General features: G+C 47.9%; 2 protein-coding genes across 2 annotated transcripts; one reads left to right on the forward strand and one right to left on the reverse strand.

The window, feature by feature from the left end:
• Nucleotides 1-215: 215 nt before the first annotated feature.
• On the forward strand, nt 216-33,838 carry PLCG1 (phospholipase C gamma 1; the record flags this gene model as incomplete). Its single annotated transcript, XM_079719427.1, has 33 exons — nt 216-224; nt 681-999; nt 20,114-20,266; nt 20,344-20,437; nt 20,581-20,628; nt 22,823-22,907; nt 23,002-23,085; nt 23,309-23,343; nt 23,567-23,639; nt 23,737-23,838; nt 24,026-24,144; nt 24,223-24,308; nt 24,387-24,507; nt 25,209-25,377; nt 25,491-25,613; nt 25,695-25,796; nt 25,877-26,064; nt 26,292-26,492; nt 26,564-26,683; nt 26,773-26,953; nt 27,729-27,806; nt 28,611-28,714; nt 28,893-28,989; nt 29,245-29,314; nt 29,769-29,926; nt 31,272-31,368; nt 31,461-31,685; nt 31,760-31,908; nt 32,760-32,874; nt 32,992-33,153; nt 33,262-33,350; nt 33,446-33,633; nt 33,796-33,838. The coding sequence occupies exons 2-33, from the start codon at nt 783-785 to the stop codon at nt 33,836-33,838; spliced, it is 3,876 nt and encodes a 1,291-aa protein (XP_079575553.1). The 5' UTR covers nt 216-224; nt 681-782.
• A 10,890-nt stretch (nt 33,839-44,728) lies between these two features.
• ZHX3 (zinc fingers and homeoboxes 3) lies at nt 44,729-49,704 on the reverse strand (the record flags this gene model as incomplete). Its single annotated transcript, XM_079720097.1, has 2 exons — nt 44,729-44,901; nt 46,857-49,704. The coding sequence occupies 2 exons, from the start codon at nt 49,702-49,704 to the stop codon at nt 44,891-44,893; spliced, it is 2,859 nt and encodes a 952-aa protein (XP_079576223.1). The 3' UTR covers nt 44,729-44,890.
• Between the last annotated feature and the right edge of the window lie 94,475 nt (nt 49,705-144,179).

Below are 144,179 nucleotides of genomic sequence, written 5' to 3' on the forward strand. Positions count from 1 at the left end.
ATCCGCAGGAGGCCCCGCCCCCGCCCCTCCCCAGAGAGGGAGCGCGGAGGACCCGCCGCCGCCGCCGCCGCCGCCGCCGCCGCCGCCGCCGCCGCCGCCGCCGCCGCCGCCGCCGCCGCCGCCGCCGCCGCCGCCGCCGCCGCCGCCGCCGCCGCCGCCGCCGCCACCGCGGGTGTGAGGCGAAGCGGCCTGGCCTGGTTCCCTCCGCCGGGCAGCCCGCCCAGGTACTGGGTTTGGCTGGCGGGCCCGGGGGGCGCTCCGCACCCTCACCTCTCCTCCCGGTCGCTGCGCGGGCGGCGCTCCGGAAGCGGGCTTGAGGGAACTGCTGCGGCCGGGCCTGTGCGGGACAGTGGGCTGGGCAGCCGGCGTGTGCGACTGACGGCCGGGCCGGCGCGAGGCTGCCGCGCGTGACGGGGCCGGCCGTGGCCGCCAGGCTGTGTCCGGGGCCGCGTGAGGTAGCTCTGCGGGACGGAGGGACTGGCAGGTCGACCGCGGGCGGCGCGCGCGCCCCTAGCCGGGGCCTGTCCGGGGGTCGCGGGGCGCAGGCGCGGCGGCGGGCGGCGGGCGGGGGGTCCTCCCCACGGGCGCGCGGGCGCCTTTGTTCCAGGCGCGCGGGCCGAGGCGGGGCCTGCAGTGCCGCCCCGCCCCCCGCTCAGGCCCCGCCCCGTCTCCGCCCGCAGGAGCCGCCGCCGGGGTCTGCTCGCCCGCCGCCGCCGCCGCCGCCAGCTCGCTCCTGGCGGGCCTGCGCCGCGGCAGCCTGTGCCGCCCCCAGCGCCGGAGCCATGGCGGGCGCCGCGTCCCCCTGCGCCAACGGCTGCGGGCCCGGCGCGCCCTCGGACGCCGAGGTGCTGCACCTCTGCCGCAGCCTCGAGGTGGGCACCGTCATGACTTTGTTCTACTCCAAGAAGTCGCAGCGGCCCGAGCGGAAGACCTTCCAGGTCAAGCTGGAGACGCGGCAGATCACGTGGAGCCGTGGCGCCGACAAGATCGAGGGGGCCAGTAAGTGCGCCCCCCCCCTCCCTGGGGCCTGCCGCGCGCGCGGGGGCGGCGGGGGTCTGCGCCCGGCTCCCGCGCGCCCCGGGCCGCCGCTGGAGAGAGACTTGGGCAAACTTTCGGGCTTTCCCCCGACACCCTGTGGGCCCCGCCCCCGCCTCGGCCCGGGTGGTCACCGGGGGCGGGGGGCATCCGGGTCCTCAGTCACCTGACAGGACACCCCCTCCCCCAGCCGGGGGGGAGTGTTCCAGGCTCTTTGCCCAGAGGCCTAAAAATCCTAGCGGGTTGGAGACCAGCGAGGCCGGCGTCTGGTCCCCCACAGACCGGGAGCGGTGTCGGCCGAGGCGACGGGATCCGAGGCAGCGTGCCCCCCGCCAGCCCCAGAACCGGGGCCACACCAGATGCGCGCCCTTTCTCCAAAAAGAGCAGCCTCCGCGAAACTCTGGGCCTCCCGGCTGGGCTCATACTTGGAACGGAACCTTTGGGTTCCCTGAGTAGAACTTAGGCAGTTGTTACGGGAGGGCTGGTTTTGGAGCGGAACCGGGCCTACGCATCTCCGTCACGGGGAGAGGGAGGAAGGTGGTCCTGTTCGCTTTGGAAAAGCCTGAGGGGAGGCAGTGGCTGCTTTTTCCCGCCGCTGCTTTTGTCCTGAAGCTGAATTTTGGAGGTCTGTGTGCGTGGGCAGACACCCAAAGCCGGGGCACGGAGAGGGGCCAGGCTCCCCTTGTCCTTGGATGCACATTCTCAAGAGCCTGGCTCCCAGAAGGCCAGCCTCACTGCCTTGTGTCAGGTACTGTTCAAGAGCACGCAGCCAGATTGGGGTCTAGCCCTTTGTGTCCTATGGCCTGTGTCCCGTAGCTGGAGGGAGCCAGGAGTGGCTACTCTTGATTTCCTGCCTCTTTGCCTTCCCAGTCCTGACCTTGGCTGCTTTTGCGAAGGAGGGAGGTGGGGGATTTTGAAAAACCCCAAATCCTTCAGAGTGTTATTCCACTGAGCACGTGCTTGTGCTGTGGCCGGATGGGCCCCCAGCTCTGCTCTCCGTTCCTCCGCCTCCAAGTGTGAGGGGTGATGTGTCTGCAACCCCAGGCTGTGGGTTGCTTCCTGCAAGGACCCCCAGAGACTGATGTTAGAGCCAGGTTCAGAATTAGGTCCATATGTAGGAAGGGGGTTCAGGAAGTGACACCCCCAAGGGAAGGTCCCACAGACCTCCTTGGCTGTGGTGTACCTGCCTGTAAATGGCTGAGAAGATTGGGAGGAAGGAAGGTCTTAACGGTGAGGGAGCCCTCCTCAGCTACAAACTCCAGATCTGACACAGCTGCCGAACTTCCACACGGCAGCGGCCTTCCTCGGGGCCCCCATCGGCTCTGTCAGCCATTGGGAGAAAATTTTAGTTATTTGAGACACTGGATTCCAAAGTGGAGGAAGGACAGACACTGCAGAGAGCTGGGATGGCCCTGGAAACATCACCCAGGCATTAGACTCCAGGCGCAGCCCCTTCCATGTTTCTGTGGTGCTGTGTGCTCTCCTGAATTGGTAGCACGGGCTGGAGGTTCCCAGATAGACTTCTCCTGGGTAACAGGCTGCATTTCAAACCGTGCACGTGACCAGCAGGCAGTAAGTGCAGCACAGTGGTTGAAGGCAAGGTTGGATTTGAAGCCCGTGTATATTAGTTGTGTAGCCCCTGCAGCTAGCTACTTCTCTGAGCTTTAGTTTCCTCATCTGCGAAGTGGGAGTAATAGTACATCCACTATATTTTGTTGCTCTGGGCGTTAAATGAGAAGATTAAAACAGCTAGCACAGTGCCCGACACATTGTAAATGTTTAATAAATGTAAGCCGTTATGAATGGTAACATTAATAGAGTATGACTGCTCTCCTGGACTGGGACTGTGTGGCTGCAGAAGAGCGTGAGGGTGAGGGTGTCGGAAGGGAGGAGGATGGGGCCCCAGTTCCCATTTCACTGAGATCACTACCCGGAGATGGGGGGATATGGTTTTGTTTTGCCCTGACCCAACTACTCAGCTACCACGTAGAACAGTGGATAGAGTAAGTATAAGGAAATGTGCACATCTGGCTCATGGGTGGGTCACTTTCTCGTTTTTAAGTTGGGGCCTGTGTAGAAGGAATGCGTGTGGAGAGGCAAGAGGCTAGCCCACGATGTCTCAGGTGTTTGGGGGTGGAGGCAGGAATGCAGAGGACCTGATGACCCCAGCCCCCAAGGGTGGGTCAGCCAGAGAGGTACAAATGCAGTGATCTCATCAGTTAGCTGGGATTTGAGAGGCCTGGAGCGTGGGCAAAGGATGTAGAAGGGGCCCTGGCCCTTTGATTTTGGAGGCCCGGATTGAAGGATTCCGGGTGAGAAGGCTAATGGACACTCGTGTGGAGTTCAGACCTTGCAAACAGAGCCTCATGCTGAAGCTGCCCCGTTGCTGCCTATTCATGGATGCACCTCGTTGTCGGGTTCTGATGCCTGCAGCCCCCCTCTGTAGGTTCAGAGGAAGTTTAGACTCCCAGCAGGGCCCCTTGCCATCTGGCCTCTTGCCCAGGTGCCTCAGGTGTCTGGCCTTTTCCTGCTGACCCTGCCAGGGTACCACGCAGTGCCTGTAACCTGGCCAAAGAGAGAGAGACACTTCTGGGACCCTCAGGGTATCTGTGGCCCTGAGGAGAGACTGGGGTTCAATGACAGTGCACGGCACTCATGTAGAGCAGGGGTCCCCAACCCCCGGGCCATGGACTGGTACCAGTCCTCGGCCTGTCAGGGACCGGGCCGCACAGCAGGAGGTGAGCGCGGGCGGGCGGGCGAGCGAAGCTTCACCTGTCGTCCCCCATCGCTCGCATTCCCGCCTGGAACGCCCCCGCCCCCCGTCAGTGGAAAAATTGTCTTGCTCGAAACCAGTCCCTGGTGCCAAAAAGGTTGGGGACCGCTGATGTACAGGACCTCTTTCTGGCCTAACTCTGTGCCCTCTCACTTTATCCCGCACTGTGAGCCGGGGCTGGCAGGTGCTCGCTTCTCTGGTAGGAGTTTGGCTTAAAAGAGGGGTGGGGAAGTGCCTTGGTGCTGGTTGTCACGGTGGTGTGACAGGAACCAGGTCAACGTTGGGCTTTTTATGTTACAGATCCTGACTTAAATGAGCACAGAGCAGTTACAGACTTCCTGCTGAGTGCTACAGAGACTTTTCATCATGTTTTCTTGGTTGATCCTCTAAAGGGCCTAGAGTACCACCCCACTTTACAGATGAGGAAATAGAAATGTAGGGAGTGAATTGTGCTGCCATGTGACAACCTCAGTTGGACCCGGCTCTCCAGTCAGTGGCTGGCCAGCCAGTCCCTAAAGGACTCAGCGCCCCGGGGTTGTGCTGTGAGTGGTCTCAGGCCCCCGTTCCTGGGGTCTGCGTTGCTCCTCCGAGGAGAAACCTTTGTGTTCAGACTGTTCTTACAGACAGCCTCAGCCTCTCTAGGCTCTGGCTCTACACTTTTCCCTCTGGTGCCTTCTGGGATGAGAGGTTCAGTCAAGGGTCATTGTGGGTACAGTGGCTCGGGTGGAGGCTCCATGGTGGGCTCTGAGTGCCAGCCAAGCGTATCTGTGGGGACTTTTGCAGCCCCAGCCTTTCGTCTTTGATTCTTCTGTTGACACCCTTCTAGACACCAGGCTTTCTCAGGTGGTGAATGAAAATAGGCCCTTGCCCTCAGGGAAACTAAAGGGGACAATGGAGTGGTACCTTTGATGCCAGGGGTGGGGGGTGGCGCAAGAACGCAAACCGCCTGGACAAGGCAGTCAGGCTCACAGGGTAGGTGACATTGGTACCAGCTCTCTGAGGCCTGACCCCTGTGGCTGTCAGACTGCTGAGGAGACAGACCACAGGGCCAGCCCTGAAGGCTGGGCCCAAGGTGCCCGAGGAGGGCAGGCCTGTATCATTGGGGATTTTCTTTGTGCTGGCTGGTTGCTCCCGGGGGGAGAGGGGTGAGAACACATGTCCGGATCTCCAGAGCTAGCCATCCTCGCCTGTGTGTTTCCTGTCTGACTAGTTTTTCCAGGGGAAGTCAGACCTCTTAGTGTTTCCTCAGCCCCCCAGGCTTGCCCTGATGTGTGGGTTTCCAGACCAGCACGGCCAAGCCCCCTGTCCAGCTGGGGCTTTTTCTTTCCTGTGAACCTAGGAAAGGGGCCTGCTTCACATATGCCTGGAAGAGCTGAGCACAGCAGCTCTGGGGCCCCCAACACCTCCACCTTCTCTGTGTGTGTGCACGTGCCCACACAGACATACGCAGATGCACAGGCTTGAGTTACCAGTTAGAGAGCTTGGTCACTAGCTTGTTTTGGGTAGCCCCTTAGTATGGGGGGGCATTTATTTGCTCAGTAAATATTGTGTGAACACCTTTTATTTGCCCAGTGCTAGGCACTAAGGGTTCAAAAGATGGATAAGACTTAGTCGGTGGCATTGAGGGACTCCCAGACTCCTGGAAGAGACAGATTTGGGAACGTGTAATTATAACCCCGTGTATTATGTACCTAGAGGTCCATACCGAGAGCTTCCTGAGTGCAGAGTAACGAGCTCTGTCTGCTCAGCAAGCAGGGGGTCGAGAGGAGAGAGCCAGGAAGGCTTCACACGGAAGGTGGCCGGGGAGCTGGGCCTTCCTGAGTGGCTGAGGAACTTGCCTGTGCCCTGGCTGAGGCCCTGGGGATCGCTGTGCAGGGGTTGGGCTGGGGCCGGCGTAGGGAGGGCCATGGCATGCTGTACCTCGTGGGTTGTACTCTGTCCTATAGGCACAGCTGTCACCAGAGGCTGAAGCAGGACTGTCCTGTGTTTGTCTGGGAGAGGTTGAGGAGGGAGACCAGTGAGCCACTGCAGTTTTCAGGAGAGACCTGATGAGCACTGCACAGCCTCCTTGCGAGGCAGGCGGGAGGCAGCAGTGATGGAGGGGAGGGGAGGGGCTGGGGCTGGAGGGAGGAGACAGTAGAGCCAGAGTAGCTTAGCATTCGGGCTCTGAACTCTGACTGCCTAGGTTAAAATCCTGTTGTGCAGCTTACTTGCTCTGTGACCTTGAGCGTGTGACTTTACCTCTCTGGATTCCTTGTTTATAAAAGAGGAATAGATTACATTTTTCTCATAAGGGAGTTGTGAGGATTCGGAGAGAATCCGCAAGATGCTTCGCATAGAGTGTAGCACCGTGTAAGTGCTTCACGCATGGGAGCCCTGACGAGGAGGAAGGTGAAGATTAAGTTGCCCAGGAGGGCCTGTTAGGGGAAGGGAGCAAACGTACCTGTGGTATTGAGGGGGCTGGCCACCAAGCGCTTTGATTCGGAGACAAAGAGGCCGCCTAACCTCTTGAAGCTCTCAGGAGCCCCTCTGTCATCAGGGCTCTTTCCTGCCGCTGACTTTTGCAGGGTGCCAGGGCAGTTGGCTGTGAGCAGCTGCTTTGGTATCATATAAAGATATCAGATTGGCCTATTTCTGAGAACCTCGCCCTGAGAAATGCTACCTGAGCGCCTTGGTGGGAGACCCCTGTCTTCCAGGAAGTGCTTTAATGGCAGCACGTCAGTGTGCTAGGACCTGCCTTTGCCTCTCCCGTCACCATCCCTGTCGGTCTCCGTTAATTCAAGGCATCTCTTCCCACTCTGTGCCCTTTTCTCTGGGATGTGGCTTCAAGGAGGTCAGCGGTGGCTAAGTTGGAGGGAGGAAGTGAGGCCTAATGTAGCAAAGGCCTGATATTAGGGGATAGGAGACTTTTTCCCCCTCTCTGCTCCCTCTCGTAGAACTGCAGAAGTCAGTGGGGACTTTGAGGGGAGTCCCAGGAGAAGTGGAGGTGGGCAGGAGGAGGGGAGTGTTCTGGAGCTCCTAGTAGAGTGCTTTGTTTAGAGAAGCATGGCGCCCGGGCTTCTCTGGGGGGAGATCTTTGAGAGCAGCATGGTAACAGGTGGTAAGACTCTAGGCGGAGCCCAGGGTGAGGAGTGGCCTCCAGCAGCTGTAGCCAGAATCAGTCAGATTTGGGTCTGAGTCTCAGCTCTTCCTGTGACCTTGGGTACAAGTCACTTTAACCTATCTCAAACTGATCTTCAGCTGTAAAAATAATTTCTCCCTCACGGAGCAGTATATTAACAATGGTCAAATGAGATCCGTATGAGAGTGAGAGGTTTTATGTGAGAGAGCTCAGCACAGCATGTGGCACTCGTGGGTGCTTAACAACTGTTTGTGTCCTTGGCTTTCACCGTAACTGACGACAGAGCTCCAATTCTTCTGTCCACCACGAAGCTGGCTGCCGTGGCTGCTCTGACAGCCTGGGCGAGAAGTCTGTTTCCTATTTCTTTTCTTTGTTCCCTCCCTGAGTCTGTACACAGAGGTCGGGGGCAGGAGAAAAACTGGGTACTTGAATAGTGCGTTAGTTCATGGAGCATTTTCTCATCCATTGTGTTGTTTGAGCTCCACCACAGCTCCAACTGAGAGGCGGGAATGCTAGGCTCTCCCTTGTAGATGAGGAAACCAAGGCCCCAAGGCTAAGGTGCCCCAGCAGGTTCATGGTAGTGCTGGGACCGGAGCCTGGAACTTCTGATTCCCACTGCAGTGTTCAGTTTATTCCTCCACTCTGGGGAAATGACAGTAAGGTGGGTGTTCTGCAGGACCAGAGTTGTTTTACTTTATGTGGACAGAGCTCTCTGATCTCTCCTCTGCCCTCTGGGCAGATGTGCTGGTCGACACACCCAGGCCCCCTTCCTGGCACTCTGGACTCAGAGCCTCCATCGGGACCCTCTGCTGCCCTCGGCTTGCCACAGCCCCCATCGAGATGCTTCTCTCCCTGCTGCGGGGGCGAAGGTAGCAGAAGAGCCTCGCCCTGACTTGCTCTTACTGGGCTGTGGTGACAACCACACTGAGCCTCTTCCAAGGCAGTGGGAGCCTGGGGCTCTGGGCTCTAGGTGCCTTGAGAGGGGCCTCTCCAGGACCCCGATGCCAAGCTGAAGCACATGCCTCCGCCCACGTGTTCCTTCGTTCATCCCACACTTGGTGGGGTCTTAGCTCCCGTGTGTTAGGTACGCTGAACCAGACACGATGACTCCAGCCTCTGACTTGTTCACTGTGGCAGTAGATCTCTAGCGTAGTGAGCTTTCCATATCACCATAGCTACTCTTTCCTTGAAGGAAAAAAAAAAAAAAAGCCCTGAAAACAGCTTTCTTGGACCCTGTGGCACACTGAACAAGTGAGGTGCCACTTGTGCCTCCCTGGCTTTGGACTCTGGCATTTGCTGACGTGCCAAGCACTGTGGAGTCTAGCGGTAAACATAAAGGTTAAGGCACATACAGCCAGAAAGAAAAAATAACGACGGGGTCCGGGCGCACTGAGAAGGAAACAAGCCGCGTTTGCTCTGTCGGTCTGGAGAGATGAGGGTGTGCTGTGTTCATCTCCGTGGCTGACGGTAGCCGAGGCTTGGCTCTCCCGTAGGCCACATGTGTGCGCCGTGGCGAGCCACCCCACTGTTTCCGGAGGGGGGCCTTGGCGGCTCAGGGTCTGCCCCCAGGTGCAGAGCCTCAACACTCTGGGCAGATTAGGCTGGAGGAGGATTTGGGGAAAGGAGGCCGGGGAGAAATTAGTTCCTGTGACTTGAGCACGGGGTACAGTGAGGGTGGCCCCGCTGTTGTGGCAGGTAGGCTGCAGCCCTTGTGGGTCAAGAGGCTGCCTTGGCTGGGGTCTCGGAAACAGGGAACTTTGTGTTCACACTCCGAGGTATTATAGCTGTGCCCTTGCCTAATTGTATCTCTCCGCCTTCACCCCAACACACATACCCCTGCTTGAGCTGCCCCCGAGCCACAGCTTCCTGCCGTCACCCCAGAGTTAGAGCCGCTCATCACAGCTTGGTGTGCTGGGGCCTCCAGAGGGAGCGGAGACTGAGGCTACCTTGAGAGAGTGCCCTCAGCCCTAGAGGAGAGGGAAGAAGTGTGAGAAGGGGGAGGTCCCTGGATATGCTGGGGCTGGGGAAGAGGCGGTGGGGACGGTGCAGGTGGTCGCTTTGGTGGAGGCTGAGGTCCCAGGAGATGCGGCTCGGAGAGTCTCCGCTTGCATTCCTGCCGCAGTTCTTGATGGTCTCCCTCTCCTCCTTGTAAGACTAGTTCCTTTTGAGGAGGTGCTTGGCTTGCCTTTGAGAGGCTGCAGTGGCTGAGTGCCCAAGCACAAGTACTAGCTCTCTCCCCGACTTGTCACCTCTAGGAACCAAGCCCGTCCTGGGGGAAGCAGGGAGGGCTCCTTTTTATAGCCCACATGTAGGCTTTGTGTATAGGCTCTGCTGCTTCCTTCTGGGCCCTTCCCGGTGTTGGCCGGTGGCCCTGGCTTCAGCAAGACTAAGGATGCAGAATAAATGGGGCAGGGCTTTCTCCTGCAGGAGACTGGCATCTCCCTTGCTGAGCCAGGCCTGGCACAAAGCAGCCTGGAGTTAGGAAGCAAGAAAAGGAGGTGACCCAGTCCTTGATCCTGGGAAGCTTGTGATCTGGAACGTGCAGAAAACCGTGAAAGCCCAGGGCCGGCAGGAGACAGTTGTGCCTAAAGTGCTGTTGGCTGAGCGCGGGGCTCCGGAGAGAATCAGCCTGCCACTGTGGGTCGCTCCCCCTGCTGGCTAGCAGGCTGGCGTTGTCTGGAGGATCAAGGCGTGGGCTCGGTGAGGAGTGGACAGTCTGACCAAAGCTCCAGGCCCTGGTGGCAGACATCTGACCAGACTGGTAAGGCGTTGGGCCACGGAGAGTTGGACCGCTTGTTTGTGTGAGACTTAATTCTAACTCATCGGGAGTTGGCCATTCACACTGGGGTTGGCTTCCTGTTTTCTTGGACACCTGGGGACATGGCTGAGCTGAAATGTCCTGAGGGAAGTGGTTGTTTAAGGGGCACCCCCCAGGTCCCAGTGTCCTTGGCCTGACCTTGCCCTTTCAGGGGTAGGGCATTGACCATACTGGGACTCTGGCTGTGTAGCTGTGGGTGTGTGATGGGTGAATGCGAACCCCATGGGATTGTGTGACTTTAGCCTCAGGCCCAGAGCGAGTGGGCCCAAGTTCATGGAGTGACTGACCCTAGGAAGGAGGGGAGGAGTTGGCCACAGGTCCCAAAGGCTTCTGCGCCTCCTTGAGGGTAGGAGGTCAGCTGGGAAGTTGGGTAGCGACAGGGGCAGGGGGTGACGAGTCCCTCTCTGAGGCTCTGAAGACCACTTCCCCCTGTTTGTCCTCCGGTAGCTCTCCTATTCTGACCCTAACACAGTAATTGAGTATAATGTGCCTGTGTTCACCTGTCAGTTCCTAACTGGGGCTGGCCTTTCTTGGGAGCTCTTAGCATATCCAGCAAGGAGATTAGAAAGCATAGTATATATCGGTTTGTCAGGGATTACCCAGAGCCTCTTGAGGGCAGCAATAAAATACAGAGAGAATCCCCTCCAGTGAGAACACCTGATGCCTAGACTGTTCCTTGAGTGTGTCCTGGTCCCTGGCCTGAGAACTGGCCCACACTGGAAGGGTGAGGCTCTGCAGGCAGGGGTGGGAGGCTAGCAGGCAGCTGTCTGTGCTACAGGAGGTGAGGCCAGGAGCTGTCTTAAGAGGGTGGAACCAGGGAATTAAAATCAGGAAGGGCAAGTCCCAAGGTAGCCACTCCTCTCAATAGGGGAGGTGATTTTGAAGAATCTGAGCTGGGCTTCCTGGGGAGGCAGGGAGTGGGTGTTCCCTTTCACCTCAGAGTGAGGTCAGAGAGTAGATCACATACTGGGGCCTTGGCTCCCCGGGAAGCAAAAGGAGGACAGGAGAGTGGCTTGGCTTGGGCTGGTGTTGCCCAAAGGGAGTGGCCCGCTGAGGAGAGGCTGGGCCGAGCAGCTCTAAACTGGGAGAATAGGTGGGTGTACAGGAGAGGGCGTCTGAATGAGCAGGCCTGTGACTTACTGACCCTTGTCATTGTTTAGAACGTCTCCAACCTAATCAGGGTCGACTCTGTTGGGGGTTTGAGGGCTGGCCCCACATGTCCCCCAGAGAGGGAAGGGCCCATGGTGACAGTAACAGAAACCAAAGAGGCGGGGAGCCAGGGCCGGGGTCGTGAGACAGCATGGGGGTCAGCGAGCTCCACAGGGGAAGGCCTCTGCCATCCCCTCCCACCTGTACCCCAACTTCAGCCCCTATCACTCAGCCCCCAGCCGGAGGCCCCTATCATTTCCTTTCAGGAGAGGGCCCCAGATTTTTTCTTTCTTCTCCTAACAGTCCATTTCCTGCTAGGCACTGGGGCATTGACACCAACAGGCATGGAGCTTATGCTCCAGTGGAGAAGGCAGTCAGTCAAATAGCCTTAAAATACACAGCGTTCCCACTCATCTATGTACTAGGTAAATGTGGTTGTGCATGATATTAGAAAAGCCAGTGGGACTTGTTCAAGGATTAGATTAGAGGGGGAGAGAATAGATGTTAAGCATGATTCTAAAGAGTCTAGTTTATGCACCTCTTTGGAGGTGATGCTGTTAGGGGACCCAAGAGGTGTGGCAAGAGGCCTCGTTTTGGTGAGGGGTTGACTTTGAGGCGAACAGGTGGAGACGGCAAGTAGGCAGTTGGTTTGAAGGGTCTGAAGCTTATAGTCACGGAGTAGGCTAGAGCTGTGTTTGTGAATTGCCTGCATTGACACTGAGTGGGGAGCAGGGAGAGCATCGGGAGAGGAGAGGCCCTTGGCATGGGCCTTGACGAAGGCCGGTGTGGGGACAGGTGGGGGTAGGCCTGGAGCCCAAGAAGAAGCAGGAAATCAGGAGAGGTTGTGAGGAGAAGTCAAGGGTAGGACTTCCAGCAGGAGGGAGGGTGTGGACAACCGTGTTGATTGCCCTGAGGGTCAGGAAAGAGGAGGCTAGAAAAGTGACTTATGCTTAGTACTCTGGTTCTTCAGGTGGCCTGAATGTACCATGAGGAGCATTTCATTGGGCCTTTTGAGATCCTGGACACTCCGATACCCGGCCCTGCTGGGCCCTCATCCTCTTCCCTGTAGCTGGGGGCCTGGCAGACACAGGCCATCTAGAAAGAACTTGGGCAGCACCAGCCTGCAGAGTGGACAGAGGTCAGCATGCAAGGGGCTGCCTGGGGGGTCATGTGGGCTCGGGCAGAGAAGCTGGGGCAAGCCCCCTGTTGCACCTGCCCCCACTGTGGTGTTGATGGCCAGTGGAGGCCCACCTTCCCTCCCCTCTCATCCATGAAACTCTGAATGCCCTTTTCCCCAAACCCCCAGACGGCTGCATCGATGCCTTGGCTTCTGTGATCCTCCCTGGCAGGCCTGGACAGGCCAGTCCTCCAGACCTGCCTTCTGTGGCCAGAGCGGTCCGAGACGTCCCACATCCAGCTGCTCACTTTCTCTGGCCCTCGGTGCCACAGACACCTCCCTGTTGTTCTACTCTTTGCAGGACCTCATAGTTATCTGCTTCCCCATCTGTTTCCTCCACCGGGCAGGGGCTTTCTGGCTTTCTCAGGGGCAGGAACTCCAATGCCTTACTGATCTCTGTTTATCCAGGACCCACCCCAGGGCCTGACGTGGAGCAGACAGAAGTTTGAAAGTTTGATCCCGGTGATGGAATGAAAGAACAAGCCCGGTGGATAACTGCTCGTCTCTCTCCCAGCTTTGAGGTCCTTGGGTGGGGCCTCCTTGCCCTTCCTTCCTTTGGGGCCAGGGCATGCTGTTCCCACCTCTGAAATGGGTGGGATTAATTCTGCACCTTAGGGAAGAGGGCTGCCTGCCTGAATGGTGTGAAGGCTTGCTGGGCTGCCCTGCTTTTTCTCTGCAAACCCAAGTTCAGGCTGGGTGCTGCCGTGGGGCCGCTGCAGAGGATTCTACATGAACTACCACGTGACCGTGACAAGACCCTTGGGAGCCTCCATTTCCTCATTGCTCCACAGAGGAGGTTCACCTAGAATCTAGACTCCAGATGATTCATGAACTGGCGAGGATCCTTGACAGCTGTGACCTGAAGCAGTCAGTATGTAGGAGTGCAGGGTTCCGTGTAGGAGGGTCCCACAGATCCCCGTCCAGCTGTCCGAATGGCCTTTTCCTGTTGATGAAGGTGGGAGAGGGGCCGGCTGCTCTTCTCGGTCAGGTGTTTGGGGAACAGTGATGGGCGAAACCCCAGCCGGGAACAGATGCTGAGCTCTGCCCTGGGTGTGCCCTGTACTCCAGGGTTTGGCTAGGCCTTCCCTGTTGCATCTGGGAAGGGGTTTAGTCCTCTGGCCCCTGCTAGTCTGGTTTGAAGGTGCTGCTGCACAGGAATGGGACGGAGATAAACCCCGTCCTCACCTTCCCTTTGCTGCATGACCCTGTGACCCTGGGTCTCCGAGGCGGGATCCGTCCTTTGTAAAATGGAGGCTGAGAGCTCCCCACCCCTCCGCTCTCACCTTTCTCCCTGGGAGCCGCTCTGGACTGTTTCTGTTGGGCGGGGGTGGGGGGGGCTCTCACTCCTAGTCCTTGAGCAGTAGGTGGCCGGCATGGAAGCTGCTGGCCATCCCAGGCCCTGGCTCCTGCTGCATCAGACTCCTTTCCCACCTGTGCGCAGGTTACATCTTGTCTCCTCTTTGGCCACCTCCATCCTTCTCCTTCCAAGCTGTGAGGCTCTGTCAAAGCTGTATAATCCTGGCCGATCCAGGCACCCTGGGGTGCAGAGGCCTCTGGCTCCCTGTGTAGGGCAGCAGAGGTGCAGGGCTGTGGGAATCGGCTGGTTGGCAGTGCGCTTCCCTTCGTGGCTTCCTTCCTCCATCTCAGCATCCTCTGGGGGAGAAAGTTCAGCTCCATTTGTGCTCTCTCCGGCCCTGATGTGTAGTTTCTTTGGAGGGTGGTACAGGAGGTGGCTGACGTGCGGGATGGGGACTGGGAATGGCCCATCTGTTTGGCCCAGGCTGTATGTGGAGAAGATGTGATTGATGAGAGATCGTTTCTGGGAAGATCTGTACAACTCTCCCGACCCCTGGGACCCGCTCTTTTGAATCTCCTGGTGGCCTTGGCTTAGAGCCAAGCAGGGCGTGGTGCTCAGAGAGCCCTGCCTCTTCTCTTTTGTTTTCCCCAAAGCACCGTTAGCTTCCCATGGTTCCCACCGGCTACAGGAACCTATGTACAGGAACCTCCCAGTGTTTTCAGATTACTCTGGCCCCCAGGGGCCGTGCCCGCCCGCCCCCCACCCCCACTCCCGTGTCTGGTCCTTCTTTCTTCTCTCCACATGGTCACCCCACTGACCACTGCATTTGCATATTTGTTGGAGCTCCTCAGCCTTTGTTGCCCCATGGCACCACGTCTTCCAGGAAGTCATCCCTGATACCCTCTTTGAGCATCTGTGGCCTCTTAGATAATTAGCTCTGGAGTGTAACTCTCGTGTGTTCATTCCTGCTTCTAAGCACTCTGTAAGCATTTTGAAGCCTCCCAAGGGACCTGGGTTTGGGGAATGGAGAGGAGGCAGATGTGGTTTCTTCCTTGTGGAACTCACAGGTCAGTGACCTTGACGCCAAGGAGGCATCAGACAGTGTGGCCAGAATGCAGAAGCACCAAGTATGCCACTGGACCAGGCCTGATAGAAACTTAAGTGAGAAGGTGGGCCTGGCACATGCAGAGGCTCAGAGGTAGGAGGTGCGCTGGGAGCGGATGTGGGGCTGGGGTCTCTGGATCTCGTGGCTCTGACTGGACTTGGGCCCTTCTGAGGAGTGCTGGGCTTTGCCCACCTTCCTCCAGGACGCGCTGCAGGGCTGGGCGTCCACAGCCCACTGTCAGGGGCAGTGAAAACCCCAGGGGAAGGGACCTGTCCTGATAACATTCACTTACCTCTTTCAAGCTTTCTAGATGTTTTTTTAAAAACTTTCGTATTTATCATGACTTACAGCTATTTTAAGTTGTAAAAAGTATTTACATGCATTTTTATACGGTTAGTTTCTTTTTTTTTAATTAATTAATTTTTGGCTGCGTTGGGTCTTCGTTGCTGCGTGCGAGCTTCAGTAGTTGTGGCATGCGGGCTCCGTAATTGTGGCTCGCGGGCTTTAGAGCGCAGGCTTAGTAGTTGTGGCGCATGGGCGTATTTGCTCCGCGGCATGTGGGATCTTCCTGGACCAGGGCTCGAACCCGTGTCCCATGCACTGGCAGGTGGATGCTTAACCACTGCACCACCAGGGGAGTCCGGTTAGTTTTGAATCTCCTGGTGGTCTTGGGGAGAAATGGTTAGTTTCTATTGCAGAAACGGTTAGTTTCTATTGCAGTTTCCACCAATTAACTTATGCACTTAAAGGGAAGACTCTCTTAAGAGAAATATTTTGACGAATGCATGTTTCATGTCCAGAAATTTGTGATATGTGCCATTTCGTTTTTTTGTGTGTGGTGGTGGTGGTGGTTTTCTTGACCATATCTTCATCATGAGGGGTTTAATTTTCAGTATGTCCTCTTGTCCCTTTCTAGCAAAATCACTTTGCTGACTCTCTGTGTAGTTCTCTGTCTGCATGTGAAGGGTTTATGGCAGGCCCACCCCCACTAAGGCCTTCACTTTATCCACAGGCTACCTAAGAGCTGAGAGACTTGCCCGAGGCCCAAGCTGTATCCTTAGAAACAGGATTTGAAACGTGGTGTTTGTGATTTCAGATCTATTAGCATTCTCTTCTGGTGCCCCACCCTATGCAAGGTCGGGATATGTGCTGGCACGTGTTGGCTAGTACGTAGGTGAGATGCTGTGACTGCAACAGGCCCGGTGCTGAGGCTCAGGAAGTAGCCTCTGGCTGAGAGCATGTCATGTCCTTGTGCACCGATGTGAACTTGGAGGCTCCACGAGTCCCACTCTTCCCCTGTGGTGCCCCATCCCTGTGAGACCCTTTTTGGAGCTGGGGAAATGGCTACTTGGGTTCTTTTCCTTGGGCGAAGGCAGCTGTGGGCCAACTTTACCTTGCCTAGGTTTGGGTTTGTCCCCAGCAAAGCCCTGGCAGTGGCCGCTGTTGTCTCCCCTGCTGCTGGCTCACGTAGGCCCCATGTCAATGGCACTAGGCACACAGGCAGGGAGCTTCAGACTTCACTGGGACTGGTGGCTCCTGGCAGGGCCCTTATGCAACCCAGTGAGGTAGGAGGAATCCCCAGTTTACTGATGGGGAGACTGAGGCCAGCAGAGTGCGGGACTGGGCTTCCCTGGTGACGCGGTGGTTAAGAATCCGCCTGCCAATGCAGGGGACATGGGTTTGAACCCTGGTCTGGGAGGATCCCACATGCCGCGGAGCAACTAAGCCCATGCGCCACAACTACTGAGCCCGCGTGCCACAGCTCCTGAAGCCTGTGCACCTACAGCCTGTGCTCCACAAGAGAGGCCACCACAGTGAGAAGCCTGTGCACCACAACGAAGAGCAGCCCCCGCTCGCTGCAACTAGAAGAAGGCCCGCATGCAGCAACGAAGACCCAACGCAACCAAAAATAAATAAAATACATAAATTTTTTTAAAAAAAGAGCGGGACTGCCCAGGACCTCACAGCTAGAATTTAAGATCTGTGTGGTTCTCCTCTGCTGGGCCTGGGCAGCCTTCAGGAAGGGGATGGTCAGGGCAGGCTTCCTGAAAGAGTGGGAGGAGGCAGCCTGGCCTGTGAGCAGGTCCTCAGCCCTTAGGGCTGGCACGAGAGGCCAGTCCCTGGTCCAGGTGCGGTGGTCCCTCATTAGCCCAGAGCCTCTTGAGGAGGGCTAGTCTATTTCTTCATGAGAGTTGTGGGCGATTAAATGCCAGGAACAGAGTCCCCCTCACTGCCCAGGCTTGTCGCTGTCTGCCGTGGCCTTGCTTGGAACGGTAATACCCACGCTGTTCCTGGGGGCCTCTGTGTGGGCCTTGGGGACCTGGTCCTTAGAGGAGTGAGCCCTCCATGGCTCCTAATGGGCTGCGCTAGCTGGGTTGTGCTGATGGGCCCCCCAGGCCCTCTAGGGTTTGGGTGAGCTTGGGGTGGGCCTTTGTCATAAACGAAAGCCCAACTCCCTTCTGCTGCACGCCAGCCCAGCCTGGCTGCAGGCCCCTGGTTGTGGGATACTGCCCTTGTCCTCAGAGAGTTCCCCCATCTCCAGCCTAGCCAGGACCTCCCAGTACCACTGGCTTCTCTTTTCCCCATGTCCCTTGAATGTTATTCTCCGTGGTTCTATGTGGGAATGAGTGCTGGGTCGTGGGTTTCCTGCTCTTCTAAGCAGTTTTCCTCCCTCCCCCAAGCTCCCAAGTCCTGAGAGGGTCTCTCTTCCTGCCCTGACCTAGACCCTGCAGGGCAGAGGCCGTGCCTGTCCCAGGGGGTCTCCTCCCCTTGATGGCAGTCCCTGGGCAACCGGTCCTGGCTCTCAGGAAGAGGACCCTGCTGTATTTATTCTGGGAGGCGGGAGGTCACGCAGGATGCAGCTTTTAAGAACCTGGTAGCGCCTCTCACCCTGGTGTCTTGTCCTTCCAGCCTGCGGTTGGCTTGATGGACTTGGAGGGCCTGAGGGCTGGGCTGGCACCTCCAGTGGGCAGAAGTACAAGGGGCCTTGTGTGGCCAGCAGGAGCCTGGGAGACTTGGGCACCTGGCCCGGAGCTGTTGTGTGCCTACCGGGTCCCTGTTTTGGGTGGGAGCCTCTTTTGCTTCCGGCACGGTCTCACTGGAAATGTACTCAGGAGCACAGGGCAGGCCACAGGGCACCTAGGACCCGCTGGCAGTGCGTGTTGTGTGTACGTGTGTGTGCATATGCAGGACACGTGTGGGGTGCTGCAGGTGGCCTGGCAGCAGGCTTCAGACTGACCCTGCAGTTGCTTGCCGGGCGGTAGCCACATCGTGGGCTAACTACCTCTGATCACTGGTGGGCAGCTGCGCAGAAGGGCCCAGGCTGTGGACCACACAGGGCCCGTTGGCCTGTATGCATTGTGTGTGTGAGGTCGTGTACCTGTGTGAGAGGTGTGGGAGTGGGGTGACAGCAGTTCTGCACCGGAAAAGCATGCTGGTTTCTGTTTCAGAGGGCAAGGTTTGTGGTTTATTCTGCAGTTTCTGATCTGGGCATTTCCCCTGTTCAGCTCCTCCTTCCATCTTTGGGAACCCTGTCTTCTCAGGCTGGGTCTTTGTGACCCAGTCTCCCTCCCCACCCGCCCTCTGTTTTTACCTGAGCATAACTCTTCATTTTAAAAACCATTGTGCTACCCCTCCCCCCAGTGGTGTGCCTGCTTTTTCCGTTGTTTGTTCAGTCATTCAGCAAGCACTGGGTGGCCTTGCCGGGCCTGGGAGAGATTGAAGAACAAACACACACGTACTGCCCCAGGGTGTCAAGGGCGTGATTACTGCAGGAAGGCTCTTCCACATTGGGTCTTTGGTGGGAGAGAGTGGAGTCTCGGGGGTAGACAGCCCCTGGCTAGGGAGCAAGGTGAAATGGGGGACAGGAAACACGGCAGTTCTTGCCCTCAGTCCAGCTTAGGTGGGATGGAGCAGAGAAGATGGGAGGGCAGAAGTAGCGGTAAATCACTGGAGCCCCCTCACAGGGGCCTCGAAGGCTGGGGAAGGAGTGGGTTCTCCGTAGTGAGCAACCTCAGGAGGGGTCAGAACAGCGTCCTGTACAGATTCGTAGGCTCAAGAAGGACGGCTGTCTGATGAGACCTGGGGGGCAGGATAGCGGGGCCCTCAGCGGGAGGACTGGGCCTCTGAGGGTTGCCGAGGGCACGGGAGCAGGGCCCAGGGAGAAGCGGCAGTGTTCTGGCAGGGGAGCTGGGCCTGGGGCTGGAGGCGATGCCACTGTTTGAGGTAGGATAGGTGGAGCACAGCTGTGGCTAGAGGGATAGGAAGAAGGCCTTGGGATTGGGCCTCTTAGAACATTCCAGCCGGGGTGCTGTGCGCTTCGGGCCCGGAGGGCTCTGGGGGGAGGTGGGCCAGGCAGCATGCTGGCAGCGCTCCTGGCTCCAGATCTTCCGGGCCAGTCTGGGTCGAGAGCATTTGAAGAGGCTCTCGAGCCAAGGGAGCGCTCAGAGTCATTTCTGGCGGCTAAGCCAGGCTTCTCTCTTCTGACCTCCCTAAATCTGTCTCTTTATCTGGCTGGAAAGTGTGCCCTCTGTGCAGGGTCCCAGCCAGCACCCGGGGACGGTGTGAGTGTGCAGCCGGGCCCCCTCCAGGCCTGGGGTCACAACCTGTGTGCCTGCTCCGACTGCCTGTGCAGACCACAGACCACCGAAGATGACAGAGCTGAGGGAAGGGGAGGGAGGCTTGAATGAGTGCCCACCATGTGCCACCTACAGGGCTGGGCGCTCTGGGCTGTCAGGGCTTTTGAGCTTAGCAACACGTCCAGGTGCCGCAGTCTGTTACCTGTGTTCACAGAGGGAAGCAGTGGGGTCAGAGTGATTGTCACTCTGCTGAGGTCGCGCAGCTAAGGTGAGGTGGAGCCAGGAGTCTAGTCCCAGCAGGCCCACCCCAGGGCCCACACAGGTCTTTTCTGCCACCCTGCCTTCTAGAGAAATTCAGTCAAGCTCTTTGCTCTAGAGATAGTAAAACCGAGATGGAGGGAAGTTAAATGAGTCACTCAGTGTCGTCTCAGAGTTAGTGGCTGAGGCGGTTCATCTGCCACTCTGACCTGGGTGCTTCCCCAGTCTGTGCCGTGAGGCCAGAATGGGAGCCATCCGTGGGCAGCTGCTGCTCTTGCTGGGTCTTGCTCAGGGATATTGAGGGGGTGAGCCGTCAGGCTGCACCAGTTCTCTTGGCCCAATCCCCTCCTTCCTCCTATGGACCCTGAAACCCATTTGGGCCTGCCCAGCCCCAGGCCTGCCCTTGGGACTTTATGATTCAGTTTGTGTACTTTTGTGTCAGAAAATGGTCCTCACAGAACAGCCGTGGGTCCCCATTTCTCTTTGTAGAGTCCAGCTCTTTCCCAGGTCAGCGACCTGCCTGTATTGTCAGCGAGGGAAGGTACACAGGACGGAGATTCCTGTTCCCGCAGACGCTCAGCTTTTAGCAGAGCTCTGTCCTTAGACTCAGCCCAGTTCTCTTCTGTCTCCCAGTAGGACTGAGTGGTCTTGACTCTGCCCCCCTTCCCGAGGTGGGGGGGGTCTCTCTTTGTGGTCCTCCATGAGGAGAGTGTGGGAATGAGTGGGGAGACAAGGCTGCCCTGGTTTCAGTGCTGACCCTGAGAGACCTCAGCCTGACCTTGACCTCTTCCCTGCCTTCCTAGTTGACATTCGAGAAATCAAGGAGATCCGCCCAGGGAAGACCTCACGGGACTTCGATCGCTACCAAGAGGATCCTGCTTTTCGACCGGACCAGTCACACTGCTTTGTCATCCTGTATGGAATGGAATTCCGCCTGAAGACCCTGAGCCTGCAAGGTGGGCGCTGAGGAGGTGGAGGAGTTAAGGGGAGCAGCCCCTGGCCCCAGGCTCAGCTCTTTGCCCCTTGCTCATAGCTACGTCTGAGGACGAAGTGAACATGTGGATCAAGGGCCTGACTTGGCTGATGGAGGATACGTTGCAGGCGGCCACACCCTTGCAGATTGAGAGGTAAGAACCACCCCCCAGACGTGCTTAGGGTTGGGGCGTCGGGCTCTGGGGAGCAGGGCAGGGACTCAGGCCTCTGTGCCCAGAGCCTGCCTGCTGGTCTCCTCCCTAAGCCTGGGCCTCACCTCAGGCTTCTCTCCCTCCAGGTGGCTGCGGAAGCAGTTCTACTCAGTGGACCGGAATCGTGAGGATCGGTGGGTCCTGTGCTGTGGTTCTAGCCCAGCAGGGTGGGTTGGGGCCGCCAGAGCAATAGCCCACCTCCAGGCAGCTGCCTGGAGAACAGGAGGACCTGCCTCAAGCAGTGTGGGCAGGCGGTTCCTGGCTCAAGGAGCTTCCTGCAGAAAGCCCTCTGATGGCCTTGTGCGAGTTGGCAGGAGAGGCCAGGGACGATAAGCCACGTGCCCTGCCACTGTGGGCAGAGACAGGCGGTGCAGAACTGGCTCTGGCTGTCCCGTAGTGTGTGTGTGTTTGGGGTGCTTTGAAGCTCACGGCTTTGAGGCCATGGTGTGACTACCAGAGGGGCTACAGAGAGGTACAGGACAAAAGCTGGGTGATGGATGATAAGGACCGTTGACTGGGAGAGAGGTGGACACCACGGAGGGTGTTGAAGAGAAGCGTGACGTGACCTGGGTTCAGTTGCACAGAACTGCTAGCTGCGCTTGGAGAGTCCAGGGCAGGTGGAGTGGAGAACTCAGGGAGCAACTCCAACGCTCGGGGTGAAGAAGACTGGGTCAGGGTGGGGTATTAGGAAGGGGGTGGATTTTGGCTGGGCTGTATTTTGAAGATAGAGCCCAATAGCATTTCCTAGCAGATTGATTTTGGGGTGAGAGAGAGTTGAGGTTTACGGTAAAAAGCTTTTTGGCATGAGCATCTGGAAAGGTGGAGTTGCCATTGACTGAGATGGGGAAGGCTGTGGAAGGTGCACGTTTGAGTGGGTGAAGTCCTGTGATGCCCTTAAGATGTTCAGGTAGAGATGTTGAGCAGGCATGTGCGTAGGACGAGTTCAGGGGAGGAGTCGGGCTGGAGCTGGAACCTGAGGAGCACATGGGTGATTTGGAAGGCCATGAGGCTGGAGATGCCTGGGGGTAACCTTGGCAAGAAAAGGGAAGGAGGCTGGTGGCTGATCCCAGGCCCATGCTGCCTCAACACTGGGGACTGGGGAGGTGAGGAGAGGAGCCAGCCAAGGGAAGTGGCTGCTTGAGAGTAAAGAGGAAAATCGGAGGGTGTGGAGCCCTGGAAGCCCAGGGAAGGGGGGTGTGGTCAGCTGAGCCAGGCCTTGTCACGTGTGGGGAAGACCGAGAGGTGCTCCTTGGACTTGACAGCACAGAGGCCGTTGGTGACCTTGAGGCAGGCAGTGTGGACAGAGGGGATGGGGTTCAGGAAATGAAAGGAGCCTGGGTCTCTCCTTTAAGGCACTGCTGTGAAGAGGAGCAGAGAAGGGGCAGTGGCTGGAGAGGAGGCAGGGCAGACAGGTGTTCTGGGGGGAGTGGTAACAAGCTGCGTGTAATGCTGATGGCAAGGAGTCCACAGAAGGGAAGCTTGATGACGCAGCAAGTTCCCTAACCTGCCCAGTGAGGACCCTGGCAGCCCGGCCCCGGGTGACTGAGACCAGGCAAGCGCTTGCTGAACAGCACGGGCTGATAGATAGCAGGACCGCCCAGGGCAGGGCTGGACCCCTCAGCGAGTTTTGGTGCTGCCTGCCAGGCCCTTGGGCAAGAGAAGGAGGGGCGCCCACATTCCCCTCCCCGCCACCACCTCCCGGAAGGAAGGCCGCCCTCTCCCCACCGTTTTCATCCTGTTGCCAGGCCCAGCACTGTCCTCTGCCCCATTCTCGGGCAGGGGTGCTTCCCTGTCAGGCCCCGGGAGTGTGCCCCACTGCCAGCAGTGGTCTTGGGCTGAGAAGGATCTTCCCCCTCCTCCCCTCGGAGGCCTCGACTCCCAGGGGCAGTGGGCGGGAGTCCTGTGAGCTGCCTGCCCCTCTCGGGGAGTTTGAGAGTGAGGTGGAAGGAGCCTGGAGGTCCCGCAGTAGTGGCTGCCTCTCTCTGTCCCTGGGAGAGCTGAGGGCCCAGACGTGCGGGCTGAGCGGTGCTGGTGGGAGGGCGGCCCGAAGATGGGCTCCCTTTGCCCCGTCCTGACCCACTTTCCTGAGCCAGGTGACCCCTCCTTGCCAGAATCCTAGCGTTTCCTTCGCTCAGCTGAGGAGACCGAGGCCCAGAGAAAGGAAGGGACTTCCCTTGGTTACCCCATGGTTCTGAGCCAGCCTCACCGTCAGGACTGCGAGTCCCACAGTAGTGTTGTTTACCTGTTCAGCCCCAGGTGGACTCAGCCCACAGGTCAGAGGTCGTGAGAGGTGGGGTGAGGCCACTGGCGTTGTCCTTGTTTCCTCAGTATATCAGCCAAGGACCTGAAGAACATGCTGTCCCAGGTCAACTACCGGGTTCCCAACATGCGCTTCCTCCGAGAGCGGCTGACGGTAAGGGCCGGGGGGCCGTCTGCAGGCGGGTGGGGAGGCCGGCTGCCCCAAGCCCTGCGGGAGGCCTGACCAGAAGTCCCACTCTGCCTCGCAGGACCTGGAGCAGCGCACCAGCGACATCACCTACGGGCAGTTTGCTCAGCTGTACCGCAGCCTTATGTACAGCGCCCAGAAGACGGTGCATGAGCCACCTGCCCCCACCGCCCCTACCCTGCTCTCCCTCCCAAGCCCCGCTTGCCTCAGCCCTGCTGCCCTGCTTGGGGGCGATTGGGTGCCATTTCTCCAGCTCTTCTCCTCGTGAGGCCTGCCCCTTTCTGCTGCCCCAGCCTTTCTTCCTGAGAGCCCCTTCCCCACGTGGCCTCCCAGGGGCTCTCGTGCTGACCTGGTTCTGTCTCCTGCAGATGGACCTCCCCTTCCTGGAAGCCAGTGCCCTGAGGTTTGGTTTGAGTTGGGGAGGTGGGGTTCTCCCCGGGGCCCCTCGTCCCTCCCCTGGTTGATTCCCGATGCAGGTGGGAGGCAGCGGGAGCAGGGGAGCCCTGCTGGCCCACTCTGGGTGGCTGTGCTGGCCGGGAGCTGGGCCCTGCCTTCCCAGGGGCCCCTCATTGTCTGTGGCCCACGCTAGCCAGCCGGCCGCCAGGCATTTCCCTTCTCTCCCGCAGGGCGGGGGAGCGGCCGGAGCTCTGCCGGGTGTCCCTTCCTGAGTTCCAGCAGTTCCTCCTCGAGTACCAGGGGGTAGGACTGGGCTGGGGTTGGGCCAGGGTGCTGGCAGAGGGGCTGGGCTCACCAGCGGGTGGAGGCCCCTCACATGCCCCACCCTCCCACCCATCAGGAGCTATGGGCTGTCGACCGGCTCCAGGTGCAGGAGTTCATGCTCAGCTTCCTCCGAGACCCCTTGCGAGAGATCGAGGAGCCTTACTTCTTCCTGGACGAGGTGAGCCCTGCCCCTCACCCTCCATCGGGGAATCAGGGAGCAGACGGGCCGTCTGGAGCCCGGCCGGGTCCCTCCCGCAGTCCGTCGTGCCCCCGACCTGGACTGAGCACTCTCTCCCACGTCACCCTGTGCCGTGGCCCAGGGCAGGGGCTCATCTTCTCTTCTCTGCGCATTTGCTCCTGGGCAGTTCGTCACCTTCCTGTTCTCCAAGGAGAACAGCATATGGAATTCACAGCTGGACGCCGTGTGCCCTGACGCCATGAACAACCCGCTGTCCCACTACTGGATCTCCTCCTCCCACAACACGTGAGTGGCTCCCTTGGCCCACACCCGACCCCCGGAGGTGGGTCTCGCCTGACCACCCCGCCCTGCTTCCCTGTCCAGGTACCTGACCGGGGACCAGTTTTCCAGCGAGTCCTCCCTGGAAGCCTACGCCCGCTGCCTGCGGATGGGCTGCCGCTGCATCGAGTGTGCGTGGGGGCTAGGTTGTGGGGGGGGCGGGGGGGAGGCCTGCCCGCTTGACTCTGGTCACCTTGCTTGCTCCCCAGTGGACTGCTGGGACGGTCCAGACGGGATGCCAGTCATTTACCATGGACACACCCTGACCACCAAGATCAAGTTCTCAGACGTCCTGCACACCATCAAGGAGCACGCCTTCGTGGCCTCAGAGTGAGTGGCGTGGCTCGGCTGCAGCTCTCTCCTGGGTCCCTTGAATGCGCTGCCCCCCCTCCCTGCCTTCCACCTCCCGCCACCTGCTGGAGCCCAGCCTTCCCGAGCCATTCACTGACTGCACGCGTGGCCCACCTGCTCACTCCATGGATCCTTCTCAGCCTGTGGAACACAGTCAAGTTCTTCTCATCCTCAAAATTAATTCCTTAACCCTGGGCTCTCAAGGCCATTGCCCTGCCAGCTCCTTTCCCGTCACAATGCAGAGAATTGTCTGTGCTCCTTGTGTCTCACTCTGCAGTTCCTATTGTTCCCCGCAACTCGGGGTCACTAGTCTCTCCCACCTCACTGAGGGGGTCACCGGGGTCCCCCAGTAGCTAAATTTGGAGGCTGCTTGTCACCTCTCCCGACCTTGGGTGTAGGATGTCTCTCCTTGCTGATGGGGCAGCCTCCACGACGAGATCAACTCTGGGGACACCTGTCTGCAACAGTCCCAGCCCTTGGTTTCTGCTGCACCCAGAAGTGCCTCTCTAGACCCCTCTCCTACCCCCCACAGTGGCCAGGGCCTGCCTCTTCTCTGGGGTGGCTCCCCTCTAGAAAGGACCTTGGGCCCTAGGCTCCTAACACCTCCCTCTGTGAGGGTCTGAGCCGTGACTCCTCGGAATTGCAGGATCTGTGTTACGCGCTGGTCCCCCACCCTGCAGGTACCCGGTCATCTTGTCCATCGAGGACCATTGCAGCATCGCCCAGCAGAGGAACATGGCCCAGTACTTCAAGAAGGTGCTCGGGGACACACTCCTCACCAAGCCCGTGGACATGGCCGCCGACGGGCTCCCCTCACCTAGCCAGCTCAAGAGGAAGATCCTCATCAAGGTAGGGCTTTGGGGGCCCCACTCCTCCGCTCCATCTGTGGGTCCAGGCCTGGGTGAGGAGGTGGGGCTCTGGGCCTGGGCCTGGGCAGCCACGTCATGGCCTGTCCCCCACAGCACAAGAAGCTGGCTGAGGGCAGTGCCTATGAAGAGGTGCCTACGTCCGTGATGTACTCTGAGAACGACATCAGCAACTCCATCAAGAACGGCATCCTCTACCTGGAGGACCCCGTGAACCACGTGAGAGCTGGGCCTGGCTGGGCCTGAGGGGCAGGGTGGTGAGAGGGCTCTGCTCACAGGCCTCGCTCCCGCCTCTTCCAGGAGTGGTATCCCCACTACTTCGTTCTGACCAGTAGCAAGATCTACTACTCCGAGGAGACCAGCAGTGACCAGGGCAACGAGGACGAGGAGGAGCCCAAGGAGGTGAGGGGCTGGCCCAGGGCCGGGGACCGGGCTGGGATCAGAGTCACCGAGCGTCTCTGCCGTCGCCCTCTGCCTTGCAGGCCAGTGGCAGCACAGAGCTGCACTCCAACGAGAAGTGGTTTCACGGGAAGCTCGGGGCGGGACGGGATGGGCGGCACATCGCCGAGCGCCTGCTCACGGAGTACTGCATCGAGACCGGGGCCCCCGACGGCTCCTTCCTCGTGCGTGAGAGCGAGACCTTCGTGGGCGACTACACCCTCTCCTTCTGGTAACCCTCCCAGCGCGTGCACACGTGGATCCGACGCCGGCAGGGGCGGCCAGGTCCCACAGTGCGTCACGCGCACACGCGCTTGCAGTTAGCGCGGAGCCCCTAGAGGGCCGCCCCCACCTGAGCCGTCCTCAGGGTGTCTCCTGCCTGAGGCCTGGTGCCTCGCCGCGGGTGGAGCGTGGCGTGTGTCCCGGCCTGCTGCTCACTGCCTCCCCGTGTCCCCTCAGGCGGAATGGCAAAGTCCAGCACTGTCGGATCCACTCCCGGCAGGACGCAGGGACCCCCAAGTTCTTCCTGACAGACAACCTCGTCTTCGACTCACTCTACGACCTCATCACACACTACCAGCAGGTGCCTCTGCGCTGCAACGAATTTGAGATGCGCCTCTCAGAGCCCGTCCCGCAGACCAACGCCCACGAGAGCAAAGAGTGAGGGCGGGGACGGGGACAGGGCGGGAACCCGGGGGTGGTGGCTGGGGCTGACTCGGGCCCGTCCACAGGTGGTACCACGCGAGCCTGACCAGAGCGCAGGCCGAGCACATGCTGATGCGTGTACCCCGGGACGGGGCCTTCCTGGTGCGGAAACGGAATGAGCCCAACTCCTATGCCATCTCCTTCCGGTGAGGGGGTGCCCCTGGGGGGCTGGGGCGGTACGGGCATGCCTGGTCCAGGCTGCCCTGACCCTGTGTGGCTGTTCGGTCCCTGTCAGGGCTGAGGGCAAGATCAAGCACTGCCGCGTCCAGCAGGAGGGCCAGACCGTGATGCTGGGCAACTCAGAGTTTGACAGCCTCGTGGACCTCGTCAGCTACTACGAGAAGCACCCCCTGTACCGCAAGATGAAGCTACGCTATCCCATCAACGAGGAGGCGCTGGAGAAGATCGGCACAGCGGTGAGAGCCTGGGAGGCAGGGCGGGGCAGGCCACACCTGACGGTCCCGGGGTGCTGTGGATGTGGGGAGCAGAGAGGCCCGCGGGCTGCGGTGCTGCTGGGAGGGCCAGCTAGCCCAGCTGGAGCCAGGAAGGCATCCTGGAGGGAGTGGCCTCTTGAGTGGTGTCTACAGGGACAGGCACAAGCTGGCCGGGTGAAGAGGTGGGAGCAGGCGTCCAGCAGAGAGATCCCCGTGGGCCAGGATGTGGGGTGTGGAGGTCCTAGGGCTCACACAGGGAGAGGGTCTGCCCGGGGCTGGGCGCAGACCAGACTCTGTCCCCAGGGCAGGGGCGCGTAGGCTACAGAGGCACGGTTGTGGAGCGAGACCAGCGCTGGAGGAAGGCAGGGCTGTGGGGCAGGAGCCCCAAGGGCTCTGGGCCAGAGGTGTGGCCGTGGGGAAGAGGAAGGGGTCCAGCGCAGAAGGTCCACTTGAGACTCTTGTCCTTGGACCTGGGTGGCCTAGGCAAGGGCTGCCGCCTGCTGGGGCTGGGGTGTGAGAGAAGTGTGCTGGGGGCCTGGGGCAGGCGCAGGGGGGCTTCAGGAACTGAGACTTTGGAGCCGTGGGCACGAGGGCAGAGAGAGGAGGGGTGAGGCCAGGCCCCTGAGGTTGGAGGACCCTGGCGGACCAGGTGCATGAAGGCGGCAGACTTGGCCCGGTGAGGAGGGGAGGGGACACGGAAGCCAGCAGCCACTTTCCCCTCTGGGCGTTAACAAAGCCCCTTCTGTCCCGTTTCCAGGAGCCTGACTACGGGGCCCTGTATGAGGGCCGCAACCCCGGCTTCTACGTGGAGGCGAACCCCATGCCGACTTTCAAGGTGCAACCTCGGGCTCTGGGCGCAGGCAGCTGGGGAGCGTCTCCAGCTGCCTGGGGCTTGCATTCTCTGCCCAGGGCCGCCTGCGGTCTTCGGGGAGAAGTGGTGTTTGCGGTTTTCCAAGGCCCGAGAGGGGGTGAGAGGTGTGCGGTTGGTGTACGACCGCGTCTCTCTCCCAGCGCCGACCCCTCCCCAGCCCCGTCCCTGGGGGTCAGCACCGACCCTTCCAGACTACTCCCCAGGTGACCCCCGTTTTCTCCCTGGGGGCAGTGAGGTGGGGGTGGGGCACGCTGGCCAGAAGACGGTGTTCTCTGCCCCTCCCTCCCTCCCTCACCTTGTGGAGCTCTCTGTCAGGGCTTTTTTCTAAGGGGTAAGGAGCTGTGCCCTTTTCCTCACCCCCTTTCCTCAGCAGCCAGGGAGCCTGGGAGAAGATTTCTTCTCCTACTTTGCAGATGAGGAATGATGGGGTCCCAGGCACACCGCAAGGCTTCCGGTCCCAGAGGAGGCACTCAGCACCTGCAGACACTCCCTTCCTAGCCTCCTGGCCTGGCTCCTGGGGCCCCGGGCAGGGGCTTGCAAGGTTCTCCCCAGACCCTGAGGAGCTTCCTTGGCAGAGGCCCTGCTCTCCCGTCCCACCTGCCCTGGAGCCTCCCACAGGCCCGGGCTGAGGACGGTAGTGAGGCTGGGTCACTGGCGGTGGCACCTGAGCCCCAGCTGGGCAGCCCCAGCACACGTGCGTGCGGCCGCAGGTCAGGAGAGGAGGGGGAGGGGCCCGTCTGCTTTGACCGGTGCTCCTCTTCCCCGCAGTGCGCTGTCAAAGCTCTCTTCGACTACAAGGCCCAGAGAGAGGACGAGCTGACTTTCACCAAGAGCGCCATCATCCAGAACGTGGAGAAGCAGGAAGGAGGCTGGTGAGCCAGCTGAGAGCCCGTGGTGCGGGGCCAGGCATCCTGGGCGCCGGCGGCGTGGACAGTGAGAGGGGCTTGGGCGGCACGGGCCCGCACGGGCCCCGAGGTGCACCTGCAGGGCTGCCCTCCTCTGGGGGGTTTGGGGTGGCTGCTAGGGATCATCATGCTGCGGCTCCCCCAGGTGGCGTGGTGACTATGGTGGAAAGAAGCAGCTGTGGTTCCCGTCGAACTACGTGGAAGAGATGGTCAGCCCTGCGGCCCTGGAGCCTGAGAGGGAGGTGAGACCAGGAGCCCCGTCCGTGGGACGGGGCTCCTGTCCCCAGACTCCCTTCCTGTGCACACGCCACCACGGGCAGGGTTAGCGTGCCTGCGCGTGCACAGCCCCTCACGTGCGGTCCCGTCTGCCCCGCGGTCTCTGATAAACATGGGCCATGCTCGTGCGTTCACACGCCCACTTGTCAGATGTATTTCCCGCGTGTGCACATGTGGGCACAGTGGGCGTGCTGACCGTCCGTGGGCTTTGCCTCCCGCAGCACTTGGACGAGAACAGCCCCCTGGGGGACTTGCTGCGGGGGGTCTTGGATGTGCCGGCTTGTCAGATAGGTGAGCCCCCAAGCCCCTTCTCTGCCCCTTAGGGTCACGCAGTCCCTGGTGGCCCTCTTCAGGCCCCAACAGAGAAAGCCGATGGCCGGACCCCTAAGGGCTGCCCCTCACCCTGAGCTCTCCCCATTCTTGGATACACTCTTGACGCCCAGGCTCCCTTCTTCACCCCTGGCCTTGACCCCTGCGTGCTCGCCCCGTGCAGGTGCTGTGGAGGGTGCCGCTGGCGAGCTGACGCCCACGGTCCTGATGGGCTGGTCCCTGGGTTGACAGAGGCTTGGGGACGGGGTGGGGAGGGGCACGCGGCCCTGAGTGGCAGTGACTTGTTGCTGGGCTGCAGCGTCCTCAGCTGTGAGGCGGGCCTGGCAGAGCAGTGCCGCCTCCTCACGGGGTGTGGGGTGGGGACTGAGGCACGTCTGTCCCCATCTCTGCGCTCCTCTCCCTCCCTCCCTCCCAGCCATCCGTCCCGAGGGCAAGAACAACCGGCTCTTCGTCTTCTCCGTCAGCATGGCGTCGGTGGCACACTGGTCCCTCGATGTGGCTGCCGACTCGCAGGAGGAGCTGCAGGACTGGGTGAAAAAGATCCGGGAAGTGGCCCAGACCGCGGATGCCAGGGTGAGAGCCTGCCGGTGGCCCTCAGAGCAGCCGGGCAGCCCCGGGTGGGCAGCCCCCGCCTCTAGGCAGGGATCGGGGGAAACACACTTGGTCAGCGGTATGGCGTGTTGAGGGTGTGTTGAGTTTGAGGTACCTGTGGGACGTCCAAGTGGCCCTGCTCAGTGGGCCTTTGGATACCAAGGGCAGAGGTGAGAGGACAGGTCGTGGGCTGGAAGCAGGAGTGGGTGGGTGCCCAGGGGCTTAGGGATGAGGTGGTATAGGTTGGGAACCGGGGGTGACCTTCGAGGATGTAGGTTTCAAGAAGGAGAGGCGGGGGGTCTGACGCGCAGAGGGCTGCAGAGCAGACAGGCAGGGTCCGAACCTGAAAGTGCCCATTGGAGTTGGCAGCAGCCAAGTCAGGTTGTGGCTGGGTGGGATGGCAGTGGGCATCACGGAGCGTGGAAGGCAAGGGCGCAGCCTCTGCAGGGCAGGATGGTGGAAGAACGCAGAGCCCAAGCCGGGTCGGAAGGACCAGCCTCTGGAGGAGGGAGGCTCTTCCACTGAGCCTGGGACAGAGGAGGAGGTGCTCGCCAGGGTGTGGGAACTCCTGCTCGATGCCACCCCGGTCATTTGGGGTGGGGTGGAAGGCCTGCAGTACGCACCTGTGGCTGCTTTGGAGAAAGGACACCCACGAGCCAAGCCGAGAGGGCTGGGTGCTGAGGATTTTGTCAGAACGGGGCCCGGGAGGACAAGGCAGGAAGGACCAGGTGGCTGAAGGGATGGATTCTGAGGTCTGGGCTGAGAGGGGAAGGAAGAGTCTGAGAATAGGAGCCCCTCCTGGAAGGAAGTGGGCCTCCAGGGCTCAGAGGACGGGACGGGGGCACTTGTGAGTGGGCCTCCGTAGCTGAAGTCTGGCCACAGCGAGTAGTAGGTGGTTGTGTTGAGTGAGTGAGGGGAACTAAGGGGTGAGGCTTCTGGGCCAGGGCGGGTGGAAGGACGACGGTCCTTAGGATACAGAAGCTAAGCCTGAGTCCCCAGCGAGGTCACAAGGAAACGGGGAGGCGGCCTATGTGCCTGAGGGAGGCTTGGGTACCGAATGGTCACAGCATCACTGCAGGTGCATCCAGCTCAGGGCCCTGGGGTGTCACTGGGGCCCGGGTGGTGGTGAGGATTCCACCCTCCTAAGTCTTGGAGGGCATGTGTCCTCAGGGGCAGGGTGGAGAGGGGATGTTGCTGGGGTGAGACTGGGGACAGACATTGGGGTCTGGAAGGTGTGGTGGGCATGCTCCAGGTGGCTGGGGGCTTCCCTGTCCTGGCGGTGGGGAGGGAGGGGTCCCGCCTGGGCTCAGGGCCTGTGTGTCACCAGCTCACTGAGGGGAAGATGATGGAGCGGAGGAAGAAGATCGCCCTGGAGCTCTCCGAGCTTGTCGTCTACTGCCGGCCTGTTCCCTTCGACGAAGAGAGTAAGGGTCCGGCCCAGGGGCAGTGCGGGGGTCTGGCCCCCAGCAGCAGCCGGGTGGGCGGGCTCTGTGAGCGCTCTCCCTGTTCGGCCCAGAGATCGGCACAGAACGCGCCTGCTACCGGGACATGTCGTCCTTCCCGGAAACCAAGGCCGAGAAGTACGTGAATAAGGCCAAAGGCAAGAAGTTCCTCCAGTACAACCGGCTGCAGCTCTCCCGCATCTACCCCAAGGGCCAGCGGCTGGACTCCTCCAATTACGACCCCTTGCCCATGTGGATCTGTGGCAGTCAGCTGGTGGCCCTCAACTTCCAGACCCCAGGTGAGGAGGTGGCCCGTGGGGCGGGGCCCTGCCGGACAGCTGGGCTGGAGTCCACTGTAACCTGGCTTTTGCAGACAAGCCTATGCAGATGAACCAGGCCCTCTTCCTGGCCGGCGGGCACTGTGGCTACGTGCTGCAGCCGAGCATCATGCGCGACGAGGCCTTCGACCCCTTTGACAAGAGCAGCCTCCGCGGGCTGGAGCCGTGTGCCATCTGCATCGAGGTGGGAAGGGGGCGCTCTGCTGGGCTCATTCCAGCGTCAAGGTACCTGCGGGGTGCTGGTTAACGCCATGGGGCAGGGGGCACTGGACTGTCCTGGAGCTCGAGGAAGATGTAACTGTCTTCTGAGGTGGGCGTGTAGCTACCAGCCTCCCCCGTGGGGCTGGGCTCTGACCAGCACAGGCCGGAGGCAGCTGGCTAAATGTGGACAGTTCTTGGCACTGAGGAGTCGGGCTATCCAGTAAGGCCATGCCATGGAGAGCCACTGCCTGGCAGGAGTGGGCGGAAGACAGGCAGGAAGCTAGTGCCAGTGGTGAGCTAGCGGCCCACCGGCGGGAATCGGCTAGATGGTACTTAACTTCCTGGAACGGGGCTTGAGTGAGACGTGAGGCCCCCTGCCGCCCCTCGAGGTCCCGGGGCTCGCTCTGCGGTCGCACCCTTGGGGCCCCTGGTGAGCAGCCGTGATGTGGGCAGCTTGGTGCTGTGGGGTTCAGGTGTGGGGCCTTAGCGGTCTTGGAGGGAGGGGTGAGGACAGCGTGGGGTGAGCCAGGTTTCTCCCAGAGAGGAGCTATTTTTTTGTTCTAGGGGGAAGTAATTTTTAAATTTTCATGTTAAAATAGACATGGATTTCATGTGGAGTTGATGGCAAAAACTCACGTGAAAGTTTTGGTTAAGGCTAGGACTGCTTCAAATGAACTCTTACTGTGGCAGCTGCTCTTACAGCCCTGATGACTTGAGGGACTTAGTGGGCAGTGTCCTTGGGGCCCAGCAGAGGGCGCACTGCCTCCGCTGGGTAGTGGGGACTTGGCATGAGTTGGAAGGACCATCCTGGGCCCATCTTTGCCTGCCTTACAGGTGCTGGGGGCCCGGCATCTGCCGAAGAATGGCCGAGGCATCGTGTGTCCTTTCGTGGAGATTGAGGTGGCCGGTGCTGAGTATGACAGCACCAAGCAGAAGACGGAGTTTGTGGGTGAGTCTCCTCTCCCCGCTCACCGTCCTCATCCTCCAGGGCACTGAAGGCCCCTCCGCACCTGTGATCCGTCCTCTCCTGGCAGTGACCTGAGGCCTTTTGCCCTTGCTTTCGCAGTGGACAATGGACTGAACCCCATGTGGCCAGCCAAGCCCTTCCACTTCCAGATCAGTAACCCCGAATTTGCCTTCCTGCGCTTTGTGGTGTATGAGGAAGACATGTTCAGTGACCAGAACTTCCTGGCTCAGGCTACCTTCCCGGTGAAGGGCCTGAAGACAGGTGAGGACCCTTCCTAGAGACTGTGCCCCACCCCCCAGGATCTGGCTCGTGGGTGAGGGGCTTTGCTCGCCTTCCCCTTGGGCTCAGGGCCAGGCTTTCTCCTCCTAGGATACAGAGCAGTGCCTTTGAAGAACAACTATAGTGAGGACCTGGAGTTGGCCTCCCTGCTCGTCAAGGTCGACATTTTCCCCGCCAAGGTACCTGCGGCCAGGTGGGGCGGGGCAAGTGCCGGGCCCAGCCTCACGGGGCACCAGGCAGCCGCTGACCCCCTGTGCATCTGCCCCTGTTGAAGCAGGAGAACGGCGACCTCAGTCCCTTTGGGGGTGCGTCCCTTCGGGAGCGGGGCTGCGACGCCTCGGGCCAGCTGTTTCACGGCCGGGCCCGGGAAGGCTCCTTCGAAGCTCGCTACCAGCAGCCGTTTGAGGACTTCCGCATCTCCCAGGAGCATCTCGCTGACCATTTTGACAGTCGGGAACGAAGGTGAGGGGGTGGAGGCGAGGTGGCCAGTGTGCAGCCTGGAGGAGGGGGCCTGAGAGACGGGAAGGAGTGGCCTTCGGTTCCTCTCCCTCCTGTTGGCCTGTGGGCTGTCCCCCTGGGCTGCAAGGCCCGCTGCTGGTAAGGACACTCTCCCCTTCTGTCCAGGGCCCCGCGAAGGACTCGGGTCAATGGAGACAACCGCCTCTAGCTGTGCCCCAGCCTCATTGAGAGCAGCGGGTGCTGTGCACCTCACGGAGGGCCGTGGACTGGGTTCCTGGGAAGCTGCCTGCATGGCAGCCTTCCTGGCCTTGCCGCCTGGAGCCTGGATTCCAGCAGTGGACGCTAGACGGAAAGCATGCCGTTAATGAAATGTATCACTCACTATTCGGGGCCTCCACGCCCCACCTCTGGGTGAAGGCAAAAACTGTACTGTGTCTCGCATTTAAGCACACACATCTGGCCCTGCCTTCTGGAGATGGAGGCTTCCATCTGTGGGACCAGGACCACGGCCGCAGCCTCTCAGAGAGAGGCTGCCTCAGCCGGTGGCATGGGAGGCTCTGAGGGGCCACTGACATTCCTGAGAGGAGGGAAGGAGGAGCAGCTTTGCTGGGCTAGGGCGACGAAGTTTACATAGTCCTGCAGCTTTAAAACCACAGCCGGGCAAGGAGGGAGGGTAGGTGTTCCCACAGTTAGGCCCTGGAGCCAGGGCGGAGGAGCACAGGGCCTGCCTGGAGAGGACGACGCAGCACAAGGGCACATTGCCCATGACCAGGAAGGAGCACCACCCAGCCTGACAGACGCGGGGCCGCGTGGGAACACAGCGGCATTGGGCAGCTGGGCTGCGGAGGGTTGCCCCGAGAGGGCCAGCGGAGGAGGCCGAGCCCCGGGGTGCCACCTGGAGCAGGGACAGTGACGACGTGCCCAAGGCCAAAGCAGCACCCCGGGGCCATGGGAGGAAGAGGGCCCCGGGGCTGGACGCACTGGGCTGTGGCGCCACCTGCCTGCCGCCTGGACGCCAAGCCTGAAGCACCCGCTCACCAGGGTGGACCTGTTTGTGGGCGCTGGATGTGCTGGGCGGCGACTCCTCCCACGTGGTCAGCGAGGACGTACATGCCTGTGTTCACGCCACGGCCCCCGAGATCCACAGCAAGGCGACAGCTTGGTCAGGACGATCGGCGCCAGTGGGACCAGAATGGAAAAGCCGATCACCAAGACAGAGGTCAAGCTGGGCACTGTCCCCATACGTTCAGGAAACTCCTGCACACAAGTAACGTGTCCTCCCTCAGCAAGGCACCCTCCACAATCCCAGCAGGCTCGCTGCAAACCCAAAATCAGACCGAAGACCACTTTCCCTGTTGCATCGAAAGACCTTGGATCTGAATCTGCCGGATGACAGCGCAAGGGGACGCTGTCTGAGATGATCTCAAGTATTTGTGAAATCATCAAATCCTGTTAATAGACGTATATGATGTTGGAGTATGGAATTTTTAAAGTTTATTTTTTGCACACTCTATCTCTCGCGATCTTCATTACTTCACATAGGATGTATGATTTTCTGCGTCTTCCACTTTGACCTGAAAGCTGCTTGGTGAGGGGATTGGGGAAGCAGAATGAATGAACTTACCTGTGCACTGTGGCAGAACTGTTATTTTTATGGATTTTACAGCTCAACTAACAGTGTTACCTTTTCAAGATTTATATAGACTCCTCAGAAGAACCACTGAGCCGTTAAAGCCTTGTTGTTATTCGATCCTAATAGTGATTCAGTTTTCTATAGCTTACTTTTAGGATAGACGGTAAATTATTTAACATTATATTAAACTTTCCATATCATGGACTGTAAACCGAAGGAAATTATACAATTTCTGAGAAAATGTATTGATTTATTTAAACTAATTCTGAAGTTGTATTTCAAAGTATGACCTCACAGTCGTCAGCTGTCCGTAGCAAACATGTCTATATATGGTTGCCAACGTTTGGTTTATAATTTAAATGTTAATAAAAATTTTAAATTTTAGTGGAAAAGCTTTCCTTCTGAAAAGGACTTTAAAAAAATAGAATTATTTTTCTTCTCGATGGTATTGTAATGACGTTTTGCTCCCCACCCTTGGATGGAAACGTCTGAGAGGAGAACACTGGTGGGCTGCCCCGTCAGGAATGGGCGAGGCGGGGTGGGGGGTGGGGAGGAGAAGACAGAGCAAAGCCTGTTCCGGTGATAGAGGTTTCTTTAAAGGCAAGGAGAACACAGGCTGCTTTCCCTCAGGAAGGAAAGAGGGATTAAGGAGCTGCCGGCCTCGTGGGGGACAGGCAGCCGGGTGCTGAAGGTCACTCAACTGCTGCGCTCAACGGCAGTTTCTGTCCAGCTGGTGAGAAGACCCAAGGAAGGCGATGGAAGGTTGGGGAGGACGGAGGCCGGGGTCCAGGCCCGTGGGCGTGAAGGTGCTTCAGCATAGCCAGCATTCAGCTCACGCAAACCCACTGCCCGCACCTGGGCGCAGGGCTGGCCGTTTGCTAGCTCTGTCGCCCTCTTAAGATCTAACTAAGTAACTGCCAGATAAATCATCCTCATGTCTTTACCCTTTAGCTCGTGTGTTCTTCTGGAGGCTCGGCAAAGCCTGCTGCTGTCTGGAGACTTGTCACCTAGGGATGCTTGCCTGGTGGTTATTCTGCAGTAGAAGCAGGGGAGGAGTTTCTGTTCACCTCCCAGGTCCAGCAGATCTTCCCTCTGGGCTACGGGGAGGTGTGAGCCCACGCCCTCCTCCAGCTCTTCCACCGAGGGTGTGGCAGCATAGAGTGCAGTCTGCCTGTGAGCAAGCCCAGGTTTCCACGGGCAGCCAGCTTTCACGGTGAACAGGAAGCAACCAGAGTCCCCTTGCCAGTTCCGCAGGAACCTTGCCTTAAAAAAAAAGCATTCAAATGTACATTTCTAGGTGCCACTCTGGTTGCCTCTGTAGCTTGCAGACAAAACCTCTGTGCCTAGAACATGGTTTAATGGGCCCTTCCCTTCCCTTCCTGTGGCTATTTTTGTACTGGTCTGTGCTGGTGTGGATAGAAAATGATGCTGTACAGAGAAAAGAGCTGTCTGCCTGATGGGTGGGGACAGGCATAGTAAGCCAGCCCAGGAAGCCTGAGAAGATCTGTCATTGAAGAGATGCAGGTTAAGTGTAATCGGTTGGTTGTTAGAATGGTCACTGGCACACCACCCTGGTGTGATAATGCAGGTAGGTACCCAAGCACGGTCGCTGGCCTTGGAGAGGTGAAGGTTTTTTTGAAGACGAGCCCAAGGTGGATTTAGTTGTCAGTTCAGAGCATCCCTTTTCTGTATGACAAATCAGACCAAGACATACATTCCCCAAGTTCTCAGATTTGGGGTCAGTCCTGGTCCATTGTAGACCCCCTCTGAGTACCATCCACCTGGAGAACTGGGATCACAGTTTAAAATGTTTCCTGTCATCTCTGAACTAGATCAGCCGGAGCACCCCTGCTCGGGTTCTTGCTGGCCCCTTGGCTTTCTTCCTGGAGCTTCGTGGTCTGACTCAGAGGAGGGTGGTCTTTTCCCTCGGACGAGAAGGTGGTAGGTGGGAATTAACCTAGGCTTTCCTGACCCGTGTTTTCCCAGAGTCTTATGGGCAGGAGAAGAAAACTTTTCTAACCAGCGACGGAAGAGGTTCTGTGCTGGCCGTTGGGTAAGGAGCCATCTGTGCCATCATGTGGCTTCCCTGGCTGTGGGTGTAGACCACTTGCATTTTCCCCAGGACATCCCTCCTTTACTGGCTCTGCTGTCTCAGGCAGCCTCACTGACCTGAGAGACGCCTCCTCCGGGCTCTCCCACGATAGCCAGGTGACTGCCTTTGCCTTTCACTGCACGTGTCTTGATCCTTCTTCCTAGTGGAAAGCCGGACAGCAGATTGGAGCAAATGCACAGATCAGCGTCACCTCGAATTCCTCCAGACCTGACAATGGTTGAATGACCCAGGAGGCCCAGCGGGGGGCGGGGGGGCTGGGCGGAGACCCTCACCTGGGATGGGACGTCCTGGCCCACAGTGGGGAGTGGCCTGCCTCACCACACGCGCGCACAGCACCACCTACAAGGACGGGGGCTTTCTGCAGCCTGACCAGAGGGCTCAGGTCAGGAAGCCCTGCTCCACGGGCTGCCCTGCAGGGAGGAGAGAGGGGCTGTTTCTGGCCTCGTCATAGCCCTTGACAAGGGTCTGTGGTCTTGAGCGCTGAGGGCAGGGCCTCCCCCGCACACACACACACACCTGAACGTCATCACCCACGGCTGCGCCTAGGGCTAGACACTCACTGGCCTTCCAGCTTGAGCTTGTCATCTCTCATCACCTCAGTTCTGTTGGGCAATAAAACAATGCTAAGTAGCACCAGGTCACCCCACCAAACGAGCTCATGGAACAGAAGGCGGTCGTCCTCCTGGCCATTTCAGTTGAACTGATCAAGTCCTGTCTCAGCTTGAGAGTCCTCAGTGGGTCTTCCAGGGTCAGTCTGGGGTTCTGTTCCCTGCTGGAGGCCACTTCAGCTGGCCCAAGGACACCCACAGTGACCCCTGGCTGCCACTGCTGCCCACTCCGTCGTCCATGGTTAGGTCCTCTGCGAGCTGCTGCCTGTGTCTGCAGCCACCACGGGGTCAGCTGACTGGCTTCAGGGTTCCACACTCAGTTGGTCTAGCTCCCGAGGACTTGCTTTTTAGGTTCAGCACAAAGCTGCTTCCCCAAGACTTAAGCTGGCCTCCAGAGGGCCAGGTCAGGAACAGGGCCTGGTGTGCCCCTGGGTGTCCTGCCTTGGTGTGTCCGCGCCCCAGGGGCTTTGTCAGGGGCCTCTTTTCCCGTTGGCACAGGCCCTGAGCGTCACCCCAACAAGATTCAATTGCTTTGCACATTAGAAGTTGGCCTTTAATCCTATTCCTTCAAGGCCCCAGGGTCCTTAGACATATTCGCCACCCTCTCCTTAGCCAATGACAAACTTATCAGTACCCTCCTCCCAGACGGCTGATGGCTCCAGGTCTGACTCAGTTTCCCTTTGTCTAGCACAAATTCTGCCACGCTGCACTTCCTTCCCCAAGGAGGCACTCCAGTGACCCCGCGGATGCGAGTCGGGCGAGCTGGAACGTTCCTGGAGCGCCTGAGGGAAACTGCCCCACTCACCCCTCCACGTTGTGGGTCTTGCCCCCAGGGTAAATCAGGAGATAGAAGTGTTCTCAGCTTTCTTTGATTCCCCCACAAAATAGTCAGCAGATGAGAAATGCGTTTACGTTTTTATTTAGGAGCAATCGCAAGATTTTCAGTACCATTTCGGCCCATTTCAAATTGTACAAGCAGTTTGTCCCTGTTCCCCTCCCTTATCCAAATCCACAGATACAAAATCTAGGAAATGTGCAATTTGCATCTTAGAAATAGCAGCATCCCCACAGGGGACCTTGTGAGGCCTGGAGACTCAGCCTGGAGAGGGCAGCCCACTCCTCCCACCCCGGCACAGCCCCGGTCCAAAGGCAAGTTCCATCTTTCTGTTAAAAACATTTCTCCAGGGCGAAGAACCCCCTTCCACCCAGGCCCAGTGACAGCCAAAGTGTGCCTGTGCCTCTCTCTCGGTTTGGTCTCTCACATGCAGCCACTGCAGGAGGAGGGGCCCTCTGGACAAACAGAAGCCAGGCAGTGGCCTCTTAGCACCAAGACGATGGCTTCTTCGGCGTCTCCGGGAGACGGGAAGCGCACCACAAGCCAGCTGCCCCTGCCCTCTCCAGCCTCCCTTCCACAGATAACCTCGCCCTCAGGGAACAAAGGGTCTGAGCCGAAGACCAGACCGGAAGTGGGTGGCAGAAAACCAGGAACCTGCAGGCCTCTGGCAACCTCTTCCCGACGTGCACAAAGGCCGCGCGGCTCAGTACCCTTTCAGTCAACCACGTCGGGGGGGCGAGGGGTGGGGAGGACGAGGTCTCTTTTCAACAACAACGATGGCACAGTCCGGCCCTCCCGACGCACTGAACAAGGCGGGGTGCTGGGGAGCAGGGTGGGAACCCGCTGCCCGGGGGCGAGCACCCCTCCCCGCCCGCATCACCCAGTGGCCTGCCGACCAGGCTGCATCCGCTGAGGGTGGCGCTGGCTCTCCAGGCCACGTCTGCAGCAAACCGCGGGACAGGGCAGCGGGCCGGGCCGGGGACAGGAATGAATGACAGTCTCTCTCTGAACACAAATTACAGGATTAGCAGGCACCCCTCTCCAGGTGCCTGCTCTGCGGCTGACTCCTGAGAAAGACCACGGGCCTGCAGCTTTCTGCGCTCCACGCCGCAGACGGCCTCCACCCGAGACATTCCACCTCCAACTCCGGTCACATCGGGGGCCTTCAAACCACTCATCAAGGGAAGGAACAGACGTCATAAAGCATTAGCCGAGAAAAGCTACTCATCAACACACATGCGGCGGGGAGCCCGGCTCCTGAATTCAGGAAAGGGCGCTCACGGCAGGTAAGCGCGCAGACTCCTCTCAGGTCCCCGCTCGCCGCCTGCCCGAGCGGACAGCAGGAGAGACTCCCGCAGCCGGAGGGAAGGCAGCCCGCTCCCCCCCGTGGGGCTCTGGCCCGAGCAGCCTGAGGGCTGTGAAAGCCTGGGGCCTAGGACAGCCAAGCAGGAACTACACGTTCTCTGCAAATCCTCAAGGTCCCGAAAACCACAAGACAGGATTTTAACAACGCGAGGCAGCAGGTGCTGGCCCCGCCCCTGTCCACAGGGTCAGCGGCGCCTGCTCACCCCCCACTCTGGGTCCCCACCCCTGCTCAGGTAGGATGGTTGGTTCCCGCGGGGTCCAGGCTGTCGGTCTCCAGTCTGGCTGCAGGACTGGGGCTCCAAGCAAAGGAGAGGCCGGACTGACAGGCAAGCCACGGTTCTTCAGGGTTGAAGAACCAAAGAGTGTGCCTCCCGTCCCCGGGGGGGTTCCGTCTGCTCCTTCTCCTCCCGCTCAGGCTCTGGGCCAACCTGGGGGAGCTGCCGTCAACCCTCACCCCGCTCCCCAGCGCGACGGCACTGGGAACACACACAGATTGCAGCAGAAACGAATTCCAACCGAGGCCCGTGGGTTCCATCTAGACCTAGAGCTGGGCCGGGCAGCAAGCCCAGCGGCTCTGTGATCCCCACCTCCACCCTCCACTCACTCGGCCCAAGTCAGCATCCAACCCTTGGTTGAGAGGTTGCCTGCAGCCGCCTCAGCCCCAGCGTTGCTCGGCTCAGCTACTGTGAATGCACCACAGGAGACAAAACAGACTGAAGCCTTGCTCCGGGAGGGGCCCGTTCAGGAGGGGGCGTGGGCTCCACGCTCCCCACTTTTTCGGGTGTTGGAGCTTCTGTGAGGGCAGGTGCTCCCCCAGTCACATGGAGATGGCCCCCCAGTCCCGGGCAGGAAGGCTGGGAGGGCCCGTGCTCCTGAGAAAGGGAGTGAAGGAAGCCGGTTCAGGAGAGCCGGAGAGGGGCCTCCAGTGGGAGCGGGGAGGACGGAGCCCCGTCACTCTCCTGACCGGGGCGGCGGCCGGCTTCCGCCTGGAAGGGCTGGCCTCACGGACCTTTACGTGTCTAGAGGACTTTTCTTCTCCAGCACATAACTGAGCCTTGCCAATCAATGGGATACAGGACAATCTAGACATAATACAAACGGTGAGTCAAACCAGTAACCTGCCCCAGGTAAAGTCTGAGCAAGGAAAAAGGGGGAAGAAACCTTAGGAAAAGCCCAAACTCCAGGTTTGGTTTGTTTAAGATTTTCTTCTTGGCTGGTTCTCCTCTCCTGCAAAGTGCCTTTATCCACTTGGGCTGCGATGTTTGAATAGACAAAGCTGCTCCAACCCGAGGATTCTGGTCCAAGAAGAGGACAGGAAGACAAGAGGCAACTGGGCCCAAGGCAGGGCGGCACAAGCAGGGAGCTGTGGGTGAGGAGGTGCCCCAAAAGGGCGACGCTGAGCCTCCGTGGAAGGCAGCCTGGCACATGGGGGAGAGGGGTGTCACAGGACCTGCCATGGGGCCACGGACTGAGCAGGACAAAGCCCACGGCACCCGCATCTCAGCCTGGACAACGTGCTAAGACTTCCCCGTGGGACGGCCTCCCAGGGCCGTGAGCGCACTCGGGAGCCTGCAGGTACCACCAACCCTCGCCCACCTCCCACCTTTGCTTCCCGACAGCAGGGTGGGCACTTGGCTGCGAAAGGAGCTCCAAGTCATACAGGGCCACCCACCCCAGGTGCCACGAGTCCTCCAGCCAGGCTTTCCACTTCAGGAGCCCACGACTCAGGAAAACGAGAGCCCGCCTTCCAAATCACAAAGCTCCTCAATACTCAAGAATTAATATACGTAATCAAAGTATGCAAAGTATCTGTATCATAAATCCAGGTTTCCTTTATCAGAATGGTGATCTGGGCTCACCTATTAAAACTGGATCTACAACCCCATGTAAAAAATATAATAAACCAAACATGTACAAGACACAGGCAACAAGAAACACTGACATATTTCACCATCTCTGCTGAGTCCAAGTGCATACAGAGAAGAGGGGAAAGATTAGTCACCTTACAAAACAAGCTTTTTCTTTGGGAGAGACTAACCCCACCCTACTTCCCTCAACTCTAGAGCACACAGACTGCCCTCTCCTGAAGGCAGAAGCACAGTCTAACCCTGGGTGGGGCGCAAACCATGATGACCTCCCTGGCCACGGGGCCGGCTGCGGCCGTCCTGCATCCCCACCGCACTCTGGCGCGCGCCGGCTCCGGACTGCTACGGCTGCGTCTCTGTAGCCGGTTGGCTGTGTTTCTGGTTTTGCCCCCAGGGCCCTGGGTACCTGCTGCAACGTCCCTTTAGGCACCTGCTCGACGAACCAACCATCTCTGTCTCCATCACCTCATTCCTTAGTCACTCGGGTCCCAGAGTAAAGGAAGGAGGAGGGTCTGTCCAGCCTGGGCAGTCTCGCTGTTTGGGGGGTCGCCCTGGCTAGCGGGCAGGCTGACACCTGTGAGCAAAACCTGCCCGCGGGCAGCACCGTGACACTTCCACCTTTTAAGGACGAGCTGGTGCTGAGGTCGGGGCCCTACGTCCTGCGTGAACTTGTCCACCATGTAATTTATGTTTTCTGTTTCGCTGCTTGGGTTGCAAATGACATGAATACAAATAAAATAACCAAGAAACTCCTCTGTAAAGACACGGCCCTCGGCCGGGGCACGCAGGGCTCTGGGAGTGACGCCGGCAGGGTGGCGTCGCAGACACTGGAGGTGGCTTCGCGCGGGGCCGCCCCGGCCTCCCCCGCAACCCCCCGACACGGGCTGCTCTCCCCAACACCCACGTGCCGCGTCAGGCGGATGCGTCACGAGTAAAGCATCAAACGAGTATCTGTGCTGTATATGGATACATATAAATTAATCTGCATGTACGTAACCACTACAGGAAAAGTTCTAGGTGTCTGTTCTCTGAAGGAAGGCGATCACTCACCATTCTGGGCAATTCCGCAAAGAGGCCTTGGGGCTAAATATGGAAAGGATACAAAAACAGGCTGCCAAACTTGCCAAGTCCTCACAAGTCACCTGTTTGAAACCAAGAAGAGGTGGTCCTTAACGGAACAGGGCAAGGGAGAGGAGACACTTTAGAAGAACAATGGTTCAAGGGCTTTTGGTTTCCGAAGAAAAGCCTCTCCTGGAGGCAGGAGGTGCGACCCCCACCTCTGTGCTCAGAGCCAAACCCCGGAGGTGCCCTGCCCGGCCCAGTTCCCGGGGGGGTGGGGGAGAAGGACCGTGCCCAACACCCCCCACCCCCCAGTATTTCTTGCCCAAAGCCCCTGCCCTCTCTCTGGGGTCTCCGAGGCCTTGGTGCTCTGGGAAGCAGGTGGTTTCTGGGAGGTGATACACCTTTGCCAGCCCCCTCTTTACCTGCTGCTCTCAGGGCAGCCGGTTTCGGGGAGATAGGGATTTACTGTTTAGCACAGCTTTGTAGGCAAGTTTCTCAATGTTTCAAAGGCACCTTTTCCTGTGACTTCTCAATTTAAAAAAAATGGATATGAGGGTTAGGCTTAAGTAGACAGAGATCTTGTTTCCAAGTTTGGGGATATAAATATAGAACTTTAAAAACATCCTCACAAAGACCTGTCCAGCGATGTCCAGCACGCCAACCAGGCCCCAGGCACGGGGGCCAGGAGGACTCTGGGTCTTCGGCTGGGAACCCCACATGCAGGTCTCTGTGCTCAGGGCCACCCCGGCTCCGATAATTCCGAGAAGTCCCAGAATCCCGCCAGCTCTCAGCCTAACCAGGCGAGCGTGGGCCTGCCTTCCCAAACCAGAGGTGGCTCTGGGGTGAGGGTGGATAGAGGGCAGAGAGAGCCCCAGCGGCGGTGCGCCTTCACTCCCATCCCCCATCCCTATTTCGCCTGTCAATTTTCCTCTAAACGTGTCTAGACTGAAAAAAAAAAAAAAAAAAAAAAGGCGGCACATAGGTCAGTACATTAGGCTTAATAACAAATGTTTCTTTAGCTGATCTGATCACTGAAGAGTTATGGTCCATGATTCAAACTCCCATGAAAAAGCAGAATTACTGTAACAACTTACGAGAGTGGTAAGCATCAAACACTAATCACGTAACCGGTCAGTTTTCTGCACTGCGGGGAACAGCGTGTTCTGCACTGATCGTCCCGTAAGGCAAGGCAAACCTGCTACGCAATGTTGCTGGTCACCGCTTTAGGAGCAGAGGTCTCTTCAAAGGTGCCACCTTCCCGGAGGAGCGCAAAGGGGGCCCCATCGGTTGCAGGTGTGGTTCTGAGCGTGTGATAACCCCGGCCTGACCGTGGAAGGTGCGGGAACACACAGCCCAGCGATCTCCAGAGAACAGACATGGAGCATTTCCAGAGATGACGTAAAAGACCATGTACTGCTTTGCTAACCAAAGTTTCTATGTAATGAAAGTGTTTATAATCTGATGTTTTATTAAATGTGTATAGGCAGATTTATATGTTAAAAACTTGATTCTGTGTCTATGAATATGAAATCTGAACCATTTATCCACTGGAAGGCAAAGGAAAGGTCCTACATTGTGGGCGGAAGAACTGCCAGACGCTCCTCCCTGCTCGTTGGGGTGGCGGGCCGGGTGCGGGCGGCGGCAGGCCTGGCCGCGTGGAGACCTGTGTGAGCCTGGCGGGCCAGGTACTGCGGCGGCCCGGGGCAGCAGAGAGGGGTCAGGCCCTTCCACGTGGAGGGCGGCCGCCCTGGCCAGGCCTTCACAGCCGTCGGTTCCGGTTCAGTCAGTTTCTGAGGAGAAAACACAGGCCCGTCACCTCTACGTGCATCGCCAGGATGGCCCGTCCTCCCACATCTGGGGACTTAATCCCACCAGACTTCCCACCAGCCCCTCCCTACCTTCCAGCCCGAGGGCGCGTGGGCTGAGGACAGGGTGCTGGCTAAACCCGGCGGGGCACTGGGACCACCCAGGGACCACCCGAACCAGGGCGTGGAGCTGGGGTGGGAGCCTGACTTCTCTGGGCCGGGAACCCTCGCTGTGCACCGCCCTCCCCCCATCCCCGGCTCTCCAGGGAACGCTGCTGTCGCACAGCAGCAGCTGGTCTACTTCCCAATGTGTGTCCTACCGATGCCCTCCCTTCATTTGTCGGGGGGCGGTGCCATTCGGAGAGGCCCTCACCCTCGATGCTTACAGGTGGGGCCCCGGCGTCGAGGCTGGCTCGGGAAGCCGCGAGAAACCAGCTACAGACAGACAGACAGGCCCTCCCTGTCCCCTCGGGTACCTCCCTCAGCCAGAAGAGGGTGGCGCCACGATGGCACAGCCGCCCTGGCCACTCCTGCTCTGTCCCCCTTAGGACACCAGCTCCTTGCTTAGTGCTGGAGCCACCAGCTGAGGGGAGCCGGTGGAGTTAAACCCATTCATCCCAACTCCAGGTTAGCAGTTTTAATTGTGGTCAAATGTATGCCACATAAAACCTACCATTTTAACCATTTTTAGTATATGTGCTGCCAAAGCGAGCACTATTTTAACCATTTTTAGTAAGTATACAATTAAGTGGCATTAAGTACATTCACAATGTTGTGTAACCACCACCCTATTTCCAGCTACAAGAATGTAATTCAAAAAAAAAAAAAAAAGAATATAATTCAGTAGAATTTCAATTTAAAAAAAACAAAACAAAACACACCTAAAGAAATTAGTTCTTCCTAGTCCCCAGCAATCTGCCATTTTGCTGGCAGAGCCAAAGCCAGGGGTGGGCAGGCCCGGTGCTGGAGAAGGTGCCTGAGGCAACCCGCCCTGTGAGCCCACACCTGTTCCCTGGTGCCCATGATGCTCCCTGCGGGGACCTCACTGACTCACAGGGGCTTGGAGGGAACAAGGTCGAGTCCAGAAACGCCGGCCCTGGAACCACCTTCTAAAGGTCCCAGATCAGGGAATCTGAGAATCCAGATACTTCCTTGGTTTCCACAGCCTCCCATGAAGAGCTCAGCTACCTCGCTCCTGGCCAACCTGTGACAAGGCCACCCAAGAGGAGGGTGGGAGGGAAGGGAGAGGCCGGGAACTCAGAGATCAAGACCCGAGAAAATCAACACCCAATAACGTAATTTGTCTGAGGCTTCAAACTGTCTTCAGTAAAATAATCTTCTAAAGCTTTCTTTCAAGTACTAATGTCCTGATCCAGAGAAACTGAGGAACAAAATTCAAGCTTTCGATTCCGTGTTATGTCTAAGAGGGAAGAAGATTTTCCACTACCTCTACATCAGGAAGAATAATTGAAGTGCAGATTACAAGATTTTTCATCATTTAGAAAAAAAAGCACTTCATGTATCTAAGGTCAATTAAAGGTTCCCTCTGCTTTTCTTCACTAATTTGGGTTGAATTTCCTCGTAAGTCCTATTCTCTCTCTTACCCAGTGGTCGTGGTTCCATCTGGCTCAGATGACATTCTGACCTATTCTCCTTTGGCTAAGAAATGACTAGAAAAGGGTGGGGCCCTTGGAGGTTCACTACACTCCTTCCCCTGTGCAGGTTTAACAAACACGAAATGAAAAACCAACTGTCAAGCCTTTATCATATGATGATGCTCCAATGGATTCTGCTGCCAGGTGCTCCCTGAAGCAGCCAGACAACGTGGTCCTGCTGCCAGACAGCCTTAGAAACAGCAGATGCCCCGGCACTGGATTCGGTGCCTGCCACAGGTGCCCCCCAGACCCACAGAGGACGGCACAGCTCCACAGGCTCCTTACCCAGCTGAGGTCCAGCCTGGGGACTCGGCGTGTCAACGGGCTCTGAGCTGGCCTCAGGGGCACCGGGCTCCCATGACTCACTGTTTTCGGACACCTCTGAATAGGTGTCGCCCATCCCTTTGTGAACTGCTGCAAGGTCGCTGGGGCCCTGGCCCTCACCACCCGTGTCGGCCCCGGCCCGGGTCTCCTCGCCCATCCTCTCGGCAAACCACTGCTTGACCTGCTGGGTGCTCATCTGGGTCTTGTCGCAGAGGCTCTGCAGGTCCTGCTCGTACAGCATCTTGTGGGTCACATAATAGTCCTGCAGCAGCTCCCGGTTGCCGGGGCTGATGACCAGCAGCCCGGGGGGGAAGTTGCCCCGTCTGTAGTCTTCGTACCACTTGAGCTGGCCGTTCTTCAGGGCGTACCTGCTGTCCCCAAACCAGCGCACCACCTCGGGCCGCGGCAGGCCCGTCTGGGCCATGATGGAGTCGTAGTCCTGGTTGCTGGGCCACTGCGTCTGCAGGAAGAGCTGCCGCAGCAGGTGCCGCTGCTGGGCCGTCTTCCTGTAGCTCACCTTGCCCGGCAGCGGCTCCGCTGGCTTGCTGGGCGCGTCGTCCTCGGGCTCACAGGCGCCCAGCCCCGGGAGTTCGCCCTTGCCGTTGGCCTCCGTGACTCGCAGGTTCTTGAGGTTGATTTTGATGGGGCTGACTTTGCGTTCTGCCAGCACGTGGCTGCCGGGCGCTTCCGGGGAGCCGTCCTCCCCTGGGCCCCTCGGGTCCCTGGCAGAGCCCTCCTCCCCCTCGTCCTCGGCGGCCTCCTCCTCGCCCTGAGAGGCGCCCTCCTCAGCCTTCCTGGCCTCCTCGGCGCTCACTTTTTTCCGTCTCTCTGAAAACCAGCCATCAATCTCCCTGCGGGTCATTTTGGTCTCGGTCCTCAGGCGGTCCAGTTCCTCGTCGAGAGGAAGGGGGTTTTGTGCAAAACTGTTCTCCAGGGCTCTGAGCTGCTCGGGCGCCCGCTCCTTGTATTTGGTTGGTGTGAAGTCGGGGGTCTGGTGCCAGGACTGTCGCTTGGCAGAAGGGGGGCTAGCCGGGGTGGCCGCTGTCAGGAGGCAGGTCACCTCCGGGGCCTTGGACGCCAGGGAGAAGGGCACCTCGGGCACAGAGTCGACGAGGAGGGTGCCGTGCTCCCCGGCCAGCCCGGTCCTGGAGCCCTTCAGGTTCCGGCAGTGGTACCTGCGGTCGCTGAACCACTTCCGCACCTCACGGGTGCTGAGGCCGGTCACTTTGGTCAGATGCTCAACTTCGCTCTGTCCTGGGAACTGGTTCCGACAGAAGCTCCCTTTCAGAGCTGACAGCTGTTCGTGAGATTTCTTGTTTTTGTAGATGCTGGCATCCAGGAAGGCTTGGGAGGTGATGCTGGGGCACGCCGTGAGGAGGGACTGGGCGGCATTCACCACCTTCACGGCGGACGTTGTATTTGAACACACGGTGTTAATGGGTGCAACAGCGGGCAGCTTGGGGACAGATGTGACTGCCAGGGGGAGAGATGAGCTGGGTGCCTGTAACCCATTGGCCATCAGTGGCTGAGTGACCAGAAGTCCCCCGGCTGTGCCCTCTGGCTGGCCCACCACGTGGCCAGGCAGTGTGGGCTGGATGAGATGTTGGACGTTGCCGCCACTGGCAACCAGCGGGGTGTTGAGGACAGTGATCGTGGGCTGAGGGACGGACTGAATGACCGTGTTGAACATCTTTTTCCGGGCGTCCTCAATCTCCTCTGGGGACCAGCTGATACCTTGCTTCAGCCTCTGGGCGGTGAACCAGATCTTGAGCTGTTCTTCCGGGTACTTGGTGACCACAGTCAAATAGCAGAGCTCGGCTTTGGTTGGGTAGGGGAACTTGTGGAAGGAGTTCTTCAGAAAGCTGTTGGAGTCCATGGCCGCATTGTACGTGGGAATGCTGCTCAGGGGGATCATCACTTTGGGGAGGGACTTGGCCGTGGGCAGGGGCTGGTGGGCGTGGTGCTGGGCGTGCGGGGGCGGCTGCTGGAGGGAGAGGAACTGGGCGATGCCCGCGGGCAGCACCGGCACCGTCCCCAGCAGGGGCCCGTTGGCCGAGTGTGGGGGTTTTGTGGAGTTGGTAGAGGCCTGGCTGACCGGGGCTGCCCCATTGACAAAGGCGTGGTCCCCCTCTTTCACCTCCGTGTCCCCAGCTGAAGGGTTCGGTAAGGCCTCCCCAGTAGGCTGACTGGGGACGTTCTCCTTGAGCGTGTGAATTTTTTTGGCTTCGGCTTTGCCTTTCATTATCTTCATGATTGGAGTTTTGGTGATGATGATTTCCGCCTGTCCATCCGTCCCTTCCAGGTTTGGCTCCCCCGATGGGTCGGGAGGGCTGGTGCTCTCGGGGACACTCTGCTCCACGACGACATGATTGTCTGGCTTGGCCACATTCCACACAAAGGTGGCTTCCCCCGAGTGACACTTGGCATTGTGCAGAGAAAGCCCCTCGGGAGTTTTTGCCAGAAAACTGCATTCAGTGCATACAAAGTTTGGGTCTTTGCTAAAGTCTGTGTGCTCTGAGCTCAGGTGTCCCACAAACCGGGTTATGTCCTGGGATCTGAAGTCACAGCATTTACAGGCATATGTGTAGCCGTCCAAGGTGCTCCGGTGCCCGTTGGCCAGTGCGGCACTGTCTGGACCGCTGGCGCCCTGGGTGGCCTCGCCGCTGGTGGGGGGAGCTTCTGGGGGTGGCTCCTGCGGGGGCCCCTCGGGCACGGGCTCCTCGGGCAGGGCCTCGGCGCTGGTGTCCTGCAGCACCACGGTCTTCACGGGGATCATGCACGGGGTGGTGGACTTCCTCTTGCTGGCCATGGCGACAGCCGCGCTGGGTGATCAGTGGGCGACAGTTCCTCCTGTCGGGGGCCTCACAGCACAGGTTCCAGCTGCTCCATGAGGCCTAAAGAAACAGCTTCCGAAGGCGGCTTTTTCAGTTCTTTGCAGAAAGCAGGTTTTCCCTATTAAACCTGAGGAGGAAAAGAGAAACAGTGAGCATCCCTCTCTCGGGCTGCGTGTGTATTTCCCAGATTCCCAGGCACACTCCACTGCTTGCCTTTGATCACCCGGGCCTTTTCCCAAGGAATCCAACATCCAACCTCCAATGTGACTTCTGAGTCAGAAGCCCCCCAAACACTCACAAAAATAGTGCCCTGAGAACACTCTTGCACTGCTGGTGGGAATGTGAATTGGTACAGCCACTATGGAGAACGGTATGGAGGTTCCTTAAAAAACTACAAATAGAACTACCATATGACCCAGCAATCCCACTACTGGGCATATACCCTGAGAAAACCATAATTCAAAAAGAGACATGTACCAAAATGTTCATAGCAGCCCTATTTACAATAGCCCAGAGATGGAAACAACCTAAGTGTCCATCATCGGATGAATGGGTAAAGAAGATGTGGCACATATATACAATGGAATATTACTCAGCCATAAAAAGAAATGAAATTGAGCTATTTGTAATGAGGTGGATGGACCTAGAGTCTGTCATACAGAGTGAAGTAAGTCAAAGAGAAAGACAAATACTGTATGCTGACACATATATATGGAATTTAAGAAAAAAAAATGTCATGAAGAACATAGGGGTAAGACAGGAATAAAGACACAGACCTACTAGAGAATGGACTTGAGGATATGGGGAGGGGGAAGGGTAAGCTGTGACAAAGTGAAAGAGCGGCATGGACATATATACACTACCAAACGTAAGGTAGATAGCTAGTGGGAAGCAGCCGCATAGCACAGGGAGATCAGCTCGGTGCTTTGTGACTGCCTGGAGGGGTGGGATAGGGAGGGTGGGAGGGAGACGCAAAAGGGAGGGGATATGGGAACATATGTCTTTGTATAACTGATTAAATTTGTTATAAAGCAAAAAATAAAAAATAAAAAATAAAAAAATAAAAAATAGTGCCCTGAGGAATGACCCGGGGACGTCCCAACACCACTGGACAGACTTCAGCCATGTGTTTCTGTGTTGTGTTTCCCTCTGTTTCCTCACATAAAATAACTCAGATTCAAAAATGACAACAACAAAAAAAACCCTCTTCTGGACCTCCAAATGAATTCTGACCGTGTCATAGCGAGAACAAAAGATCCTAGTGTAATTCTTGTTTAAATGTTTGGGCCCACAAGGGTTTTCTTTTCATAGCCTTCCCACGTGTGAGAGCAGGACGCCCGCTCCAGGCCCAGAGGCCAAGCCCACTGCAGTGCATGCACTGGTGAGGGGCACTGATGCCACAGGAGCGGGGCTCTGCGGGCCGTCCCTGCCTGCTACCCTGTCACCCCGGCCCCCTGTTGCTCAGGTGAAGCCCGAGGTCAGAGGGTCAGGGGATCCACAGACGTGGTTTGTGGCCCATGAACTGTACATCTCTCTCTGGGGCAGCAACCCCACAAGTAGCCTCACCTTGGGTGTGCATGCTACCCGTGACCTTGTATTGGGCTTACTTTTTACTTTTTTCAGTGCCTTTATTAGTCCTTAAAAAAAAAAAAACCAAAAACCAAAAACCCTTAAATCTTTGCTCCATTTCAAATTTATTTCAAAAGCTGGGATGGGGCTTCCCTGGTGGTGCAGTGGTTGAGAGTCCGCCTGCCAATGCAGGGGACACAGGTTCGTGCCCCGGTCCGGGAAGATCCCACATGCCATGGAGCGGCTGGACCCGTGAGCCATGGCCGCTGAGCCTGCGTGTCCGGAGCCTGTGCTCCACAACGGGAGAGGCCACAGCACTGGGAGGCCCGCGTACCGCAAAAAAAAAAAAAAAAAAAAGCTGGGATGACTGATTTATTTACATGTAAAATACTACTACTACTAATTATTTCATGAGATGCCAGGAGAAAAGTATTTCTGTGATCTCTACTATTAACATACCACCACAATCATCATTACCTTTTTTTTTAGCACATTGCAATGCTGATAATGACTAAAATAATAGTAATTCTAATACCAGAATCATGTTTTCATCAGTGTTTGGATTTGATATAAAAATGTAAAGAAAATTAAATACCTCTGTTCAAATTCTTAGTAAATAAACACAGCAAACTATTTTTTTCTGATTTTAAGGCTAGTCCTGGTGATCATGATGATAAAAAATAATTACTCTTAAAAAAACAGTTGGTGTGAGATAAGGATAAACAGATACCCAGTGTACCCACTTGTCACCATTTCCCCCACTGATGTGAAATGTCATGCATGTTTTTTAAACTTAATTTTTAATAGTAAAAAAAATATATCAATAGAAAATGAAATTTAAGAAAGCCACCTATAATCTTCTATCTAGTCCAGATATTTTATACACATTTTTAATCATTAATGGGCACACACTTGTGTTTTAGTTTTTTTCACTAAACATTTCATCATCAACAGTGTCATTAAATCAGCTTCGTAATTATAATATGCAATAGCTGCCTAATAATGTACCACTATGGACTTAACCTCCTCTGCTATGAACTGGCTTTCAGCGTGCCACTCTCATAGGTGACAGTGAAATGACCTCTGGGCATGTAGGATGTATTTCTTCTCTCATATTATTTCCTGAGGCTGGGCGCACAGAAACGGGTAATTTACCAGCTCAACAAGTATCAACATTTCTAAGCTCTTCTATCTATATATTACTGGCAAACATTTTAAATCAAGTGCTTTACCACCTGATTAGATTCCAAATCAGGAAAACTAAGAATAATACAGTTTTGTTTCCAGTAAGCCAATAAGATTTTCCGATAAGACACTGAAGACATCAAATAGAATATCTGAATGTGCAAGTGACATAAGAAAAAAACAGAGAAATCAGACTTCATCAAAATTTAAAAACTTTTGTGCTTTAAAGGTCATCATCAAGAAAGTGAAAAAGACAAGCCACAGAATGGGAGAAAATATTTGCAAATCACATATCTGGTAAGGCGCTCATAACTGAATAATAAAAAGACAAAAACCCAATTTAAAAATAGGTAAAGGATTTGAATAGACATTTCTCCAAAGAAGACATACAAATGACCAATAAGCATATTAAAATAAGTGCTCAACATCATTAGTCACTAGGGAAATACAAATTAAAGCCACAATGAGATACCAATTCACACCCACCAGGATGGCTATAATCACAATGATAGATAATACTACAGGTGAGGAAGTGGGGGAAACTAGAGTCTTCCTAGTTGCTGGTGGGAAGGTGAAATAGTGCAGCCACTGCTGCACTTCAGAAAACAGTTTGGCAGTTCCTCAGAAAGTTATATATACAGTTACCATAGGACCCAGTAATTCCACTCCTCGGTATATACCAAATAGAAATGAAAATATGTCCACACAAATATTCAGAGCATCCTCATAATAATAGCCAAATAGTAGAAGCAACCTCAACAACCATCAACGGGTGAATGAATAACACAATACGGCATGTCCCTATGACGGACTACTGTTCAGCCACAGAAAGACATGAAGTACTGACACACACTACAGCACGGACAGAAACATCATGAAGACACACACAAAATGCCACATGTCATGTGACTGCATTTGTATGAAACACCCAGAATAGGTACATCCATAGCGACAGAAAATAGATTCGTGTTTGCCAAGGGCTGAGGGGAGGGGAGAATGGGGACTGACCACTAATGGGGATGAGGTTTCTTTTGGGGGTGACGCAAATGTTCTAAAATTAGGTAGTGGTGATGGTTGCATAAAACTGTGAATATACTAAAAACCACTGAAAGGACTTCAAAAACCCAAGAAAGGTGGAGGACAGAAAGTTACAGCACTCAGCTCTGCAGAAGAGGGTCATCATTCTCACTTTTAAGGTTACAGGTGATGCCATTGATTTATGACTTCCTGAGTTGCCTTCCTCTTCCTGACTTCTGCCCCGGGGAAAGGTGAAAGGCAGTGGCTGTGAACGTCAGGTTTGAGGCGAGAGAGACCTGGCAGCTAAGGAAGCAAGCGTGCTCACCAGGAGGCCAGGGAGCAGCAGAGCTGAGGGCCAGGGAAGTGCCCGCCCAAGGTGCACAGCACCGGACACTCAGGCCTAACTGACATTTGCTCTGGGGACTGGGCTCCACCGAGGAAGAGTTCCATTATGTCCCTCGTATTTCATTTACTAAGGCTGAGAGGGGGACAACATGAAGATGCATTGGATTTGGGGAAATGGCCCCAATGTCATTCACAATTGAGTCTCAGGGTAGCCCCAAACTGTCCTTCAAATCAATGATGGAGGGGAGCACCGCTGCCTACCGGTCTCTGAGGGAGTCAGTCATCCATGACGAAGATGACTGAACAACAGCAGTGGGGGGGGAGGGGCAGCCATTGCCAAAGGTCACTGGGTGCTTAATACCAATACCGTAGGGAGTGCTTTTAGCCACACCCTCTCATTTTACTCTCACAGCAAACCCCAGAGGAGGAACTACTGTCACTCCCGTTGTACAGACAAGGCTCAGAGAAGTGCAGTAACCACCTGAAGGGCACATAGCTAGGAGGCAGCAGAGGCTGGCAGGCTGGTTACGGAGCCTGCCCTCAACCGCGCCACGCACTGAGCTCTCCGGGCAACCACAACACTGCTGGAAGAAGGCCTGCATGACTTTCCTGAGCTGCATTTACCCCCAGTGTTTATTAGGAAAGATTTCAAACATTCAGCAAAGTTGAAAGAATTGTTCAGTGAATACCCACGTACCCACCACCTGGCTACTGCCACGGGGCTACTTCCAGCAACATGACCCATGTAGGTAAGCTGGGGTTGGTCTATTTGTCATACATTTTTTAAAGGGCATCCAATAAAAGCAGCGCTTAAAGGGGAAAGCTCTAATTATCTAGAAACCACTCCTCCAGAAGGCACTCACGGACCACGCCTGACAAGCAAGGCAGCAATTACTGTGAGGAAACACACTGTTTGCCTAGTCGAGCCCCGAGTGAGGTGAGCTGTATAAATGTGAGGTTCTGTGCTGCCAAAGAGACTCGCAGCAAAGGACCAGATGACAATTGCAGGTTCTTCATTCTTTGTACAATCCTTTCTACACCGTCTCGAAAGTTTCTGTCTTATAAATGGATTGTTTTTTTAATGAGGGAATAAGACTGAAAGTACATAGCTTTCCCCCCAGAATCTGTCTTTGGAACCTGGGAATTGCTCAATTCCCTAAATTAACAAAGCTGCAGCTAATTGTCACTGTACTTCAACACTGCAAAATATCACACATATGGGGGCTGGAAATGAGTTTGTAGACCAAATTCTTAAAGTGTTTAGCTTTAAATTATAGATAAATCAGGAACTTTCTGTTGTTCTTTTAATTCTCAGGAAGGAACTGAAAGGACAATAAGAGTTCAACAAAAGATTTCAAATGTTTAGAATGTGACTGTCAGTAGACACTTTCCAAGTGTTATGGTGGCCGGGCCTGGGCCCTCCTGGACGTGCAACCCACAATTTAATGATAGAAACAGGAATAATAGGAGAAGCTGACAGAGTTAAAGAAACATAATCAGAGATTTCAATATACTACTTGTGGTTTTGAAAGCTCAAGTAGACAACAAGAAAGGATGTGAAGAATGAGACTTCTGTAACGAGGATGATTTGACAGATTTGGGTAGTCTTGAATATTCCACAGTAATCAACTTCATATTCTTTTAAGAACATTCATGAGACATATTTAAAAGTGGGTCATGTAGTATAACGGATCACAAGGAAATCTCAACTCATTCCAAATAAAAATTTGCAGGTAGCATTCCCTTTTCTTTGTAATTGTTAGCAATACAGATTTACGTTGAAATTTATCTTTTTTCCTTTCTATTTCAAATGATGCTCTATGTAGAGTTTCTCTCAGAAATAATGAAGAAAAGTGAAAATCCTTCCTATTCTCCCCAGAGATAGCCACTGTTAACAACCTAGGGCCCATTATTTCAGATATGTTTTCTAGACATAAGTTACTACAACCAATTTTTTTAAAAAACCAAAAAAGGAGTTGTATTTTCACATTCTGTTCTGATCCTCTTTTTTTCTTCCCACAACAATGTAGTTCCAACATCTCTCCATGTCAGAACCTATAGTTTGTCTCAGTCTTTTAAACACTGTTCCAATTTATGCATGCATCGTAATTTACTTAACCAACCTAGCTCTTAACAGACATTTACATTTCGCCAATTTTTTAAACTCTTACAAAAATGTGTAAATGGCTATCCCTGCGAATACTTTTGCACATTTGAAAATATCTGAAATTCTGAATTTCTTATAACTACAATTGCTGTGGCATTTAAAATACTGTCAGTAAACTACAAAACTGCCCTCTAAATAGGTGGTACTGATTTTCACCCCCATCACCAGAGAATGAAGTGATCTAAGTGTCACTGCATGTCATCACCACTTCTAGTCTTTGCTAATACATACATGAAAAACTGGTCACTACTGTTTTAACTTGCATTTCTTTACAGGCATGGCTGAGAATCTTTTCACGTGTTACTGACATTTTGTGATAAATTATTTTTTGTCCATTTTCCTATGGTTTTTAAGAGTTCTCTATATATTAAGGAAATTGGCTCTTCATTATCTATCAGAGGAAGCTGTGGTTTATACCAACATTGCAAGGATGTTTTAAAACTAGGAAATCTCTAAAAATCATTAACATCATTAATAAATTAAAGGAGAGAAACCAAAACAGCACTTAATAGGATTACACCCACGTTTTTTCTTGTGGTAAAAAACACGTAACTTAAAATTTACCATCTTAACTACTTTTAAGTGTACAGTAGTGTTAACTACACCCACACTGTTGTATGTCGGATTTCCAGACCTCTTTTCACCTTGCAGAACTGCAACACTATACTCACTGAACAAAAATGGGTCCCCTGGGGCTTCCCTGGTGGCGCAGTGGTTCAGAGTCCGCCTGCCAATGCAGGGAACACGGGTTCGTGCCCTGGTCCGGGAAGATCCCACATGCCGTGGAGCAGCTGAGCCCGTGAGCCATGGCTGCTGAGCCTGCGCATCCGGAGCCTGTGCTCCGCAACGGGAGAGGCCACAACAGTGAGAGGCCCGCGTTCCGCAAAAAAAAAAAAAAAAAAAATGGGTCCCCTTTCCCCTTCCCCAGCCCCTGAAAACCACCATTCTACTTTCTGCCTCTATAAGTTTGACAACTTTAGACACCTCGTGTAAGTGGATCCATGCAGAACTTTTGTTTGTGACTGGCTTATTTCACTTATGTCCTCAAGGTTTACCCATGTTGGTATCATGTGACAGGATTCCCTTCCTTTGAAGGGCTAAATAATATTCCATTGTGTGTGTATACATATACACACATATATATACATTGTGCATGTGTATATATATATGTATATACATATATGTGTGTGTGTGTGTGCATATATTCTCCACATTTTCTTTATCCATTCATCTGGTGATGGACATTTAAGTTGCTTCCATATCTTGGCTATTGTAAATAATGCTATGAACATGGGTGTACAAATATCAAGTTCCTGCTTTCAATTCTTCTGGACATAAACCCTGAAGTAGGTTTGCTGGAGACATGGATTTACTAAGGAACCTTCATAATGTTTTCCATAGTATCTACACCATTTTACATTCCCAACAGTGACAAGGGTTCCAACTTTTCTACACCCTCACCAGCACTTATTATTTTTGTGTGTGTGGTTTTTTGTTTTTTGTTTTTTTTGGGGGGGGGGCGTGGAGTAGATAGTGGCCATCCTAACAGGCGTGAGGTGATATCCGATTTGGTTTGTTCTGCATTTCGCTAATGATTAGTGACGTTGAGCATCTCTTCATATGCTTGTTGGCCTTTTGTATAGCTTCTTTGGAGAAATGTCTATCCAAGTCCTTTGCCCATTTTTAATCAGGTTGTTTTCTGTTTTTGTGTTGTAAGAGTTCTTTATGTATTCCAGATATTAACCCATTATCAGATATATGGTTTGCAAATATTTTCTCCCATTCTGTAGGTTGTCTTTTCTTTCTGTTCACTGTTTCCTTTCATGCACAGAAGTTTTTAAGGTTAATATAGTCCCATTTGTCTATTTTTGCTTTTGTTGCATGTGCTTTTTGTGTCACAGCCAAGAAATCACTGACAAACCAACATCATGAAGCTTTTCTCCTATGTTTCCTTCCAGGAGTTTTACAGTTTCAGGTCCTATGTTTAGGTCTTTATTTTTGACTTAATTTTTATATATGATGTAAAGTAATGGTCCAACTTTATTCTTTTTCATGTGGATGTCCAGTTTTCCCACATCACCATTTGTTGAACATTTGTTGAAGAGACTATCCTTTCTCCACTGTGTAGCCTTGGCATCCTTGCTGAAGATCATTTGGTCATATGTGAGAGAGTTTTATTTCTGGGCTCTGTATTCTGTTCCATTGGTCTGTGCCTGTCTTTATGCCAGTACCATACTGTTTTTATCACTGTAGTTTTGTAATATATTTTGAAATCAGGATGTGTGAGGCCTCCAGCTTTGTTTTTCTTTCACAAGATTGTTTTGGCTATTCAGGGTCCTTTGAGATTCCATATGAATTTTAGAATTTTTTTTTCCATTTCTGCAAGCAAATGTCAATGGGATACTGATAGGGATAGCCCTGAACCTGTAGATTACTTTGGGTAGTATGGACATTTTAACAATATTAAGTTTTTCAATCCATGAACATGAGATGTCTATTTACTTGCATCCTCTTTAATTTCTTTTGGAATTGTTCTGTAGTTTTTAATGTACAAGTCTTTTGACTCCTTGATTAAGCTTAAGTATTTTATTCTTTCTGACACTATTGTAAATGAGACTATTTTCCTAATTTCCTTTTTGGATTTTTCCCTGTTAGTATATACAAGCTGATTTTGTTGTGTGTTGATTTTGTGTCCTGTAACTTTGTTGAATTCCTTTGTTCTAACAGTTATTTTGGTGGAATCTTTAGGGTTTTCTATCTATATGATCATGTCACCTGTGTACACAGACAATTTTACTTTTTCCTTTCCAAGTCAGATGCCTCTGCTAAGACTTCCAGTAGTTTAAAAGAGGTGGTGAGAGTGGGTATCCTTGCCTTGTTCCTAATCCTAGATGAAAAGCTTTCAGTTCTTCACCATTAAGAATAATGTTAGCTGTGGGCTTTCCATATATGGCCTTTATTATGCTGAGGTGATTACCTTCCATTCCTAGTTTGCTGAATGTTTTTATCATAAAGGATGTTAAATTTTATCAAGTGCTTTTTCTTCATCAATTGAGATGATCACATGGTTTTTGTCCTTAGTTCTGTTAATGTTGTATATTACGTTGATTGATTTTCACAAATCCTTGCATTCCAGGAATAAACCCACTTGGTCATAGTATATAATCCTTTTAATATGCTGTTGAATTCAATTTGCTAGTCTTTTGTTGAGCATTTTTATATCAACATTCATCAGAAATATTGTTCTGCAGTCTTCTTTTCTTGTAGTATCTTTGTCTGGTTTTGGTATCAGGTAATGCTGACCTCATGAGTTTGGAAGTGTTCCCTCCTCTTCGATTTTTGGAAGAGTTTGAGAAGGTTTGGTGTTAAAATTCATTCATTCATTCATTCATTTTTTTAATAAATTTATTTCATTTCTTTCTTTTTTTTTTTTTTTTTGGCTGCGTTGGGTCTTTGTTGCTATGCGCGGGCTTTCTCTAGTTGTGGCAAGTGGCGACTCTTCTTTGTTGTGATGCGTGGGCTTCTCATTGCAGTGTCTTCTCTTGTTGTGGAGCATGGGCTCTAAGCACGCAGGCTTCAGTAGTTGTGGCGTGTGGGATTCAGTAGTTGTGGCTTGCAGGCTCTAGAGCGCAGGCTCAGTAGTTGTGGTGCACGGGCTTAGTTGCTCCGCAGCATGTGGGATCTTCCTGGACCAGGGCTTGAACCCATGTCCCCTGCATTGGCAGGCAGATTCTTAACCACTGTGCCACCAGGGAAGTCCCATTCATTCATTTATGATTGAGGTACAGGTGAATTCAAATTTTTTAAGTGTTTGGTAGAAATCTCCAGTGAAGCCATTTGGCTTTTCTTTGTTAAAAGGTTTTTGATTACCAATTTAATCTCCTTATTAGTTATAAGTCTGGCCAGATTTTTTATTTCTTCATGATTCAGTCTTGGTAGGTTGTATGTACTGCAGAATCTATCCATTTCTTCTAGGTTATCCAATTTGTTGGCATATAATAGTCTCTTATGATCTTTTTTATTTTTGTGGCATCAGTTGTACTGTCTCCTCTTTCATTTCTGATTTTTGTTACTGGGTCTTCTCTCTTTTTTTCTTAGTCTGGCTAAGCATTTGTGAATTTTGTCTGTCTTTAAAAAAAAAACTCAACTCTGTTTTGAATATTTCTACTGTTTTTTATTCTCTATTTTCCCTCTAATCTTTATTATTTCCTTCCTTCTGCCAGCTTTGGGTTTAGTTTGTTCTTCTTTTTCTAGTTCCTTGAGGTATAAAGTTAGTTGATTTGAGATCTTTCTTCTTTTTTAATGAAAGTATTTACCGCTATAAATGTCCCTCTTTGTACTGCTTTTGCTGCATACCTAAGTTTTGGAATGTTGTGTTTTTGTTTTCATTTGTTTCAAGGTATTCTCTAACTTCCCTTGTGATATCTTCCTTGACCCACTGGTTGTTCAAGAATGTGTTGTTTAATTTCCTCATATTTGTGAATTTTTCAGTTTTCCTTCTGCTATTGGTTCCTGGTTTCATTTCACTGTGGTTGAAAAAGATACTTGATACAATTTCAATCTTCTTAAATTTCTTAAGACTTGTTTTGTGTCCTAACATGTGATCTATCCTAGAAAATGTTCTCTGTACACTTGAGAGGGTGTATATTCTGCTGTTGTTGGGTGAAGTGTTCTATATATGTCCATTAGGTGCAACTGTTCTTTAGTGTTATTCAAGTCTAAACGACCATTCTTGAAAAGATTTAGCAAATGAAGGAAATAAAGGAAAAAAGAAGGAAATGTCCTTAGATGAAGGATTTCTCCCAGAAACCACAGCAAACATTATACCTAATAGTGAAACATTCAAGTCAGGAACAAGATAAGGATTCCCACTATTATCATTTGACACAGTAATAGGATGCTAGATGGTAAAAACTGTTGAGACAAAGCAGTGTTACTTGTATATGAGGGGACTGTCTAGTAAGAAAACTCCCTGAAAATTTATTATAACTAATAAGAGAACTGACAGGATGATGAGATATATCTGCAACACACACATATCATTAAGTTTCCCATATGCCAAAAGTAATCAATTAGAGAAGGAAATGGAGGTGGGGAGAGAATGAGCCCATTCACATTAACAAGTAAATGTGGAAAAGACCTCAGAATAAACCTTATATCACCTCACACTTGTCAAAATGGCTATCATCCAAAAGTCTACAAATAACAAATGCTGGTGAGAATGTGGAGAAAAGGGACCCTTGTACACTGTTGGTGGGAATGTAAATTGGTGCAGTCACTATGGAAAACAGTATGGAGGTTCCTCAAAAAACTAAAAATAGAACTACCATATGACCCAGCAATCTCACTCCTGGGCATATATCTGGAAAAGATGAAAACTCAAATTTGAAAAGATACATCACCTCAATGTTCACAGCAGCACTATTTACAATAGCCAAGATATGGAAGCTACCTAAGTGTCCACGAACAGATGAATGAATAAAGAAGATGAGGTGCGTGTATGTGTGTGTGTATGTGTATATATATATGTGTGTGTGTGTGTGTGTGTGTGTATACACACACACACACACACATATATGTGATAGAATATTACTCAGCCATAAAAAAGAATGAAATTCTGCCATTTGCAACAACATGGATAGACCTAGACAATATTGTGCTTAGTGAAATAAGTCAGAGAACAACAAACACTCTATGATGTCACTTATATGTGGAATCTAAAAGGTAAAACAATCAACTGTACATAACAAAACAGAAACAGACTTACAGATATAGAGAACAAACTAGTGGTTACCAGTAGGGAGAGGGAAGGGGGTAGGTAAGATAGGGGTATGGGATTAACAGACATAAACTACTCTGCTCTGTGTAAAATAAACAAGGATATATTGTACAGCACAGGGAAATATAGCCATTATTTTGCAATAACTTTAAATGGAGTATAATCTATAAAAATACTGAATCACTAAGTTGTATACCTGAAACTAATATAGTATTATAAATCAACTATACTCAATTTAAAAGAAATTTTAAATAAACCTGATAAGATATGTGCAAAATCTATATGACAATAACTATAAAACTTTAATAAGAACAAAAAAGACTTAAATAAATAGAGTCATAGCATATTCCTAGAGATAAAGATTTGGATTTATATAGATGTCAATTCTCTCTAGATTAATCTCTAAATTCAGAAGAATTATAATCACAATCAAAATTCCATCAGGTAAAGCAAGTATTGTAAAATGTTAATGGTAAAATCTAGGTGGTGAGTATATGGATGTTCATTATAAAGTTCTTTCAGTTTTTCTGTATGTTTGAAACTTTTTATTTAAAATATGTTGGGAGAAATGCATCATGATTTTTGATGGAATTTGACAAGCTGAATCTGAAATTCCTCTGGAAGGAAAAAAGTACAAAATAGCTTTAAAAGTTTTGAGACAGGACTATTTAGAGGAACTTACTTTACATCAAAACATATTTTAAGGCTAGAATGATTAAAATAATGTATGATCAGCATAAGAATTGATAAATGGATGAATGGATCATTTACATACACTTTGAATACATGGGATTTTCAGGCTATGAAAGCAGTGCTATTTTTAAATCAGTTGGGAAAGAGAGGCAAATAAGTAAGAATTAGGACAACTGAGTTCAACACATTATAAAGAACAATATTTTTCAAGCGAATTTAACAGAGAAATATAACAAGCAAAATTACAAACATACTAGAAAAAAAAGAGAAGTTTTCAGTTGTGCTGAACATTTTAAAGTTCTTCCTATGCAAGACTCAAAACCTAGAAACCACAAAAGAAAAGGTTGATTGATTTGACTACATAAATATTAAAAACTTTTGAATAGTAAAGGAAGCCATTAATAAGGGTTAAACACAAGTGACATACTGGGATAAATTTTATAAAGCACATTATAAATAATTAATATTTACAGTGTATAAGACAAAAATATAGAAAAAGCGGCAAAGAAAATGAACAAGCAAAATACACAAGCTATAAACTAGGAAAGATGCTCAACCTCACTAGTAATCAGGGAAATTGAAATTAAATAAAAAATGAGATTTTTTTTCCCCATTCTTCACAGATTGGCAAAAATTGGAAAGATAGACCATACAGTATTCATGCACCATTGGTGAGAGCATAAATTGGTGAAATTTTTATTACGGTCAATCTAGTAACAGCCATCAAAATTTTAAAAGGCATATCCTTTTATCTAGCCATTTCACTTCTAAGAACCCACACAGTCTGATGAAGTACTAAAATACAGGCACATGATCACAACGATATCAATAAGGTCATTCACTGCATCATTTCTTAGCATTAAAAATGTCCATTAGTAAAGTAGTGATAAAACAAAAAACAGAACATATGTACTAGGAAATGAAATGCAGCCACTGAAAAGGATTAAGACCTATGTGTACTGATGTAAACATATCTCCAAGACAAATTTAAACAATAAAATATGTAAATATACTGCATAATAAAATACATGATTTCATCGTATAGTGAACAATCTATCTAGACTTGTATTTGTTTGAATATGAACAGAATTTAGAAGAACAAAGGATAAATACTGATCCATTAAACAATAATGACTTTATCAGGAAGGAGAAGAGCATTTACTTTTTTTTTTTTAACTTTATGCCTTCTATATTGTTTGGATTTGTTACAATCATGTGTTGCTTTTAATTTTTAAAATAGCAGTAAGTATTAAAATAAATAGAATGAATAGTGCCAGTGAGCAATACACCCTGCAAATAGGGTAGCCAGCATACAGAATGGTTGTGAATTGCTCATTTACAGCTGGGAGGTTTCAGTGTGATGTGAACCATTCTGTGCACAAGAGGTACAAGAGGGGGAATGGGGGCGGCATCCTGATACCCCAAGGCCTTGTCAAAATGGAGCCCTATTTTGTGCCACTATCTTATCATTTACTTAGCAAACTTGCCTTGCTGAAGTCATTCAACTGGAACAATAAATGATAACTGCCATGGATTTCCCTGTACCAGAGAGGTGGAGGGAATCGGACCACTCACTGTTTTAAGTATCATTTTCAAGTCATCAGTGGATTTGACCATTTTGTTGAACCCTTGCCATCCTGAAATCCGTATGGGCACAATTTGATTAGGCAGAGTCCTTCGAAGTGCAGTTTTTACCCTTGAAAATAGCCCGAGTTACAAACATCCTAAAAATTACATATCGGTGTGAAGTCACACATAATAGCTGAAAAATTTAGTGAACCCTACATACTGGAAGTGTCAAAAAGTTGTATGGGGGCCAGATGTGCAAGAAAAGTGAAACAAAACACCCAGAAGGTTCTCGTGTGAATTCAGTCCAGGCTGTAAGTGACAGAACGTATAAATACCTTTTAGAGTCGCTGTTTGGCATGAATCAAGTGATCCCAGTAGCAGTACTGTGAACCACTGCCATAAACTCTGAATTAAATCAATGGGTTCCATCTCCAGAGACTTCTGAAGTATAAGATAATACCACACAAAAGTGGATCAATTTGCACTAATGGCGCCACCGCTATGCTAGAAAGTCTGAGAAATTTCCATGCCAACCAGGAAACTGGATTTACTTCAATTCTCTCTCTCAAAGTGCTTCATAGCCTGCAAAGCACTTTCAGCTCTCTCAATTCATCCCAGTAGCCTCCGGAGTTGGTTATTATTGCCCCTGTGCCCATAGCACTGAGGAGCTATTGAGCAAGAAAGGGGAGGTGACAGGACCGAAGCCACACGCAGATTCGTATGTGAGCCTCATGTTCTAACTCCTACGTTCTTTTTTAGGCCACATTCACTCTGAATACCAACTGAATAATAAACCCACTACCTTTAATTATTTTTTACATTAGTTACATTATTAATTGCATAATTTTGGGCCTTCTTACAGAGGGCTCAAAGATTTTTACAAGCTGAGTTTGTCCGGTGTTGTTATTTTTAAAGATTAAAATGACTTGACAGGGCTATCATGAGCCTTAGTATGTATAACATTTTTAGACTGACAGAAGAGGGGAGGGATTACTTACTCTCAGGACTAGAGAACTCTGTTACAGTGGGGCTAAGTGATCCGCCTGAGGTTAGTCAGCAGGAACCTACAACAAAAAGAACGCAAGGGAGACCATCCATCCTCAGGAATGTATATGGGCAGGACCTTGGCAGCCCAGCAGATCTGCTGGCTGGAATTCTCAGATTTCTGCTGAAACAAAGAAAGGAGCTACAAAGAACTGAAGTCTGTCTCTGAGCCCAAGGCCTCCAGTGTCAAAGCCATGTCAAGCCCAGAGCTGGCCTCATTTTGCTCTCTGGATACTTTCGGGTCACAATACTTCCTGCGTTTAGTAATCACCATCCAGCGGAGGGCTCAGGGCCAGAGCTCTCTACTTATTTGTCCCCCTCAAACAATTCTTGTTTCTGTCAAGTCACCAACAGAAACAGCCTGCTCCCGTCAGATGTTATCACCTCTACAGTGAACAGTAATTCACTCTTTCTCAAGCTCAGAGAGGCGATGAGCCTCAGAATTAAAGGGACTTTAGAGACCACATATTTCAATCGCTCTTCTTTGCATGAATCATCTTGAAAGTATCACTACTGTGGTTAGAATGGCTAACCACGCAGTCCTTCCAGGTGGTTAGGCTGGCCTATGCTTGACTATCTACAGAGACGGGAGGTCAGCACCTACTGGGGTTGAAAAGATGTTGGAAATGGCTCCTTGTAGTCAGCACCCCCAAAATTACCTTCCTGTGTGTTTTACTCACAAAATTTAATTTTTCACTCAAAAATAGTTGAAGGCTTCCCTGGTGGCGCAGTGGTTGAGAGTCCGCCTGCCGATGCAAGGAATACAGGCTCGTGTCCCGGTCCGGGAAGATCCCACATGCCGCGGAGCAGCTACGCCCGTGAGCCATGGCTGCTGAGCCTGCGTGTCTGGAGCCTGTGCTCCGCAACGGGAGAGGCCACAGCGGTGAGAGGCCCGCGAACCGCAAAAAAAAAAAAATGTTGAGGACTTACTATGTGCTAGGCACTGGGTATGCAAGGATTTTTTAAAAGATGCCACCCCTGTACTGAAGAAGCTTATCATTTATTGTAGTTATTAGGCTATTCATCTGTAATCTGGGGCTTACTTTCCTTCTGCACACAGTGGATTTCCCTGACCACCTGCAGTTGGGTGTAAACAGTGAAATGTAAGCAAATGTGTCATCTCTAGGGAAAAGCATTAAGAGAAAGTACATGCTTTGCTTCACTGTTTACTCTCTGGCCCGGCAACTGGCAATGTTTCAGATCATGGTTACTGTTAGCCTGGGTTAGGGAAAACAAAAGCTGACCTGCAATGTACACATAACGTGAGCAAGAAATAACCTTTGTCGTTTTAAGCCACTGCAGTTTTTGGAGTTGCTTGTTACTGCAGCATAATCCAACCCATCCTGACCGATACACAGTATAAGGGAAGCCAGACAAATAAATCAACAAAAATCAAATGACAAGCTGAGTGTTGCAGTGGAGGCATTGCAAGATTCAGTGAGGGTGTAGGAAAAGATTTACCACCACCTAAGTTTTCCGGAGGAGTTGGGTAAGGCTTCACAGAAGGGGCAGCCTTTGAAATAGACATTGGAGGATGAGTAGATACTGACAAGCAGACATGTTGAGAAAAAGATGTTCTAGACAGAGGAACTCTTTATGCAAAACCACGGAGGAAAGAGGGGACATGGTTGGACAGCTACCAAGGAGTTCGGTTTTGCCGGCATATGAGTCTGAATGTGGTGGATTTCCCATGAAGCTAAAGAAGCTGAAGCTTCAGGGACCCTCACTTGATGGGCACTTTCCAAGGAATGTATCTATATTTTTATAAATTTATGCTTATATTCTAGACACTTCCCCCCGCCTCAGGAGACCCTCCCTCCTAATGTTCAGGTTCCACCAAAGCTGGATCTGCTTCTGATGGGGTAGCGGGGAGTAGGAGCTGACAACAGGTCTACAGAGAAGGTCTGAAGACCTATTAATCTTCCACAGGACACTTTTTTCAGCATTTGAAAAAAGGAATCATGTTCCCTAAGAGTCTTTTACCCGCCAAGCCAGTCATTCTCATTCCTGCACTTGGGGTCATGGGTTGGAATGTCTGGCGTCATCTCAATTGTTCTTCTCTGAATGTGCTCCTATTTGTCTAGAGCCCTCTTAAGAGTTGCACCTGAATCCAAATCGAATTCTCCAAATGGAGTCTGAATGTATTTATCACTTTTCTTAATGGAGTTTCATGCATCATACTTAATCTTTCCATAAAAGTTGTTACCCAGGGCTTCCCTGGTGGCGCAGTGGTTGGGAGTCCACCTGCCGATGAAGGGGACACGGGTTTCTGCCCCGGTCTGGGAAGATCCCACGTGCCGCGGAGCGGCTGGGCCCGTGAGCCATGGCCGCTGAGCCTGCGTGTCCGGAGCCTGTGCTCCGCAGCGGGAGAGGCCACAACAGTGAGAGGCCCGAATACCGCAAAAAAAAAAAAAAGTTGTTACCCAATGATGTCAGATTATTTACACTGTGAAATTCCCCAGAAAAATGTAAGCATTGCTCTTGGATTTAATTCACCCCCAATACCAGTACCAAAATACAACACTTGACTGTTTCCCTTTAGGTTTGCAGACTGTGAAGAACAAGTTTGATAGAGAAAAGAAAGAAAGTTAATTCATTTAACAAATGTTTACTAAGCACCTACCCCATGCCAGGCACTGTCCTAGATGCTAGAATATGGGTAAGGCAAAAAAGAGATATAAAATTCTCTGCCGTCCTGGAGTTTACATTCTAGTTTAGGGGACAGACAATAAACCAAATAGATAAGTGAAATTGTGTGTTAAAGAGAAGTACAATGGAGAAAAACAAAGCAGGGTAAGTGGGGAGGGGATGAGGTGGCAATGTTAATTATGGTGGCTGGAATGGCTTTGCTGAGAACATGACATTGGAGCAGGGACTCAGAGGTGAGCAAGTGAGCCATCTGGAGTTGAAGAGTGTCCCGGGCACAGGCACAAGCTGGTGCAAGGACCTTGAGGTGGGAATGTGTCTGGTTTGTTCGAAGAACAGCAAGGAGGCCAGTACAGCTGAGTGGGAGTAGTCAAGAGAGAGCAGGAGAAGACAGGGTCAAAGAGGTGAGGCGGCAGACTGTGCAGGGCCATTGTGACGACTCGGCTATCTCTGAGATGGGCAGTGCCCTGGGGGGGCTTGGAGCAGAGGGATGATGTGATCTGACTTGTGTCCCACAGGACGCATCTGCTGGCCGTGTTGAGAACAGACCTCAGGAAAAGCAAGAGGAGAAGCAGAAACCTGTCAGGAGGGTATGGCAGCAATCCAGGCAGGAGATGACAACAGCCGGGACCAGGATAGTAGAGATGGATGTGAAGAGAGATGTCTGGATTCTGGACACATTCTGAAAGTAGAGCTGACAAGGTTTCCTAAGGATGGAGCGCGTGAACATCGCATCCACAGGAGTCAAGGATGACTCTGAGGTTTCTGACCTAAGCAACTGGAAGGGTGATGCTGCCATCAACCCAGATAGGTTTAAACCTGGGAAGCTTACTATCAAAAGCCAAAGCAAATGCGTACTGAGGCTGGAAGGTCCCTTTCTAGGTGGAAAACTGGACTGGGCTGGTCTGGACGTAAGAATTTCAGAGAACTAATGGGTCAGGCTGCTAATGAGCAGGGAGGCTGTGCAAGGCCAGCGTCCCAGTGAAAACTCTGGTGTCTGCCGAAACCTGCTCGAACCCACAGAGAAACTATGCGGAGCAGGGTGGGGGCTGGATGGTGAGGAGGTGGGGACAGGGGGAAGCTGGGGACAAACCGAGGCTACTCTGAAAGCCAAGTAGTCAGAACCGGCACCTTTCAAAGTTAATCATGTTACAGGGAAGTGTACTTGAATCCCAAATGCTGTTCCAAGTACAAAAGTAAATTACTTTATTAAATTTAAAACTAAAAATTCAAGAGAGCAAAATAGGAAATGGTTTGTTCTGGATATGGTTTTACTTCTGAATTGCACTGGTTTTGTTTTAACTGAACTTTTCCAGCGTGGGTCAGAGACTTTACAGGCTAGATAGCTTGCAGGCCAGTGGGCACGCCTGAGCCTCTCAGGAACATTCATCTAAAGCGAACTCTCTGGCTCTCTCCCCTGGGGGCTCTGTTCTCCTCTCCCCTCCCAGGCTCGGCCTGCACCGTGGACTTTCTTCACTGGCCCCACTACAAAGCCCAGCAAGAGCTCACACACAAGAAAGGATGCTCCACTGCACTCAGAGTACGAGAAATACTAATTAAAACCACTCTGATTCTCCTTCTTTCACTTACTTTGGAAAAGCTCGAAACATGTGACAATGTACTGAGCTGGCGGGGAGTGAGGAAATTAGGCGCTCTCACACACGGCTTGTGGGAGTGAGAAGTGGTAAAATCTCTACCGAGAATAGTTAACGATAGCTAACAAAATTACAAACGCTCACTCGCTTTGATTCAGCAAGTCTGCTTCTAGGAACGTAGCCTACAGATGTGCTTGTCCATGAGCGCAGTGTTGTAGGTATAAGGTGGTCCACTGTCAACCCCGTAGTAACAAAGAGCTGGACATAACCTAACTGTCCCACAAATAGGGGAAGGGGAATAACATGCACCCGTGAAAAAGAGTGGGCACACTTTTTACACTGCTATGGATTAAGCTTCAAGATGTCTTTTTTTTTTAAATTTTATTGGTGTATAGTTGATTTACAATGTTCTGTTAGTTTCAGGTGTACAGCAAAGTGAATCAGTTATATATATATATATCTCCACTGTTTTTTTTTTTTGATTCTCTTCCCATTTAGGCCATTACAGAGTATTGAGTAGAGTTCCCTGTGCTTTACAGCAGGTTCTTATTATTTGTATTAGTTACCTATTTTATACATAGTAGCGTGAAGATGTCCTGACATATGTTGTCTTTTAAAGAGCACAGTGCAGAAGAAAAAACATACATGTGCTTATGTATACACGCACTTCAAATCTCTCCAGACCAGGACGTGAGAAACTAGTAACAGTGGCTGCCCCTGGGGAGGGGGACGGGGTGACAGGGAAGCTTTTGCCTGTGAACCGTTTTAAATGCCGAACAATGTGAAGGTGCTAGATATTCAAAACAAAAGATTAAAATGTGAATAAATATATACATGGAAAAATGTTAGCCCCTTTCCTAAAGTATGTGAGTTGTTACAAACGGCAACAAGTGAAGCAGTGAGTGGCTGCTGGGGCTGGGCAGAGGGCCTTGAAGAATATGTGACTGGGGCCCAACACCACGTAGAGCTCCCCCATAGTTCAAACTTCTAATCAATACAGATGGGCTTGTGTTTAACTTCTGTAGTGGTGCGCAAGGGCACATCACCTACAGCTAAATAGAATACCTGCATCTAAATATACTCCGCCTGCCTCCAGCCTAAAGCCAGGATTGTAAAGTGACTTCTAAGCATCCAAGATGGAGGCATGGGACAGTACATGCAGAGCAACCTCTTTCCCAATCAAAAAATCCTACAGCAACCTGTTATCCAGTCTCCATTTGAGTACCTCCATGGTCTGAGAGAGCTCATTGTCACTTACAGCAATTTATTAAAAGCTCTTTTCTTAGTTGGACCTGATTCCCAGGTTTTAGACTTGTCTTTTGAACAGACACAGAACAAGGCAACACTCTTCACTATGTGAGCAGTCAACTCTCTCTAGACATCAGCCCTTCACGCAGTTGAAGGTCGTCCTTTCATCCTTCAGTATTCACCTCTGCAGTGTAAGCAGCCCAAATTCAACCCACTCTCTCTCTAGTGACCTGCTTTTTGAACACTCTCTATTTTGTCTATGTCTCTCTCAAAAGTGGCAATTAGAACCAAACAAGTATTCAAGATTTAGCCCAAACAGAGGAGAATTAAACCAGGCAGAGTTTTAATCATTCTACTACCACTGCTAATACTACCAGCAATCTATCCAGGGAGAAGTTCTATTTTCTTTTTCTCCCCACACAAATGAGGGATTTGAGGCCCAGAGAGGTGAGGTGACCCAGTGGGACAAGGGAACACCGTTGGAATTTGGTGGGACTGGGATTCTTTCATCACGAGGCCATTGGAGTACACATTTTACAATTCTGATAGAGCAGTTAGTTCTCTGCTTTCTTCCCCTTTGAATTCTACCTTCTCGTCTTTTTTTCTTTCCTTCCAGTTTTACTGAGATATAATTGACATACAGCACTTCATAAGTTTAAAGTGTACAGCCTAATGATTTGACTTCCCTATAGCATGAAATGGTGACCACAATAAGTTTAGTGGACATTCATCATCTCAGATAGATACATTAAAGAAAAAGAAATTAAAAAAAAATTTTTTTCCTTGTGATGAGAACTCTTAGGATTTACTCTCTTAAAAGATTTCCTGTATAACATCCAGCAGCGTTCACTGTATTTATCATGTTGTACATGACGTCCCTAGTACTTATTTATCTCCTAACTGGAAGCCTGTCCCTTTTGACTGCCTTCATCCCTTCCACTCAGAGGCTGGCCACTGGAGGATGACAATTCACTGGAATAGCAAAAGGTACATCCGCTCTTTTATCCTGTTTGCTTTTTTTTTTTAAAGTTGTGTTAAAAAAACACATAACAGCTTCCCTGGTGGCGCAGTGGTTGAGAGTCCGCCTGCCGATACAGGGGACGTGGGTTCGTGCCCCAGTCCGGGAAGATCCCACGTGCCGCGAAGCGGCTGGGCCCGTGAGCCATGGCCGCTGAGCCTGCGCGTCCGGAGCCTGTGCTCCGCAACGGGAGAGGCCACAACAGTGAGAGGCCCGCGTACCGAAAAACAAAACAAAACAAAACAAAACAAAACACATAACACAAAATACACCAGCTTAATACTTTTAAGTGTACAGTAGGATTAACTAGACCCACACTGTTGAACAGCACATCTCCAGCACTCTTTTCATCTTGCACAACTGAAACTCTATATCCAGGGAACAGTGTGTCCCCTTTCCCCTTCCCCAAGCCCCTGGCAGCCACCATTCTATTTTCTAAGAGTCTGCCTACTTGAGATGTGGAGCTGTGCAGTATTTGTGTTTCTGTGCCTGGCTTATTTCACTTAGCATTGCGGCCTCAAGGTTCGCCCAGGTTGTACTAAGTGACAGGATGCCCTTCCCTTTTTAAGCCCGAATATTTCATTGTATGAGTAGACCATGTGTTTATCCATTTATCTGTTGACAGACATTTGGGTTGCTTCCACCTTCGGCTAGTGTGAAAATGTTGCTTCATATAATCAAGTGTGTGCAGATCTCTGAGATGCTGCTTTCGATACTTTTGGACAGAGATTGCTTTTTTTTTTTTTTTAACTCTCCACAAACCAATCATGCCAGTGGAGCAGCAATAGTCACAGAGGTCATATCTGTCTTCACCTTTCTGCTCCTGTCACCAAGTTATCTCTGTCCCAAGCTCACTCCCTAGTCCTTTCTGATGTCCTCCAGGTTCCTCTATTTTTAAGTGAATTCCATAGGTCAAAATTTGAATTTATATCTTTGTCAAGAAGAGAGGGACACTATTAAGCCTCTCCTTCTCCCCTCTGTTGCAAAATCTCCAGGTCCCTCGTCTGGAGTAGGGCCCTGCCCCAGGTCTAAGCAGGACGGAGCTGCAAGAGGCCAGTGCCCAGGCCCCTGGAACAGTGCAGGGCTGTGGCATAACCTCAGTGGGTCCAGTACAGTTTTAATAATGTTCAGTTTATGAGTAATTTTTCTCCCCTGTGCCATGCGGGATCTTAGTTCCCCAACCAGGCATCGAACCCGGACACCGACAGGGAAAGTGCCGAGCCCTAACCACTGAACTGCCAGGGAATTCCCATGAGTAATGTTTTGAATGCTGCTAGTATCTCATCAGGAAGTTATTCGTTTCCCTTGACAGGTAAGATTAAATAACATTCACTGGGTTTAACAGCCTTGTGACGGAGCCAGGGTATTTAATGCAAACCCACTTCTAATCTTATGATGTCCAACCAAAGGGTCCAACTGGAAGTGATCAACAAAGTTCCACATTTTCTCGTAACTCTTCAGGATCACTTTCACATTATTGTCCTGAGGAGCCACAGAACAGAGGTGTTGAGAGCCAGATGGAAGACACATCAGGGGCCTTCTGCGGGCACGTGGCTCTGTTTTGAGGAACCGTAGGGTGCCAAGGTCACCCAGGGGCAAGGAGGAGCACCAGGTCTCAGCACTCACGCCTCCTCTAGTCTATAAAGCAGTAATAAGAGGGGCTATGATTGTGCAAAATATAAAATTCCCACAACTATTTATTCACAAACATCGTCAAACCAGGAATAAAGTACACACATCTCCCCATTCCCATCTCAGCCCTCTTCCTACAAAACGTGAGTGGGTGCGTGCACACACACACTCACCACCGGTACACTCAGGAGGGTGTCTGAGGAGGTGTAACTTCTGCTGCAAATGAGTAAACATATTTATTTTCTTGCCATGAGATTTCAGGAACCTAAATCAAAAGTTTCTAAGAACTTCTCTTGATGGTGTATATGAAAACTGCTGTGATGTGCCTGACACCGTCTATTTGCTTAACTGTTTTTAAACGAAAGGCTGCTTTAATATTACATGGTGGTGGTATTTCTATGATAATCCTGAACAACAGAAGTTCATCTGACTTTACTTAAACTATGACTTAACTCTCATAAGAACAGAGATCATCCCCTTAACTGGCCCTCACCCACGCCTCCCCCCACAGCCAGCTCCCACTGTCACACTTACTCAATTTCCTTGCTCAGTCAGTCCTTGGCACACTGCAGGCTCCATTCCCTCCTATTCCGCCCAAACTACTTGCGCTAAGGTCACCAGTCAAGTGGCTCTTTCTGACTCCCGGGTGGCGAGTCTCAAAGTCACTGAGGACCTAAAGGAGGTTAACACCCACACCTCGACAAGCTCTCCACAAGGGAGCAAACTCACCCCTGCCTAGGGCTTTGCAATCTCCTGTACCCAAGTGCCTTCCAAATTGCCCTTGCCAGCCATAAAGTACTTGTCAAGCTCCAAATCTATCACTTCCAACTGCCATTGGTTCTTGTAGGTTTTTTAAAACTAGACACAGTTTCTACCTCCCCTGACCTTGGCATCCACCCCTCAAAACAGAACAAAACAAGCAAAACAAACAAATTCAGTCCCCATGTTCTACTGCCTAGATCTTCATCTCACGTCTCATCATCCATCCAGATTTCCAAGCACGAGACCTGATCTCCAAGTCACTCTTGTATCCTTTATGCAGCCCTCTCCCATCCTCCCCTTATCCGGCTGCCATCAAATCTTATACATGGAAGAATGTTTCAAATCCAAGCTGTCTCCATTCCTCCAAGACACAGCCCAGTGGTTACGCGCATTTATGTCCTGGTTTATGTCCTGATTCTGCCTCCTGTGAGCTTGGGTACCCTGGACAAGGTGCTCGTGCCTCCTCTGTCTCCATTCCTCCTCTGCAAGTGGAAGTAACAGTCTCAATCTTTCAGAGTTGGTACAAAAATGAAGATCTGGGTATAACGGGTGCAACACCATGCGTGACACCTAGCAAGTGCGCCATAAATGATGGGTACTGGCATCACCCTCGTGTCTTCTACCCTAATTCAGTCCCTCGTCTGCTCTGGCCTGGAGTCCCAGAACAACCCTTCAGGTTCCCAGCCCTTAGTTCCTTCCCCCTTCAGTCCACTGCTAACATTGCCACCAGGCTCAACATCTGAAAACACAAATCTGTTCATGTCACTCCTTGGTTTCAAGAATTTCTGTAGGCTTCTTACTTCCCATCAGAAGATTCTACACGTATGTAGTTCGATACTTTAGCTACCGGCCACATGTGGCTATTCAGCACTTCAGTTGTGGTGTGTCCAAACTGAGATGTACTATAAGGGTAAAATACACACTGGATTTGAAGATTTAGTATGAAAACTCTCTATTAGTAGTATAACTCACTAATAATTTTCTTTAGTAGAACAGAGTTCTTCATTTAAAGCAGAGACAGAACAAACGCCAATTTAGTACCTTTTAAATTACCTTTTTATATCAACATGCTTACATTTTTTGGTAGTTTCTTGTTTTTCTTAGTCCCTTACTCATGTCTCCTTCTTCTCTTTATCCATCTGAAATGTCTATGGTCTCAGAAGTAATTACATCTTTTTTAGAAGGAGAGGGATTTTAAAAAAATGTTGTGGTAAAATAATGTAAAAAAAAGTACGTATTTACATATAATACAAAATTTATGTTACACATAACATAAAATCATAATCATTTTTAAGTATACAATTCAGGGGCATTAAGTACGCTCACACTGTTGTGTAGCCATCATCAACACCATCCAGCTTCAGAATTCTTTTTATCTTGCAGAACAGAAACTCTGTCCCCACTAAACAGTAACTCCTGATTCCCTCTCCCTTTAGTCCCTGCAAACCACCCTTCTGCTTTCTGTCTCTATGAATTTGACTACTCTGGGTACCTCATATAAGTGGAATCACATGGTATTTGTCCTCTTGTGACTGGCTTATTTCACTTAGCAGGACGTCTTCAAGGTTCATCCATGTTGTAGCATGTGTCAGCATTTCCTTCCTTTGTAAGACTGAATAAGATTCCCTTGTATGTGTATAACATATTTCATTTATCCATTCATCCTTCAATGCACACTTGAGTTGCTTCCATCTTTTGGCTATTTTGTAAATAATGCTGCTATGAACATGGGTGTACAAATATCTCTTTGGGTCCTTGCTTTCAATATTTTGGAGGTATATACCCAGAAGGAGACTTACTAGATAGAATAGTAATTATATGTTCAACTATTTGAGTAACTTTCATATTGTTTTCCATAGTAGCTGCCCCATTTTATATTTCTACCACAGTGGCGAGAATTCTTATTACTCTACATCCATGCCAATATTTGTTATTTTCTGGGGTTTTGTTTTTTTTTTTTTTGAGGTATGCGGTCCCCTCACTGCCATGGCCTCTCCCGTTGCAGAGCACAGGCCCAGGACGTGCAGGCTCACCGGCCATGGCTCACGGGCCCAGCCACTCCGCGGCATGCGGGATCCTCCCGGACCGGGGCACGAACCCATGTCCCCTGCATCGGCAGGCGGACTCCCATCCACTGCGCCACCAGGGAAGCCCTATTTTCTGGGTTTTTTGATAGTGGCCATCCTAAGAGGTGTGAGATGGTACCTTACTGTGGTTTTGATTTGCATTTCCTTAATGATTAGTGATGCTGAACACCTTTTCAGGTGCTTGCTAGTCATTTGTATAACTTCTTTGGAGAAGTGTCTATTCAAGTCCTCCGCCCATTTTAAAATCAGGTTGTGCTTTTGTTGTCGTTGAGTTGCAGGAGTTCTTTATATATTCTGGATATTAACCCTTATTAAATATATGATTTGGGGCTTCCCTGGTGGCGCAGTGGTTGGGAGTCCGCCTGCCGATGCAGGGGACACAGGTTCGTGCCCTGGTCCGGAAGGATCCCACGTGCTGCGGAGTGGCTGGGCCCGTGAGCCATGGCCACTGGGCCTGCGCGTCTGAAGCCTGTGCTCCGCGGCGGGAGAGGCCGCGACGGTGAGAGGCCCGCGTATCGAAAAAAAAAAAAAAAAGATTTGCAAATATTTTCTTCCATTCCACAGGCTGGGCTCCCACTCTGTTGAATGTGTCCTTTGAAGCACATAAGTTTTTAATTGTGATGTAGTACAATTTATCTATTTTTTTCTTTTGTTGCCTATGCTTTTGGTATTATGTCCAAGAAAGCACTGCTAAATCCAATGTCATAAAGCTTTTCCCCTATGTTTTCTTCTAAGAGTCTCATAGTTTTAGGTCTTCAAATTAGGCCTTTGATCCATTTTTAATTAATTTTTGTATATGGTATAAAGGTAAGGGTCCAACATCACTCTTTTACATGTGAATATCCAGTTTTTCCAGCATCATTTGTTGAAAAGACTGTCCTTTTCCCATTTAATGGTTTTGGCACTCTTGTCAAAATCATTTGACTTCATGTGAGGGTTTATTTCTGGGTTTTCTATTCTCTTCCAATGGTCTGTATGTCTTCGTTAATAATTTTTAATACTAGGTACATGTTGAAACAATATTTTTGATATATTGGGTTAAATACAGTCTTAAAATTAATTTTACCTGTTTCTTTTCACTTTTTCAATGTGGTTCCTAAAACATTTTCAATCACACATGTGGCTCGCATTATATTTCTATTAGACAGTGCTGATCTAGATGCTCTGAACTCAGGCCACCAGGCAACAGCTGACGCCGGGGCTTCAGTGACGGTCTGCAAGCTCCCTTCCTTTTGTGTTTATCGTTACAGTGCTTAGGGAGCAGGGGAGAAGTGTGGTGGAGAAGTGAGGTTTTTGAATCAGGGAAGCTCAGGCTTTAGTCTTCAAGACCTGCTCCGTCCAATACAACAGCCACTAGCCACATATGCCCACTGAGTACTTGAAATGTGGCTGGTGCAAACGGAGATGCACCAGAAGCGTAAAATTCAGACTAGATTTCAAAGACTCGGTACCAAAATAAGGGATGTAAAATATCTCATTAATGACCTTTATATTCATAACATGTTGAAATTTTAATACTTTGATAGTTGGGTTAAATAAAATATATTGTTAAAATAAACTCCAGTTGTTTGTTCATTAATTTTTAAGTTTTTTAAGAGCAGTTTTAGGTTCACAGAAAAACCTTGTGGCAGGTATAGAGACGTCCCATACACCCCCGGTTCCCACACATGCGCAGCCCCACCCCTTGTCAACACCCCCCACCAGGTGGTACCTTTGTTACAACTGATGAACAGTACAAGGACACGTCATCATCAGCCAAAGTCCACAGCTTACATCACAGTTCACTCTTAATGTTGTACATTTTATGGGTCTGAACAAATTTATAACAACATGTATCTGCCATTACAGGACCCTACAGAATAGTTTTACTGCCCTAAAAATCCTCTGCACTCTACATATTTATCCCTCCTTCCCCCCAACCCCTGGCAACCACTGATCTTTTTACTATCTCCACAGTTTTGCTTTTTCCAGAATGTCATATAGTTGGAATCATATACCATGTAGCCTTTTCGGATGGGCTTCTTTCACCTAATAATATGCATTTAAGGTTCCTCCATGTCTTTTCAAGGCTTGATGGCCCATGTCTTCTTTATTTTTTAAAATGTTGCTCCTAGAATTTTAAAATGACTTAGGCAGCTCACATTACGTTTCTGTTGGATACTTGTTGGCTTGGCACGGGCAGTTTTTCAGAGGCTGGCATCTCCCTGCCTCTCCAGCCACTCAGGTCATGGCTGGCCACCCCGAGTTCCCTGCCCCATGACATTCCAGCCTCCTCGCCTTCACATGTACTAGAGTCTCCTCACTAGACTTTACCTTCCTTTTCCCTGAAGACTAATTCATATTCAGACCCAGTTCAAACATGACATATTCAGTGAAGCCTTTCTAAACTTCCACTGCACCTAAGTCACCTTTTACAGCACTTTTCACTTTATACTGTAAAAATTTTTTTTTTGGCTGTGCCGCATGGCTTGTGGGATCTTAGTTCCCCAATCAGGGATTGGACCCGGGCCCTCGGCAGTGAAAGCACAGAGTCCTAACCACTGGACCACCAGGGAATTCCCATACTGTAAATTTTTATTTTTTATTTCAGTCAGTGCCTGACTTTCCCTTTAGATTTGAGCTCCTTGAAGTTAGGGACCATGTTTTGTTCATCTTTGGGTCCTCGATCCCTAGCACAGAGCCTGACACTCAGTAGGCATTCACAGATGTTGAATGACTAAATGAAGAAAACACTACAAAATTCAGATTATCCTCCAATAAGAGACAAGATATCCACTTAAACAGCAGACAGCTCAGAAAAGTATCTTTTTTTTTTCCTTTTTTTTTTGTGGTACGTGGGCCTCTCCGTGCTGTGGCTTCTCCCGTTGAGGAGCACAGGCTCCTGACACGCAGGCTCAGCGGCCATGGCTCACGGGCCCAGCCGCTCTGAGGCATGTGGGATCTTCCCGGACCGGGACACAAACCCGTGTCCCCTGCATCAGCAGGCGGACTCTCAACCACTGCGCCACCCGGGAAGCCCCAGAAAAGTATCTTAAATGCAACAAACCAGGCTGCGAAAGTAATATCAACCAATAGTTAAAACTATTCACAAGTTAACATTTGTTTTTTAAGTCAAATCAACACCATAATAACATTTATAAAGCGTGTCACAATTGAGAGATGGTAAACCAGTCCCTAATGGTGAGTGGATTCTGATTGGATTGGAAATGGGGGGAACTAGCTATGGAAACTGAATGGTTAAAACCACATTCCATATCCATTAGCTGACAGCCCAGACCCCACCAGAATAGAGGCCCTGAAACTGAGCCTTTGATGTAGTTTCCAAAGAAAGCCACCAAGATGATTAAAGGGTTGGAAAATGAGATTTATGGGGAATGGCCACAGGAACAGAGACAGTTTTGCCCAGACAAGAGAAAAGGCCAAAGGGTGACTTAATAACCATCTTCAATCATTGTTACTACACAGATGATGGTGACCAGATGGTCTCCATTTCCACCAGAGAAAGAATACTGAAAATGGACTTCAGCTGAAGCATAAGAAAAGCTGTCTAGTTTTAAAGAAAGAACCTAATGGCTAAGAACTAGCTTACAGCAAAGCAGACCCAGGGAGTGCGTGCTACAGTCTTTATTATGCTAAGAAAGCAGCAAGTGGGTAGAGTTTGTTCAGGCCTTCAACAATCCTTTGTTGAGGACAAATCCTCAACTGGCTAATCATCAAACGAATCACGTAATGCACAACCATAGGAACAGAAAAGAAATAAAGATACGAAAATTGAAACACAGCACCCTCTGGTGTACATAACTGTACTCCAATCAAGGAAGATTCTTGACATATGTATTTCTCAAAATATAGGGTACAAACCATGACAGAGTCCAGAGGAACTTATACCAGACTGGTCCTCATGTTCATTTAATCCCTACATCCATCTGTATCAAGCACCTCCTCTGCACTTCCCCTTTGGTACCAGGAAGGCTCTTACACAGGCAACCTCACTTCTATGAACACTGAACATGGCTGCATCCCAATCACGTTAGAATGCTGAACTCAGACTCTGATACATCAACTGGAAGATGAACATCTCATGCGGCACGCCGTTCAGGAGTACATTATATACAGAGTTAGGGAGCACCCGATGGGGTGCTCCTCTAACGTGTCCTTCTGCTCTGCCATGGTGTACATGGCCCTTCCTTTCCCATCCCTCTTTGTCTCCTGAATGCCAACAGGCCACTTTTTACATCTTCCTAGGCTATATGCTCCAGAACTTCCCAAGCTCAAAAGGTCTGAGAATCAGTCAGGGATGTTTTGAGGTCCTCCCCGTGTCTTTAGTCATCTTGGTGCTGGGTGGAACCTCATCACATGACACGTACACTTCATTCACGTGACTCACTACGGCTAAAGCAGCTGGTGTGTCCTCGATGAATAAATCACAGGCCCTGTGTCCGAGAGCCACAGTCCAGTGGGGGAGATGGATAAATACAGGTGTAAATCGTTGGAGCTCAAAGCTGTAAGTACTAACAGAGCAAAGAAAAAAGGCAATGGAAACACCAGAGAAGTACTACCTGGGAGTTCCTCAGGACATGAGAGCAGAACTGACATCCTGTGGGAGCAGGTCTCAAAGGGTGAGAGGCATTGTCCAGGCAGAGGAAGCAGGAGCAGGTATCACTCTAGGTGTAAAGATCTAATGGTCCCCAGGCATGTCACTACTGGGAGAACGGAGCCATGTAACACACTATGCCTCCTGTCCCAGGGTCTCCTTGAGGAGGCAGGAGAAATGCACCCGAACAACCTGACCTCTGTACACTTACAAAGCGCATGCCTAAGTGGCAACAAACAAATAAACAAAAATGATGCAGACCAGGCACTGGTCTGATGAAGGTGTGAACGGGCTGGAGTGGAGAGTTCTGCGAGGCAAGGCGTCTGGCTGGAAAGCTCCAACAGGAATTCCCCTGACACCCTCCTCGGCCCCGCTCCGTCCCAGCGAGTCCCAGCCTTGCTTGGCGGCTCTCTCCCTTACAGCACTGGCGACAACGCACTGTGACTGTGCGTACAAGCTTCCTCCCCCATGAGGCCATTGGCTGAGGCAAGAGCAGTCATCTTTTTATCACTATGCCTCAATCACTCCACACATATGGAGCTCAAACAAACTGGATGAGTACACCAAGCCATCAGTTCATACGTGTGATAGGATTTAAAAGGGCAGAGCCTGGACCTATTAACCCAACACCTTCCCCTATGCAGTTCACCTTGTTTTGTTCTTCCTCGTAAGCTATCCATCCTCACCTGGTTCAGGCTTTCCTATTCTTTCATTCTACCCTCACAAATCAACCCTGACCTTCCAACTGAGGAAAAGGAGCACATATCTGTGTCCCCAGTTAAGAGTGACCTATGTCGGGACTTCCCTGGTGGCACAGTGGATAAGACTCCACGCTCCCAATGCAGGGGGCCCGGGTTCAATCCCTGGTCAGGGAACTAGATCCCACATGCTTGCCGCAACTAAGAGTTCACATGCCACAACTAAGGAGCCCCTGGAGCTGCAACTAAGACCCAGCGCAACCAAGTAAATAAATAAATAAATATTTTAAAAAGAGAGTGACCTATGTCACATGGAAAACCCACTAAACCAAAGAGGTGACAGGGAAGTGGCTTCCCACACACCCAGAAGAATGTGAGATTACCTCCTCACAAGGGAAAAAGAGAAACCCAACCCGATTACAGTGTAAAAATAGGTCACTGCCTGAATATAGCCCTTTGGGCTACTGGCAGCCAAGCCCCTTTTGCCTCTGACTCCAGTGTCACAAGAAAGCGGCAGCACCATCTTAGAATAAGGGCTCTATGGCCAGCTGCCAGCCTCGGCCTGGCCTTCCCTCTGGCATTCAAGAACTACTGGGCGCTCAGCAAGCCTCTGTCACGGCTGACGTGGAATAGCCAGAGTTGGTAAGTTTTGTTTTGAACAAACTAGGACGCAATTCAAGGTTGTGCTTATGACAAGTCTCCTTCCCCTGTATCCAGCCAAACTTACTTCAGTAGGAAAGAAAGGAGGACTTTCAGTAGCCTGCTTGTACCTAGGCGGGGCCAACAGCAGCCTCTCTTCCATGACGGAGTTACAATTATGATCACTGTAATGCTTTACCTGCAGCAAATTCTCTAGGTGTGCATGACTGGAAGGGGTGTCAAAATTTTGGTTTTATGGCAAAAAACTGCTGTGGATTGCTTTTTAAAAAAAAAAAAGGGTCGAGAATTACTGATCAAGAATCAGTGGTAGAACAGAGAAGGTGGGAGTTCCCTGGGAGCCTAGTGGTTAGGATTCCAGGCTTTCACTGCCGTGGCCCAGGTTCAATCCCTGGTCGGGGAACTGAGATCCCACAAGAAAAAAAGAACACTGACTGACTGCCACTGGGTTAATCACTGTGGTGACATGCGAGGGGTTACCTGATTGGGCTTAAACACTCAAGGGCCACCCCCGGAGCTGAGGCGGGACCAATCCCTCTCTATCAGAAGACAAAAACGTTGTTTGCTATGGGAGGAAGTGGGGAGGTAGAAGACATGGGGGAGGAATGGGGACAATTATAAAGTCCTTCACACATCACCTGGCACTGAATTTGACTCAGATACCCAGTATCGAGGGCAAACGTGAAAGTGCATTTTGTGTTTGTTTGTTTTTGTTTTTTGTTTTTTGGCGCATGGCAGGTGGGATCTTAGTTCCCTGACCAGGGATCCAACCCGCGTCCCTTGAGCTGGAAGCGTGGAGTCTTAACCACTGGACCGCGGGGGAAGTCCTAAAAGTGCATTTTGAGTGATACTTTATCATTTAACAAAGATGAACGTTTATTCCTATACAGAGACAAATTCCCTTGGAGGGTAAACTCAAGAAACATATGTCTCGGAACTCTACGTAGGGGAAAATAGGTAAAGGTGAGGAGAGCAGTCTAAGTTTGGAAAGATGCAGTGAAACCCACTCGAACAGGCCATTCTTACATTGATCCTCCAGAAGGCAGAGGACATGACAGTAAACCAAAACCAACTGAAGTTATTTCAGCAGAGGGCTGAGGTGAAATGGTCCAGATGCTTCTCTTCAAATGATCTAACTTACTGCAAATAGAGATCGACTTGTCTTAGACTCCTTCTTATATATCAAATTTCTAAAAATTAGCTACAACACTTAAGAAACCTGACCCCTAGAGTTTTTCAAGTTATTGTCATTATCAGATTATCCTCTGAGAGTGTGTTTGTATGTACATGTGTGTACCTGTCACTTATTTTAAATAAAAGATTTGAGGGCTACTAGGTGCTCAGCTCTGTGCTAACAGGGTGGAAATGGGAGGATTCAAGGCCACATCTCTGCCCTCAAGGAGTACAACCACCAGCTGAGTAACATTACTATTTGTCAGGCACTGTGCTAACTGCTTTACATTTATTTCCTCATTTAATTTTATCCTCACAATGATCCTATGAGCTAAGTATCATCAATGGATTTTCCAAATTAGGAAACCAAAGTTAAACGGCTAAGCAACTTGACTCAGCTCACGCAAGCAGCAGGCAACAGCTGGGATTCACACCTAGGTCTTCCTCATCGCAAAACTACGCTCTTAACCCACAGCACAAACATCCCGGAAGAGTGGACGGTACAAGACAGTACGTTAGAGTGAAGAGCTCAGTGCGGGGACGCAGAGCTGAGTGCCTCCGGATTCTGGGGAAGCCAAAGAAGGCACATGGTGTGAGGATGAGGAAGAGCATCTCATGCTGCTGTCACTCATGTGAGCCGATGTCCAAGTGCCAATACACCATCTGTCCCCTGGCCTCGCACCCATGGCCACCTCCTGTAATATTTCTTCACTCTTAGCCATTGATAAAAATGGAAGGCCAGCAACATTTGTGCAGGCCTTAGGATGTTTCATAGCTATCGCCAAGGATGGAATCAGTTCTTCCTTGATGTGCAAAGATTTCCTCTCTGTTCTAGAGATAGGACCACATATTGAGGAATTAAGTTTGAAACTCTTTAGGCAAATACTAGATGTTATTTCCACTGCTGATGATTTGTATAACCCTAGCCCTAGCTCTAACCTCTTGGCACTGTGGCAAAAAGTAAATGTAACATAATGTCTGAACAAAATGTGATACTACTTCCTCTGTGCTGGTCTCCGTGTACCGGAAAGTGGTGGGAGTGAATGGAGGCAGTGTCCCTCTCATGCCTCAGCAGCCCCTTTACCAGGCAGCCAGCGACTTCTAGTTACCTCAGGGCAGGGCAGACCTCCCAACCTCCAGGCTATGGTTCCAGGGCCCCGATGTTCCAAGTGAGGGAGAAATATCTCCTTCTAAAACAGCAGGGAGTCAGAAGCATATGGGATTTCTGCTTCCATGGGATTAGGGGAAAGTATCAATACTCTAGTACTTCTTCAATGAATAGGATGTGCTGGTACGACGGCTCCTACTCATTCTCATGTAAGGAGCGACGCTGAGATGGGATCTGGAACTAGGACTGCTGCTATCAAGGCAATGGGAAACAATTCTGTTTTCAGGGTCACATCTGGGACCCTGGAATCATTTCCAGTTTCGACCTACATTGGACTAATCACTGTGTACCAGGTTCTGAGCAAACATCTCCTGATAGCTGCAAACAATCCTAGGAAATGGACATTATCTCTACCTTACTTGTGTGGATGCCAGGGCTCAGGGAAATAGTTTTGTCTATGGTCACAGAGCTGGAGTGTTACAGTTGGGGACCAGACTGAATCTCCTGATGCCAAGTCCAGTGTTCATTCCATGTTATCCAAGGTTTGCGGCCTTGGGATATTATTATTATATAAACTGGGGTTTGGATGGTCATCCTCATTATAGCCAAGCTCTCACTTTGCTTTCAAAGGAGAAAGAATAAATCATGATGAAGGGGGCTATTAGAAGGCCAAGGGCGGTAAGTGTTGCAGTGAATGGACACAAGCCGTGTGGAAACCCTGGGGTGAGAATCAGCTCTGACTGAAGTTGGGATGGAAAGACCTCAGAGAGGTGAGGCCACCCACTGGGCAGGAGGAGCTCTGGGGGTTAACAAGAGCCCCTAAAAGCGCAGACATGGAGAGGAAAGCACAAAGGAAGGGACTCGTGTGGGAAACCCCGTACAGCAGGGCTTCTCAGCCTCGGTACTAACATTTTAGATCAGATAATGCTTTGTTCTGGGGGCTGCACTGTAGGATAGTTAGCAACATCCCTGACCTTTACCCACTAGGCGCCTGTGGCACCCCCCATCTTGCCCCTTGTTGTGACAATCAAAACAACCCCTGTTGAGAACCACTGCCTTAGACAGTGATGTGTCAGCAGCTGGGGGCTGGCTGGCAGGGGGTCTGGGGAGGAGCAGAGAAAGAAGGGGGGGCCACGAACCAGGCAGGGAAGGGAACCGATGCGTGCCCTGAGTGTCCTCTCGTTAAGCCCTTCAGGTACGGACTCTGACGACATTAGGACAAATGGGGCCAAACATGATCCCAGGATGGGATCCCTTTGAAGGGTGCCCAGCAGGACCCTGGCTGGGAGGAGAACATTTGCAGGAGACAAAGGGTTCTAGACTAGGCAACTTGCAAAGGGCACCCTTATTCCCATACTCTCTTTTCTCCTTTCAGTGAACTGAAGCAAGAGAGGATGACACGGGGAATGCTACAGGAGCACGGAACTCCCAAACCTATTTGGGAGCTTTAAGGGGACCTCGACTAGGAGGATGAGTGAGCTGCGATTTGCCTGTGATGACAACACCATCCTTCCCCCCAGAAGCCATCCCCCACTCCCGCACCTCTCACCCTTGGACCACAGTCGCCCAGGAAAAGTGGAAAGGAACTGGGATACTTATCCTGGGAGATAGGAAGCAAAAAGGAGAAAGGGGGTGAAGATGAAAGAATTTTGAGGTTCAAGAGAGATATACTGACAGAGTTCACAAAGGGGACCATGTTTCTCAGCGAGGTAACAACAAAGTAGAACTGGGTCTGGGGGTTTGAGGAAAGGAAAGAGGCATAGAAATTAATATTTACAAAATGTCCACCAAGTGCCAGTTCTGGGCAAGACCCACTGCATGAGTTACACGTTCGGGTTTCACAGCATCATTCAATACCTATGTGCGGTGTGGGCATTACAATCTTTTTAGAGCAGAGGAAAGTAAGTTGTAGGGAGGCGAGGAATTTCTCTTTGTTCCCGGCCGGAGGGGCCTCCCCAAATGACCAGGGGCCCCAGGCATGGTTGGCGGGTCCCCCTCCCCACTTTGCTGTGCCTCCTCCCCTCGGCTCCAGGGCCCACAGCCTCTTGCTCCCCTTGCTTGCCTGCCTGCCTGCTCCACTGGACTGAGGCTGTCAGGGGCTGTGTTTTGGGTTCTGCATGTCCAGCATCTCCTTATGTGCCGGGCATGGGCCTGCATCCGCGAAGGAAGCAAGCAAGAGTTAATGCGGAGGCAAACAAAGAGCCGCGAGGCCCAGCGGTGTGAGCTGAGGGCAGAAGCAATGAGCACACCCGTTACATAAGTGCTTCTCCTGCTCTGCTCAGGCCCGGGAGGAGAGCGGGGCTCTTGCCTCCCCTGTGCTATATATAATCTCTGTTTTGGCAGAGGAGCTTGCTACAGTTCCACAGCTCACTCACAGGAGATACTCATGTTTTCTTAAGAATCCAGCAAATTTTCTTTGACTAGTGATGCCACAAAATAATAAGACAGACTTGATGTAAGATTTAGACACTTTTCCCACATTCCCGGCATTTTTCTCTCTCAAAAACAGTATTTCTGGTTCCGCTTCAAGAAGCAAAGGAAGGGTGAAAATGTGATGGCAAAGAGACAGCTTGCAACATCCCATAATTACAGCCTTTGATGCTGGAACCTCAAGGCTCCAATCCCAGATGGGACAGTGTTTCCCTTTTCGAGGCTCCAATCCCAGATGGGACAGTTACCCTTTGGTAACTAAACAGGGGCTGATCCATTAACCAAGAATATGTCCCCCGCAACACCTTTTTTTCTGGCCGCACGGCTTGTGGGATCTTAGCTTCCCAACCAGGGACTGAACCCGGGCCCTTGGCAGTGGAAGCATGGGGTCCTAACCACTGGACCGCCAGGGAAGGCCCCAAGAATATGTTTTTGATACAGAGTGGGCCAGGTTTGTTTCTGATTCTTTCTCACCTTCCTTGTAAGCCCTTACCCTGGAATCCATGACCTCATGACTATAGAATGAATATTTCATAGAATCATTCATTTATCCTGGGACTTAATTGAAGATAAGTTCTATTTAGTAAACCCCTTCTTTAGCTGTAGTAGATTTACCTGAAAAATGTTTTCTGAGACCTTTAAAAACATATATTTACTAAAAATCACCACATTAACTTCATGTTAGTCCTAAAAGGTTCTCTAATTACTGAAAGCCATAGTTCATTATTCTAATACAAGCTGTTATAACACGTACTCACTTGAACATTAAAACATGACATTTCCTTTAAGTATAATCAGTCCTTTAAGTTTTTACCAATTTGGCTGGGACTTCCTCTAGATCAATTCTTCCAAAATGATGAATTTTTAAGAAATAAAATCATGAACGTGATGTTTTCATAAGATGACAGGTTAAGAAGAAAAATAGGCTTTTAAAATATTAATTTTCTTAACATGAATACTAACATCTAAGTATTAGCAGAGCTATTATTTATAAGCATAGCTCCTACAGTGAGTATGTAGACATTGTGAGACTTGCTGACAGCGGGCAGCTCAGTCCTAGCAGGTTCTATTCCAAGGTGGCCTGTCACTATAGTGGGAGTCAGATAAACCTGAGTCCCAACCCTGACTCAGCAACTTCCTAGTGCAGGTCACTTGGGTCTTGGGTGATGTATTCAACCTCCCAAACCTCAGTTTTCTTTTATAAAATAGGAATGGTATCAGTGTATATAGGGTAAGGTTCACTTCAAAAAGTAAACAAGACAGTCTATGGGAAAGCATCCTGGACAGGCATGTTGACAGTCAGGCAGAAGTCTCAGGCTTCCTGCCTCCTCACTCCCTGCACTGTCCCATCACCAAGGTGGCCCCTCTGCACGGTTTCTGAGTACTGACCTTCTCCTCTCACCTGCAAACAGCTGCGGTGACTTCAGTGACCTACACCGCCTGCACACACACATGCCCCCTTCCCCCTATTAGCCTTTAGACACACAGGTCACCGTCTCCAGTGATTCCCTGCAGCATAAAGTCCGCCCACTTGAGCCTGGTGTCATGGTTCTTTCTTAGTCTGGCCCAACCCACCCTTTCTGAGCTCATGGTCCCTTGCAAACCCAAGTCTTCCCACTCCAACTCTGCCCATCGCCCTGCTTCAAAGCTCTTACACAGCCTCCACGGCCTACAGTATACACTCCAAACTGCTTCATGTGGCATCTGAGACATGTTATCTGGTCCCTGTCCATCTCCAGTTTCACTGGCCACCACTCCTTTGCCTCTTCGTACTTTATAGCCAAGCAATTCGACTTACAGTACCGGAACCCTATGTTGTCTCATCACTCTTCAACTTTACACACACTCCCCTTTTTGCCCAGAATACCCTCCTCCTCTCATCTATTTGGCAAAGTCCTAGAAGGTTTTCAAATGGCCCCACTTCTGTGACAGTCTGTCAAGTACTGACTGTGTCTTGTACCTTTGTCTGTTACTGCACCTGCCACGTTGTAATTATTTTTCATGTTTTCTTGTAATTCACTAGATCACTATAAATATCTTCTTTGCGGGGGTGAACCCAGGACTTGGTCCTACACAGAGCAGGCACTCGGGAAATATTTACAGTGTTGAGCCGAAAAAGCTTCCAAGCCGGTGGGAAGAGCCACGGAAATGCAGGGGCTGCGACCTACCAGAGCAGCCTGCCGCTGTGAGAGTAGGCAGTGGGAGAATTTAACAAAATTCCCATTGAAAATGGTAAAATGGTGGCGACTGCCAGAGCTCAGCAAAAGAAACCCTGTTTATGTGGTTATAACTCTAACAAGTCAATTACATTTACCTAAAGCCAGTGGAACTCCAAACTGTATTTTTCTCCCCATAGCTTCATTCTTTTATAAAGTTCCCTTGCTCTGTGCAATGATCGTGGGCAATCGCGTTTGCAGTTTTCGGCGATGCCAGTTCATGGCTATGTTTTTCTGTTCACTGAACTGGCTCATTTCTTCAGAACAAACTGTTCTGCACTGAAGCAGGAATTGGCTGGGTTCTAACAAAAAGATTTTTCCCCCTGACAGTGTTTTTGCAAAAGACCCAAGTCAATTTATAGCCAAGTAACAAAAGGTCAGAAAGGTTAGTCAAGCAATGGGCGTAATTCCTGTGTGTCACAGCCAATAAAGGAAATGGGTGGGAATAAATAGTATGCAATTTTAACCTGAAATTATTTGTGCAAAACTATTATTGTAAACTATACAAAGGGACCCATGGCTTCCAATACAAAGGATTTCCCACTCTGATTTTTCTTAAGACACATTTACTGTGGAAGAACTGAGATGACCTCGAATTCCTCATTTGCAAATGGAAAAATGTCAAAAACTTTTTCACACTAATTTATGAAAAAACTTGGTCACTGTTTTGAAGCCCCGAAATAGAAATATTCACATAAAAAATTAAATATCTCCCAGTTAAATCACAATTAAATACAATCTGCAGGGCTGAATTTATTTATTTATTTTTTTTTTTTTTTTTTTTTTGTTTTTGTTTTTTTTGTTTTTTCCGCTATGCAGGCCTCTCACTGTTGTGGCCTCTCCCGTTGTGGAGCACAGGCTCCGGACGCACAGGCTCAGCGGCCATGGCTCACGGGCCCAGCCGCTCCACGGCATGTGGGATCTTCCTGGACCGAGGCACGAACCCGCGTCCCCTGCATCGGCAGGCGGACTCTCAACCACTGTGCCACCAGGGAAGCCCTGCAGGGCTGAATTTAATACAAAATCTTTGCCAAAAGAGAAAATTAACCAAAAGAGAGGCTGAGAAAAGGGCTCTACAAAGGCCATAGTTTATCTGTTTTAATCATGCTAGAAGTGTGACAAACTACTGCATTATTCAACAGGCATAAGAACAACAAGAAATGCCTGCCTTTAAAGCAGACACGAAGAGCTGACATCACAGCCAAGCAAACGGAAGACAGATGAGTAACAGCCTGCACTGGGCGGCCAACCAGGCCCAGGCTTGTGGGTCTGCAGAGTAAGGAAGCCTTTCAAATTTCAAGGCCGATGGAACCACCCCCCACACCCCGTCATGACGATGTCTATAGTAGTCACCATTTAAAACAACCTAATCGTCCAAAAGATGAATGGTTAAATAGAACACTGTCACAGTCCTGGACAACATGCTGTAAACCATTTCTCCCCCAGCCTCCTTGCTAAGTACAACTATAAACCCTGGAAAAAATACAAGAGGCAACCAAAGGAGAAGTCTGAAAGGGGGGAAAAGGAAGGTGAACAAGTTAGGGATCCCAGGGCTAAAGGAACAACACAGCAGCAGGGCATCTTATGACTCCCCTATCCAACTGAAGAAGGTGGCCCAAGCCAAATGTTTCCCAAGTCCCAGTCTAGCAGCATAAGGCAACTCAGGAAGGCTTATCCTTGCCTATGACAGAATGGGAGTTCTGCGGACAACACCAGGCCAGCTGGCAGCACCAACAAGGAGGATAGTTCAGGAGCCCACTGATATTAAAACAATCTGGGAAAACACTCTCCCTCCCTGCAGGGCCCCCAGGAAGTACTCTTTATTCCAGCAGGATGAAGACTCCTTTCTTCCACCTGAAGGCACCAGGCAGCATGGCCTGGGGAAACTTCTTCCTTCCGTCAGATAGCACCAGCAGGGCCCAGTGGGAGCCCCAGCTGCACCAGATAAACGAAGCAGACCAAAACAGTAACAGCAAAGGCTCTGAAAAGTAAATCATCATTGGAATCACAGCCCACAAAAGTAGATCCCAACCTGTGTGCTAAAACTAAAGAGAGTGACTTCCTGGTAAAACGAAAGGTTTAAATAGGACCCAGAGTTTCCTAACATAATAGACAAAATGTCCAGAACAGAATGGAAAATTCCCTTCCTACCAAGAACCAGGAAAATCACAACTTGAATGAGAAAAGACGATCAACTGACACCAATACCACGATGAATCTGATGTTGGAATCAGCTTACAAAGGATTTTAAAGCAGCCCTCACAAAAATGCTGCAACAAGCAATTACAAATTCTACAGAAATAAATGAAAAAATAGAAAATCTCATCAAAGAAACAGAAGTTATAAAAAGGACCAAATACAAACTATAGAACTGAAAGACATAACAATAGAAATAAAAACTTGCTAGATAGGCTTAATAATAGAGATGACAGAGGATAAATAAAAATCAATGAACTTGAAGACAGATCAGTAGAGCTTACCCAATGTGAATAAAAGAGAGAAGACAGACTGAAAACAAATGAACAGAGCTTCAAGAACTTGTGAGACAGTAACAAAAGATCCAATGTTCATATCATCAGAGTCCCAGAAGGAGAATAAAAAGAGAGGGGCTGAAAGAGTATTCAAAAAGATAATGGCTGATAATTTCCCAAACCTGGTGAAAGACATAAACCTACAGCTTCAAGAAGCTGGGCAAACCTCAAATAGATGAGCTCAAAGAAATCCATGACAAGACACATGATGATTAAATTTCTGATAATTAAAGACAAAGAAAAACCCTTGAAAACTGAGAAAAACAACCCATTGTCTATAAGGGAACACCAATTCAAATGACAACAGATTTCTCATTTGAAACCACAGAAGCCAGAAGGAAGTAGCACAATATTTTCAACGCTGAAAGAAAAGAACTGTCAACCATGAATTCTATATCTGGGGAAACTATACCTCAAGATTGGATGGGAAAAGACATTCTCAGACTAAGGAAAACTAAAAGAATGTGTAGCTAGAAGACCTGACCTTAAAGAATGGCTAAAGGAAGTTCTTCAAAGAGAAAGGAAATGATAAAAGAAGAAATCTTGGCATATCAGTTAGGAATAAGGAACAGAAAAAGAAAATGAGTATATACAATAGGCTATTCTTCTCCTCATGAGTTTTATATTATATTTAATGACTGAAACAAAAATTATAATACCACCTGATGCTCAAGGTAATTATATTTAGAAGTGGGGATTAGAGGGACCTAGATGGAAGTAAGGTTTCCACATTTCACTCAAAGTGGTGAAACGCTGATACCAGTAGACTGTTATAAGTCAAATATGTATCTTGTAATACTCAGAGCAACCACTAAGAAAATGATACAAAGAGATACACTCAAAAACATTACAAGTAAGATAAAATCCTTTAAAATGTTCAAGTCACCCAAAGAAAGGCAAGAAAAGAGAAACCGGAAGCAAAACAAGTAATAAAATGGCAGATTAAAACCCTAATATATAAATAATTACCTTAAATATAAATGGTCTAAATACACCAATTAAAAAGTAGAAACTGTCAGAATGGATAACTATATGCTGTTCACATGAAACTCACTTCAAATTCAATGAGATAAGTAGGCTGAAAAAAGAGTGCTGTCCATACAGTAGATGGAATATCAATAGCTCTTTTAAATTGTGCTTATGGGGCTTCCCTGGTGGCGCAGTGGCTGAGGGTCTGCCTACTGATGCAGGGGACACGGGTTCGTGCCCCAGTCCGGGAAGATCCCACATGCCGCGGAGCGGCTGGGCCCGTGAGCCATGGCCACTGGGCCTGCGCGTCCAGAGACTGTGCTCCGCAACAGGAGAGGCCACAACAGTGAGAGGCCCACATACCGCAAAAAAAAAAAAAAAAATTGTGCTTATGAATAATTTTCATGATATAGGAAAATGTTTAGAATATTACATTTTATAAGATGTGATAATTAAGTAAGTAAATATTTTCAAAACAAGACACAAAATGTATATATAGCATGACTTCACACTGTATGTAAACAATTTATAAATAAATGCCTCAAAAGAATGCATGTTAGGGTACCACTAGCAAGAATCTCAATTATCTTCATTATGCTTTCTTATATTTTTCAGATTTCTACCATAGAATGAATGGCTTTTATAATCAGAAAACAACATTATGTTTTAAAACTTCCTTTCAATTAAAGCAGTCTATTAAAGATAACTGCTGCGTTCTGAAGAACCTAGGGGCAGGACAGGAATAAAGACGCAGACGTAGAGAATGGACTTGAGGACACAGGGAAGGGGAAGGGTAAGCTGGGACGAAGTGAGAGAGTGGCATGGACATATATACACTACCAAACGTAAAGTAGAGAGCGAGTGGGAAGCAGCCGCATAGCACAGGGAGATCAGCTCGGTGCTTTGTGACCACCTACAGGGGTGGGATAGGGAGGGTGGGAGCAAGATGCAAGAGGGAGGAGATATGGGGATATATATATATATGTATAGCTGATTCACTTTGTTTTAAAGCAGAAACTAACACACCATTGTAAAGCAATTATACTCCAATAAAGATGTTAGTTAAAAAAAAAAGATAGTTATCAAAAAAAAAAAAAGATAACTGATGCTGCCTGGGGAGGAAGAACTAATATTTATTATCGACAGCCACCATTAACGTGGCTCTTTCTACTGGTGAATTGGCTGCCTCTCCCTTTCCTGCTCCCCAGAGGACCAAAGGTACAAGGCAGAGGCCTGAAAGACTCAGAAAGTGTTCTCTCTGCAAGCTTTGTACATGGGATCCAGGAGATGGGGGTAGGAAGGGGGAGGGAACTGACAGACAGGGACAGCAGAGCAGGACCGCTAGAAACCTGCCTCATGTCCAGTGGTCTCCAGAGTCACTGCTGTAGGTCTCCACAGGCCTGACCACCGAGTTGGGTCCCATGATTCTTCACTCCATCACCCAAGGCCACACGAGCATGTCTTGGTCCTCACAGCCCAACAGAGCCTAACACGAAGATCATCCCACCATGCTGGAGGCCACAGTACAGAAGAGGAAATTCTTCTATTTGATATTGCCAAGTCGGTATCAATTTAACACCCCTGTCTTCCTTTCTTTTTCAAAGCCTCTCTCTAATTTTATCCAGGAGCCCAGTGATAAGCTTCCTACTATAACAGACCCAATCCTTTTTCTGGCATTTCAAGTAAGAAAACTCAAAGTCATCTTCAATTCTTCCTTACCCTTTATTTGTATATCCAATCTACTATCATAAAGTAGATTCAACATAGAATGCAGAAGGTAGCAGATATAATGATTTCTAAGATTCCCTATCAGAGATTTGTAATTCTTTTACCAAAGATTACCTTTACCCTTTCTTAATGCAATGAATAAACAAACCCTCTTAAAGTCAAAGTCGAGATCTCTGACCAAGGCTCCTTCACGCATAAGATGCTCCTTGTTGATTTAACAGGCAATGGGACCATTTCAAGACTTCCCACTGTTATGACCAATTCTGGAAAAGTTGTCTTTTTCTCTTACTGTGGACATGGAATCCCATCTCTATGGCCATACAGGATAACTCAAAGCCAACCTTGATTTTACAACACTTTGCAAACTCTGCAGGACTATTTCAGTGCCTCCGCCTTTGCCATCTCCCATATCTAAACTATGCACATGATGAGGTAACACAATTTTACAAATACTTGAGCACGTATTGGTGACCATGTTAACTTTTTTTTTTTTTTTTTTTTTTTTTTTGCGGTATGCGGGCCTCTCACTGTTGTGGCCTCTCCCGTTGTGGAGCACAGGCTCCGGATGCACAGGCTCAGCGGCCATGGCTCACGGGTCCAGCTGCTCCGCGGCATGCGGGATCCTCCCGGACCGGGGCACGAACCTGTGTCCCCTGCATCGGCAGGCGGACTCTCAACCACTGCGCCACCAGGGAATCCCCATGTTAACTTTTTAAATAAACTTTTGATTTGCCTGTTGTCTTGCTTTTTGGGGGCTAGAGTGGAAAAAGCATGGACTCTGGAGTCAAAGAGTATCCCTATTACTTATTAGCCACATAACTTTGCAGCCTCTTCATCTATAAAATGGAAATAAGTATGCATACCTCTTATGAGGATTAAGTAATATATTACTTATAAAAGTGCCTAGCATATCATAGGTGCTCTCTTGAATCATTCCTACCTTAGTTTCTTTTTTTCCAACTACTTCTCGCTCATGATTTATGCTTTATGTTTTTATGGACCTAAATGAGTCACCTTAAATTCTTATGGAACAAAAAAAAAGCAAATAAAAGTACAACATAAAAACAGTAGACACTCTGCTGGGAAGTAGGGGTGGGCACTGACTGGGAAGGGATATGAGGCAACTTTCTGCATAATGATACCCTCGTAGGAGTTTGGGTTACACAGGTGTATGCATTTGTCAAAACTCAGCAAATGTACAGTTAAAATTTAACTACAATGAAATGCACCAATCCTACCTCAAAAGAAAAAAGAAACTATAAACAAATAACGACCTCTACTTAGTGATAGGCATGCCGAAGCACTGAGAGGGAATGCATAAAAAATAGGATGGACAGACGGCTGGACAGAGGAACAGGAAGCACAGAGTAAAATGTTAATGGTCAAACCTGGTGGTGGGTGGATGGCTGCCCGCTGTAAAATCCTTTCAATTTTGCAGTATGTTTGAAATTTTTCATAATAAAATGTTGGGAAAACATATGCTATGGAAAAGAATGGAAGGCACTCAATACACATTAGTTCTCTTCCCGAACCCTCTCCCTTATCTTCATTCATCCATTTGTTCATTTACCTGCAAATATTTCCTAGGCACACACGGCAGAATCGCCTAGTACAAGTTGCTTAACCCCAAGCCCTCTGAACACGTTTCCTCATCTGTGGAATAATAACTACATGTGCCTCATGGGGTTTCTGTGAGGATTAAGATGATAAACATATAACGCTTAAGCTCAGTACCTGCCCTGTAGCTGGTGCTCGACAAAAGCTAGCTATGATTATGTCAGTATTACATAAAGAGCCCGGGCACTATAGTGTATTATTCTAGTAGCAAGTAGTCACTAGAAGCCCTGACCCCTAATTGACTGCTTGGGTTCAAATTCCAACTCTACCACTTTGTAGCTTTGGGTAAAATCCTTAACCTTTCTGTGCCCCAGTTTCCTATTCTGTGAAAAAGGGATAAGTGCTCTCTATCATGGGGTTATTAAGACAATTCAACATGATAATATATACAAAATGCTTAGACAGTGGCTGGAACTGTATAAGCACTCAATCAATGTGAGCAAACTCACTATGGTGGATATTTAGAGAATATGAAGATGAATGGAATGCATAAGTCCCTGACACCTCAAGGAGTTGATTATCCAGGAGAGGAGAAGGCCATGCCAACAGAAGCATCACAAAGTGGTGCGTGATGTGTGCCACAGGGGGTGTGCTACTATGGGCTTGGGATACCGGAAAAACAGACTGATGATAATGACCAAGGAAGACTAAGGAAGGCCTCAAGGTAGTGGCACTGGATGATCTGGAACCTGAAGGCAGAGAAGGGGAAGAAAAAGGTTGGTAATGTGAAAATACATGGTACAGAGAGCCTACTAGAATTTAATAAAAGATAGGTAGGGGCGGGTTAAAAGATTTGAGGCTGGAAAGAGATTGGGATCAGATGGCAGAAAGCTCTGCTGATGAATGTGGACTTTGTTCTGCAAAAGTACTTTGAAAAAATGATCATCTATTCATATATTCCATGGATTAGAAGAGGTGAGTCTTCAAAATTAATTGTCGACCAAAAAAAAAATTCTTGATTTTTCTATCTGATAAATAACGAATACTGCTAATCATTTATCCACTGCACTCTTTATATAAAGTAACTAAAAATTCATTACAATAACTATTTCACCAATTCACAGCATCTCTACTGAATAAGAAGGCCCAGAGCCTCTGGAAGGAGGGCCAGGGAAAAGCTTACTAACAGCGTTGTGGAATCAAGTTAGTTAGCACCACTCTAACTGGTTCATTGCTTTGAGGTTCAGTTTGGAATCTGACCCAAGAGATTAAATTCAGGAAGGGAGAAAAGTCCAGGCAGCAGCAGAGAAGGGCTGGCTCCCTTTGGATGCTGCCAGCTGGCTGCGCTGCGCCTCTCAGAGCTCACTCTGCCTTGGTAAACACATTTCTGATGGCCGTAGGCACTGAGCAAACCCGCTAAGCCTTACCCAAGTGTCTTCAGCATCAGAGCCTGAGGGGAGCGGCCAGGGGACGGGGAAGGTTTTACGATTAAAGGCAGCAAATGCTGCTTCCAAAATTATGTAATTTAAATATATGAACCACCCAAGAAAACACCTTTTCTTTCTAGCACTATTGGAAGGAAATTAAAATAACATAAAACATATACAGTGAGGTTTAAAAGTTACAGGATTATCTACAGGGAAACTTTTATCTTGGTGTGGACCAGGCCCTTTTAGCGGAGGCACCTTTGAGTGGGCTGGTGCGCTGGCTGGCTCCGGCTCGGAGGCAGTCTCCTGGCCTGCGGGCTCTATGAGGAGCTCTGCTGTCTTGCTCCTCTGTGTTCTCAGGGTCTAATACAGTGCCTGGCCTGCAAAGGGTGCTCACAAAATCTTTGTTAACTCAATAAGTAAATATCTAGTCCCCAGCTTTATAAGTTCAGAAATATGATTTTAGTTCACTGAGATTATTAAATTCTTAATTGAGTGGGGGTAGAATTGGTTTAATACCAACCAAACTCAATGGAGACACATTAGATCTTACCCCACCCCCCCATTTTAGAGGGGGTACAGCTTTCCAGGAGCCCCACTGCTTCTGAAATTTACGCAGAATTGTCCTTTCCTAACATGAGGGTACCTGGGAAACAGAATCCCTAATCAGGTCGTTGCCTGAGGAACAAATTTAGAACTTCTAAGAAGGTTTTCAACCTACGTATGCAGCAAGCCCAGCTTTGCAGCAAGCAGAATGTTTGCCCCAGGCCAGTGTGGCATCTCGCCTCCTGTGGATAGAGTGAGATGTACTCTGACGGAGTCCAACCCTCCAAATCCTTCCCAGGCTACATGCACACTCCCAATCTGGTGTCCCTTTGCAGCATTCTTCATTTGAACAAGTCATAAACCCCTCGCTTTTAAGATTTTTCTGTTTATAGGGCTTTAATTTGGCCTCTAATGACCAAAGAGGGACTTTCATCTCCACATGCCTCCAGAGGATCACTTGGATCTGGTCATCTCTGCATGGATGTGTACCAATTTTCAGACCATTTTGGGCTCAGCAGCAAATGCTGAGCAGTATCTTCAGAGAACCCCAGGGTACTAAGTGATACCCACCCACAGCTCTGTTTAAGACTGGTTTGGATTTTTTTTTCCCCCAAGTGCAGTATTTTGCATTGTCTAATTTTCTATCCGCTTGGCCTCACAAAATTTGCAGAAAAATTTCCCATCAGCATAGCTTTTTACTACTGTATCCTTTAAAAAGGTCTAGGAAATTCAACATATCTGGAATGAGCCTCGAGGCAACACTGTGAGAGGTCATCATTAACAGTTACCCACTTGGAGAAGGGACCATAACTCTAAGCTTTCTTTCCTCTTCTTAAGATAGTTTCTACCCAGAATCAAATAGTTTCTCTATCCCATGATGGCTTTTTACTTAAAAGAAAAATGAGATAGAGAAAAAACAGAAAATTTTAAATTTTGAGCTAATTTTAGACTTATAGAAAAGTTACAAAAATAGTACAGAGAGTTTCCTTATGTCCCTGACCCAGCTTCCCCAAATCTTACATAACCATAGTAACTGAACAGAACCAGGGCATTAATGTTGGCACAGTACTATTAACTAAACCAAAGATCTTATTCATATTGCACCAGTTTTTTTCTACTAATGTCCTTTTTCTGTGCCAGGATCCTATCCAGGATCCCCACTGTATTTCGTTGTTATTTCTTAGTCTCCTGTGGTCTGTGACAGCTTCTCAGTCTTCCTTGTTATTCGTGCCCTTGACACTTTTCAGAAGTATTAATCAGTTATTTTGTTGAATGTCCCTTGATTTGGGTTTGCCTGATGTTTTCTCATGATTACATTGAGGTTATGCATTTCTGGCAAAAATGCCACAGAAATGATGTGTTCTTCTTAGTGCATCATATCATGGGGTTCATTGATGTTGCTTGTCTTATTACTGGTGATGCTGACCTTGATCTCTTGGCTAAGGTGCTTTCTGCACTGTAAAGTTACTATCTTTTCTTTCCTTTATAGATAATAAATAAGTTGAAGGAGTTGATTTGAGACTATGCAAATTTCTGGCAAAGGTTTCTTAAAGGATTACTGGCTCCCTCATTCACGAGCCTGCTTGCTTTCCTTAACAACTCCAAGAGGTTAGTTGATAGTATTTCCCCTTATTATGTTTGTCATGCAAGCACTCTGTTATTACTTTTTTGTTTGTTCAATGAGATTTATTTTTCTTCTACTTGTAAAAATAGCACATCTTCATTGTCAAAGAAAATATGGCATGTTGATAAACATGGCTTTAGAGATTGGTACCTATTATGGACTGAACGTTTGTGTCACCCTCCCTCCAAAGTCATGTTGGAATTCTAACCCCCAATGTGATGGTATGAGGACATGGGGCCTTTGGGAGATAATTAGGTCATCACAGTGGAACCCTCATGAATGGGATTAGTGCCCTTATCAAAGGGACCCTAAAGAGCTCTCTCACCCCTCTCCACCATGCGAGGCTACAAGAAGAAAAAGGCCATCTGCAACCCGGAAGAGGGCCCTCACCAGAACCCGACCATGCTGGCACCCAGCCACCAGGACAGTGAGAAAAAAATGTCTTTTGTTTAAAGCCACCCCTATTTTGTTACAGCAGCCTAAGCTAAAATAGCAACTCTCTATATAAATGTAGATATAGATATAGATATATAGATATCAGCGAACCTCTTTTCCTCTTTTAATACCACTGGAGTCAGATACCATGGGCTTATTCATTAAGTCCCAGCCCCACCACGGACTTCAGGAAAGTTACTTAATTTGTGTGCTGGTTTGCCCAGCATCTGTTATTTGCTGAGGGGATGAGCAAAATTAAATAACATTTTTGGGGAAGAACTATTCAGAAAGGTAGAGGTAAAAATTTTATGGTCTGTGTTTAATGGAAGTCAACTGAACACTGCCATGGGGAAGGTGAGGTCACACAGTAGACATCTGCAACTCCAGATGCCACATGTGGACAAAGGTTCAAAGTGTTCACTGCTGAATTCCTTAATGACCGGAAGGACTGCTACATGGTCCCCAGGATTTGCCTATTTCCAGTTTACCAAGTGAGGCTCCAACAGACTGTAAATTTATCACTTAATTGCGTGGCCCAAATACAATCAGGAAAAGGTTATTACCTCTCCCACTATTTTCCCCCAGAACAATAACAACAACAGGAACAGCTAACAATGGTGGAACACACGACTCGCACTGTACACTGTGCCTTCTAAGCCCGTTACGTGCACTGGTTCATTCAACTCTCATCACACTCCTCGCTAGGAGGTATTATCATTGCCTCTAGTTTACAGATAAGGAAAATGAGGCACAAAGAAGCTACAAGCTCAAGGTCACTCAGCTAGTAGCTGGTAGAGCCAGAATCTGAATCCAGGCAAGCCTAGTTCCAGAGCGCAGGCACTTAGCACTATGCTCTCCTATTGTCAGAGAATGCAAGAACACATTATCATCTAGAAGAGAGAGTCCACGAATTCAAGTTCGGGGGGAAGCTGAACTGAACAAAAGATTCACATGACAGACGGAAACCACTTCCAGAATGGAAAGACCTGAGAGAAGAAACAAGAAGGGGCTCTCAGGATCGCACACATAATTAGCAATCAAAGTGGGTCACTAAGACAAAAGCCTGGAAACATCTAAAAACAATGCGTAGAAAAGGACTCCAAGCCGACAAGTTAAACAAGCAGGTTATGTGAAAGGGAACCCAGCAGTTACTTTTGATTTTTTTTTTTTTAAGTAACAGAAGCCCAGAGACAAGGCGATCTAAAATATAAGACCTCAAAGGAAAAGAGATGAGTGAATCAGAATGCTTCAAGCTGTCATCTCTAAACAAACAAAATGATGTCAACCCCCTAGCCCAGATGCTCTTGTCATTCCTCTACCACCAAGATGTCTCCAAGAGCTGCGGTCAACGGCGCTATCTGCATTTCCTCAGCTGGTCTGATTCCCGTGTGAGCCGACCTCCACACCCTGTGGACTGAGCACGGTGGGATCACTATCAATTTTCTAACTGAGAAAAACAGTGGCTGAGCTTCTTTCTCCTTCTCCTTATCCCGCTGGACCCTCTGGGTGAGTGGCCACTGCCCCTCGTAGGAAACCATCTCTTCCACACCACTCTTTTCTGCTTCTCCCCTACCTCCTCCTCTAGCACCAGCTTGGCATTCAGGCCTGGTTTGCAATCCCACTTACTAGCTTAGTAACAATGCCTTGGAGCCTTAGTTTCCTGGCCCACGAAGTAGGGTAGTAATAATTTCCACACACAGGGCTATTAAAAAGATAAAGTAAGCCATCTGAAAAAGCTCTCACCACCCCGCGCAGGACATGTATTACAGGGCTCAGTACATTTTGACTTCCTGTACATAAAGGCTGGTCTTGGCCAGGAGGCCAACCTAAGCCCTTTTTTCTGCCTACATGCTCTGACAGGGGGAACTTTATATCTATTCCATGGCTTTGACCTCCTCCTTGGAGCAAGTATATCTCACAACCTTTATCTCCGGCCCCTACACCTCAACTGAGTTTCGAACTCATATTTCCAATTACTCCTAGATATGTTTTCCTAGATCTGTTGACAATTTTTTAAACTCAGGAAGTCCTAAAATGCTCTGTCTCTCTCCAAAGTAGTCTCTGTGACCCCCTCCACAACATCCACCCCGTGACATAAAGTAGTCGATATTTCCACTGTCTGTTATTACCTTCCCTAAAACAAACAAACAAGAAAACCCTCTAAGTCATCCTCTAATCCCAATCTCACCTGAGTCAGGAACTAGTCTTTTTAGATTCTGCCTCAAAACACCTCATCTTCTCCATCGCCGCTGCTACCACCTTGTTTAAGTTCTCATCATCTCTTACCTGGATGACTGCCACAGCTGCTCAACTGACTTCCTCCCTGCAGTCCATGCTTCACATGACAGTCAGAGTTACCTTCCTAAAAACAGGCTTGAACAGAGTACTTACTCCCCTGCTTTAAAACCTTTCTGGTGGGGCCGCAGAAAGCCGAAACTTGTTGGCCAGGCATTCGAGGTGCTTTGCAATCTGGCCCCAACATCCCTTTGTCCAGTCTCATCTCCAGCCACTTAGGTACCTTCAGGCTTTTGCCCATTCGCTTTATCCTCTATCCCGCAAAGCCCTACTGGCACAGTGACACTCAGCATTCAGGATGCCTTCGCTGACTCACCAAACATCATTCCCTCCCTCCCTGTGTCTCCAGGACACCTGACACATCACATCTTTCGCCATTGTGGGCTTGCATGCATGCCACCTCCTCAACCAGAAAGGGACCTTGAAGGCAAGGACAGAGCTGCCTTTCTCTTTGTATCTCCTGCACCTAATAGCGCAGCGTCTGTCCAGCTCAGAGTGAGGCTTCAGGGCTGTTAACTAACTTCATCAGGAATAACAAAATACTTATGAGTATCAGGCTGAAACCTAGAAGAATTAGTGCACCTCACAGAACAAATGTAAAATGCGAAGGGTAAAAATATCTGGGGTAGATGAGAAGTAGGAAGAGGGGATGCCAAAACAGGGAGAAACTGAGTTTCCTTATATGGAAGGAAAGGAAAGTTCCTGCTTTTGCTTTGATGATAGTAAATAAATTTAGGGAACAAATGTTATTTTTAGCACTAAGAGAACTGTTCACATTTAAATTTTGTCTTAAAGTTAAAAAGAAGAAAAGGACACTCCATAAAACACAAGGTGTAACAGGAAAGAGACAACTAAGCAATACAAAAATTAAGAAACGAATTACACATAGAAAACTTAACAAATGCAAAAGCAACCATAAATTAAAGATGCTAAATTCACGCATAAGTTATAGAATCTTCAAGATTGGTTGAACAGAAGACAAAATCCGACAACATTCTGCTTGAAATAACAGAGCTCTGAAATAATAATGAAATTAGAAAATATAACAAAATCACTGCACAAGAAATTTATAGACTATTAAAAAAAAGAACAGAGGGCAAGCATTGCTTTAAGTATTGTCAGAAAACAAAGATTCTAAAATACTTAACTAGACCAACATCTTTGAAAAAATAAATAACTACAACCCCGCCCCCAAAGCAACTCACCCCTGATGGTTTATTAGTGGATCATTTCAAACTCTCCAGAAACAAACAAAACATATTATAGAAAACATATCTTAAAAAGGTCAAGATATAGGTTATCTAATTCATTCTACAAATCCAATTCTAAAACTGGCAGAGAAAATGAAGAGAGAAAACTAGATGAAGCTTACTTAAAATTTATGCTCAAAAATTTAAAAAAAAAGTTAATAGAATCTAGGAATAGGTTAAAATTTTAAATTGTGTCATGTCATCAGATACCAAAAATTCATTTGTTAAACTCCAACAGATATTCTTAATTTTAAAATTCTAAAAGTAATAATAAAGGTATACTTTCTTACCCTTTTTAGAGTATCTATTTAAAACCAAATGTCAACAGTATACTTCAAGGAAGAAATGAGACATGCAGTCATTAAAAACAGGTACAAAGTGAAGCAGCATTTTATCATCACTGTTAATTAATATAGGATCAGAAGTGCCTTCCAATACAAAGCAACATGAAAACGAATAAGAAATACAAATACAATAAAGGAAGAGGCAAAATTTTTAATATATATAACCCCACTGTAACTTGTAAACCCAAAGGAGTCACTTAAATGTTACGATGAGCTTAAGGTGACCAAAGTCATCACCAGTATAGAAAAATCAACACTATTTCTGGTCCTCAAACTTGACCGCAGTGAAAATCACCCTGGCAGATTTTTAAAATGCCAATGCTTACAACTCACCCCAGACAAACTGCCTCAGCATCCCTGGTGGTGCGACAAGACATTAGTAATTTATAACACTTCTAAGTTGATTCTAATGTGCAGCTAAGTCGAGATACCACTACTCTATACGTAATTATCTAAGTGTCTAAAAAACACAACGCAAAACCATTTGTAATATTTGCAAATGGGAAGAGAAAGATTGCTGTAAGGCAACAGGAGTGCAAAAGAAGAAGCCCAAAAGGGGACATAGTTAGCTCCTGTGCCTGCAGTTCAGGCAAAGAGGCAGGCAGCCGCCCAAGTTATTGGACGGGGACATGACCCATGGCAACAATGGAACAGTGGCAGCAAGAGATAATTAGTCTCAGTCCAAGTGCTACTGAAGTCAGAAGCATGCATGAAGATTTAACAGAGGCTGAGGAGGTTCAAGATTACTTGCATACCTGTGCGAGGTTACATGTGAGATCAATTCCTAGAAATTCAATTGCTGAGTCAAATGGTATGTGCCTTTGAAAGTGAAAGATTAATTTTAAAAGACCTTAAAGGTGAAATAGAAAAAGCATGATGTGTAGAATAAACAAAACATCACATTTGATAGGTAGGAAGAGTGGAGTGGGAGAAAGGAGGGAAGCTGGAGCTAGGCGAGGTGGCTCAGTGCTGCTAGGGGGTAGGTAGGGAGACTGACATCACAGAAAATTCCTGGTGATTCCAATTTGGCTTGGCCTTCACATTCACTTTGCCCCCACAGCAGAGACCTGAAGGAGAAGGCGGCCAGGAGCCACGTGGCTACCTGGGAGGAGAAGATTCCACGACTGACTGAAGAACCATAAGGAGATCAGCGTGACTGACGCAGAGTCGGTGTGAAGGTGAGCACTAGAAAATGTGTGCACAAGTGCACTTGTAATAAACTTGTCTTATGCCGTTTTTAGTTTAGAGGATTGATATACAAGGCCATTAAATAATTTTTACTCCACCCTCCAACTCAAAGTTAAAGAATGAGAAAACTGGAATATACCTTCTATCTAACAGTAGGCCTGCCACAATCCTCCATGAGACAGGAAGTTCCACAAGTGACAGTTGTGAGGAAATTCCCATGGGCTGGGTGCCCCAGCTTGTGGGGAGGGAGTGATGTTGCCATGGAGTTATCCAAGTCAGGCTGCTGTGTACAGAACTTCCATTATATACCAGCAATGACCCTGACTCCATTTCCTCCCCTTTCTTTCCAAAAAGTTCTACTCATTAAGGTTCTTAACTTTATGATAATGATAAATAAGGTAGTAAATTTCCTTTATTTAAAAAACTTTAACAAAACCCCTCAAAATCTAAGCCTGTGAGTGGCTCAATAACAGAATAAACTGAGTTCCCAACTCATATATGTACATACATATGTGTATATGTATATACATGTATGAGTATATAACTTTACTAGGGCACATCTAGTTCATCAAGGGGAGGCTATGCCTATTTACATTAATTATTGGCCAGTCAGCTTTGTCTTTAGTATTAATTTTCATATTCCAGAGAGCAGTACCACACATCCTATAGCCTGAGAACATGGCTTGGATAATTTGGTATTCAAACCAGTGTTTTTCAAGTCAGTCATTTAATAAATCAGAAGTAAGTTTTGCACTCAGACTAAAAAATTGACCTTGAACTAAACCTGCACATCACAAGAGACACAACACACAACTCTTTTATAATACCCAATGGTCAACCTAAGATATAACAGGTTCCTATCAAGTGATCTAAGAAGTCACCTAAATTGTATAGTCAATACAGATATTTTTAGATTAATCCAAATGATTAATCCAAATGATTAAAAGAATCATTTGATCAAAGAGCTCAGCAATAAAAATCAAGGAAGGAGAAAATAAAGAATGTTTAACAGCAATACAAAGATTAAATACAGCCATAAAGACTTAGGCATGACAAACTAATGGTAATTGATATGGCAAGAAACCTAAATTCCGAAGTGTACTATTTACCCAGGAAACATACTTTTTGCTCACTTCCTTGGTTTCTCCAGTTTCTCTCTTCTCTTTGTGCAGCCCCATATGAATCTTTAAAGGTTCACTTGTTGCTTCTGCAGTTGTATCCAGTCCTGCAAAAGAAGCGACATATCCTCACTTCATGAGAAAAGAGATAGTGTATTCTAGGATGCTGAGCTATCCAATCTCATCAATCTCCTTTCCTAACTCATTTTCACCAGAACTATACACAAACAGAAAAACCAAGGGGGTGGGGAGAGTAAGAAGAGGTCACTGAAATACAAACTAGCAATTTTAAATGATTAAAAATGCTAGTAGTAACTGAAAAATATCAATGGAAAAAAGGCAAGCTTCATTGTCTCTGATGATAGATCAGAACAAGATGATTCATTAAAATCTCTTTCCACCAATGAGTTTCCATCTTTCTCTCCTGGCTAAGTTTGAGATGGCTTAGCAGAAATGATCAAATTAACTGATGTGCGGGACTTCCCTGGTGGCACAGTGGTTAAGACTCCTCACTCCCAATGCAGGGGGCTCAGGTTCAATCCATGGTCAGGGAACTAGATCCCACATGCATGCCGCAACTAAGGTTCACATGCTGCAACTATGGAGCCCACGAGCCACAACTAAGGAGCCCGCCTGCCACAACTAACACCCGATGCAACCAAATAAATAACTAAATAATATTTTAAAAAATTAATTGATGTGTAGCCTTACAACTTCAAGGGTGAGTACCATTAAGGATGTGCTATTTTCTGATGCTCTTCTATTCAAAGCCCTGGGGTTTTCCTGACATGGATTCTAGAGGTACAAAAAATGGTCTAGACTGAGTTCCGGGCTAAGGAGCTATGTTATCTTCATCTTTTGTCTCTGACCCTTATCCCTATGTCATCCCATTCTACCCAATGACAGACACAAGGTAGCTCTTGGTTAATGAATGAGACAGTAACTATGTTTTCAACAAACGACCAGAAATGCTTCACATGATCTTAAAATTACTTGGGAAGCAGTTGAAAAACCACTGCTTTTGAGTTCTTTATTTCTTTCCCAAAGTATTCTCTTTGGTTGAGATGCCCAGTAAAATGGCCCTCAAGTGAGTATACCAGAGGGTCTCAGAACTTCAAACTGTGCACGGGTACACGAGAGAGTAGGGACTATGAGTATCTGAATGTAAGCAAGTTTGCCCCTCGAAAAAGCACCCTGGGGACTTCCCTGGTGGTCCAGTGGTTAAGAATTCACCCTCCAGTGCAAGGGATGTGGGTTCGAACCCTGGTGAGGGAACTAAGATCCCACATGCCGCGGGGCAGTAACTAAGCCCATGCATCACAATTAGAGAAGCCGCGCGCCGCAAGAAAGACCCAGCGCAGCTCCGAGTGATCTTTCCCCATCATTCTTATGTCTTTAGCATACACATGTCAAGCTTTTACTCTGTGTCAGGCACTGTTCTAAGAGCTTTAACTACATTAACTAACTCAACCTTTATAACAACCCTATGAGGTAGATTCTATTATTCTAATTGCTCAGAGGAGGAGACTAAAGCACAGAAAGGTTAAGAAAATTGTGCAAGGAAATGCACTATATGCTGCCATTCACAGGCAGGGGCTCCTGGGCACACATGGTCTCGCAGGAAGTTGTAGTCTCATCTACCGATCTCACTTTCTTCTACTGCTCTTATGGTATATAGTAGTAGCTCTATGGCTAAATTAGCTCTTGTTGGAAAACTGTCCTAATTATAATTTATTAAAAACTTTAAATTCTCCACCACTTAAAAAACTGATCTTTTCTTAATTTAAAAAATTATCCAGTGAACATCACAAAAAGGAACTCTTCCTAATTTTGTGGAAATCAGAAGCAATCATGATTTTCAGCTGTTTACATTCACCCACTACTTCAGATTATTACATTTATTCCAGATATTTTGCCATGCTTACCAGATCCCTTCTAACTTTAAAATTTCAAATCCCTCACTCAAGCAAGGCATTTATTCTTTGCTCTCTAGTTCAGTTGATTGGGACCTGATGCTAATGATGCCAAAAGCTGTGGGTTCAATCCACTACAAACCACTTCGCTTTGTTTGCTTCAAGTCTGCAAACTCTTAGCCTGGATGGCACGTTGTGGGTCATGAGAGGAGCCAGGTGGAAGCGTGCAAGACAACTAGCATAAATAACATCTGCTTGAGAAACAAGTCCACATACAACACAGGGGCAGGAGCATGACCCTGAGGCAGAAGCATCAACTCCATACATAAAGAAAAGCTTCATGACCACTGGCAAAGCACTTCTACCTTTCTGAGTAAGACGCTCTTCTCAAGCTCAGATCTTTTTGCTAGAATCTAACTTAAAGTCCCTCCTTCAAAAAACAAAACAGGTATAAGATTAAAATAAGAAACTAAGGTTTTTAGTTTTTGCACAAGATGTGCTTGATCCGAAAAAAAAAATTTCTTATTCCTGACACCAATTCCACTTACAATAAAAAGCACTTGTAATGGCTTTCGAAAGTGTCACAGAAGTCTCTAGCAGTGCAACACAGCAAATCACCAGAAAAATCTTACTGCAATTCCATATGTATATCTCACATTCTTTAAAAATTACTCCTAATTTTCACAAAACCAAAAGCTGCTCCATCTCCAAATAATACAAAGTTATTTTAAACACGCTCTTTCAAATTAAATGAAGAGACCAAATCCTATCAGTTCAGATCACATTTTAAAACAACCAAGGGCCTACTCAAGGTAGAAGTTTTAACAGCTTCCACAAGTAAAAAAGAAAAGGCTATATTCCTTAATTGTTATTCTATGAAGAAACCCACTTGGGATCATCTGTCTTCGTGTTTTCTTGCCCACAGCTGGAAAGAACTTTCCCAATGTACTAATGCTACAAAGCACATGGATTCCAACAGTCACAAGGTAACCATGACAGCAAACCCACAGTTATTTATGAGATCACAAAAACTATATGATGTAACTTTTTTAATTTGAGGGAAAATTCACATAACATAAAATTAACCATTTTAATGTGTACAATTCAATGGCATTTAGTATATTCACAATGCTGTACAACCCTCACCTGTATCTAGTTCCAAAACATTTTAGTCATCCCCAAATGAAACCTTGTACTCATGAAGCAGTCACTACCATTCCCCCTGCTCCAGCCCCTGGCAACCACTAATATGCTCTGTCTCAATGAATTTATCTATTCCGGATATTTCACATAAATGTAATCACACAATATGTGACCTGTTGCATCTGCCTTCTTTCACTTAGCATGATGTTTTGAGGTGTTTCCACATTATTGCTGCATCAGTACTTTACTCCTTTTTATGGCTAAAAAATATTCCATTGTATGGATAAATCACATTTTGTTCACCCATTCATCCACTGATGGACATCTGGGTTGTTCCTACCTTTTGGCTGCTATGAATAGTGCTGCTAAGAACATCTGTGTACAAGTACTTGTTTGAATACCTGTCTTCAATTATTTGGGGTATGTACCCACAGGTAGAACTGCTGGGTCATATGGTAAGTCTATATTTAACTTTGTGAGGAAATGCCAAACTGTTCTCCACGGTGGCTACACAATTTTACATTCTCGCCAGCAAAGCGCAAGGGTCTGACATCCTCACCAACACTTCATATTTTCCGTTTGGGATGTTTTTAAATTATAGCCATCCTGTGGGTGTGAAGTAGTATCTCATTGTGGCTGATTTGCATTTCCTTAATGACCAATGACATTGCACATCTTTTCATATAATTGTTGGCCATTTGTATATCTTCTTTGGATAAATGTCCAATGAAGTCTTTGCCCATATTTTAATTGTGTTGTTTTTCTTTTTGTTGTTGAGTTGTTAGAGGTCTTTTTTTTTTAATGTATTACGGATACTAGGCCCTTCTCAGATTTGCATATTTTCTCCCATTCTGTAGATTGTCTTTCCACTTTCTTAATAATGTCATTTGGTTAGGACCTGTGCAGCAGGGAGAGGAAGCACATCGAAAGGAGGGCCTCTGGAGTGTGGGTTTCCGGAGTGTGGAGCCGTGTGACTGACAGGGTCTTGGTGCTCCGGCCGGGTGTCAGGCCTGTGCCTCTGAGGTGGGAGAGCCGAGTTCAGGACATTGGTCCACCAGAGACCTCCCAGCTCCATGTAATATCAAACAGCAAAAGCTTTCCCAGAGATCTCCATCTCAATGCTAAGACCCAGCTCCACTCAACGACAAGCAAGCTACAGTGCTGGAAACCCTGTGCCAAACAACTAGCAAGACAGGAACACAGCCACACCCATTAGCAGCAAAGAGGCTGCCTAAAATCATAATAAGGCCACAGACACCCCAAAACACACCACCGGATGCAGTCCTGCCCATCAGAAAGACAAGATCCAGCCTCATCCACCAGAACACAGACACCAGTCCCCTCCAGCAGGAAATCTACACAAGCCACTGAACCAACCTCAACCACTGGGGGCAGACACCAAAAACAATGGGAACTACGCACCTGCAGCCTGCAAAAAGGAAACCCCAAACACAGTAAGTTAAGCAAAATGAGTAGACGGAGAAACACACAGCAGATGAAGAAGCAAGGTAAAAACCCAACAGACCAAACAAATGAAGAGGAAATACGCAGTCTACCTGAAAAAGAATTCAGAGTAATGATAGTAAAGAGGATGCAAAATCTTGGAAATAGAATGGAGAAAATACAAGAAACGTTTACAAGGACCTAGAAGAACTAAAGAGCAAACAAACAATGATGAACAACACAATAAATGAAATTAAAAATTCTCTAGAAGGAATCAATAGCAGAATAGCTGAGGCAGAAGAATGGATAAGTGACCTGGAAGATAAAATAGTGGGAAAAACTACCACAGAGCAGAATAAAGAGAAAAGAATGAAAAGAATTGAGGACAGTCTCAGAGACCTCTGGGACAACATTAAACGCACCAACACTCGAATTACAGGGGTCCCAGAAGAAGAAGAGAAAAAGAAAGGGACTGAGAAAATATTTGAGGAGATTACAGTTGAAAACTTCCCTAATATGGGAGAGGAAATAGTCAATCAAGTCCAGGAAGCACAGAGAGTCCCATACAGGATAAATCCACGGAGAAACACGCCAAGACAATTATTAATCAAACTATCAAAAATGAAATACAAAGAAAAAATATTAAAAGCAGCAAGGGGAAAACAACAAATAACATACAAGGGAATCCCCAAAAGGTTAACAGCTGACCTTTCAGCAGAAACTGCAAACCAGAAGGGAGTGGCAGGACGTATTTAAAGTGATGAAAGGGAAAAACCTACAACCAAGATTACTCTACCCAGCAAGGATCTCATTCAGATTCGATGGAGAAATTAAAAACTTAACAGATAAGCACAAGCTAAGAGAAGTCAGCACCACCAAACCAGCTTTACAACAAATGCTAAAGGAACTTCTCTAGGCAGGAAACACAAGAGAAGGAAAAGACCTACAATAACAAACCCAAAACAATTAAAAAAATGGTAATAGGAACATACGTATCAACAATTACCTTAAATGTAAATGGATTAAATGTTCCAACCAAAAGACACAGCCTGGCTGAATGGATACAAAAACAAGGCCCGTATATACGCTGTTGATAAGAGACCCACTTCAGACCTAGAGACACATACAAACTGAAACTGAGAGGATGGAAAAAGATATTCCATGCAAATGGAAATCAAAAGAAAGATGGAGTAGCAATTCTCATATCAGACAAAATAGACTTTAAAACAAAGACTATTACAAGAGATAAAGAAGGACACTACATAATGATCAACGGATCAATCCAAGAAGAAGATGTAACAATTGTAAATATTTATGCACCCAACATAGGAGCACCTCAATACCTAAGGCAAGTGTTAACAGCCATAAAAGGGGAAATCGACAGTAACACAATCATAGTAGGGGACTTTAACACCCCACTTTCACCAATGGACAGATCATCCAAAATGAAAATAAATAAAGAAACACAAGCTTTAAATGATACATTAAACCAGATGGACTTAATTGATATTTATAGGACATTCCATCCAAAAACAACAGAATACACTTTCTTCTCAAGTGCTCATGGAACATTCTCCAGGATAGATCATATCTTGGGTCACAAATCAAGCCTTGGTAAATTTAAGAAAATTGAAATCGTATCAAGTATCTTTTCCGACCACAACACTATGAGACTAGATATCAATTACAGGAAAAAATCTGTCAAAAATACAAACACATGGAAGCTAAACAATACAGTACTAAATAACCAAGAGATCACTGAAGAAATCAAAGAGGAAATCAAAAAATATCTAGAGGGCTTCCCTGGTGGCACAGTGCTTGAGAGTCCGCCTGCTGATGCAGGGGACACGGGTTCGTGCCCCGGTCTGGGAGGATCCTACATGCCGTGGAGCGGGTGGGCCAGTGAGCCGTGGCCGCTGAGCCTGTGCATCCGGAGCCTGTGCTCCGCAACAGGAGAGGCCACAACAGTGAGAGGCCCGCGTACCGCAAAAAAAAAAAAAAAAAAAAAAAAAATCTAGAAACAAATGACAATGAGAACACAACGGCCCAAAACCTATGGATGCAGCAAAAGCAGTTCAAAGAGGGAAGTTTATAGCAATACAATCCTACCTCAAGAAACGAGAAACATCTCAAATCAATAACCTAACGTAACTCCTAAAGCAACTAGAGGAAGAAGAACAAAAAAACCCCCAAAGTTAGCAGAAGGAAAGAAATCATAAAGATCAGATCAGAAAAAAAAGAAAAAGAAATGAAGGAAATAATAACAAAGATCAATAAAACTAAAAGCTGGTTCTTTGAGAAGATAAAAGTGATAAACCATTAGCCAGACTCATCAAGAAAAAAAGGGAGAAGATTTAAATCAATAGAATTAGAAATGAAAAAGAAGAAGTAACAACTGAAACTGCAGAAATACAAAGGATCATAAGAGACTACTACAAGCAACTATATGCCAATAAAATGGACAACCTGGAAGAAATGGACAAATTCTTAGAAAAGCACAACCTTCCAAGACTGAACCAGGAAGAAACAGAAAATATAAACAGACCAATCAATCACAAGCACTGACATTGAGACTGTGATTAAAAATCTTCCAAAAAACAAAAGCCCAGGACCAGATGGCTTCACAGGCAAATTCTATCAAACATTTAGAGAAGAGCTAACACCTATCCTTCTCAAACTCTTCCAAAATATAGCAGAGGGAGGAACACTCCCAAACTCATTCTATGAGGCCACCATCACCCTGATACCAAAACCAGACAAAGATGTCACAAAGAAAGAGAACTACAGGCCAATATCACTGATGAACATAGATGCAAAAATCCTCAACAAGATACTAGCAAACAGAATCCAACAGCACATTAAAAGGATCATACACCATGATCAAGTGGTGTTTATCCCAGGAATGCAAGGATTCTTCAATATATGCAAATCAATCAATGTGATAAGCCATATTAACAAACTGAAGGATAAAAACCATATGATCATCTCAATAGATGCAGAAAAAGCTTTCAACAAAATTCAACATCGGTGCTTTGTGACCACCTAGAGGGGTGGGATAGGGAGGGTGGGAGGGAGGGAGGGAGATGCAAGAGGGAAGAGATATGGGAACATATGTATACGTATAACTGATTCACTTTGTTATAAAGCAGAAACTAACACACCATTGTAAAGCAATTATACTCGAATAAAGATGTAAACAAATAAATAAATAAATAAATCCCAAAAAAAATTTCAACACCAATTTATGATAAAAATGCTCCAGAAAGTAGGCATAGAGGGAACTTACCTCAACAAAATAAAGTCCATATATGACAAACCCACAGCCAACATTGTTCTCAATGGTGAAAAAATGAAAGCATTTCCTCTAAGACCAGGAACAAGACAAGGTTGTCCACTCTCACCACTGTTATTCAACATAGTTTTGGAAGTTTTAGCCACAGCGATCAGAGAAGAAAAAGAAATAAAAGGAATCCAAATCGGAAAAGAAGAAGTAAAGCTGTCACTGTTTGCAGATGACATGATACTATACACAGAGAATCCTAAAGATGCTGCCAGAAAACAACTAGAGCTAATCAATGAATTTGGTAAAGTTGCAGGATACAAAGTTAATGCACAGAAATTTCTTGCATTCCTATACGCTAATGATGAAAAATATGAAAGAGAAATTAAGGAAACACTCTCATTTACCAGTGCAACAAAAAGAATAGACTACCAAGGAATAAACCTACCTAGGGAGACAAAAGACCTGTATGCAGAAAACTATAAGACACAGATGAAAGAAATTAAAGATGATACAAACAGATAGAGATATACCATGTTCTTGGATTGGAAGAATCAATATTGTGAAAATGACTATACTACCCAAACCAATCTATAGATTCAATGCAATCCCTATCACACAATGGCATTTTTCACAGAACTAGAACAAAAAATTTTCACGTTTGTATGGAAACACAAAAGACCCCAAATCACCAAAGCAATCTTGAGAAAGAAAAGCAGAGCTGGAGGAATCAGGCTCCTGGACATCAGACTATACTACAAAGCTACAGTAATCAAGACAGTATGGTACTGGCACAAAAACAGAAATATAGATCAATGGAACAGGATAGAAAGCCCAGAGATAAACCCACACACATATGGTCACCTTATTTTTGATAAAGGAGACAAAAATATACAATGGAGAAAAGACAGCCTCTTCAATAAGTGGTGCTGGGAAAACTGGACAGCTACATGGAAAAGAATGAAATTAGAACACTCCCTAACACCATATACAAAAATAAACTCAAAATGGTTTAAAGACCTAAATGTAAGGCCAGACACTATAAAACTCTTAGAGGAAAACATAGGCAGAACACTCTATGACATAAACCGGAGCAAGATCCTTTTTGACCCACCTCCTAGAGAAATGGGAAAAAACCCAAAAATAAACAAATGGGACCTAATGAAACTTAAAAGCTTTTGCACAGCAAAGGAAAACATAAAGAAGACGAAAAGACAACCCTCAGAATGGGAGAAAATATTTGCAAATGATGTAACTGACAAAGGATTAATCTCCAAAATTTACAAGCAGCTCATGCAGCTCAATATCAAAACAACAAACAATGCAATCCAAAAATGGGCAGAAGACCTAAACAGATATTTCTCCAGAGAAGATATACAGATCGCCAACAAACACATGAAAGGATGCTCAACATCTTTACTCATTAGAGAAATGAAAATCAAAACTACAATGAGGTATCACCTCACACCAGTCAGAATGGCCATCATCAAAAAATCTACAAACAGGGCTTCCCTGGTGGCGCAGTGGTTGAGAGTCCGCCTGCCAATGCAGGGGACACAGGTTCGTGCCCCAGTCCGGGAAGATCCCACATGCCGCAGAGCAGCTGGGACTGTGAGCCATGGCCGCTGAGCCTGCGCATCCGGAGCCTGTGCTCCGCAACGGGAGAGGCCACAACAGTGAGAGGCCCGCGTAGTGAAAAACAAACAAACAAACAAAACCCTACAAACAATAAATGCTGGAGAGGATGTGGAAAAAAGGGAACCCTCCTGCACTGCTGGTGGGAATGTAAATTGATACAGCCATTATGGAGAACAGTATGGAGGTTCCTTAAAAAACTAAAAATAGAACTACCATATGACCCAGCAATCCCACTACTGGGCATATACCCTGAGAAAATCATAATTCAAAAAGAGTTATGTGTCACAATGTTCATTGCAGCTCTATTTACAATAGCCAGGACATGGAAGCAACCTAAGTGTCCATCGACAGATGAATGGATAAAGAAGATGTGGCACATATATACAATGGAATATTACTCAGGTGTAAAAAGAAACAAAATTGAGTTATTCGTAGTTAGGATGGACCTAGAGTCTGTCATACAGAGTGAAGTAAGTCAGGAAGAGAATAACATATACCGTATGCTAACACATATATATGGAATCTAAAAAAAAAAATGGTTCTGAAGAGGATCTAGGGGCAGGGCAGGAATAAAGACGCAGACATAGAGAATGGACTTGAGGACACGGTAAGGGGGAAGGGTAAGCTGGGATGAAGTCAGAGAGTGGCATGGACATATATACACTACCAAATGTAAAACAGATAGCTAGTGGGAAGCAGCCACATAACACAGGGAGATCAGCTCGGTGTTTTGTGACCACCTAGAGGGGTGGGATAGGGAGGGTGGGAGGGAGACGCAAGAGGGAGGAGATATGGGGATATATGTATGTGTATAGCTGATTCACTTTGTTATAAAGCAGAAACTAACACACCACTGTAAAGCAATTATACTCCAATAAAGATGTTTAAAAAAAAATAATGTCATTTGATGCACAAAAGTTGTAAATTTTAATGAAGTCCAATGTATCTAATTTTTTCTATTGTTGCTCATGCCATTAGTGTCATTTCTAAGAATCCATTACCAAATTTAAGGTCATGAATATTTACCCTTATGTTTCCTTCTTAGAGTTTTGGCTCTTCCAATTAGGTCTTTGGTTCATTTTGAGTTACTTTTAGTATATGGTGTGAGGCTGGAATAGAACTTCATTCTTTTGCATGTGGCTATCCAGTTATCCCAGCACCATTTGTTGAAGAGACTGTGCTTTCCCCCATTGAATGGACGTGGTACCCTTGTCAAAAATCAATTGACTATAGATAAATGGGTTTATCTCTGGACTTTCAATTCCATTCCATTGATCTATGTTGTCCATCCTTATGCCAGTACCACATTGTTTTGATTATTTGATTATTTTTTTAGGTAATTAGTGGATTTATTTAGAGAGATACACATTCCATAGACAGAATCTGGTCCATCTCAAAAGGCGAGAATGGCCCTAGGGGAAACATACTCCACAGACAGAGTGTGGGCCATCTCAGAAGGCGAGAGGCCTATTGTAGCTTTTTTAAAATGGGGAAGCATGAGTCCTTCAACTATATCTTTCTTTTTCAAGATTGTTTTGACTATTCGGAGTCCCTGGCAATTTCATATGAATTTTAGGATCAACTTTTCCATTTCTGCAAACAAGGCTACCTGGATTTTGGGAGAGATTTCTGTCGAGCACTTTGGGTAGTATTGCCATCTTTATATCAAGCCTTCCAATCCATGGACGTGGGATATCCTTCCATTCTATGACATAATTTTAAGTTACCTTAAAATGTCCTTGATAAAGTAATGCCATAACTTCCTTTAGTTGTCTGTCTACGTATATCTAGGTAATCTACTAAGTACAGCCTGGAGTAAGTCACAAATATGAAGTTCATATTTACCATGGAGAGCCCAGTATTCATATTCCAGAGAAGGAATGTCCATTACTCAGGGTCTTGCTGTTTGCTTTTGTCTATGCAAAAGGTTAGAACTCAAGATTTTCATTTCCTTGATTTATAGTTAATTTTCATCTTCAGTTCCTAGTAGAGGAATTGACACACATGAACCTTGTATATTCCCTGATAAGAGTAAGTTGTTTAGTAGACTTCATAGAATGGTGTCATGAACTCTCTTTCATATAGTTCAAATAAAAAAAAATTGATCATGAAACATTAGCTACTTTGCCAAAGATTGTGCTCAAACACCCTTGGTTAGTTAGAGCTTAAAGTATCAACTATAGGGCTTCCCTGGTGGCGCAGTGGTTGAGAGTCCGCCTGCCGATGCAGGGGATGCGGGTTCGTGCCCCGGTCCGGGAAGATCCCACATGCCGCGGAGCGGCTGGGCCCGCGAGCCATGGCCGCTGAGCCTGCGCATCTGGAGCCTGTGCTCCGCAACGGGAGAGGCCACAACAGTGAGAGGCCCGCGTACCACAAAAAAAAAAAAGTATCAACTATAATTGGGAGGGAGGGGAGGAAGTCTTTAAAAGTCTTTTCTCTAAAAAATTTTTGCTAAAGACTATGAGAGAACAATTGTTTGAAGTTATAAAAGTAACTTGGGCTGGACACAATCTGTTCTTTGCACTCACGTCAAAATTAGAACTGAAGACAATATAGTAGCCCAGGAAAAATAACTGTGGCTTTTTCTGAGTAGCAATTTCAAGGAATTTATAGATTCCTCAAAGTAAAAGTCATCTTAAAACCAGTGGACTATTAGTCTGAGGTGTAACAATTGCTTCAGTTCCCATGTTTGGTGTCAACTTTTTGAAGCTTCCATTTATACCTCCTCTCAACATATGGGTCACATGGGACTCATGGTCCAAGGTGCTCCAGTAAGATCAAAAGAGGCTTTAAGAATCAAACTGCCTATAATTATAAATCAATCAGAAAATACCATCTGGTGTTGAGATAAACTAGCAAACAAATCCTGGGAAAAAGAAATCCAATTCCATGTAGTTTGTCATCTATAATGAAACCAAAGGCAATAAAAATATCTTCTGGCAGGTGCTCAGGGTCAGTGCCTTGGCAGGGAATGTTAACTAAGGCAAAGTTAGAAGGTCTAGTTTTTAACCAGATAGTTTAAGTTGAAGAGGGCAAAAAATAAGGAGGCAAGGGGAAAAAATAGACCCGGGCAAGAAATGGGGTCCAGATAAGCAGGTAAGAACCTGACGCACTGAGGTAACAAACAACAGTCCAGGGAGGGGACAGCTAGCCTGGGGGGTACATGGAGTGGACAGCTTGCTGGCTGAGTTCACTGCCGAACATCAGAGGATCCTTTCAGCACAGTTATCAGCAAAGCTGGTCAGTATAACATCCGCAGTAGACTCACTCTCATGACATGACTTTTGCTACAAATTCTTCTAGAACTGGAAAGCCCTTATCACATGGCAGGGGGAGAGGGCACCCTCTCCTTTGGTCCTGCCACTGCCGAATGGGGGTCCTATCTTCAGAGATCACACCATTTCCCACCCTCGAAGAGCAGTTTCCACACACTGACTGAACAACTGTACTTCTCCCTCCATGTTTCCTCAGCTCTATCTGCACTCAGTTCATCTGACCCTGTGTCAAGATTCAGGGGAAAGGTGGGAGAAAGAGGCAGTGCCCAAGGAAGTGGGATAAAGGCCATATTTTCCTTGGTGAGAACAGGACAGATGGAAATGAACTCTACGAGGAGTGAAATGGGGAAGGGGAGTGCTGGGCCCTTCTCTATCCCAGAGAGAGACATCCTGGGCCTCTCAAACCCAGAACTCGTAATTTCTGCTCTTGTGTAATAACGCTGAATACCTGAATGTGTGATAGCCCCTTGGGTCTGAGAGGAGTTTTTTCCCAATTATCAAATCACATGCCCCAAGAGGCTGTGGGGTTTTTTATGTAGCTCTATTGGCAGTGCAGTCAGGGCCACAGAGCAAGTGCTTCAAGTCATCCTGCTCCCCTCACACCAGAAACCCCAGCAGAAGGGAGCCCAGATGGGCACTCGGGCAACACCTGCTGCAGGGCCAGCTGGGGTGAGGAAGCACCCCACCCCACTCTCGGTGTAGTTAACACTCAGCATCCTGAGTAACCTCAAACAACTGCTGTGATTTGGATCTAATGTGGTAATGGCTCTCTTGGTCCCCAACTGGGTGCTCTGAGCTCTTTCACTGCTTAGCTTTTTCTTTTCTTTCTTTCTGTAAAAGGAGCGTTCAGTTAATCTGCAGGCCTGCCATTCTGTGCCCAGGAGCTGAACTCCTGGGGCTTCTGCCCTGGACTTGGCGGGCCCACTTTACTTTTGTTCTCTGATCTCTTTGTGGTGGTCTTAGTTACAAGCTCCTGGAAACAAGCCCTGATTTGCAAGCACTGCTAGTCAAGAAAAGAGAAGTGGGGGGTTAGGGAACAGCTACAAACTCAGCATCCCTGATTTTAAAAGAGTCCAAACCCAGATATATCCTACATGTCTGTCAACATGAGAGTGGATAAACAAACTGTGATATTCATACAATGGAATACTACTCAGCAATTAAAAAGAAAAATGTTCCCAATATACACAATAGAGAAGAATCTCAAAATCATGGTGAGCAAAATAAGGTAGACATGAAAGAGAATATATTATATGATTCTGCTTATGTGGAGCTCTAGAAGAAACAAGATTAATTTATGGTGGTAAAAATTATAACAGAGCTTACGTTCAGATGTGAAGATTGACAAGAAGGGAACAGGAGGGAACTTTTCTGGAGTGACAAAAAAGTTCTATAGATTGTTGAGGTGGTATTTACATGGGAAGAAACATTTGCCAAAACTTATTAAACTATACAGTTAAAATCTGCACATTCTGATGTATGTAGATTATATCTCAATTTTTAAAAATAAGAAGTTCAAAAGTCTTTATTAAAAATGGCAAAAAGATAGTTTTCCATCACGTTGCACCTAGGTGGTTAACATTCTGAGAAAGAGACAAGATATTCAAAGTACTCAAATATATTCCTATAGACAAAACAAAGATAAATCTCTCAAAGTAACATGAAATTTATATCAATGCATTCATTTAATTCTTAAGATTGAATTAGATAAAGAAGTCCCTCAAATTTCTCTTATTCAACATCCAAGTTAAATATTTTAAGAATGCTTTAGAGCAGAAAGTATAGTGTAGAGGATAGAAAGACAAAAATAATGTGTGAAAAAGTTTTCCCCTGATTATAAGAGAAATACACATTTAGTATAGGAAAACTAGAAAATACAGAAGATAAGACTATAGGGGAAGAAAACTCACATAATCCAAATCATAAGCATAAAGAAGAAAATTAAAAGTCATCTGAAAAATATTCTCTACCCAAAGCTAATAAGCACTGTCAACATTTTGATACACACACACACAAATTTTAACCAAATTGGTATCATAGTGTACATATTGTTACTATTTTTTCACTTAAATTTATGTAACAAACATTTTCCATGTCATTGAGCATTCTTTGCATTTTTTGTTACTACTGAAATTAAATAGTTTCATGTGATTATTGGCCATTCTTATTTCTCTGTGAGACAGCTTGGCAATTTAAAAAATAATATTGATTCCTTTTTCCTGATTATAATATAGTTACTGCTGACATGTGGAAAATACAAAAGAGCATAAGACTATGGTGGGGGCTTCCCTGGTGGCACAGTAGTTAAGAATCCGCCTGCCAATGCAGGGGACACGGGTTCGAGCCCTGGTCCAGGAAGATACCACATGCCACGGAGCAACTAAGCCCGTGTACCACAGCTACTGAGCCTGTGCTCTAGAGCCCGCAAGCCACAATTACTGAGCCTGTGCACCTAGAGCCCGTGCTCTGCAACAAGAGAAGCCACCGCAATGAGAAGCCCAGGCGCCACAACAAAGAGTAGCCCCTGCTCGCCACAACTAGAAAAAAGCCCATGTGCAGCAATGAAGACCCAACACAGCCAAAAATAAATTAATTAATTTTAATAAAAACAAAGAAAAGCTATAGGTGGGAAAACTCACATAATTCAAATCAAAAAAACAATCATTACTGTTAATTTTTACTTTTCTTTGCACATATGTTTTTCTTATAGAATTGATATTCTAGGTAAGTCCGCTTTAGAGTATATCTTTTTTCACTTAGCATCATTAAAAACTACATAAGCATTTTCCCTATGAAATTAAAGTCTTTCTAAACATTTATTTTTGTTAGCTTCATTTTGTTTGTAGAATTTTGTTAGCTGAATAGACGTACCAAAATTTAACAGCTGCTCAGTGTCAGGCACTTGAACGTGTACATTTTGCTTTTTTTTTTTTTTACTATACAATGTGGAGATAAATATCTCTATACATAAAATATTGTCTTAACCTATGATTATTTCCTTGGGATAGACTGCCAGTATTTTAATCCCTGGGTCAAAGAGTATGAACTTTTTTAAAGGCCCACATTGCCAAAATGCATTGAGAGTTATATCAATTTGCATTTCACAAGCAGTATATAAGACCCTTGCTGGCATTAAATTCTTTCTCTGTCCCCCACATACACACACTCCGCATTCCTAATTACTCCCTACCATACCTCCCACCATACCCCCCGAAAAAACACACCTTGCTAATCTGATATGTGCAAAGGGTATCTTACAACTTTAAATGCAGTTTTCACCAATGGAATGAAGTCATTTTTCACTTGGTTAAACTGCCTATAGTTCCTCTTCCATGACAAGCCTGCTGAATTCCTTGGATATCTGATGCTTTTCAGAGGTAAACAAAAAGTGTTTGGGGACTGCTGGTTCATGACAAATAATAGAGTATTAGAAGTACTTCTCCCCTCCTTTAAAATGCCAAATACAACAGACTATTTAGTTATTTATTATAACAGTAAGAATATATATTATAATAATATAAAAGTAAGAATAAGTCCACAGCAGCACAGGATAAACAGGAACGATGCCATCGGGAGAAGAGCAAGGAATTGTGGGCAAAAAAAAAAGCCGTCGGAACTGAATGATGGCTGTGCTTAACCATGTAGAGGAACCTCCAACATGAACCAAGCAAAAGAAGAAAGTTTTTAAAATGTGTGTGCCCAAGAGAAGCTTGGTGGAAAACAAACCTAAATTCAGAGACAGTAGAAGCTGGATGTGGGGGTGGAAGAGCCCCAGGGATGGTCAAGAGAACAATTAAAGGTCTGTGGAACAGCTACCTCCTCCATTGTTCTCAGAAAGGCTAAGCTGTGAGACCGGCTCTCTATAAAGCGGGGATCAGCAGTAGGGGACCACCCACATAAGTGCCAGGACTAAAGGATGAAGAAATAGCACCCCAAATGACAAGGCACACACCCACCGAGGACTCTAGAGGGACATCCTGGCCACTCAGCAGGACCTGTACCCTGAATTTACTCCTGAAAGAACAGTTCTCAGGCAAACGCAAATCAAAATCACTATGAGATATCACTCCACACCTGTTAGAATGTCTATTATCAAAAAGACAAGAAATGACAAGTTTTGGTGAGAGTGTGGAGAAAAGGAAACCTTGTGCACTGTTGGCGGAATGTAAACTGGTGCATCCGCTATGGAAAACAGTAAGGAGGTTCCTCAAAAAAATTAAAAATAGAACTACCATATTGTGGTGTGCTCCAAGGACAAAGAACAAGATAAACTCAAAGGGCCAATACTGCCAGAACAAGGAGTTACAGGACTCCTATCGCTCTGTCACAATGTAACCATTGCCCTGTCCCAGAGCCCCTCCCAAGTAGGATGCCCTGTCCCTTTCCCATCCCATATAAGAAAAGACATTTGCCCCGTTTTTCTCCCGCTCAGCACACTGAAAGTATACATACTCTGCTCAGTCAGCAGATGACTTGCAGGTTCCCTGGCTATAAAGACAGACAAGCAACCCAAGCTCATTGTCGACTTTCCCTGGCTACCCGGAAGTCAGCCCGCTGTTCTTGCAGCGACCCTTCTCTTTAATAAAACTCTATCTTCCTTACGTTCTGCCTCGTGTCTGGAAATGCTTTTCCAACCCGCGCTCAGGCCACGACATTTTGGTGGCCCGTATGGGGATATCTCTTGGGGTTTCTCCTCCCGCACCTCCTCTCCTCAATTCTTGGGACCCTCTGTGAACAGGCAAGTTGCCGGGGAAGCAACAGAGGAACTCTGGCCAGGGCCACACCCTGGTGTGTTCTGAAGACTCCACGGCTCACTTCGCCCCGTAACTACTGCCCAGAACCAGTGAGCGTCCCCCTGTCTTCCTTCTGGCTGAGGACTCGGCCAATTGGTATTGTGCGGGCCCAGGTCAGGCATTTAAAAGCCATTAGGGCGCCTGCCGCTTGAAGACCCCCGTGAAAGGATAAGGGGGTCACAGAACAGACCAGGCTGTTAGAGCATCTGCCCCCAGCAAGACAACTTCCGCGCACCCTTGAGGCACATATTGGTTCAAGAAAAACCCCTCCCCTCGGCCGCCGCCTTCCCGGCAGGACTACGAGGCCAACTCCTCAGCCTGTCTTCTCTGTTACTTTCACTTTTTTCTCAGTCCGGATTGATTTACAGGAGCCTAGGTGTTGCCTCTGAGCCATCCCAGGAGTGCCTTTTCACGTTTCAGGTAATCGCCAAACGGTGAGTCACCCGGTGGGTCCCGGGAATCTCTCTCTCTCTCTTTCTTCCCCTGCCCGAGTCGCACGGTGCCTCAGTCGCACGCTCAGGGGTCACCTCTCACGGTCGGACGCGATTGTTGGGACGGTCGGCCCATTTTGTGCCTTAGTCGCACGGAGAGATCACTGGGACAAAGGGGACGCCTTTCTGTCAGCCGGTGACTCTCAGTACCCCCTCTCTACGGCATATGGGCTATGAACAGGTTCTGGTACGTCTCGGGAGCCTCCCTCAGACTCACCCTTTGGTAGTATTCTCAGGAGCTGGAAAAAATTTGACCCTGAAAATCGCAGAAAGAGGCTCACTTTCTTTTGTAACACGGCTTGGTCCCAGTATAAACTGGGGGCCCAAGAACAATGGCCCCTTGATGGCACACTAACTTATAACACGATCCTCCAACGTGATCTCTTTTGCCAGAAACAAGGAAAGGACTCAGAGGTTCCTTATGTCCAGACCTTTATGGCCCTTAGTCAGAATCCGGATCTCAGGGACTCATGCCGCTTGTGTCTTTCTGTTGCCGCCTTCTCCCCCCGACCCCCTGTGTCTCCCTCTCCAGCAGATCTCCTAGACGACCCTCTACTCGACCTTTCCTGGCCCCCACCCCATCAACCCCCTTTGCTTCAGCCCCCGCCCCCCACCTCAACCCACAGCTCCCCGACAGGCACCCCCTTAACAGGGCGAAAGCCCCCTCTCCCCTCCCCACACAAGATCGAGGACCGCCCAAAGCCAGGAAACAGATTCTGATATGCTTCCCTTGAGGGAAGTAGCAAATGGAGACATGGGCACTATTACAGTCCATGTTCCCTTCCCCATGTCTGACATTTCCCCAATTCAAAACAAGTTAGGTTCCTTCAGTCAGGATCCCACCACTTTTATTAAGGAATTTCAGGCCCTCACCATAGCCTTTGACCTGAACTGGCAAGACATTCATGTAGTCCTGACCGCTTGTTGTACTCATGAAGAGAAAAACAGGATATGGGCATTAGCCCAAGCTTGGGCAGATGAGGCACAGCTCTGTTTCCAAAACCCGGATGGATGGGGACCCATTTTGGGCTGGCTAAATGACTCTCTTTGTAACTACACCCTCAATTCTAATCGGACTAGCCTGGAGTGGAATCCCTGTTCAGAGAAAAATAAATATGATATACATGAAGGTAATTTCACTTTGTGCTAGGGAAATTCAAGGAAAAATGCGACTAAGAAATGTATTAATGAAGACCATATTCCCATAAACAGCTCGGCCCTGGGAACTAAATATGTGGGGATCAGTGTAAACACCGGACACTTACTTAGTTTAACCTCTCGGCAAGATTCTCCTCCAAAATATAACATAATTCAGCTAACATTCAGAAATTTGTTATACCCATCCCCCAGTCACACTCATAATCAGTCAGAGCCCGGATTCTCCCCTTTATGTATAGATGATTACTTCCTTGGAGTTTGGCCTTCCCAATATAATCCTAGGCCACGGACCCCAGTCTATTTCTAGAGGAAAACTCCCAAAAGGTCAGGGCCTGGCTCTGGGGACCCACAACGGGGGTATCCTTGAGGGGCACCAGATTTTCATTTCCATGCGGTAACGGGGTCTATTTGGATTTCTCACACTTTGGAGGGGCTCCTGCACAATTATTGCTGTGGTCCCAGAGGCAACCACTATGACTACAAAGGATTTAGCTTCCTCAGGAGGCATTCCCAACCTTGGGTCCTTCCTCGAGGAGGCCATAAGTTCTGTCTGGGAGAGACAAAAACGAACCACTGATTGGGGGGGACATGCTATGATATAACCCAATTCTTGATCGGCCCGAAATAATATACAGCATCTTTAGAGGGCTCTTTTGGTTTGCAGGCATACCCCTCTTAGAGAGGAGTGTTCTCAATCTCACCATCACAGTCGAGGAATCTTGGAAGGCTACGGTAGCAGCCACTGAGGAACAGCAGTCAGCCCTAGGCTCTCTGGCCAAGGTGGTTTTACAAAATAGGAGGGCCCTTAATGTCGTAACAGCTGAGGTGGGGGGTGGGGGGTGTCTGTGCCCTACTAAATGGAACATGCTGCTTCTATATTAATACCTCTGGCCAGGCTGAAGAAGACCTTCAGATTCTAAAGAAAAACATCAAATTAATAGAAGATTTAAAAGAGAGAGCAGGACAGGGCCCCAGCTGGCTTTCCAGCCTCCTTTCCTCTATGGGGATCCAGATATGGACATGGCTATTGCCCTTGTTGGGACCATTAATCCTGATAGCCCTTGTTTTGTTGTTTGGCCCCTGCATTATTTTTTTCAAATTATTTTATTTATTTATTTTGGCTGTGTTGGGTCTTCACTGCTGTGCACAGGCTTTCTCTAGTTGCAGTGAGCAGGGGCTACTCTTCGCTGCAGTGCGCGGGCCTCTCATTGTCGTGGCTTCTCTTGTTGCGGAGCACGGGCTCTAGGCATGCAGGCTTCAGTAGCTGTGGCACGTGGGCTCAGTAGTTGTGGCTCGTGGGCTCTAGAGCACAGACTCAGTAGTTGTGGCACACGGGCTTAGTTGCTCCGTGGCATGTGGGACCTTCCCGGGCCAGGGCTCGAACCCGTGTCCCTTGCATTGGCAGGCAGATTCTTAACCACTGCACCACCAGGGAAGCACGGCCTCTGCATTATTAACACATTATCTAAGTTCATCTCCTGACAGGTTCAAAGGACTCAATTCCATATGGTGCTACAACAAGGGTACCGGCCATTTGGCACATGCACTACATTGGAACAAGCCGTCTTATCATTCCATGGGCTTTCATCTCCCTCCATAAATATACCCTGACAGAGAGCAGGCATCAGGAACCCAGGGCCCCTACGACACCCCCACCCAGAAGGAAGTAGCCAGAGAGATCGTCACCCCTTCTCCTTACAAAAAGGGTTCCCAAACGCCTGAGAAGGAGCTAGGCAGGTAGGCAGACATGAGCAGGGTATCCAATAGGGCCAAAGAATTGGCCCTGTAAATAAAGAGAGGGGGGAATGTGGTGTGCCCCATGGACAAAAAACAAGATAAACTCAAAGGGCCAATATTGTCAGAACAAGAGTTACAGGACACCTATCGCTCTGTCACAATGTAACCATTGCCCTGTCCCAGAGCCCTCCCAAGTACCATGCCCTGTCCCTTTCCCATCCCATATAAGGAAAGACCTTTGCCCCATTTTTCTCCCGCTCAGCACACTGAAAGTATACATACTCTGCTCAGTCAGCAGATGACTTGCAGGTTCCCTGGCTATAAAAACAGACAAGCAACCCATGCTCATTGTCGACTTTCCCTGGCTACCCGGAAGTCAGCCTGCTGTTCTTGCAGCGACCCTTCTCTTTAATAAAACTCTATCTTCCTTACATTCTGCCTCATGTCTGGAAATTCTTTTCCAACCGCGCTCGGACCATGACACATATGATCCAGCAATTACACCTTTGGGTACTTATCCCAAGAAAATGAAAACATAACTCAAAAAGATATATGCACCCCCATACATAGGACATTTAGGAAACCACCTAAGTGTCCATCGATGGATGAATGGATAAAGAAAATGTGGTATCTTTATATAATGGAATATTATCCAGCCATAAAAAAGAATGAAATCTTGCCATTTGTGACCACATGGATGGACCTTAAAGGCATTATGCCAAGTGAAACAAATCAAAGAAAGACAAATACCGTATGATCTCACTTATATGCAGAATCTAAAACAACAATAACACCACCAAGCTCATAGATACAGAGGACAGATTGGTGGTTGCCAGAGGCAAGGGGTCGGGGGCCGTTGGTGAAACTGGTGAAGGGGGTCAAAAGGTACAGATTTCCAGCCACAGAATAAACAAATCATGGGTGTACTTATTTACTTATAAAATAGAGGAAGTACATCGTGGTGACTGTGCTAATAATTGCGCATTTGAAATTTGCTGAGAGAGTAGATCTTAAAAGTCCTAATCACAAGAAAAAAACAACTTTTGTAACTATATATGATGATGGATATTAACTAGGCTTATTGTGGTGCTCATTTCACAATGTACACACATATCAAATCATTATACTGTACACGTGAAACTCCTGAAACATAATGTTATATGTCGATTATATCTCAAAAAAATTAAAATATCAGTTGCCTAGGCCCCACCTTAATCCAATTAAACTAGCATTTATAGAGGGAATGAGGAGCTAGGCATTTGTATTTAAATGTTCTCCAGATAATTTAATGCACCCTTAGGACTGAAAACCGCTGACCTGGATCCTTATTTATAAATGTGAACAGAAAACTAACTAAGGGGACTTCCCTGGTGGTTCAGTGGCTAAGAATCCACCTGCCAATGCAGGGGACACAAGTTCAAGCCCTGGTCCGGGAAGATCCCACATGCCTTGGAGCAACTAAGCCCATGTGCCACAAATACTGAGCCTGCGCTCTAGAGCCTGCGAGCCACAACTACTGAGCCTGTGTGCCACAACTACTGAAGCCTGTGTGCCTAGAGCACATTTTCTGCAACAAGAGAAGCCAATGCAATGAGAAGCCCGTGTACCACAACAAAGAGTAGCCCTCCTCACCGCAACTAGAGAAAGCCCGCCTGCAGCAACAAAGACCTAATGCAGCCAAAAATAAATAAATAAATTTACAAAAAAAAAAAAAAAAGAAAGAAAACTAACTAAGAATAAAACACTAAGAAAAACAATAGATTGAAAAGAGGCACCAAATTGAATAGAGGAACCAAGCCCAGAGGAAACAGGGTTAACAAAGGAAACAAAATAATTTTAGTGTTCTCTGAAAGATCTATGAAGATACCATTTCAAAGATAAGATATACTAAGGCGGGGAAAATCACTACTATAAGTTACCAGTGGAGAATAAGGAAACAAAACTACAAAAAAAAATCATTTTTTAAATCCCTCAACTGCAAATCCCTGTATAGAAAAATGAGCATGATCAAAGATGGAAGGAGTGATCTGGAAGGCTGAAGTGATAAATTCTCCCAAACCAAGGGATAAGAAATATGGGGGGGGGCTAAATCTAGACGATCCAATGTATATCTAATATACATCTAGTTTTTTAAAAGGGAGAGGATGGAGGGGAAAAAAATATCAAAGAAAGAGCAGGACCACATTTCTCTAAGTTGAAGAAGGACCTGAGTGTGAGGTTGAAAGGGTCTGCCAATGGTTTATAACAACAGTGAAAAAAGAAACACCTAAATTTCACACTTGGTGAAATTTTTAAACTGCAAAAATAAAGAGACCCTGACAACCTAAGGTGGGGAAGGATGGCGGGGGTGTGAACCATAACAAAAGGAAAAGTGGATTTGCATCAGACTTCTCATTTATGACACCAGATGCTAAAACACAAATGAAACAATTTCTACAAACTTTTGAAGGAAAAAAATTATTTTCAACTTAGAACTCTAGATCCCCCTAAAACCATCATTTAAGTATGAAGGCAAAATGAAGGTATTTGGTGGTGTGCAAGAGCTCCATGAAGTTCACCACCCATGCATTTTGGAAGGGAAAGAAGTGTAAGAGACATACTTAAAGTATAAGCTTATAAAGTATAAGACTTAAAGTTGTACCTTAGCAAAATTTAATTTAAATTTAAGAAATAAAAGTCAAATTGAGGGGCTTCCCTGGTGGCGCAGTGGTTGAGAGTCCGCCTGCTGATGCAGGGGACACAGGTTTGTGCCTCGGTCCGGGAAGATCCCACATGCCGCGGAGCGGCTGGGCCCATGAGCCATGGCCACTGAGCCTGCGCATCTGGAGCCTGTGCTCCGCAATGGGAGAGGCCACAGCAGTGAGAGGCCCGCGTACCACAAAAAAAAAAAGTCATATTGAGATACAAGAAGCAGTGTTGATCAAAGAAATAAGTAAAACTTATAGTTAAATCTCAACAATTATTGCTCAAATATAATGTGAAGTGCAATGCAACTGCTAATAAGAATTCTTGAAAGAGCACAGGTATAATATAGAAAATTAATGAGAAACTTTGAAAAAAAATCTGGAAACCAAAGGAGTAGGAAAAAAGAAGCAGACGTAGGTTAAAGTCTTTTCTTATTTGTGGAGGAAACATAAATGCTACTTAATTTTGATGCCTACAGAGAAAGTTGGGTTCAAATAAAAGGATAACCTGGCTCCAGGAACTGGACGGATGGTGCCAAACATAGGTCAGAGGGTTCAAAATAACGTTAGCGAGTCCAAGGCCATGTCACACAGCCTTGCAGACCAAACTGGCGATTTAAAATTTTTATCCTAAGTGCAATGGGAAGCCATTTAAGAGTTTTAAGCAGGGGAGTAAATCCACACTTGATTCATGTTTCCAAAAAGATCACTCTGGTTAAAGTATAGAATGCATGGGAGAGAGACAAGAGAGGAAGCCGAAAAAGAAGGCAGAAGGCTACTGCAGAAGTCCCAGACGGTGATGACAGAGACCTGCATTAGGGCGCTGGCAGTGGAGGTGGGCTTTCTGTGTGTTGGAGGTGGGATCTGCAGGCCTTTTGGTGGAGTGGGCACGAGGGACAGAGTGGTTAAGCATGACTCCCAGGTTTCTGACTTTACCACCAAGTCCGCGAAGGTACTATTTTACCAAGACGGGGAAGACCAGAGATCAGCAAGTTGTCAAAGAAATACTAAATACCCTTTCAGTGCTTTTGCTCTGGATCCTGTGGTAATACTGCAGACACTAAGGGCAATCACATTTCTCTTCTCATCCTCCCTGTCAAGTAACAGTCTTCCTCAAGCACCTATTTTATGCATATTAAACACTGTGGAGGCAATGCCGCAGAGATCCATTAGACACATTTAGGCGCCTCTAAAAAGGTCACCTCTAAATGATGGCCAAGCGTCAACTCTAGAAACCTAGGTCCATTACATGCAGTAAAACTGGGCAAATAAGGAACCTAATAAAATGTACAGTGTCTCATGACTACTTCTCACTAACATTCCCTAAAGATGATTATTTTGATCAGCTAGAGATTGGTACAAGTAATAACACCCACGATTCAGTGCTTCACCAAAGATACTTCACAACTCTTTAGGTATCCCGTGTGTGTGTGCGCACACGCCGTGTGCACACATATGCACGTGTTCACACGCCAATGATTTTCTATACCCTGGGAGTGAGATATTTCCCCTAACCTGCATTGGTCCAGCTGTAACAGAGCTTCGGAAAGTCCATAATATGGAGCTCCAGCTATCTGCTAACTGCAGCTGAATGACTTCCTATAAAGGCAAGGTTGCCCACCACTAAGGGCAAAGGCAAGTACATCCCCTGGGGAGGCAGTGGATGAATATTAATATAACTCATCTATGGTCACTGTGAGTCAAAGACACACCAGAGGAATCGCGTTCTCCAGTCTCCAACCTAGACGCTGTTCAGAACATAGCTTCTCTTAGGAACAGTACATGGAAAGTCACTGAAAAGTCTTGGGTGGGAAAAGGGTGAGGAGAGAGGTAAAGGGACAAATTTTGTTCTCTATACTCGTGTATTTTTTGGCTGTCACAAGTTTGTGAATTACTTATCCAAATCTAAAAAGAAAAAAAAGGAAAGGTTATTACATGAAAACCTCCCTTTCTCAAACCTTTGTAATAGAGGAAAGTTTCCCCAAAGTAACAAGAAAATTGTACTTGCTTCATAATGTTACAATTACCGAATAAGGAATGCCCTGGTGGCACAGTGGTTAAGAATCTGCCTGCCAATGCAGGGGAAATGGATTCGATCCCTGGTCTGGGAAGATCCCACATGCCGCAGAGCAACTAAGCCCGGGAGCCACAACCACTGAGCCCACGTGTCACAACTACTGAAGCCCGTGCACCGCAACAAAGAGTAGACCCCGCTCGCCGCAACTAGAGAAAGCCGGTGTGCAGCAACGAAGACCCAATGCAGCCAAAAATTAAAAAAAAAAAGCAATGCTTATTACATAGTTACTTCAAAAGGAACACAGCTGTAGATCAAATAAATGAATTCATAAACATCTACTTGGTACTTTACAAGGCACCAAGCATCATGCCATGCTAGACTCTCTTCTCTCAGACCACTCATTTTCCCTTGCTGACCTTCTCTGCTCCAATTGTTTCAAATTCCACCTTCCATGCCAACAATCCCCAAAGCCAGTTCTCCCTCAACTACAGAGCCAGCTGTGCATCAGATATCTGCTCTCAGATGGCCCACTACCTCCTGTGTTCAACATGTCCCAAGCTAGAATCATCATCTCCCTCAGACCTGATCCATTTCCTTTATTTCACATTCGACTGCAACTTTAGGGCCACTCATTCATGAACTCTCCATGATGGTAGTTGCTTTTTGCTTGGTGCTATCATATCTTTCGCCTAGAAGAGTGACTGGTACACAATAGACACTTAATATTAGCTAATTTAAAACACGGTTAAAACCATGTGCTATAATGGTAATTACAAGTTTAGAAAACTAAAAAGATTCTAGGGTGTTTCTCTAGCCAGTGCCAGAGTTTACTGGAAGGGCTACAAACTGGAGGTCCAGAGGCAGAAACTGGACTGTGAAAAACAAGTCTTAGTTGGCCAGATGATACTTGGAAAAACAATTGTACTTACATAGGGCTCAAAAGCTTCCCATAGGTAACTACCACTCCTGTCTTAATAAAGACAAATTCCCACCTTTATTTATTTTTTTAATCTTTTCTTTTTTTTTTAAATTTATTTATTTTAATTTATTTATTTTTGGCTGCATTGGGTCTTCGTTGCTGTTCACGGGCTTCTCAATGTGGTGGCTTCTCTTGTTGCAGAGCACAGGCTCTAGGCGCGCGGACTTCAGTAGTTGTGGCGCACGGGCTTAGCTACTCCGCGGCATGTGGAATCTTCCCAGACCAGGGCTCAAACCCGTGTCCCCTGCAATGGCAGGTGGATTCTTAACCACTGCGCCACCAGGGAAGTCCCCACACCTTTCTATTATATGCCCATGACCCCTGGTCTATAGTTAAACACCAGAGGTGTTGGACGTAGGCTTGAAGGCATTTCTGCACTATAAGGGTAACTATCCTAAATTATCTTTAAAGCTCCTCTGAATTTTGGGACTCCATAATTATGTTTATTTATATATGTTACTTATGTATTTATTTGCAATTATTTAACATTAAGGTGCTAAAATTGAATAAACACAAATATTTGGAAAGTTTTAAGAAATCAACACACTTTTTAGACATGCTAACCAATGGAACCTAACAAATAGTCTTTTTTTTTTTCCAAAGAACCCAGGAATAATTTTAATACTAAACATATGTTGAAAACACTGCAGGTATCTAAATCCAAAAGATCCATCACATGTGTCACCAGAACAAACTTGGCAGGTTCTTCACAAACTTAGATACCATTCTTTAGAGATTAGACTCCGTCTCCATTAACCTGAATCAGTCTCAATCCTGGAAATCAGTCAGTCCATTCAAACAGTTGTGTCTCATTTCAGGAGGTGGTGGTATAGACAGGAGTAAATGCCCACTTTTTAGGTCTCTGTATGATGTGAGTAATCCTGCATTTAATAAGGGGCATTTTCAGTCCATTGGCCTGGTCTCAAAGTTATTCACATGATGGCATCATGGAGGATTCCTACTTATAGCTGATTGCAAACACTTTCAGGGAAGAATCAGGAGTAAAACACAACTGTCTTCCTCTCTTGACAGAGTACTACAGACAGGGATCTGGGAGGGCTGACTTTAGTAAGAATTCTTATTTTGCATTGACTTTTGTCAGTTTTCGCAAGATCCCATCTGCAGCTTCCAGAGCAAGTGGGGTGCCCCAGCCATCCCTTCACAGTCACCAGAAACTGCAGGGGAGAAAAAAAAATCTTCTTCCTCTACCGTTCTAAGTTCCCAGCTGGGTTTCCGGGCTCCCTGTCCCACTGCACAGGGCAGTGGTGGGGCTGAGAGGCATCCACTGAGGAGATGAGTGCCTGGGACTCTCCAGCTCCAATCTAGACCCAAAGCCGGAAAAATACTCTTGAGTGCATAACCAAGAATTATCTTCAATCACCACCAGGCTACTGGTGAGTGATAATTTAGTTTCAATTGTGTTGTTTAATGTAACTGTGCTTCCAATTTCAAGTTCATGAATGACTCCAAAGTCACAGTCAAGCAGAGAAGAGATAAAGGAGCTCCTTGTTTTATTCCAAATTTGAATTTAAAGGGCTGGTTACATCATTGCACAGATACAGATCAGTGTCTCCCTCAGTACATCTCATTTATTCATAAAGAAGGCATCTGTCTTCCTTTGCAATAACATATCATGGGTGTATTGGATATATCTACAAAATATTCCAAAATTTGCATTTTTCTTTTCAGCTGTTTTAACAATGTCAATTAGTGCTGTCACATTTTTTATACAATCCAAGCTGATGAAAGCTTTTTGCCCCTCAGATTACGAATGCCATAGGGAAATGACCCCATTTTACTTGTTCACTGCTATTATCCTAGTGTCTAGCAGTAGCTGACAAATAATAGGTGGTCAATAAAAGTTTGTTGAATAAATAAATTTAATTATGTAAGTATTCACCTTTATCTTAGGCCTAATTTTAGCAAAAAGACACCTATAGACTAAAAATTAGTAATAAGAAGTCCAAACACATTTTGAGGCACAGGCAACACTGGAATACATAAGAAGGTTTCAAGATGACCGGTTTGAAAGGAAAGCACTCATATGTTTGACAAAGTTCTGTTATGGTTGTTGGAAAATCTGCTAAATCCGTGGTCACAATTTTGAATGTTATTAAGCTACTAAAACTCTACAGCCTTCCTTTAGAAAGACTGCTAAGTCTAAAAAGAAGTAAAGCATAAATAGCAGCTTGCTTTGTTGAATGCTGATTACATACCAGATACTGTGCTTGGCACCTCACACACTTATTTCATCTAATCCTCACCAATACCCTATAAAACAGATTCTCATTACCTCCCTGTTATTGATGAGGAATCAGACACAGAGAGGCCAAGGGACCTGTCTTATGTCACACAGTGGTAAGGCAGGAATTTCAACCCAGACTATGGCTTTTAACAACTTGGCTACCTTGGCAGAGGCAATGTTACACTGATCATAAAATTACCAGGGCAGCTATGAGGTCCAAATGAGCACATGGAAAAGAGATTACAGGCACTCAGTAAATACTACTTACCATCTCCCTTCCTGGTTCTCCTCTCCCACTTTGTGAGCCTAGGGGCCTCCCATCCTGGCTCCTTAGGCAATGCTCCCTAAGTTGTAATTTGAGAAGACAAGCAGTGACCCGATAATTTGTTTCCTCCCTGCCTACAAATTTGGGGAGCTTTTGGATATTTTAAACAATTTGTGGTATTGTTTGATGCAGGCCACTGAAAAGGAAGTAGACATGTTACAAATAATTGGGGAAGTTAAGTACACCACCTCGAGTCACACAGTAAGTGGCAGAACTGAGATTTGAACCCAGGCTTCTTTTCCCCCATGTAGTGCTCCTTCTATTACTGAAAGGGGAGTCACATAACCTCAAGGTGGGCTACCCACATGAAAAAGGGAAGAGAAAAGAATTCACATAAAACTTTAAGAATGTGTGGAAGTAGATGAGAAATGCTGCCAGAGAAAAGCAAATCCAGAATAATACAATTGATTTTGCAGAAGGAGGGTTATAGAAGTGTCTGTGAATTGGTACTGTACTAAACCAAGTTAGTACAGATTTGGAAAAGATGGTTGGATCAATTTTTAAAATACCCTCTCTTCTAACCAAAGATGCAATAATTATGATAAAAATGACTACATTTGTCTTTGTTACTAACTTAGCAAGCACAGAGCATAAACATGGTATGAAAGCAGTGGTTATGTGAAAACAATAAAAGATAGATTAAGAAATATATCTTCTAAACCTACAACGATTTTTATATGGGCCATTAACTAAAGCATGAATCTAAAAAAAAGACATTTTTGAGCAATAAGGAAAATTGTAGTGTACAGATTAGTAGATGATATTAAAGAACTTATTGCTATTTTTAGCTACGTTAATGGCACTATAGTTACAGGTTTTTTAAAGTACTATTATTCAATCATTGTTAATGCATTCAAGTCACTACTTTTCAATTTGGATTGAATATGGGCATTATTGCTTATTTTTCACTGAAAATAAAGCAGTCTAATTATTATCAATATCAAAGCTTTATTTTTCTTGCTATTGTCTTTCTCCTGTGGTTGGGATTTCCTAATTTAATGTCTAGTTACAGGATTCAACTTTTAGGACATGTTTGGAAGACACTGTCTTTAGTACTCAGGAGTCAAAATTATCTAAACACATTAATCAACAGTGGTTGAAGTGATCAACTCATTGAGACTAATAATACTTTCTTTTTTCAATCAGAGTTAGTCAAATTGTGTTTTATCTATTTGGAATGAAAACTTACTTATATTACATTTACTTAATTAAATTGTGGACATACCATAAAAGCTTCAATTATGCACCGAAATAGGTTCAGAATGTTTAGTAAATGACAAGTTGGAGATTAACAATGAATTTATCCAGAAAAGCCTGAAGTCCACCACTTGGTGCTGGCAATGTTCTCTGTTTCTTGATCTGGGTGCTCATTATATAGGCCTATTCAGTTTGCGAAAATTCACCAGCCTCTACACTTATGTTCATTTTTATGTATATTATAATTCAATTTAAAAAGTTTTACAAAATGTCTCTGTTATGTTACATACTGAAGTATTACAGATGAAATGATAGGCTATCTGGAATTTGCTTTAAAAGACTAGAAGATGGGGCAGGGGGGAAGACCATGTATGCTAGTGGGTGGGGAAGCAGATGAAGAGGGGTGGGAAATAAATGAAACAAGATTAGAAAGATGCTGACATTGTTGAGATTATATGATGGGTGCATGGAGGTTCATAATACATATTTGAAAATTACTATAATAAAAGAATTGTTAAAGGGAAGGCATAATTGCTGCTGCACCTGTGCTTGCATGTGAGCTGCTGAAAGAACAAAGAGACATCTGACTGATCTTGGAAAACCATTACAGAAAGGGAGAAAATTAATGGGTGAACTACAGCAGCAACTACAGGTCGCTCCGTACCTGTCCCCCACAGGCTCAAATGACAAACTCAGGGCTAAGGGGCTTTAAGAACCCAGAGAGAGAGGGTTTTTTGATATTCAGTGAGCTGCATACTTTCCACGGTGCTGGCCATACGTACTATTTTCAAAAAAGGAAAAGTGGGGAGGGATAAATTGGGAATTTGGGATTAACAGATTCACACTACTGTATATAAAACAGATAAACAACAAGGACTTACTGTACAGCACAGGGAACTATACACATACACACACACACACACACACACACACATATAACTGAATCACTTTGCTGTACACCCGAAACATTGTAAATCACCTATATTCCAATCAAAAAATAAATAATAAAATTAAATCAAAATTCCTTCTGTTTCCATTGGGGGGGAAAAAAAGGAAAAGGTGACTAGGTCACAATAAGCTCTACAAAATAAGTAAGTGTTGATATTTTTTTCTCTACATTTTGACATAATAATCATTCCTTGAAATGACCAAAAAAGTCTTGGCCACAGTGTTACCTGCCTTGTACAAAGGGCAAAAGAAAAGTACCTGTCCCCTGAGCTAAGAGAGAGAAAGCTTGGAGAAAAGGTGGGTCAGGTGCTCATGACCTCCCTGCCTTGTGTTCTACAGACTCACTTGCTAAATCTGTTACTGAAAGGCTGCCAGCTACATGAGGATATTTCAGCCTAGGAATGTAATTTCAACAATGCATCCATTTTCTCCAAATTCCAATAGAGTAAAAAAATTTGGATGCTCCACAATATTTCTTATAACAGAATTTTATCAGGAACACTGTATCTTATAACCAATGTTTAAAAAACTAGGTATCCATTTAGTTTCTCTTCAGGTAACTTTCTGGTATATGAAGGTATACCATAACAATAAAAAAAAATTTTTAAGTGCTCAGTTTACATGAGCACTTTTATCAAATGTCCAGATGACAAGAAACTTGAAAAGATACCAAATATGTTGGATAACGGCTAGTCAGGCTGGAATACAGGGTCCAACCAAACATGCACAGAGAGGTACATACCACTTGGAAGCTGGCGAAATAGCATCACTCTTGTTTTCTTCATTTACTTAGTAAGGCAGGAGATGAACCTCTGAGTATGGGGTCAAGTATCTGTATCAGAGAGTATCTTCTGGGGGCTCTGATGGGCACAGCACAGCTATCCAAACACTGAAGGATTTTTTCTCATGAACAACTCTTTCCCAAAACTGGGCCTTGCTACTCGAAGTATGACCTGATAGACCTGCAGCATCAGCATCACCTGGCAACTTGTTAGAAAGACGGAATCTCAGGGTGCACCCAGACCTACTGAATCAGAATCTGCATTTTAACCAAACCCCCAGGTCATTTGTATGCACATCACAGTTTGAAAAAAGCATGGGATTAGGGGATTACTGTCAATGTGGAGGGAGGTTTCCAGAGCTCTTCCGTGGGCCTCCCCTCTTCCTCACTTTTGCTAATGACTCACATGAAGATACTGAAGAGCCTTCATCAAATCCCAAGTGACACTAATCTAGAAGGAAACACTCAATTGCACAAGCACCTCCTGGAGCAGGCCAGGCTTGAGAGCAGATCACGTGAAAAGATGTAAGCAACCAGCAATTTGCTAAAGAAAAAAAAAAAAAGTAGTGCACACTTGACTGTATTACTGCAAATCAGACCACTTCTGGAGAACAGGCTGCAGATCTGGCCACATATTCTAAGTGTGACTGAGAGCAAACTGCGGTCACAGACAATGGTGAGAACCCGACTGGGAGGGAAAGGGATCCGGAGAGTGTTTCATGAGGAATGGCTGACCTAGAGGACGTTAAACCCAAAGAGGAGGGGACTAAGTGGGGACATCATGGTTGTATTCACACATTTAAAGGACTGTCTCAAGACATTTCATTCTGCAAATGTGTTTTTGAGCATCTGCTATGTGCCAGGCACTATGCCAGGAGCTAAGGACAGAGCGAAAACCAGAACTGCTCTCTGGTTTCCTAAAGCTTCCCGACTAGAGGAAGAAACTTGTCTGTTGTTCCAGAAAGCAGACCTGTGGCAGATGGAAGGCAAGTGGAAGGGCAAGGGCACCACACAAGGAAGCCCCTCTGGCCAGGGGGCTCCACCTTCGTAAAGAGGGCACAGATGAAAGTGGCCAGGCCCCCCTGGGCTGAGCAGAATGGGTTAGGGAGGGAATGCATGCTTCCCGGGGAGTAGCCCAGGGGACTCTCGGGCCAATGCTATATTCCAGGGATGCAGGATAACCGGGGCCAATATCATTAATCAAATACAAAATTTGTTCAGAATTACACTATATTCAATGTAGCCAAGAACAAATTTTTTAAAACTTAATCACAACTTAGGGTTTCAGCGAAATTTTGTATGTAAATGTAAATGGTGTCTAATTTCTCTTTTAGCGGTAGTTTTTTAAACCTAGGATTTAATAAAAATCCATATTAACATTTTAAGCAACAACTCTGCTTAATGACTCATTTTAACTGTAATCTTACTTCTCTCAGTGACCCTTAGAACTACTCTATTTAATGTCCCTGGATATACCTTCAGAGTTGCTCATCCCACTGCTGAGAAATTATCCTAAAAAAATAACAATTCCTTTCCCTCTGCCACAAAGAACAAAAGAGGGAGGGGATGGGGAAACTAGATGCATGGAGATTCAAATGAACAATGTTTATAGAGAAAAATAGTAAATAAACCACTTAAATGTTCAACAAAACCGCCAATCTTTTTATGGCATGAAGCAGGGGAAATAAACAATATCTAACAAGTAGAATGTTTAAGGTGAATTGAAAAACTATTTTAAATAATCATGAAGGTTATATAGCAACATGGAAATATACACCTAATGACAAGAAAACAACATAAACTTGCACAATTCTAGCCATGTAAAATCTATGCATGCATGTAATGAAAACTAGAAAAAAAAAGAAACATTTAAAGTTTACTTTCTAGGTTGTTAGAATTTCTCTTTTATAAATTTAAAATTTCAATTTCACTGTTGACTGTTCAATAAATAATTTTACAATGAATGTATCAGGAATCAAAATAATTTTAACTTATAAGTGTAATAATTTGTATATCAGCAAGAAATGAAATCACAAAGGTGACACAGTTGGAGCTTAATGTTCAATTGGTTCTTTGTCTTTTATAAAGCTATTTTTCATAAACAACTAAAAGTAAAAGAAAATGAGATTCATGTTATGAACAGTGCTTAACATTCGTGGAAAGTAAAAAGGACTTTGTACAGCAGCTGCGCATGAACTTCGGGTAAAAGCAAAACTAAATTTCTGGATTCTATTTTGCGTTTCACCTTATTTGATCTCAGTTAACATCGTTCATGCCAAGTTGAATTTTTTTCCTCCTCTTTCCCCTTCTCTTCAAGTTCACAGATGTGAAGGAAAAAAAAAAAAAAAATAGACAGCAGCTCTTTTACAGTTCCCCCCGGCTCTCCCAGCAATGCCATGAACGGTGGCTTTCTGGAATGGGCTCAGAGAAAGTCAGATGTGAGAACTATCTGGCTACCATCTGTCACCACGGGGATCACCAGGACTGAACTGACTTAGGGACGAGAGATTTGGGTTCGAGTTTTCCACATCTATAACATATAAATACTTCTACTTACCCCACAAGGTGATTGGATCAAGAGAAAGTACCTAGCACGTGGCTATGGTAAGATGGTAAGAAATGCTTACCTTATCCTTTTTTCCCACCTTGCACTACACACACACACACAGCACGCACGCACGCACACACACAAGTTCTGTCCATCGTGAAGTCGCGTGGTCCTTCTGTCTAGTATCTTTCTATTGCTCTCCAGGTACACTCTCCACCCTTCCCTACCTTGCTTCTGCCCCCGCAGACTTATCCCTATGGATCCCATCAACAAGCCCCCGTGCCCTAGACTTCTAATTGAGTTTGTCCAATGCTGAGTCCCAGAAAGAGGTCAGGGAAGGAAACAGCGGGGTGGGGGCACAGGGCGAGGAAAGGGTGAGGTTAGGAATTCGAATATTCTACTTCTGCCGGCTGTATCCCTCAACCAGAAGTCACTGCTCCTCTCAAGGTGACCTCTTCTCAATGACAATCTCTTCTGGCTTCTGATGGCCACTCCATCCACTTGTCTCACTGCAGTTAGGGGCGGTATTAGTTCCACCATTACCAAACTCCGGGTTCCTGATCTGTCCCTTGAGATTTCCTCTACATCCTATCCACACCTCTTCTTTTCTTTTTCTTCTTTTATTATTTTTTTAACATCTTCATTGGAGTATAATTGCTTTACAATGGTGTGTTAGTCTCTGCTTTATAACAAAGTGAATCAGTTATACATATACATATGTTCCCATATCTCTTCCCTCTGTGTCAAAAATATGGAACGCTTCACGAATTTGTGTGTCATCCTTGCGCAGGGGCCATGCTAATCTTCTCTGTATCGTTCCAATTTAGTATATGTGCTGCCGAAGTGAGCACCTATCCACACCTCTTTAACTCTCCCATCATTTCCCTAAATTGAGAATACCAGCTTTTCCTGCTGGGACTCTGACTAATAAAGTCCTATCGACAGCATTCCATCTACAGCACTTACACCTTGAATCACAGGGAGAATGGGCAGTTCCAGAGTTCATCTCAGGCTGAGAAGCACACACAGGCAGGACCTGATGACTCTAAGATACCTGACTGGCAGGACTAGCCTGTGCTCCCCCACTAGGCCTGAAGTAGTCCTACAACTGAGCCCCTCTCCTCAGACCACAGGGGAATTAACATCAGTTCCTAAACCCCTGGGGCCCTGTGAACTGGGGGTGAGATTCTGGGCAGACCTAGATTTTAATTCCTCAGTCCAGGCTCACTTAAAGAGTTCCAGTTTTCATAATTCAAAAAGAGTCATGTACCACAATGTTCACTGCAGCTCTATTTACAATAGCCAGGACATGGGAGCCACCTAAGTATCCATCGACAGATGAATGGATAAAGAAAATGTGGCACATATATACAATGGAATATTACTCAGCCATAAAAAGAAACATAACTGAGTTATTTGTAGTGAAGTGGATGGACCTAGAGACTGTCATACAGAGTGAAGTCAGAAAGAGAAAAACAAATACCGCGTGCTAACATATACGGAATCTAAAAAAAAAAAAATGGTTCTGAAGAACCTAGGGGCAGGACAGGAATAAAGATGCAGACACAGAGAACAGACTTGGGGAGGGGGAAGGGTAAGCTGGGACGAAGTGAGAGAGCGGCATGGACATATATACACTACCAAATGTAAAACAGATAGCTAGTGGGAAGCAGCCGCATAGCACAGGGAGATCAGCTCGGTGCTTTGTGACCGCCTGGAGGGGTGGGATAGGGAGGGTGGGAGGGAGATGCAAAAGGGAAGAGATATGGAAAAAAATAAAAAGAAAAAGAAATAAAGTAAATAAAATAAAAGAGTTCCAGGGCCTCCCTGGTGGCGCAGTGGTTGAGAGTCCGCCTGCTGATGCAGGGGATACGGGTTCGTGCCCCGGTCTGGGAGGATCCCATATGCCGCGGAGCGGCTGGGCCCGTGAGCCATGGCCGCTGAGCCTGCGCATCCAGAGCCTGTGCTCCGCAACGGGAGAGGCCACAACAGTGAGAGGCCCGCGTACCGCAAAAAAAAAAAAAAAAAAAAAAAAAAAAAGAGTTCCAGTTTTACCCCAAGTTTAAAATGGTGTCCAACTCACCAATTTCTTAGGGACTGGGGGAGGGGAAAGAGCAGCTTCTCAAAGTCCCATCCTTCCAACTGTGCCACTGTCTCAAGTGTGGAGTTGGGAAATAGGGCACAAGAACTGACTCTCCAACACCAAATGGGCTATTTTAACCTCTGAAAGAGTGGGAAAAGAACGTGGAGTAAACAGCTCCCTGCTACCCTCACACATTTCTCCTCCTCCCAACTCCCAGGAAAGGAGGACACCAAGGCTCACAGAGGGTGAGTGTGGAAGACAGAGCCAAGACTGATCTGGGTATCAGATCCCTGTATTCAGTCCTGGCTGCTGGTCCAACCTTAACGGCAATAACCAGACTCTCCCCTTTGGTCTGGGCTAGCCAGCTGCCCAAAGGCAAATCAGAGGTTTAGTCCTAGCCCACCATGACAGCATTAGACGTTTACTGGTTTAAGATGGACTTATGGGGTCTGAAGTGACCCTAGTCATCCCAAGGCTAAGTTCTCTTTTTCTTGGCCCTGGAGACACAGAACTAAGGACCTCAGTTCTCCTGTCAGCACCCACCATATGCAGAGCACGCCTCTAGGGGCCCTGGTGAGTCGCAAAGAACCATCCAATTCTTTCTTTTTATAATTAAGAAGACCAGAGAGCTAAACGTGAGGCACAAGAGAAGGGCATGGTACACAGAGCTTTACCCAGCAGAAAGGTGTCAGAGAGGGGGGACAGTGGCATAGGAGGAGCTCAAGGTCTGGGTCACACTATGATATGTGAAACATGGGCAAGTCCCAACCTTTCTAAGACTCCATTTCTTCACCATTAAAATGAGGTCAGTAACAGTGTCTACTATTAATGATATCATTATTAACTAGGGTCGCTGTGAGTATGAAACTAAATGATATGTGTAACAATCCCTGGCACAGTGGCAGGCATGCTCTGAGGGCACAGTCAATGCCAGCCTTTATTATCAGACACAACTGAACTTGCTTAAGCCTCCTCTGGCGAGAAATCAAATTCCATGCCTTACTGGTATTTTACCTGCACCCTAGGACTTAAAAGCCTTTGTTTTCTTTTAAGGGAAAGTATATTACAACATTATCAAATGTAACAAAATGCTTTCCTGTTACGTAAGACCACTGAGATAAAAAATATTCCGTTAAATAGACATTTTAGAACCTCCGCTCAGAGGCAGGTTCCACGAGGGCGGGTTTCAGCTGAGAGTAAGTTTAACAAGAGATGGAGCCACCAGAGGAAGCTAACAAAACCGTGGGACGCTCTATTAGGACCACAATACGTAGAAAAAGGAAGGAGGTTACATCTGAAGAAACCAGGAATCCACAGTCTATAAAGAAGGGCTTGGGTAATAAAAGGGAAGATAGCTGTCTTCAAGTACTTAAAGGGTTGAACAGGCTATATGTGGTGGAAGAGACTCACTAAGTAAATCCAAAGGGTCAAAGACTGTAGTTTCCTGTGAGGAAGAATGTTCTCAGGCTAACAGAGAGGTCCCCCACGTAAGAAGGGATCTCACTGGTGGTCACACTGGAAAACCCTG

Source organism: Hyperoodon ampullatus (assembly GCF_949752795.1).
Source record: "Hyperoodon ampullatus genome assembly, chromosome: 14".
Lineage (NCBI taxonomy): Eukaryota > Metazoa > Chordata > Mammalia > Artiodactyla > Ziphiidae > Hyperoodon > Hyperoodon ampullatus.